We start from the raw sequence: 144,179 nt of genomic DNA on the forward strand, positions 1-144,179 counted from the left end.
CTCCATTGATTCCAACTCCAAAATCTCAAAGGTGTCCTAAAAGGTTGATTTCATCCAACAACGACGCTCCATCGAAAAAAAGGCCTTTCCATTTAGTTGATTGGTTCTGACGACTATTAGCTGTAGCTTCGCCATTTCTGCCATTGTGGTCCTCAACTGTCATCACTCTAACTCTAGAATCTTGCATAAGGTGCCCTAAATTTAGATTTCATCACTCCAGCTCTAACGACCGTTGAGTCTCCGATGTTCACCATTGTCGCAGCTTCGTTGCAACAACCAACAAGTATGAGATTGTTTTGGAGGAGCCATTTAGGACTTTTATTGAATGGTTGTGGTTATGCCTATTCTACATTTTTTGACCTAATTGGTATTGGTTTTAATTAAATTTTGTTGAATTTAAGTATTATTGTTCTTGCAAATGTAGATATGCGTATGATGCCCTCTTTGTCCAAATTGGTATTGTTTGAGTGAATTCAGGTATTTTATGTAAGTTGGGGCTACTTTGAGTGAATTTTATCAAATTTTTCATAAAAATGAGTAATTTTTCATTACTATGCAAATTGCTACTATCTAGTTTAATTTTATAAAATTTTACTTTTTTTTTGTGAGTATTAGGTTGCTATTCAATGACATCATTATGTAACAACAACATCGATCATATCAAATTTGAAATTATACGATACAGGGATTGCAGACTAAGAGCATTGATGCTAGTTTCTAGATTGACTAAGAACCCAGGAACACTATGTTATGGATGTAAGCAACATGGATGATTAAAGTGGGTGAGGTCTGATACTAGACTAAATGAAGACACCAGTGATATACATTTTAGGTAATTATCAAGAGTAGAGTCAAGGGTAGGAAGTGAACATATTGCTTTTCCTGGACATAATATAGAAAATTGGAATGTGATCCGGTGATAACCCAGGAGGACCCACCTCTAAGAAAGTTCAACGCTTGGGTGGTCGTCAAAGTCAAGAGGTGGTCAACTAAGAGACTAGCCGAGTCGAAGTCCCTATAATCCGATCGACCGGGAGAGTTCGGAGAAGGGGGGCCAAGCCTACAACCCGATCGGCCAGAAGAGTTCGGAGAAGGGGAGCCAAGCCTACAACCCAATCGGCTGGAAGAGTTCAAAGAGGGTTGGCTGAGCCTACAACGCACCGAGACCAGGGGCACTCATGCCGATCGGTCTAGATATACTCATATGAGGTCAAAGAGTTGACCGGTCGGATCGATCAAGGGAAGTCCAATCAGACTAATAGCCGACAAATAAGATGGGGGATACGTGCTAGCATCCTTTTGGGAGTCGATGCCGCCGGCTGACGGCGTGGATGGACAGAAAATCGTACGGAAGAAGATTCCGCCGCCTTGGCAGAGATGCGTTCGCCCCTTTATGGTAAGATGTCAGGGATCCTTTCTCGATGTTAGCTTTTGGGGAAAGTTTGGGGATGCGCATCCGCTTGGGAAGCGTGTAGTCAACCCGTCGAAGCTCTATATAAGGAGGGAAGCAGCCATCCGCGGAGGTACGCGCATACGCCCTCTGGAACCACCATTTACTTCTTCTTTGCTGCCTCTGTTTTCTTCACTTGTCGGTGTGTGACTTGAGCGTCGGAGGGTCGTCGCTGGGAACCCCCTCCCGGCTTGGCACTAACGACTTGTGGTTGCAGGAGCGAGGGAGCATCAGTGTAGACGAAGAGCCACCTCAGCGTTGTTCCCCGGTGGCCATCTACTCAGCTTCAGGGTAGGATCAAATTGGCACCGTCTGTGGGAAATTCAACCTGAACCCGGAAGTAGAAGATGAAAGAAGCCGGACGACCTACGATCGTAACGCTGACGACAGAAGAATTGGAAAAGCTTATCCAAGCTGGAGTGGCAAGGGCGATGGAGCAGCAGCAATGAGTGTTGGCTGAACGCCCAGCACAGGAGTCAGCCGTCTCAGGATCTGGCCAGCCTGGAGACCCGGGTCACGAAGCTGAACCCGTGGCCGACCAGGAAATTCGCAAAAAGTTGGACACATTCGGACCGGCGCCCAACGCGCCAATCCCCTTTCACCGAGCGTTGTTCCAGATGCCCTCGGAGGAAGGAGGCCGAGCTCGCCGAGACTGAGGCTCCTCGTCAGATGAGGCGCTCGAAAGGGATGCTAGGAAGGGAAAAGCGCGACGAGATGAGGACTTGCCTGAAAGGATCAACGATCAATTCTCAAGAAGAATTATGGAGGATCCCCTACCCCGACATTACACTCCATTGACGATCGGGGAATACAATGGGAGCACCGATCCTGACGATCACTTGGCCAAGTTCGACAATGCGGCTACACTGCACTAATACACCGATGGGGTTAAGTGCAGGGTCTTCTTGACAACCCTATCGGGGCCGGTGCAGCGGTGGTTCACACGGTTGCCGAACGGATCCATCCGCAGCTTTAAAGATTTCCGAGCGATCTTCCTGCATCATTTTGCAAGCAGCCGCCGACATTAGAAGACAAGAGTCAACTTGTTCTCGCTGAAGTAGGGCCCGCGAGAAACGCTCAGGGACTATATCTAGTGCTTTAACCAAGTCGCGATGGATATACTCGCAGTCTCTTCAGACGTACTGGTAAATGCTTTCACCCAGGGGCTCGTGGAAGGTGAGTTCTTTAGGTCACTCATCCGTAGGCCACCACGAGATTTCGCTCATCTACAAAAGAAGGCCACGAAGTATATCAATGTGGAGGAAGCAAAGGCGGCCCGCAGAAAAGAAGCGCCCGCCGAGCCCCATGCGCCATTCGAACGGAGAGTACCTAGCAGTCATCAGCCCCCAAGAGGACCCCGAGCCGCAGGAGCGACACAGTACCCCGAACCAAGGACACATGCGGTGCATTTAGAGACCAATCGACAGAAGAAGGGCAAAAAGTGGACGCCGATGTTTTGTAAGTTCCATCAGTCAGGAACACACAACACATGGGAATGCCGTGGCGACTCCATGGTTCACCAGCTCAAGCCCAGGGAATACCGACACCGGTCACTCAGTCCGGATCGGCATCCCGAACGCAAAACCGATCAGAGAGCTAGTGGTCAGAGGACGCGCGAGCGACAGGAGCATCACCCGCGAGACCGGAGCCCCGCTAGAGTTTCCCCCGAGCGGAACAGACATCCTACGCGAGAAGAAGAAAACAGAAGAAACGCTTCCCGCGGAGAGATTGGAATGATCTCATGTGGCCTGACTGGAGGAGACTCCAACCGAGCCAGAAAGAGCTATGCTCGACAGTTATCTATTCACGCAGTGGGATGCAGCAAGGAGAAGGCAGAAGGGCCAGAGATCAGTTTCGCCCCCAAGAACTTGGAAGGAGTGGAGGTCCCTCATGATGATGCGCTAATCATCAAGGCGGTAATCGCCAACTACACCGTCCGCTGGACTTTTGTCGACACAGGAAGCTCGGTAAATATTATTTTTAAACAAGCATTTGATTTATTGCAAATTGATCGGGCCGAGCTCTGACCCATGGCAACCCCTCTATATGGCTTCACCGACAATGAAGTCCTGTCGATCGGGCAAGCAAAGCTAGCCATCTCACTCGGAGAGGAGCCATTGATTAGGACGCGCACCACAAATTTCATTGTAGTGGATGCGCCATCGACGTACAATGTAATATTGGGCCGACCGTCCCTCAACGAATTTCGGCCTGTAGTATCCACTTATTACCAAAAGATCAAATTTCCTGTGGGGAATCTGGCGAGCGAGGTCCGGGGTGACCAGGTGGCGGCTCAGCATTGTTACGTTGAAATGGTCAAGTCAGAAGCCAAAGTAGCCAGGAAATGCCCCCGGTTGGAGGTGAACGCCATCATAGAGAAGCATCCCATGCTGATGTATGACAACAAGGAGGAGGTACACATTCACCCGAGTCGGCCGGAGGCTACTACTTTCGTAGCATCTGATCTGCCGGACCAGTAGAAGGAGGAATTGGTCGCCTGCCTTCGAAAGAACCATGACATATTTGCTTGGTCGACTCACGCGTTGCCCGGAGTCGATCCAAGCGTGGCACACCATGAGCTGCATGTCCGGCCAGATGCTCGACCAGTCAAGCAAAGAAAGCGTGACTTCAGCACCGAGCAAGATTTGATCATCCGGGGCGAGGTTGACAAGCTGCTGGAGGTCGGACACATCAGGGAGATTCAATTCCCTACTTGGCTAGCCAACGTGGTATTGGTCTCCAAGCCAGGTAATGGCGAGTGTGCATTGATTTCAAGGACTTGAACAAGGCATGCCCTAAGGACTCCTACCCTTTACCACGGATCGATCATATGGTGGACTCGACAGCGGGGTACGAGCTGATTTGCATGCTCGACGCCTATCAAGGCTATCATCAGGTGCCCCTCGCGCGTGAAGACCAGGAGAAAGTCAGCTTCGTCACGGCTGACGGGACATTCTGCTATAAGGTCATGTCGTTCGGGTTAAAGAACGTCGGTGCCACCATCAGCGGATGATGAACAAAGTGTTTTGGAAACAGATCGGGCGGAATTTAGAGGTATACGTCGACGACATCCTCATTAAGTCTCTCCGATCTATCGACCTATGTGCAGACATAGAAGCAATGAGTGCTGAGAAAGTACGGGATCAAGCTCAACCCAATCAAGTGTCTGTTCGGCGCTAAAGGCGGACGTTTTCTAGCCTACATCGTCACCGAACGGGGGATTGAAGCGAACCCCGGCAAAGTAAAGGCTCTCCAAGACATGGCCCCGTCCCGCAATCTAAAAGAGGTGCAGAGGCTGACCGGAAGAATCACAGCTTTGCCAAGATTCATCTCCAAATCATCCGGCCGGAGCTTGCCGTTCTTCAAAATTCTGCGGCGAGCGACTAGGTTCTAATGGGATAGCGGGTGTGACTAGGCCTTTGGAGAACTCAAGCAATATCTCAGTTCCCTGCCCATCTTGGCCAAGCTAATCGTAGGGGAGCCTCTTTGGATTTATCTATCATCTACAGAGTATGCGGTTGGATTGGCATTAGTCAGGCAAGAGGGGGAAATACAACAACCAGTGTATTTTTTGAGCCATATATTGAAGGATGTTGAGTTGCGCAACACCGGTCTCGAAAAGCTCGCTTATGCATTAGTTCTCGCCGCCCGGAGGCTCCGGCCCTATTTCTTGGCGCACTCCATAATCGTAATGACCAACAACGCCTTGGGTCGAGTATTGCTCAACCTCGAGGCATCCAGTCGGCTGATCAAGTGGACCACTGAGCTCAGTGAGTTTGACATCCAATACCAACCCCGGTCAGCCATAAAAGCACAAGCATTGGCGGACTTCATCACGGAAGTGCAGAATCCAGAGTCGGAATCCACATGGAAGGTATACGTGGATGGGTCGTCCGCTCGTCATGGGAGCGGAATTGACATCTTACTCAAATCTCCTAGAGAAGACCGGATGCAGTTATCCATCCGGCTGAATTACCGAGCCACCAACAACGAAGCTGAGTACGAGGCGCTCATAGCCGACCTACAAGCTGCTCGGCATGTTGGTGCCACCAAAGTACTCCTATACTCAGACTCACAGTTGGCAGCCCAGCAGTTGAACGAAGTGTTCGAGATCAATAGCGCGCGGCTCAGGCTGTATGCGGAGGCCTTCAACAAGCTCAAGGTGAACTTTCAAGAGGTTGTCATACACAAGATTCCCTTATCAGAGAACCAAACAGCAGATGAACTGGCAAAGTTGGCCAGTGCAATGACGTCGATCGTCGCCAGTTGTCCCATCGAGCAGGTCTCTCTAGTGGCGCACGTTGACCGATCGGGAGGGATACCATTTCCGAAGGATTGGAGAACACCCATCATTGAGTTCCTCCAATTAGAGGGTCAACAGGGAAACCATGGAGCTGATCGAACTCTGAGGAAGCGAGCCACTCGGTTCACATTAGTAGCCGAGCAATTATATAAAAAGACATTTTCACGCCCTCTGCTCAAGTGTGTGGGTACTGAGGATGCTGAATATATCCTTCAAGAGGTACATCAGGGTTCTTGCGGAGGACATCCAGGTGGCCGGTCACTGGCATGGAAAGTTATTCTGGTCGGATACTTCTGGCCAACACTTCAGGAAGACGCTAGTCGAGTGGTGGCCACTTGCTTATCCTGTCAAAGGCACCATAATTTGACACATCGACCGACCGCCGAAATGAAAACGTCCACTGTCGCATGCCCGTTCGACCAATGGAGAATGGACATAGTCGGCCCTTTTCCTATGGCGAACGGCCAAAGAAAGTTCCTACTCGTAGCTGTGGATTACTTCTCAAAATGGGTGGAAGCCGAGCCGCTAGCGAGGATAACGGAAAGTATGGTCAAGAAGTTCATATGACAGAATATCATTTGCCGATTCGATATTCCTCGTCGGCTTGTCTTGGATAATGGGAGGCAGTTCACAAGTCAAGAGCTAAAGGAATGGTGTGATGGTTATGGCATACAACAAGCTTTTACCTCCGTGGCCTATCCCTAGAGCAACGGACAAGCCGAGGTCACCAACCGGGAAATCCTTCGAATACTGCCTGTGCGGCTCAATCATCTGGGAGGCAGTTGGGTGGACGAATTTCCTAGCGTATTATGGGCACTACGAACGACCCCCAAAGAGGGAACTGACCTCACTCCTTTCCATCTGGTGTATGGCGGGGAAGCTGTTGTCCCCGTGGAAATTGGCGTTGAGTCCGATCGGGTGTTGCACTATGACGAGGGAAATGACGAAAGGAGACGGATGGAACTCGGCATGATCGATGAGGCTCGCGACAAGGCGGCTGCCCGGCTTGCAGCATACCGACAGAGAATGCGACAAAGTTATAATCGGCGGGTAATCCCTAGATCTTTTCAGGTGGGCGATCTAGTCTAGAAAAGGGTTAAGCCAGTCGGCGACGTCAAAAAGTTGGAAACTCCATGGGCAGGCCCATTCAAAGTGGTGGAGAAGTTGCAATCAGACGCCTGCTATTTGGAAGATGTGGAAGGAAGAAGGCTGGATCGACCGTGGAACGCAAACCACCTCCAACCCTACAGAGCCGGATGAGAGGTGCGCGAGTGAATTTATGTACCCTTGCATGTATGTATTCTTGTTAGATGCAGGAAGGAAAGAAAATATTCGATTTCACCAATCCATTACTCAACGAGCGCGTCATCGACGGTCGAGTGGCGACCTTAAAACCTCGCGTCATCGATGGTCTAGCGGCGACCTTAAAACCTCGCGTCATCAGCGGTCAAGCGGCGACTTTAAAATCTCGCGTCATCGACGGTCGAGTGGCGACCTTAAACCCTCGCGCCATCGACGGTCGAGCGACGACCTTAAAACCTCGCGTCATCGGCGGTCGAGCGACGACCTTAAACCCTCGCGTCACCGACGGTCGAGCAGCGACCTTAAACCCTCGCATCATACACGGTTGAGCGGCGACCTTAAACCCTTGCGTCACCGACGGTCGAGCGGCTATTGGTTGCTATTCGGAAAACCTATCGGTTCCACTGTACAAAAATTTTGTACAAAGGTCTGAATCTTTTCCTAGCTACCATGTGTTCTTTTAAATTAAACTTGGATCGCCTGCGGAACTTAACACGTTTGATCCTAAGTTTAATTTATTTGTTCTTTTAGGTTTAGACTTGGATCTCCTGCGGAACTTAACACGTTCGATCCAAATCACCTAGGTTATTAATTCCATTAAATATTAATGTCCAAAATTAGCTTCCAGGACTACATGGCGAGGCACATGACCTTCTAGGATATGGGAACAACCACCACCGCCTAGACAAAGCCTTTTAAGGAAAGCTAATATTTAATTTCCTTAAATAACTTTAGGTCAACCAAAAGGAACAATCAAATCACAAGGAAAAGAAAAACAAAAGAATACAACATCGAAAACTAATTCGAAATACTAGAATCACATGCCTCTTGTATTTGGTATTTTTACAAAGGAATAAAACTAGTATGATACGGAAATTAAATACTAGTATACATTTTCTTTTGCAAACAAAAACCTCTAGGTCTTCTACCGTATTCCTCTTCTAATCCCGGACGTTGTGTGGGCAACGATCTTCCGAGACGAGAACCACCAAGACACCTTCTTCTTCCTTCCTTCAAGTTTCGGCCAAGCATATCTTCTAAAGGATGAAGAATTTTTTTCACCAACCAAGCTCCAAGGGATGCAAGCTTTCTCTCCTTCTTCCTCAAGCTAGATCCGGCCACCTTCTCAAAGCTCCAAGAGCTAAAGGATTTCGGCCACATAAGAGGAAGAGATTAAAGGAGAAGGGTCGGCCACACCAAGGAAGAAAAGAGGGAGAAAATAAAATAGTCGTTCACTATGAAGCCTCCTCTACCCCCTCTTTTATAATCCTTGGTCTTGGCAAATAAGGAAAATTTAATAAAAATTTCCTTAATTCTTTTGCCATTGAAAAAGAAAATTTATTTAATTAAAAATAATTTTCTTCTCATCAATTCATATGGCCGGCCACCACAAGCTATAAACAAGGAGAGTTTTAATTAATTAAAACTTCCTAATTTGTCTCCAGAAATTTATAAAATTTCTCCAATAATTTAATACCTTCATGGTTAGTAAAAAGGAAATTTTATAAATTAAAATCTTTCTTTTAAACATGTGGATAAAAAGAAAGTTATCTCTAAAAATTAAAATATCTTTTAATCTACAAATAAGGAAAGATATCAAATCTTTTCTTAATCTCTTGTAGAAACTTATAAAAGAGAATATTTAATTTTTAAACTCTCTTTTAAATCATGAACATGGTTAAAAAGGAAAGTTTTCTTAAAATTTAAAATCCATATTTTAATCAACAAATAAGGAAAGATTTCAAACTTTAAACTCTCTTTTAAACATGTAGATGATTTACAAATAAGGAAAGTTTTTACCAAAAATTAAAACCATCCTTTTAATCTACAAATAAGGAAAGAGATTAATCTCTTCTCTTAATCTTTTGTAGAAAGCTATAAAAGGAAATTTTTAATTTTTAAACTCTCTTTTAAAACCATGATATCCACATAAGAAATAATTTTAATAAAAATCCTTTTTAATATTCTAGTGGCCGGCCACCTAAGCTTGGGACCCAAGCTTTGGCCGGCCACCAACTTGGCTCATCCACTTGGTCTTGGCCGGCCCTAGCCTGGGTTCCAAGCTAGCTTGGCCGACCCCATTGGATGGGTGAGAAGGTGGGTATGTGGTGGGTATAAATCTCTATATACAAGAGGCTACGACAGGGACCGAGAGGAGGAATTGGTTTTGGTCTCCCGATAAAATTAAGCATCCCGTGTTCGCCCCGAACACACAATTTAATTTTATCAATAATAATTCATTCCACTAGAGAACTATTATTAAACTACCGCACCAATCCCAAATTACATTTTGGGCTCCTTCTTATTATGAGTGTGTTAGTCTCCCTGTGTTTAAGATGTCGAATGTCCACTAATTAAGTGAGTTACTGACAACTCACTTAATTAATATCTTAGTCCAAGAGTAGTACCACTCAACCTTATCGTCATGTCGGACTAAGTCCACCTGCAGGGTTTAACATGACAATCCTTATGAGCTCCTCTTGGGGACATTCTCAACCTAGATTACTAGGACACAGTTTCCTTCTATAATCAACAACACACACTATAAGTGATATCATTTCCCAACTTATCGGACTTATTGATTTATCGAGCTAAATCTCACCCATTGATAAATTAAAGAAATAAATATTAAATATATGTGCTTGTTATTATATTAGGATTAAGAGCACACACTTCCATAATAATTGAGGTCTTTGTTCCTTTATAAAGTCAGTATAAAAGAAACGACCTCTAATGGTCCTACTCAATACACTCTAAGTGTACTAGTGTAATTATATAGTTAAGATAAACTAATACCTAATTACACTGTGACCTTTCAATGGTTTGTTCCTTTCCATTTTGGTCGTGAGCTACTGTTTATAATTTATAAGGTACTGATAACATGATCCTCTGTGTGTGACACCACACACCATGTTATCTACAATATAAATTAATTGAACAACTACATTTATCATAAATGTAGACATTTGACCAATGTGATTCTTATTTCTAGATAAATCTTTATACCAAAAGCTAGGCTTTTAGTATACATCCTAACAATCTCCCACTTATACTAAAAGACTAAGCTGCCATATCTGCTGCCATACATCTGAATCCCAACCCTTCAACATGGCCATCAAAAGCTCTTGCCTTAAGGGCCTTAGTGAAAAGATCTATAGGTCATTATCTGATGCAATCTAGGCAGCAACAACTTCTCCTCATTTATACGATTTCTCGTATTAGGTGGTACTTGCGCTCTATTGTATTTACTTGCCTTATAGACTCATGGTTTCTTCGAGTTTGCTACTGCACCACTATTATTATAATTGTAATAATCTTTGGACAAACCAGAAATCATATCTAAGTCTATCTTGAGGTTATCAAGTCATTCAGTTTTTATGACTACCTCAGAGGTTTGCCATATACTCAGCTTTTATGGTGGAGTCCAAAAAAAACACTTATGATTATCACTCTTCCATAGTTATGACTTTACCTCCTAAAGTAAACACAAAACCCCGAGGTTGACTTACTATTGTCCCTATCCGACTGGAAATCAAAATCCGTGCAACCCACAGGGACCAAATTAACTGCCTTGTAATCTAGCATATAATCTCTAGTGCCTCTAAGGTACTTCAATATATGCTTTACTGCAGTCCAATGTCCTTGTCCAGGGTTACTTTGATATCTGCTAACTATGCCCTTGGCAAAACAGATTTCTGATCTCGTGCATAGCATACATTAGGCTTCCGACAGCCGAAGCATAAAGAACTGCTTTCATTTCCTCTATCTCCTTTGATGTCTACGGAGACATTTCTTTAGATAAAGTTACTCCATGCTAAAAAGGTAAGAAACCTTTCTTGGAGTTTTGCATGCTTAAAACGTGCAAGGATTTTTTCGATATATGAAGCTTGGGATAAGTAAAATATTCTTTTCTTGCGATCCCTTATTACTTTGATCCCAAGAATATATACATTCTCCCAAGTCCTTCATATCGAATTGTTTGGACAACCATGCCCTTACTTCTGACAACATTTTGATATTGTTTCCAACTACCAAAAATGTTATCTACATATAGTACAAGAAATACCACCACGTTTTCATCACACTTTTTGTATACACAAGACTTATCCGGTTACTAAATAAATCCATAGGTCTGGATTACTTTGATAAATCGGATGTTCCAAGACCTTGAAGCTTTGCCTCAGTCCATAGACTGATTGAGCTTGCACACAAGATGCCCTTTACCCTTTGCAATGAACCCTTCCGGTTGCTTTTTTCAAGACTTCCATTAAGGAATGCTGTCTTGACATCTACTTTCCAAATAGATAAAAGAATCCGGATAGACTTAAGCATGACTACCAGTGAAAAAATTTCCTTTTTCATCAAGCCTTGCTTTGAAAGTTTCCACCTTCCTGTCTATCTATCTTTTCCTATTGTAGACCTATTTTCACCCAATGGCTTTTACACCATCTGGTGGATTTATAAGCTTCCAGATTTTATTAGAATACATATATTCTAATTGTTGATACAGTCTGACCTGGATGTTGTTTTGCTGTTAACACTGATTTAAGTTTGTATCAGATATTTAACTCAGATTGATTACTAATCTAGGTTGACTTGGTTGACCTGATTGAGAAAGTCCTAACTGGGGTGTTAGGCAGTTGGAAGTCCTGATGAGTAAAGCCAGGCAAGGGAAATCCAGATGGGTCAAGACATCTGGTGAAAAGTCCAAGCAGGGAGCTTGACACGGGAAAAGTCCAAGTATGGTGACTTGGCACGGAATGGTCAGAGAGGGCTCGGTAGCTCGTTCTCTGGACCGGACGAAGTCGGAGAGGGCTCGGTAGCTCGTTCTCTGGATCGAACGAAGTCGGAGAGGGCTCGGTAGCTCGTTCTCCGGATTAAGTCAGAGAGAGACTTAAGTGGACATTCCATGGCACATTGGATCGGTCGGTAGACCGATCCAGTGACACATGAATCAGTGGATCGGTCGGACCGATCCAAAGCTTCAGTTCCATGGATCGGTCGATGACCGATCGAATGACCGATCAGAGAGTAATCTGATCGGTCGTGAGACCGATCAGAGAGACCTGCGAAGAAAGAAGAGGTGGATCGGTCTATGGACCGATCCACTCAATCGATCGGTCCGATCGACGAGAACACCGAGCACATCGATCGATCGGCCGTGAGACCGATCGGAGAAGAGACCGCAGAAGAAAGAGGTGGATCGGTGCGTGGACCGATCCACACTCAATCGATCGGTCACTACGATCGATCGAATGGCCTCAGACCGATGATCGATCGGGAACATTTGGATCGATCGGTGACCGATCCACACATTATGTGCTTGTATCAGCGATTCCTTCACCGCTTTGATATATCTCATTCATTTATGTGATGTAATCCTCTGTCTTGTTAGCTTTTGAGTTTGCAGGTTAATGGATATCATTCCAAGCCTAATTTCAAATTAAGTTTATAAGAGGAATGCGACAAATGGTCTTTCTTTGGTTTCAAAGCATGGTGCATTTCGGGCATCAACGGATCGTGATCCGCTGCGATCCGCTTGACTCACGGGATTGGTTCGAGCTCGGAAGACGCCAGTGTTGATTGTGATATCATTGGTGTGAGTTCGGGGAACCGGTAAGGAGGAAGAGGATTGGGTGCTGATTTGTGAGCTTTTGACCGATCTGTGACAGAGCGGGTTTTGAGAAGCGAAAAAATGAGAGGAGAACAAGAACAAAAACAAGAAAGCTTGAAAGAAAAGTCTGTGCTGTTGTGCGAAGTTCTTGAGCTCTCGGGTGAACTGCGATCTCTGTTTTCTGCTACTGATCCTCGCGTGGTTGTAAGCATTTCTATTCTCCTTTGCCACCGAGCTTCTGTAAGTCTCGTGCTTTAACTTAGATCTTTCTTGAGACGTTGTGGGGAGGTTACTCCACCGAGAAGGAGGATTTGTAGCCGGAAGTTATCCGGGGTGCGATCTACCGAAGATCAAGGAGTCGTCCACCTTACGGACACGCCGAGGAGTAGGGGCAAGTTATCCCCGAACCTCGTAAATCCTAGTGTTAGTGTGCTTGTGTTTTTCCTTTCTTTAGTTGTCTAATTCCGCTGTGCTAACAATTATCTGTGTAGAAGTTTTGGTTTAAGTTTTTCAAGGGGCTATTCACCCCCCCTCTAGCCATCTAAGATCCCAACAAGTGGTATCAGAGCAAGGGGCTCTTTGATTCGGATTAACACCCAAAAGAGCAAACAAGGATGGCTATGAAGGAAGGCTTTAGCACAAATCGACCACCCTACTTTGAAGGAGCAGATTTTCAATATTGGAAGGGCCGCATGGAGTATTACCTCAAGACCGACATTGCCATGTGGTTCTCAGTCAAGGAAGGTTTCACACCACCAAAGGATGAAGAAGGTAAGGAACTCGATTCGTCAAGATGGTCTACCGAACAACTCCACAAAGCACAAGCCGATGCCAAGGCTATGGTCACCTTGCAATGTGGAATCGCCAAGGACCAACTCGTCAAGGTAGGTCCGTTCTCGAGCGCAAGAGACCTATGGAACAAACTCTTCGAGCTCCAAGAGGGAACTCGAGATTCTCGGATTGCCAAGAGGGACCTATTCTTGAATCAACTCCAAAATCTAACCATGAAGGACAATGAAACGGTAAGTGAGCTTCATGGGAGATTCAAGGAGATCATCAACGGTCTACACTCTGTGGACGAACGAGTGGAGAATCGCGATCTAGTAAGGTACGCTCTTAAATCTTTTCCTAGGAATGCCTTGTGGTCATCTATGGTAGATGCCTACAAGGTATCCAAGGATCTTTCCATTGTTAAACTAGATGAATTTTTCTGTGAGATGGAACTTCATGAGCTTGCTAACAAAGGTCAAAAAGAGAAGGGTATTGCTTTATTTGCAGGACCAAAGAGCAAGGAGGGAAGAAGGAAGAAGGAAAAGAAGAAGGAAAAGGAGATTTCCTCATCCACCTCTTCCTCCGAATCTGATGATGAAAGTGGATCATCATCAAGTGAGATGGCGAACTTCGTAAGAAGGATTATGAGAAGAAGCCGAAGATACAAAGGAAAAGGTAAAACTAATGATCAAAATTTTGATAAATCTAATGTTGTATGTTATGAGTGTAGCAAGAAAGGACACATTCGGAGCGAGTGTCCGAAATTAAAAAGGAAGGAGGAACGAGCCAAAAAGAAGGAGGAAAGAGGCAAGAAGAAGAAGGCTCTCAAGGCCACTTGGGATGAGTCCTCATCAAGCTCATCGGAGGAAGAAGAGAAGATGGAAAAGAGCACACGACAATTAGCACTCATGGCAAGGGAGGTTTCCGACTCCGAAAGTGAAGGAGATTCGAGCGACGCTTCAACCGCGGCCTCATCATCGTCGGATGATGAAGAGGTAACCTCTTCTCATATAGAAAAGCGTTATAAGACTATCACTCACCTATCTACATTGCTTAAAAAGTCAAAAACAGAAAATAAAGTGTTAAAAGAAGAAGTAAAAACCTTAAGGACCCTTAGGGAAGATGAGGTTGATGACCTACATCTAGAAGTCCTTGAGGATGAGAACAAGGCGTTAAAGGGTGAGGTTGAGAAACTCAAGAAAATACTTGAGAAATTCTCAACTAGCTCTAAGACTCTAGACATGATTCTAAATGCCCAAAGGGCAGTCTACAACAAGGCCGGGCTAGGGTACCAACCCAAGGAGTCGAGTTTCATTTCTCTAATGTCTAGAACTCAACATAGTAGATCACATGTTTCTAGGGCTCATGGAACTAGGAAAGGTATGACCAAGGCATGGGTTCCTAGGTCTTTCGTTGTAGAAGCATTAGGTCCCAAGATTTGGGTACCTAAAACCTCTATCTTCCGTGTCTTGTAGGCATTGGTCGAGGGGGAGCATCTATCAACTTGGTTTGTTGATAGTGGATGCTCCAAGCACATGACCGGGGACAGATCACTGTTTACAACCATTCAAAACAAAAGTAGAGGTAATGTGTCTTTTGGTAATAATGGTAGCCTTAAGGTTGTAGGAGTTGGAGACATTCATATATCCGAATGTCTCCATATCAAGAATGTCCTTCTAGTCAAGGGGATGACTTTTAATCTCCTAAGTGTCAGTCAATTGTGTGATACGGGTTACACAATTGAATTTCATTCAAGTCAATGTTTGGTTAAACACATTGACACACTTGACACAGTACTAGTAGGCACAAGGGTTGATAATATTTATCAAGTATCGTTTAAAAGTGCTACTAATGCTTTGATTAAGTGTTTCATGTCGAAAGAAGAAGAGTCTTGGCTATGGCATAGAAGGTTGGCACATGTAAACATGAAGAACATCCGGAAGTTGGCCAACCAAGGATTAGTGCGAGACTTACCCAGCATCAAGTACCACAAGACCAAACTATGTGATGCATGTCAAAAGGGTAAGCAAACAAAAGGTGTTCATAAAGGTAAAAGCACTGTAAGTACATCTACTGCTTTAGATTTATTGCACATGGACCTATTTGATTGCAGTAGTGTAATATCATTGAATGGAAGTCGATATTGCTTGGTAATCGTTGATGACTTTACTAGATACACATGGACTTTCTTCTTGAAACATAAGGACCAAACTATAGATATTTTTATTTCTTTTTGTAGAAGAACTGAGAATGAAAAATCGACAACAATTAAAGCCATTAGAAGTGATCATGGTGGGGAATTTCAAAATCATAGGTTTTTAGAGTTTTGTCAAGAAAAGGGATATAGGCATGAGTTCTCTACTCCAAGGACCCCACAGCAAAATGGGGTTGTGGAGAGAAAGAACCGAGTCCTACAAGAGGCTGCACGAAGCATGCTCAATGAGTACTCACTACCGAGCTACTTATGGGCTGAAGCTGTGAATACAGCTTGCTATGTGCAAAATCGAGTTTTAATACATAGGTTTTTAGGAAAGACTCCCCATGAACTTTGGTTTGGGAAACCACCTACAATTAAACATCTTAGGGTGTTTGGTTGTAAGGTGTTTATTTTGAACACCAAGGACCATCTTGGGAAGTTCTCGGCGAAGGCTGATCAAGGGATACTGGTCGGGTACTCTCTTACCAGCAAAGCCTATCGAGTCTACAACAATAGGACTAAATTGATTGAAGAGTCCTCTGATGTAGCCTTTGAAGAAATCCCTAACTTAAATGATCAACCAAGGGATGTAGGAGAAATTCAATTTGAACTTAGAAATCTAAGTTTGAATGATCAAAATGAAGAACGAGTCGAAGTTGACTCTGATGTTGATGAGCAAAGGCAACAAAGAACTCAATCTGATCCTTTGCCTGATATTGAGTCCTTGCCTGTGCCTAGTGAGACCATTCATGAGGCACCACCAACACCAAGGCGATCTAGGTTAGCCACTAGTCATCCCCAAGACCAAATTGTGGGAGACATCCAACAAGGGGTTAGGACTAGGTCATTCTTTAGAAATGAGTCTAATGAAGTCGCATTGATTTCAGAGATTGAACCAAAAATAGTTGATGAGGCATTGCACGATCCTGATTGGATCTTAGCTATGCAAGATGAGTTAGGTCAATTTGAAAGGAGCCAAGTGTGGGACTTAGTTCCTAGACCTAAGAAGACCACCATTATTGGAACTAAATGGGTCTTCAAAAATAAGTTAAATCAAAAGGGAGAAGTTGTAAGAAACAAGGCAAGACTTGTAGCCAAGGGCTATAGTCAAGTCGAAGGTCTCGATTATGATGAGACTTATGCTCCCGTGGCCCGATTAGAGTCCATTCGTTTGATGCTAGCTTTTGCTGTACATAGAGGTTTCAAGCTCTATCAAATGGATGTTAAATCAGCTTTCTTAAACGGTCTCATCAAAGAAGAGGTCTATGTTGAGCAACCACCGGGGTTTGTGAGTACCGAAGCTCCAAACCACGTTTACATGCTCAAGAAAGCTCTTTATGGGCTTAAACAAGCACCTCGAGCTTGGTACGAAAGGCTGTCAACCTATTTACTAGAGAAGGGTTTTGTAAGAGGCCAAATAGACCCAACACTATTTCTACGAAGAGATGGTGAAAACATTTTTGTAGCCCAAGTATATGTCGATGACATAATTTGTGGCTCAAATAACAAGGGCTATTTGAATGAATTCATTTCTCACATGGAAAGTGAGTTTGAGATGAGTCTAGTAGGAGAGTTGACATTTTTCCTCGGACTTGAAATCAAACAAACTCGAGATGGAATTTATGTCCATCAGACAAAATACACTCAAGAGATGCTTAGAAAATTCAATATGAGTGACTCTAAGGAAGTGTCCACTCCAATGGCGATAAACACTCGCCTTGACAATGATGAGAGTGGAAAACCAATTGATCTAACGCAATATAGAAGCATGATTGGTAGTCTTCTATATCTCACAGCTAGTCGACCGGACATACTCTTTGCTGTGGGCATGTGCGCTAGGTATCAAGTCTGTGCCAAGGAATCTCACTTAATTGCAGTTAAGAGAATTCTGAGATATCTCAAAGGCACAATGAGAGTAGGTCTTTGGTACCCACGTACTGAGTCTTTTGACTTGATAGGTTATACCGACTCCGATTATGCTGGGTGCAAATTGGATCGGAAAAGTACTAGTGGGGGCTGCCAATTTTTAGGTTCATCTTTAGTTAGTTGGTCAAGTCGGAAGCAACATTGTGTTGCTCTCTCCACGACCGAGGCCGAATATATTGCCATGGGAGAGAGTGTATCACAGTTGTTGTGGATGATACACACCCTAGAGGATTATGGACTTTCTTATAAGGGTGTACAAGTGCTATGTGACAACATTAGCACGATCAACCTAACTAAAAATCCAGTCCATCATTCGAGGACCAAACACATTAAAGTGCGTCATCACTTCATAAGAGATCACGTAGCTAGGGGAGACATTGCACTCACATATGTTGAGTCAAAGTCAAACCTAGCTGATATTTTCACCAAACCCCTTCCGGAGAATGAATTTAGTCATTTAAGGAGGGAGTTGGGAATGTGTTTGGCTCCTTAGGTTCTTAGGACTTCATCATGATCAATAAGGACAAATTAAAATGACAAGAGAAATTGGGAATGATTTTGGGCAACTTGGGAACATCTCACACAAACTATAAGGTTTAACAAAATATTTTTGTTTGCTAGAAATGGGGTGAGATGCTAGGTACAACCAAATTATTCAAAATGTATCATGCATCCCTTGAATAATTAGGTTGAAGAGACATTAATTGAGTATGGGGAACACCATTACATAATTCATGTGTAATTGGTTCCTTGATCTTACTCATATATTCCAATCAAGGAATCTTGATTGGGCCTTGTCTAAAAAGTGTCTAACTATGGGTGATTTGTTGATTGATATTTTTGATTGATACTTAACATGCCTTGATTGAAAATTAGGACAAGTTGTTTATATTTTGACAAACTTGAAACTGATCATAGCAATCCTAAGTCTTAATTAATACCTTGTTTCACTATATGGTTTTATAAGGTTTTCTGAGATTGGAATTCTAAGATTCCAAATGTCCGAGTTTTTGGATTTAAAGGCTGAAACTTTCGGGCTCTACACAAGCTAAGACCATAAGAGCTCATTTTTTTTTTATATACTTGTGGGTGTTGATTCTAGGTTATGAATTTGGGAGATTCTGAATTCTTAAATTCTGAACTTTTCAAAATTTCCGATAGATAACGGCTCATATTTTCAGTTACTGAATAATATATCAGACACTGATTGGTCCAGGGACCGATCAGGATGATGCCTGATCGGTCTTCACGACCGATCAGGACATTCCTGATTCACTGATCGATCCAGGGATCGATCAGGAGACACCGGCACAGATCGCACCCCACTGATGCACATCTGATCGGTCCAGGGACCGATCAGGAAGATCCCTGATCGGTCCCCACGACTGATCAGGATGATCGCTGACTCCCATTTGCCCCGACCGTGTCCAAATCTTTATCTATTTAGGAAGAAAGCAGCCGGTGAGGGTTCTTCTAAGTCCCCAGCTGAGAAATCCAAATCCAAAGCTCCTGCTCCCTCTCGACCCCAACCAGCTAGTTCCAGTAGATTCCCAAACCGCCAGTTTGAGCTAGCATTTCAACAGAGGACATTCAAGCTGCTTCCATGTCGATCTGTGGATCGAAAGTGGATGGATGAATTTTGTCCCTCTGTCTCCGAAACCCTAGCCTATTATAAACTTGATTCGGTAGTCTACCTAGAAAGGGACATCAATCTTGACCTCATATCTGAATTCTATAACAACCTTCATCAAAACCATGATGGTGTTTATAACACTCGAGTCGCTAAAAGAAGTATCGATTTCTCCATCAGAGAATTCTTTGGGTATCTAGGTTGCCGTATGTGTTCGGGAAATCCTTTTCCTTGTATCCCGATTTACCAGAGTCACTACCTCCTCCACTTGATGTATCACCTGATTCCATTTATGAGTACTTCTTTGGACAACCTAGACCGGATGGACTAGATGAGATAGATGTTGACTTCCCTACTTTTGCAGCCTTGAGATTATCTCCTCAAGACTACATTCTTTTTAAGATTGTCACGAACTGCCTTCTACCTATCACATCTAAACCATTATCTGAGATCCGATCATTTCATTGTCTTATGCTTTATGGTTTGCGTCGACATCTCGATTTTGAAATCATGTCGAGCATCTACTCCTCGATCATATCATATTCTAGGCCTAGCGGCTCCACTATTTATATGCCTTATGGGCATATAATTACTGATTGGCTCGAGACCCTTCAGGTTGATGTCTCTAAGGGTAGAATAGTCAAAATGGTCAGGCAGGATTGCCGACTTGGGAAACGGGCATTTTCCAAGTCTGGCATCATAGGGCAAAATGGGGATGTTCGGTGGAAGGATGGGCGAGCACTGGGTGAGTTACCACGGGGACCTCCACGACAGGCTGCTCCTGTTGCTGCTCCTCCTGCTGCTGACGATGGAGAGGTCGATCCTGATCTGCGCTGGCAGATCGCCGAGCTGGAGAGCCGCTTTGATCAGCACGATGAGATGATATCTGCTGAGCTGGATGGCCTGCGTATTCGGATAGACTAGCGCTACGATGACCTGCGCGGGCATATTGACCAGCGCTTCGATGATATGCGCAGTCATCAGGTGGTGACACAGCAGTTGCTACTCGGATGGATGGCACGCTATCCGCCTCCGCAGTCCTACCCAGGCTATCCTTCCTCCAGCGTGCCGCCTCAGGATTTCACCCCTCCTGCCGATGATGGTGATGTTCCTCAGTGTGAGGATGTTGATTGTTACAGTTTGTTTGTTGACTGTCTGTATTTTGGATGTTATTTGTTAGTCTTTATGACTGACCTGGATGTTTGCACTTCTGATGCTACTCCTGTATTTATGCTACTCAGTTTTATATTTGCTTGCTCTTTATTATGCTTCATTTTCTATCGGTTATTAATATGCTGTTCACTTGCATGTCTTGTTTGTCCTTTATTTCCTTATTACTGTCTTATAATACACTTAGAGGGAATTCTAAGTGCTTTAAGAAACAGACAGTAAGGGTTAAGGGGGAGTTCTTTAAGTTATCTTACCTTATTCGCACCTTTTCGGTGTTTGACAAAGGGGGAGAGGATACCTAAGTTTAGAAATGTATGAAAGCTTGATTTTAGGGGAGAGGATAACGGGAAGGATCTTGATTCCCGTCATTGACTTTGTGGTGTATCCGTCTTAGGGGGAGGATCCTGATTTCCCAAAAAATTATGGGTATATGAGCATTTCTGATCTAAACTTAAATCGTGTTGTCAAACAACAAAAAGGGGGAGATTGTTGATACAGTCTGACCTGGATGTTGTTTTGCTGTTAACACTGATTTAAGTTTGTATCAGATATTTAACTCAGATTGATTACTAATCTAGGTTGACTTGGTTGACCTGATTGAGAAAGTCCTAAGGGAGGAAAGTCTCAAGATGTGTAAAGCCGGGCAGGAAATCCAGATGGGTCAAGACATCTGGTGAAAAGTAGCGAGGAGCTTGGCAGGGAAAAGTCCAAGTATGGTGACTTGGCACGGAATGGTCGAGAGGGCTCTGTAGCTCGTTCTACGGACCGGACGAATCGGAGAGGGCCTCGGTAGCTCGTTCTGGACCGGACGAAGTCGGAGAGGGCCTCGGTAGCTCGTTCTCCGGATTAAGTCGGAGAGAGACTTAAGTGGACATTCCATGGCACATTGGATCGGTCGGTGGACCGATCCGATGTTTATGAATCGATGGATCGGTCGGCGACCGATCCGGAAATGTGAAGTTCCATGGATCGGTCGATGACCGATCGGATGACACTCGAGTAATCTGATCGGTCGTGAGACCGATCAGAGAGAGAGACTGCGAAGAAAGAAAGAGGTGGATCGGTTTGTGGACGATCCACTCAATCTGATCGATGCGGCCGATCGAGAACACTCGAGCAGGTGCAATCGATCGATCGTGAGACCGATCGGAGAAAAGCTGAGAAGAAAGAAGAGGTGGATCGGTGCGTGGACCGATCCACACTCAATCTGATCGGTCACTACGACCGATCAGAATGATCGATCAGATCTTCCCTGGATCGATCCGGTGACCGATCCACACACTCTGATTTGTTCGCTGTATCAGCGATTCCTTCACTGCTTTTGATATATCTCATTCATTTATGTGATGTAATCCTCTGTGCTGTTAGCTTTTGAGTTTGCAGGTTAACAGATATCATTCCAAGCCTAATTTCAAATTAAGTTTATAAGAGGAATGCGACAAATGGTCTTTCTGCTGGTTTCAGCGGCGCATGGTGCATTTCAGGCATCAACGGATACTGCTGTGATCTGGCTGCGATCTGCTTGACTCCTGGGGATTGGTTCGAGCTCAGAAGACGCCAGTGTTGACTGTGATATCATTGGTGTGAGTTCAGGGAACCAGGTAAGGAGGAAGAGGGATTGGCTGCAGCGCTGATTTGCGCAGTTTTGACCAGATCTGTGACAGCAGAGAGCAGGTTTTGAGAAGCAGTAAAAACAGCGAGAGGAGAACAAGAACAAAAACAAGAAAGCTTGAAAGAAAAGTCTGTGCTGTTGTGCGAAGTTCTTGAGCTCTCGGGTGAACTGCGATCTCTGTTTTCTACTACTGATCCTCGCGTGGTTGTAAGCATTTCTATTCTCCTTTGCCACCGAGCTTCTGTAAGTCTCGTGCTTTAACTTAGATCTTTCTTGAGACGTTGTGGGGAGGTTACTCCACCGAGAAGGAGGATTTGTAGCCGGAAGTTATCCGAGGTGCGATCTACCGAAGATCAAGGAGTCGTCCACCTTACGGACACGCCGAGGAGTAGGGGCAAGTTATCCCCGAACCTCGTAAATCCTAGTGTTAGTGTGCTTGTGTTTTTCCTTTCTTTAGTTGTCTAATTCCGCTGTGCTAACAATTATCTGTGTAGAAGTTTTGATTTAAGTTTTTCAAGGGGCTATTCACCCCCCTCTAGCCATCTAAGATCCCAACACTAATTCTGTATTCATTGCTCTTTGCCAAGATGCTGCATCTTTATCTTGGAATGCTTTATCATATGTCAAGGATCAGGCTCATGTTCATTTGGGATCAAGTCCAAAAACTCTCCCAAAACATGAATCTTTTAGGTTTGCTTGACAACCCTCCCACTACGATGAGCCACTGTCTGTAATCATGTATCATTTATGATACGTGTTGCAGTTTCTTGTGATATTTCATCTTGTACAGTTGGTACTAGATTAGACATGTTCTTTATAATTTCTTTAAGAACAAATTTACTTATGAGCTTGTGGTTTATTACATAGTCTTTTTCTAAAAATCGGTCATTGATGCTAACAATGACCTTCTGATTTTTAAGACTATAAACCTACTTTTGTTTCTCTAGGATAACCCACAAACAAGTGAATTCCTGTCCAACTTTATCAGTGTCTCTCATGTGCTAGACATCTCAAATCCGAATATACTTCAGACTAAACTTATGCTCAATCTGCAATTCTATGGGAGTAGAGAGTTCTAACTTAGAAGGTACTATGTTCACTTTTGTTTCCAGTGTATATCCTTAAAACAAATTTGGTAATTTTCTGAATAACTCATCATCGATCTAATTATTCCATAAGAGCCTTATACCTTCTTTCTATCACACCATTCTGTTGGGGTGTACCAAGTGCAGTTAGTTGAGATTAAATCCCGTCTTCTGATAAGTGACTCCTAAACTCTCCTAAGAGGTTCTCGCCACTATGCTCTAACCATAGTGTCTTGATACTTTTACCTTTACTCCACATCAGCCTAGTACTCTTTGAACTAATCAAAGCACTTAGACTTGTGGTGCGTCAAGTAAATGTATCCTTATCTCGAATAGTCGTCTATAAAATAGACGAAATATTCGAAACAACCTCTTGCCTGGGTAGTCAAAGGTTTACACAGAATCAGAATGACCCAATTCTAACATATCTTTGGCTCCTTACCCCTTAAACTTAAAAGCTTCTTGGTTATTTTTCCTTCCAAATAATACTCGCAGGTTGGAAAGATTTCCACTACCAATGAACCCAAGAGTTCATTGGTTATTATCCTTTGAATCCTACTCAAGATAATATAACCTAGCCTTAGATGTCAAAAATATGATTGGTTCATTTCCGAAGGTTGCTTTCTCTTATTAAAGTTAGAAGATGTGTTATAATTTCCATTTATTGCATCGTGGGAGTTATTGGATTATAAATTGTCAACCAACATACCAGAATAGATAACTTCTCTATTTTTCTTGATAACAGCTTTGTTATCAAAATAGACACAATATCTATTCTATAATAGTTTAGAAACTTAAATCAGGTTCTTTCTAAACTTAGTACGTAAAGATAATTTCTAATAATCCATATTTTATTCCTATTAAAGGATAAACATCTCCCACTGCAACAGCTGCCACTTTTACAGCAGTGCCCATGTGGACGGTGTTTTTATTTTCATTTAGTTGTCGGGTTTCCTGGAACCCTGCAATGAATTGCGGACATGATTAATGACATCTGTATCTACACTCCAGGTTATGGTAGATAACACCACTAAACATGTTTCAACTAATGAATTAAATACACCTATATTGTTCTTAATTCTAAGAAGACAGTCTTCCTTAATGTCCAAGTCCTATTTCCAATTATTATAATTGGGACTACTAAGTCTTTTCTATAGTATAACATCTAGGGAATTGACAAACATTTTAAATCCTAAGAATCACAAAAATATTTGATTAAGATCAATTCCTTAAAATCCCCATGAATTTTGTATGCCACGATAGTGTTGACGTATACAAAATCAAAGAAGAGATTTTATCCATTAATTTTATTATCTCGTCAACTTTACTTTATGACGAATAAAATTAATAGTTGATCTGTCTTTGATCAAATATTTGGTCAAACTTTTGAATTTAAAATAACATTGATTCCTCAAACAATATTATTTAAATTCACTAACACCTCAAACACCGTGAATTTTGCATGCCACGATAGTGTGGACGTATACAAAATTTAAACATTTGTAAGAGGAGGGTTTTACCCATTAATTATCTTGTCAATAAATCTTTATGACAAAATAAAATCACCTCAAACACCGTGAATTTTGTATGTCACGATAGTGTGGACGTATACAAAATCAAACATTTGTAAGAGGAGTTTTTAATTTTATTATCTTGTCAACCTATTTATTTGACAAATTAATAGTTGGTTTTCTTCGGTCACACAAATAATAGCAGTGACTCCGATGGGGAGGATACTATTAGACGTGCCTAAGTGTATATCATTACTTGACACTAAGTCCATTAATAAGATTGTGCCCCTTCCGATGGGGAAGATCACACGCTCTTAATTAACTTCCTATAGTCATCCAAAATGGAAGTTTAAGCTAGTGATCCGCAAACAAGCTCATCCGATATGGAGGAAGGCACTCAGAGCCAACGCGCAAGCTTGTTGCATCACTTATAAACCAGTAATGGAGACCGTGGAATTTATTTAAAAATAAATCCCTCTCTCACTTAGTTATTTAAAGTGAAGAATTTTGACTATGCTAGCCTACTTAGCATGCATACTAACAAGCACACACAACACAGCATAAAAAACAATAAATAGAAAAACTAAATTTCAATTATTATGACTTTTATCTATTGCTGTCCTCCATGTGTCGCCAACCCTAGCTGCTTCCATCTTTGGCCACCGCCACCGGGTCTAGTTGTCGCATCCATCTTGCTCCTTGTTCCGCTGCACCTCTGGTCCTCAAAAGGTTCCACGCCTTGCAAGATTCGATCCGCAACATAAATAGAATTTTACATTTTTCGATCCTATATTCCTCGAAGGAATGTACATGTATCTAGATCAAAAAATAAAATCCTAATAAAACTAAATACAGCTCCTGCTGTATTTTATAATATAATAATGCACACATAATAAAATGCCCTTGACATGTCCAAGGGTCCAATCACACACACAATATCAATAAGCCATAATAGTTGGATCCTGCATCCACAAAGTTAGCACAACCTACTATTATCCTGCCTAAATTATGTATGACATGTGCATAATTAAACTAATACCAAATACACAGAGGCAAAACCCTAGCTCTGATACCAATTGTTGGTTGCTACTCAGAAAACCTATCGGTTCTACTGTACAAAAATTTTGTACAAAGGTCTGAACCTTTTCCTAGCTACCATGTGTTCTTTTAAATTAAACTTGGATCGCCTGCGGAACTTAACACGTTTGATCCTAAGTTTAATTTATTTGTTCTTTTAGGTTTAGACTTGGATCTCCTGCGGAACTTAACACGTTCGATCCAAATCACCTAGGTTATTAATTCCATTAAATATTAATTTCCAAAATTGGCTTCCAGGACTGCATGGCGAGGCACATAGCCTTCTTGGATATGGGAACAACCACCACTGCCTAGACAAAGCCTTTTAAGGAAAGCTAATATTTAATTTCCTTAAATAACTTTAGGTCAACCAAAAGGAACAATCAAATCACAAGGGAAAGAAAAAAAAAGAACACAACATCGAAAACTAATTCGAAATACTAGAATCACATGCCTCTTGTATTTGGTATTTTTACAAAGAAATAAAACTAGTATGATGCGGAAATTAAATACTAGTATACATTTTCTTTTGCAAATAAAAACCTCTAGGTCTTCTACCGTATTCCTCTTCTAATCTCGGACGTCGTGTGGGCAACGATCTTCTGAGACGAGAACCACCAAGGCACCTTCTTCTTCCTTCCTTCAAGTTTCGGCCAAGCATATCTTCTAAAGGATGAAGAATTTTTTTCACCAACCAAGCTCCAAGGGATGCAAGCTTTCTCTCCTTCTTCCTCAAGCTAGATCCGGCCACCTTCTCAAAGCTCCAAGAGCTAAAGGATTTCGGCCACACAAGAGGAAGAGAGAAAAGGAGAAGGGCCGGCCACACCAAGGAAGAAAAGAGGGAGAAAATAAAATAGAGTCGTTCACTATGAAGCCTCCTCTACCCCCTCTTTTATAATCCTTGTTCTTGGCAAATAAGGAAAATTTAATAAAAATTTCCTTAATTCTTTTGCCATTGAAAAAGAAAATTTATTTAATTAAAAACAATTTTCTTCTCATCAATTCATATGGCCGACCACCACAAGCTATAAACAAGGAGAGTTTTAATTAATTAAAACTTCCTAATTTGTCTCCAGAAATTTATAAAATTTCTCCAATAATTTAATACCTTCATGGTTAGTAAAAAGGAAATTTTATAAACTAAAATCTTTCTTTTAAACATGTGGATAAAAAGAAAGTTATCTCTAAAAATTAAAATATCTTTTAATCTACAAATAAGGAAAGATATCAAATCTTTTCTTAATCTCTTGTAGAAACTTATAAAAGAGAATATTTAATTTTTAAACTCTCTTTTAAATCATGAACATGGTTAAAAAGGAAAGTTTTCTTAAAATTTAAAATCCATATTTTAATCAACAAATAAGGAAAGATTTCAAACTTTAAACTCTCTTTTAAACATGTAGATGATTTACAAATAAGGAAAGTTTTTACCAAAAATTAAAACCATTCTTTTAATCTACAAATAAGGAAAGAGATTAATCTCTTCTCTTAATCTTTTGTAGAAAGCTATAAAAGGAAATTTTTAATTTTTAAACTCTCTTTTAAAACCATGATATCCACATAAGAAATAATTTTAATAAAAATCCTTTTTAATATTCTAGTGGCCGGCCACCTAAGCTTGGGACCCAAGCTTTGGCCGGCCACCAACTTGGCTCATCCACTTGGTCTTGGCCGGCCCTAGCTTGGGTTCCAAGCTAGCTTGGCCGACCCCATTGGATGGGTGAGAAGGTGGGTATGTTATGGGTATAAATCTCTATATACAAGAGGCTACGATAGGGACCGAGAGGAGGAATTGGTTTTGGTCTCCTGATAAAATTAAGCATCCCGTGTTCGCCCCGAACACACAACTTAATTTTATTAATAATAATTCATTCTACTAGAGAACTATTATTGAACTACCGCACCAATCCCAAATTACATTTTGGGCTCCTTCTTATTATGATTGTGTTAGTCTCCCTGTGTTTAAGATGTCGAATGTCCACTAATTAAGTGAGTTACTGACAACTCACTTAATTAATATCTTAGTCCAAGAGTAGTACCACTCAACCTTATCGTCATGTCGGACTAAGTCCTCCTGCAGGGTTTAACATGGTAATCCTTTTGAGCTCCTCTTGGGGACATTCTCAACCTAGATTACTAGGACACAGTTTCCTTCTATAATCAACAACACACACTATAAGTGATATCATTTCCCAACTTATCGGGCTTATTGATTTATCGAACTAAATCTCACCCATTGATAAATTAAAGAAATAAATATCAAATATATGTGCTTATTATTATATTAGATTAAGAGCACACACTTCCATAATAACTAAGGTCTTTGTTCCTTTATAAAGTCAGTATAAAAGAAAACGACCTCTGATGGTCCAACCAATACACTCTAAGTGTACTAGTGTAATTATATAGTTAAGATAAACTAATACCTAATTACACTGCGACCTTTCAATGATTATTTGTTCCTTTCCATTTTGGTCGTGAGCTACTGTTTATAATTTATAAGGTACTGATAACATGATCCTCTGTGTGTGACACCACACACCATGTTATCTACAATATAAATTAATTGAACAACTACATTTATCATAAATGTAGACATTTGACCAATGTGATTCTTATTTCTAGATAAATGTTTATACCAAAAGCTAGGCTTTTAGTATACATCCTAACAGCGACGACCTTAAACCCTCGCGTCACCGACGGTCGAGCGGCGACCTTAAAACCTCGCGCCATCGTTGGGCGAGCGGCGACCTTAAAACCTCGCGTCATCGGCGGTCAAGCGACGACCTTAAAACCTCGCGTCATCAACGGTCGAGCGGCGACCTTAAACCCTCGCGTCACCGACGATCGAGCCACCTTAAACCCTCGCATTATGGACGGTCGAGCGGCGACCTTAAACCCTTGCGCCATCGACGGTCGAGCGGCATAAAGGTTGCACTCGTATGATCGGTCGATAAGTAGGGACAAGACGATCGCCTAATCATATTCGAAAACCATCGAAATATCAGAGAAAATTGTCGAAGATAGGGCAAGATCGAATTACACCTTAAAAGTTTATGCCAACCGGGTACACACGGTGGCAGACAAGTACAGTTCAAAAAATCACTTAGCAGATCGAGCAAAAAGAAACACTTTAAAAGTTTCACTCCAAGTAAGCCAGGGCATCGTTGAGGATAGAGTCATTGAGCTGGTCGCGGTCAATTGTAGTGCCGGGCAGATCGGCAGGCAGGTGCCCCTTTTTCTTGAGCTGATAAAAAATGTTGTCCATGGCGCAACCGAAGAGTTTGAGAACCCGGACAATGAACTTATCCACAAAGGTGTCGGACCGGATGTAAGCCACCTTCATTTCCTCGAATCGGCTAGGCTCGCTTTCTTTATGTGCTTCCAAGGCCGACCGAGCGCTCTCCAAGTCTGCCTTCACCACCGTAAGATCAGCATCCTTGTCGGACAGCTGGCTCCTTAAAGTGGCTTCTTCACACTCACGGGCTTGCTGCTCGGACGCTAGCAGGTCCTCTGCATTTTTCAACTTGTCTTCTGTCTGCTTTAACTTCTGCTCAAGAGCTCGGGCTTCCACATTCTTCTTTTCTAGGTCATCAATGACCCTTTGCTTGCGGTTAGTGGCGAGCGTGATCTTGCCCTCGAAGGTGGTAATCTCCTTTTTGAGCCGGTCAATGTACCCGGCCTGCTCAGTACTCTTGCCCCGTTCGGCAGCGAGCAGCTCTTCACTCTAGGCCAAGTTGGCCTACAGCTGAGCCACCTGAGTGTCGTTTAGACCATGAGTGGTACTCGACTGGCCGGGGGCTTCCTTCAACCGTTTCAACTCATCCTCCACAAAGGCGAGCCTCTGACACATAGCAAGGCTGTCCACCCAAAATTGCAGAAATCAAAATCGGAAGGAGATCAGAAACAAGGCCAAAATTAATTGGTATGGAAGCTGAAAGAAAAACTGACGCCGGTAAGTTGCCTAGTGTGGCTGTCCGCTAATACACCCGGGGGCGCAGCCGCCGCTCGGGCGCTCGCATCTTCCCACACCTCGGCCAAATGGCCTCGAATGATGATCCGGTGTTTAGTCTGATCGGCCAAGCCTCCTGGCACCGAAAGCTCTTCGGTAGGAAGGTGGAGGGTGGCTGTGACGCATCTCCGGCCGGTCAGGGTTGAATGGGAAGAAGCCGATCGGCCCGTGCGGGAGGAAGAGGGTGCAGGGTTGATGCTCGACCTTAGGATGCAGCCCTGAGCCGATAGTGGCGGCAGGCTGGCGATTGGAGAGGCGACAAGAGGGTCGGAGGGTGTCCGGTCAGAAGAGATATTGGCAGCCTCCGACAATATTGGGCCGGAAGCACCATGCCGATCGACGACCCTCGCTGCTGAAGACGCTGAGCGAGCAACTTTCTCCACTTGACGATTCTTGCGCGTATTCTCAATTGGCGCTTCCGATTGCGAGCCCTCTTCTGGAGCTAGCTGATCGACCGGAAGCTCTGCGATCGGCGCACCAGTCACTGCTCCTTCGACTGGCACCTGGCCCGACTCTCCACCGGTCTCCTGAATGGCCCCCCGCTCGAAAGGTATCGGTTCTGGGAGATCTTCCGGCTGAAACCCTCGCTCGGCCAAAACTTCGACCACTACCTTGTCAACATCGACATTGGTAAGCTTTGATTGCCCGACCAAGCGCGCCCTCATCATGATGTCGACTGCAAAATAAAGAAAGAAATCAGTTAGATAGAGAGAAAAGAGGTAAATGAATTGTGTACCTAAGTTGACCGGCTCGTCTGGGCTGATCAGACTAAGGCCAAAGAGTGTCAGGACTCCTTCCTCCAGCAACTTGTGAATGTTGAACTTCTGGCCAGCTAGCATGGAGGCAGCAAGCAAGTAGGCAGGAGTGTTCTTGTAGCGGGGCAGTGAAGGTTGAGGCCCCAGCGAAAGTTGCCAAGTGGTTTAGAAGGAGGGCCTGTCGGGGAAGTGAACAAAAAAGAAGTATTCTCTCCAATGTTTATTGGAAGAAGACATCTTGTTAAAAAAGACCAGGCCCGGTCAGGCTTGTGTTGGTTGCTACTCGGAAAACCTAATGGTTCCACTGTACAAAAATTTTGTACAAAGGTCTGAACCTTTTCCTAGCTACCATGTGTTCTTTTAAATTAAACTTGGATCGCCTGCGGAACTTAACACGTTTGATCCAAAGTTTAATCTATTTGTTCTTTTAGGTTTTGACTTGGATCTCCTGCGGAACTTTACACGTTTGATCCAAATCACCTAAGTTATTAATTCCATTAAATATTAATTTCCAAAATTGGTTCCCAGTACTGACGTGGCGAGGCACATGACCTTCTTGGATATGGGAGCAACCACCACCGACTAGACAAAACCTTTTAAGGAAAGCTAATATTTAATTTCCTAAAATAACTTTAGGTTAACCGAAAGGAACAATCAAATCACAAGGAAAAGGAAAAAAAAATAAAAGAACACAACATCAAAAAATATATTCGAAATACTAGAATCGCATGCCTCTTGTATTTGGTATTATTTCCAAAAATAACTAGTATGATGCGGAAAGGAAAATAATAGTTATACCTTTTAGAAAAACCTCTTAATCTTCTATCGTATTCCTCTTCTAACCTTGGACGTTGTGTGGGCAACGATCTTCCGAGATGAGAAACCACCAACACACCTTCTTCTCCTCCTTGCTAGGTACGGCCAAATCAAGAGCTTCACCAAGGATGAAGAGAAAACACCAACCAAAACTCCAAGGGATGCAAGATTTCTCTCCTTCTTCTTCTTCTTCTCCAAGTAGTATCCGGCCACCACAAAAGCTCCAAGCAATGGAAGAGTTTCGGCCACCACAAAGAGGAAGAGAGGAAGAGAGGTTGGCCGGCCACAACACCAAGGAAAAGAGGGAGAGAATAATAGAAGTTGTGTCTCATGAAGGCACCCCAACCCCTTCTTTTATATTCCTTGGCTTTGACAAATAAGGAAATTTAATTATAATAAAATTTCCTTAACTTTCCTTGACATGAATTAATTGAGAAAAATAAAATAAAATTTCCCAATTAACCTTGTAATGGTCGGCCACCTCATGGAGATCAAACAAGACAATTTTCAATCAACAATTAAAAATTCCTTATTTGTCTTCAGAAATTAAAAAAAATAAAATTTCCCTATAAAATCCCTTCATGGTTAATAAAAAGAAATTTCTATAATTTTAATTTTTCAACATGTGAATAATTTACAAAGAGAAAAAATAAAATATCTACAAATAAGGAAAGAGATCTAATTTCTTTTCTTAATCTTTTGTTGAAGAGATATTTTAATTTTAATTCTCTCCAATAAATTATATCTTCCACATAATAAAAATTTAATATTAAAATTCTTTTTAATTTCATTAGGGTCGGCCCCCTCTAGCTTGGGTTCAAGCTAGGGCCGGCCACCCATAAACCATGCTTAGGCCGGCCCTAACTTGATTCCCAAGCTAGCTTGGCCGGCCCCATTTAGATGGGTATAGGTGGGTATAGTACTCTATAAATAAGAGGCTACGATAGGGACCGAGAGGAGGAATTGGTTTTGGTCTCCCGATAAAATTAAGCATCCCGTGTTCGCCCCGAACACACAACTTAATTTTATCAATAATAATTCATTCCACTAGAGAACTATTATTGAACTACCGCACCAATCCCAAATTACATTTTTGGGCTCCTTCTTATTATGAGTGTGTTAGTCTCCCTGTATTTAAGATGTCAAATGTCCACTAATTAAGTGAGTTACTGACAACTCATTTAATTAATATCTTAATCCAAGAATAGTACCACTCAACCTTATCGTCATGTCGGACTAAGTCCACCTGCAGGGTTTAACATGACAATCTTTATGAGCTCATTTTGGGGACATTATCAACCTAGATTAATAGGACACAGTTGTTGGTTGCTACTCGGAAAACCTATAGGTTCCACTGTACAAAAATTTTGTACAAAGGTCTGAACCTTTTCCTAGCTACCATGTGTTCTTTTAAATTAAATTTTGGATCGCCTGCGGAACTTAACACGTTTGATCCAAAACTTAATCTATTTGTTCTTTTAGGTTTTGACTTGGATCTCCTGCGGAACTTAACACGTTCGACCCAAGTCTCCTTAAGTTATTAATTCCATTAAATATTAATTTCCATAATTGGTTCCCAGTACTGACATGGCGAGGCACATGGCCTTCTTGGATATGGGAGCAACCACCACCGACTAGACAAAACCTTTTATAGAAAGATAATATTTAATTTCCTAAAATAACTTTAGGTTAACCAAAGAGAGCAATCAAATCACAAGGAAAAGAAAAATAAAAGAATACAACTTCGAAAAACATATTCGAAATTCTAGAACGTAAGCCTCTTGTATTTGGTATTATTTCCATAAATAACTAGCATGATGCGGAAAAGGAAAAACTACTAGTTATACCTTCTAGAAAGACCTCTTGATCTTCTACCGTATTCCTCTTCTAACCTCGGACGTTGTGTGGGCAACGATCTACCAAGATGAGAAACCACCAACCACCTTCTTCTCCTCCAAGCAAGGTTCGGCCACAAAGGAAAAACTTCACCAAGGAGGAAAACCAAAATACTAACCAAGCTCCAAGAGATGCTAGCTTTCTCTCCTTCTTCTTCTTCTTCTCCGAGTAGTATCCGGCCACCACAAGAGCTCCAAGGGAGAGGGAGAGGTTCGGCCACCACAAGAGGAAGAGAAGGAGATGATGGCCAGCCACACCAAGGAACAAAAGAGGGAGAGAAATAATAGATGTTGTGTCTCATGAAGGCACCCTCACCCCTTCTTTTATATTCCTTGGCCTAGGCAAATTAGGAAATTTAATTACAATAAAATTTCCTTAATTTTCCTTGACATGAATTAATTGAGAAAAATAAAATAAAATTTCCCAATCAACTTGTAATGGCCGGCCACAATCAAAAGGAGCAAATTAGGAGAGTTTCAATCAACAAATTAAAACTTCCTAATTTGTTTCCGGAAATTTTTAAAAAATAAAATTTCTCTTTAAAAATCTCTTCATGGTTAATAAAAGGAAATTTCTATAATTTTAATTTTATTAACATGTGAATAATTTTAAAGAGAAAATAAAGCATCTCTCCAATCTACAAATAAGGAAAGAGATCTAATCTCTTTCTTTAATCTTTTGTAGATCTTTTACAAGAGAGATATTTTAATTTTAATTCTCTTTAAATTATATCTTCCACATAATAATAAAAATTAAAATTAAATTTCTTTTTTAATTTAATTTGGCCGGCCCTACTAGCTTGGGTTCAAGCTAGGGCCGACCACCCAATATTAGGTAGGCCTAGCTTGGTTCCCAAGCTAGCTTGGCCGACCCCTATTAGTGGGTATAGAAGGTGGGTATAGGTGGGTATAGAACTCTATAAATAAGAGGCTACGATAGGGACCGAGAGGAGGAATTGGTTTTGGTCTCCCGATAAAATTAAGCATCCCGTGTTCGCCCCGAACACACAACTTAATTTTATCAATGATAATTCATTCCACTAGAGAACTATCATTGAACTACCGCCCCAATCCCAAATTACATTTTTGGGTTCCTTCTTATTATGAGTGTGTTAGTCTCCCTATGTTTAAGATATCGAATGTCCACTAATTTAGTGAGTTACTGACAACTCATTTAATTAATATCTAAGTCCAAGAGTAGTACCACTCAACCTTATCGTCATGTCGGACTAAGTCCACCTGCAGGGTTTAACATGACAATCCTTATGAGCTCCTCTTGGGGACATTATCAACCTAGTATCTCTAGGACACAGTTTCCTTCTATAATCAACAATACACACTATAAGTGATATCATTTCCCAACTTATCGGGTTTATTGATTCATCGAACTAAATCTCACCCATTGATAAATTAAAGAAATAAATATCAAACATATGTGCTTGTTATTATATTAGGATTAAGAGCACACACTTCCATAATAACTGAGGTCTTTGTTCCTTTATAAAGTCAGTATAAAAGAAACGACCTCTAATAATCCTACTCAATACACTCTGAGTGTACTAGTGTAATTATATAGTCAAGATAAACTAATACCTAATTACACTACGACCTTCTAATGGTTTGTTCCTTTCCATTTTAGTCGTGAGCTAATGTTTATAATTTATAAGGTACTGATAACATCATCTTCTGTATGTGACACCACATACTATGTTATCTACAATATAAATTAAATGAACAACTACAAACAAATGTAGACAATTTGACCAAATGTGATTCTTTATTCATAATGAATATTTACAAAGCTTAGGCTTTCAGTATACACTCCAACAATCTCATGACTAAGTGACTCATATTATCTTACATACATCTGATTCCCATTCTCCATATATAAGCTTGATTATAAGGGCCTTAGTGAAAGGATCCGCCAGGTTATCCGTGATGCAATCTTGGCGATGACAACTTCTCCTCGCTTCACAATATCTCGTATCGGTGGTACTTGCGCTCTATATGTTTACTTGCCTTATGGGCTCGTGGTTCCTTCGAGATTGCACCGCTATTATCACAATAAATTGTGATGATTTTGGGCAAACTAGGAATCACATCTAAGTCCATTAGAAAGTTCCTGAGCCATCTTGCTTCTTTAGCCGCCTCAGAGGCTGCTACATACTCAACTTTCATGGTTGAGTTCAACTTAACACTCCTCCATGAAATGGCTCCACCTCCTAAAGTAAACACATAGCCGATGTAGACTTACTATTATCCCTATCGATTGGAAATCTCCGTGTAACCCACAGGGAGCAAATCGTCTGCTTGATAAACTAGCATATAATCTCTAGTCCTTCTGGTACTTTAATATATGCTTTACCGCAGTCCAATGTCCTTGTCCAGAGTTACTTTGATATCTGCTGACCATGCCCACGCAAAAGATATCAGGTCTCGTACATAACATTGCATACATTAGGCTTCCTACAGCCGAAGCATAAGGAACTGCTTTCATGTCCTCTATCTCTTTTGATGTCTTTGGAGACATCTCTTTAGATAGAGCTACTCCATGTCTAAAAGGTAAGAAACCTTTCTTGGAATCCTGCATGCTAAAACGAGCAAGGATTGTATCTATATATGAAGCTTGGGACAGACACAACATTCTTTTCTTACGATCCCTTATAACTTTGATCCCAAGAATGTGTGTACAATCTCCTAAGTCCTTCATATCAAATTGTTTGGACAACCATACCCTTACGTCTGATAATACATTGACATTGCTGCCAATTAATAAAATATCATCTACGTATAGTACAAGAAATACCACCACGTTTCCGTTACACTTCTTATATACACAAGATTCATCCGGACTTTGAATAAATCCATATGACTGGATTACTTCATTAAACCGGATGTTCCAAGATCTTGAAGCTTGCTTTAGTCCATAAATGGACCGATTGAGCTTGCACATTAGATGCTCTTTGCCTTTTTCAATGAACCCTTCTGGTTGCTTCATATGGATGTTCTCTTCAAGACTTCCATTAAGGAAAGCTGTCTTGACATCCATTTGCCAAATCTCATAATCCATATGAGCAGCAATGGATAAAAGTATCCGGATAGACTTAAGCATGACTACCGGTGAAAAGGTTTCCTCATAATCGATTCCCTCTTTCTGAGTGTACCCTTTCGCAACAAGCCTAGCTTTGAAGGTTTCTACCTTCCCGTCTGTCCCTCTTTTCCTTTTGTAGATCCACTTGCATCCAACGGCTTTTATACCATCAGGTGGTTCTACAAGCTCCCAGACCTTATTAGAGTACATAGACTCTATTTCAGAATTCATTGCCTTTTGCCAAGATGCTGCATCTATATCTTGGAGTGCTTTGTCATATGTTCGTGGATCAGGTTCATGTTTACCCGGGGTCAAGTCCGAAGACTCTCCCAAAAACATGAATCTATCAGGTTGCCTTACAACCCTCCCACTACGACGAGGCACTGTCTGTGGTTGTGTATCATGTGTGACACGTGTTGCAGTCTCTTGTGGTGCTTCATCTTGTACTGTTGGTACTGAAGTAGACATGTCCTCTCTAAGTTATTCCAAAACAACTTTGCTACTGGGCTTGTGATCCATTATATAGTCTTCTTCTAAAAACTGGGCATTGGTGCTAACAATGACCTTCTGGTCTTTAGGACTATAAAATAAACCTCCTTTCGTTCCTTTGGGATATCCTACAAACACGCGAACTTCTGTACGAGATTCTAACTTATCAGCATCTGGTTTTAGCACATGTGCTGGACTACCCCAAATCCGAATATGTCTTAGACTGGGTTTTCGCCCATTCCACAATTCTATGGGAGTAGTAGAAACTGATTTAGAAGGTACTAAGTTCAGAACGTATATTGCTGTTTCCAGAGCATATCCCCAAAATGAATTTGGTAATTCTGAATAACTCATCATCGATCTAACCATCTCCATAAGAGTCCTATTCCTTCGTTCTACTACACCATTCTGTTGGGATTGAATCCCGGCCTCTGATAAGTAATTCCTAAACTCTCCTAAGAGGTATTCGCCACCACGATCAGACCGTAGTGTCTTGATACTTTTACCTAGTCGTTTCTCCACATCAGCCTTGTATTCTTTGAACTTATCAAAGCACTCGGACTTGCGGCGCATTAGGTAAATGTATCCGTATCTTGAATAATCATCTATAAAAGAGACAAAGTATTCAAAACCTCCTCTTGCCTGGACAGACATAGGACCACACAAATCAGAGTGAACCAATTCTAACACTTCTTTGGCTCTATACCCCTTGGCCTTGAACGGCCTTTTGGTCATTTTACCTTCTAAGCAGGATTCACAAGTTGGAAAATTTTCCAACTCTAATGAACTCAAAAGTCCATCGGCTATAAGCCTCTGAATCCTACTTAAGTTAATATGACCAAGCCTTAGATGCCAAAGATATGCTTGGTTCATTTGCGAAGGTTCTTTTCTCTTATTAGAATTAGAAGATGAGTTATAAATTTCTATGTTTTGCTTTGTGGAAGAAATTGGATTTAAAGTATACAAATTGCCAACTAATGCACCAGAACAGATAATCACTTTATTTCTTTTAATAACTACATCGTTACTGAAAGAAACTGAATATCCATCTAAAAACAGTTTAGAAACTGAAATTAAATTCTTTCTAAAGCGGGTACATAAAGATAATTTCTTAAAACCAAATTTTATTTCTACTAAAAGATAAGTAGACGTCTCCCCAACCGCTGCCACCTTAGTAGCATTGCCCATGTGACAGTAATCTCCCCTTCAGATAGTCGGGTTTCCTGGAACCCCGCAAAGAATTGCAGACATGATCAGTGGCTCTGTATCTACACCAGGTCTTTGGTAGATAACACCGCTAAACATGTTTCAACAACTAGAGCATGAGATATACCTTTGTTTTGGTTCTTACGAGGACAGTCCGCCTTCCAATGTCCTGTCTGCTTGCAGAATCCCGTACTCTGAGATTTATTCACTTTCTTTGTTGAGCAGCTTGTTTCTTCTTCTTCTTTCCTCTCGGTTTAGAAGTAGAACCATTTTCAACAAAGTGAATTTGAGAATTATGAAAAAATAATCCTTCTGTCAGTAGTTCCCCTAATGAATAAATCCTCTTATTCATATTATAGTTCAGTGGAACTACTCAAAACTTCTAGGTAGCGTTTGAGGATCATATCGATCCGGGTTTCCCATCAATTTCTCCTCCAAGGATCAGATCTCGTTCGGATAAGCCATCATCTTTAGGATATGATCCCTTACAGAGTACCCTCTTGCATGGTGGTCATTATCTTTCTCATAGCTTCTTGTCTAGAAGCCCTATCCGATGACCAAAGAGTTCCTTGAGATTGTTCATAATATCATAAGTCGTTGGTAAATCTTGATGCGATGTTGCAATACATTTAACATTGAAGCCAAAATGTAACACGCGCCATCTCATCGCCTTTACCCATCTCTTATGATATTCAATCTCCTCTTGGGTAGATTCACCATGGGTGCTTGAGGACATCGTTCAGTCAGTACAAATTTATAGCTTTCAGCAGTCAGAACAATATCCAGGCTTCTTTTCCAATCTATGTAATTTGGTCCAGTAAGTCTATTTTGTTGAAGTATGATGGACAGTGGGTTGAAAGTCATCCTAAGAATCACAAATAACTTTTGGTCAGAACTCTAAATTTAGAATAATATTGATTCCTCAAACAATACTATTTTAAATTAACCAACACCTCATAACACCGTGAATTTTGTATGCCACGTTAGTGTGGACGTATATAATTTCAACATTTGTAAAAGGAGGGTTTTAACCCATTAATTTTATTATCTTGTCAACCTAACTTTTTGACAAATAAAATTAATAGTTGGTATTATTTGGTCACACAAATAATAGCAGTGACTCCGTTGGGGAGGATACTATTAGATGTGTCTAAGTGTACACCATTACATGACACTAAGTCCATTAATAAGATTATGCCCCTTCCGTTGGGGAAGATCACACGCTCTTAATTAATTTCCTATAGTCATCCAAAAATGGAAGTCTGTTCTAGTGATCCGCAAACAAGCTCATCCGTTATGGAGGAAGGCACTCAGAGCCAACGCGTAAGCTTGTTTGCATCACTTACAAACCAGTAATGGAGACCATGGGATTTACTTAAAAATCCCTCTCCCACTTAGTTATTTATAAATGAGGAATTTTAACTATGCTAGCCTACTAAACTTGTAAACTAACATGCACACACAGCACAATATAAAAGCAATAAATAGAAAATCTAATTTTCAACTATTATGGCTTTTATCTTTAATTGTCTTCCGTGCGTTGTCATCCAAAGCTGCTGTCATATTTGGCCACCGCCACCGGGTCTAACTGTCGCATCCATCTTGCTCCTAGTTCCGCTGCGCCTCTGGTCCTTAGAAGGTTCCACGCTTTGCAAGATTCGATCCGCGACATAAATAGAATTTTACATTTTTGATCCTATATTCCATAAAAGGAATGTACATGTATCTAGATCAAAAATAAAATCCTAATAAAACTAAATACAGCTCCTGCTGTATTTTAATACAATCATTCACACACATATAAATGCCCTTGACATGTCCAAGGGTCCAATCACACACATAATAACTAAAAGCCATAATAGTTGGATCATGCATCCATAGAGTTAGCACATCCTACTATTAACCTGCCTAAATTATGTATGACATGTGCATAATTAACCTAATACCAAATACACAGAGGCAAAACCCTAGCTCTGATACCAATTGTTGGTTGCTACTCGGAAAACCTATAGGTTCCACAAAAATTTTGTACAAAGGTCTGAACCTTTTCCTAGCTACCATGTGTTCTTTTAAATTAAATTTTGGATCGCCTGCGGAACTTAACACGTTTGATCCAAAACTTAATCTATTTGTTCTTTTAGGTTTTGACTTGGATCTCCTGCGGAACTTAACACGTTCGACCCAAGTCTCCTTAAGTTATTAATTCCATTAAATATTAATTTCCATAATTGGTTCCCAGTACTGACGTGGCGAGGCACATGACCTTCTTGGATATGGGAGCAACCACCACCGACTAGACAAAACCTTTTATAGAAAGATAATATTTAATTTCCTAAAATAACTTTAGGTTAACCAAAGAGAGCAATCAAATCACAAGGAAAAGAAAAATAAAAGAACACAACTTCAAAAAACATATTCGAAATTCTAGAACGTAAGCCTCTTGTATTTGGTATTATTTCCATAAATAACTAGCATGATGCGGAAAAGGAAAAACTACTAGTTATACCTTCTAGAAAGACCTCTTGATCTTCTACCGTATTCCTCTTCTAACCTCGGACGTTGTGTGGGCAACGATCTACCAAGATGAGAAACCACCAACCACCTTCTTCTCCTCCAAGCAAGGTTCGGCCACAAAGGAAAAACTTCACCAAGGAGGAAAACCAAAATACTAACCAAGCTCCAAGAGATGCTAGCTTTCTCTCCTTCTTCTTCTTCTTCTCCGAGTAGTATCCGGCCACCACAAGAGCTCCAAGGGAGAGGGAGAGGTTCGGCCACCACAAGAGGAAGAGAAGGAGATGATGGCCGGCCACACCAAGGAACAAAAGAGGGAGAGAAATAATAGATGTTGTGTCTCATGAAGGCACCCTCACCCCTTCTTTTATATTCCTTGGCCTAGGCAAATTAGGAAATTTAATTACAATAAAATTTCCTTAATTTTCCTTGACATGAATTAATTGAGAAAAATAAAATAAAATTTCCCAATCAACTTGTAATGGTCGGCCACAATCAAAAGGAGCAAATTAGGAGAGTTTCAATCAACAAATTAAAACTTCCTAATTTGTTTCCGGAAATTTTAAAAAATAAAATTTCTCTTTAAAAATCTCTTCATGGTTAATAAAAGGAAATTTCTATAATTTTAATTTTATTAGCATGTGAATAATTTTAAAGAGAAAATAAAACATCTCTCCAATCTACAAATAAGGAAAGAGATCTAATCTCTTTCTTTAATCTTTTGTAGATCTTTTACAAGAGAGATATTTTAATTTTAATTCTCTTTAAATTATATCTTCCACATAATAATAAAAATTAAAATTAAATTTCTTTTTTAATTTAATTTGGCCGGCCCCCACTAGCTTGGGTTCAAGCTAGGGCCGGCCACCCAAAATCATACCTAGGCCGGCCCTAGCTTGGTTCCCAAGCTAGCTTGGCCGGCCCCTTATTGGTGGGTATAGAAGGTGGGTATAGGTGGGTATAGAACTCTATAAATAAGAGGCTACGATAGGGACCGAGAGGAGGAATTGGTTTTGGTCTCCCGATAAAATTAAGCATCCCGTGTTCGCCCCGAACACACAACTTAATTTTATCAATGATAATTCATTCCACTAGAGAACTATCATTGAACTACCGCACCAATCCCAAATTACATTTTGGGCTCCTTCTTATTATGAGTGTGTTAGTCTCCGTGTTTAAGATATCGAATGTCCACTAATTAAGTGAGTTACTGACAACTCATTTAATTAATATCTAAGTCCAAGAGTAGTACCACTCAACCTTATCGTCATGTCGGACTAAGTCCACCTGCAGGGTTTAACATGACAATCCTTATGAGCTCCTCTTGGGGACATTATCAACCTAGTATCTCTAGGACACAGTTTCCTTCTATAATCAACAACACACACTATAAGTGATACCATTTCCCAACTTATCGGGTTTATTGATTCATCGAACTAAATCTCACCCATTGATAAATTAAAGAAATAAATATCAAACATATGTGCTTGTTATTATATTAGGATTAAGAGCACACACTTCCATAATAACTGAGGTCTTTGTTCCTTTATAAAGTCAGTATAAAAGAAACGACCTCTAATGGTCCTACTCAATACACTCTGAGTGTACTAGTGTAATTATATAGTCAAGATAAACTAATACCTAATTACACTACGACCTTCTAATGGTTTGTTCCTTTCCATTTTAGTCGTGAGCTACTGTTTATAATTTATAAGGTACTGATAACATCATCTTCTGTATGTGACACCACATACTATGTTATCTACAATATAAATTAAATGAACAACTACAAACAAATGTAGACAATTTGACCAAATGTGATTCTTTATTCATAATGAATGTTTACAAAGCTTAGGCTTTCAGTATACACTCCAACAATCTCCCACTTATACTAATGACTAAGCTGCCATATCTTCTACCATACATCTGATTCCCATTCCCTCCACATGCCGATCGAAAGCTTTCACCGGAAGGGCCTTAGTGAAAGGATCTGCCAGGTTATCCGCTGATGCAATCTTGGCGATGACAACTTCTCCTCGCTTCACAATATCTCGTATCAGGTGGTACTTGCGCTCTATATGTTTACTTGCCTTATGGGCTCGTGGTTCCTTCGAGTTTGCAACTGCACCGCTATTATCACAATAAATTGTGATGATTTTGGGCAAACTAGGAATCACATCTAAGTCCATTAGAAAGTTCCTGAGTCATACTGCTTCTTTAGCTGCCTCAGAGGCTGCTACATACTCAGCTTCCATGGTTGAGTCCGAAACGCATTTCTGCTTAACACTCCTCCATGAAATGGCTCCACCTCCTAAAGTAAACACATAGCCTGATGTAGACTTACTGTTATCCCTATCTGATTGGAAATCTGAATCCGTGTAACCCACAGGGAGCAAATCGTCTGCTTGATAAACTAGCATATAATCTCTAGTCCTTCTCAGGTACTTTAATATATGCTTTACCGCAGTCCAATGTCTTCCTACAGCCGAAGCATAAGGAACTGCTTTCATGTCCTCTATCTCTTTTGATGTCTTTGGAGACATCTCTTTAGATAGAGCTACTCCATGTCTAAAAGGTAAGAAACCTTTCTTGGAATCCTGCATGCTAAAACGAGCAAGGATTGTATCTATATATGAAGCTTGGGACAGACACAACATTCTTTTCTTACGATCCCTTATAACTTTGATCCCAAGAATGTGTGCACAATCTCCTAAGTCCTTCATATCAAATTGTTTGGACAACCATACCCTTACGTCTGATAATACCTTGACATTGTTGCCAATTAACAAAATATCATCTACGTATAGTACAAGAAATACCACCACGTTTCCGTTACACTTCTTATATACACAAGATTCATCCGGACTTTGAATAAATCCATATGACTGGATTACTTACAACTAAATCCACCTGCAACTCATTAAGTCAAATGTCCACTAATTAAGTGAGTTACTGACAACTCATTTAATTAATATCTTAATTCAAGAATAGTACCACTCAACCTTATCGTCATGTCGGACTAAGTCCACCTGCAGGGTTTAACATGACAATCTTTATGAGCTCATCTTGGGGACATTATCAACCTAAATTACTAGGACACAGTTTCCTTCTATAATCAACGACACACACTATAAGTGATATCATTTCCCAACTTATCGGGCTTATTGATTCATCGAACTAAATCTCACCCATTGATAAATTAAAGAAATAAATATCAAATATATGTGCTTGTTATTAGATTAGGATTAAGAGCACACACTTCCATAATAACTGAGGTCTTTGTTCCTTTATAAAGTCAGTATAAAAGAAAACGACCTCTGATGGTCCTACTCAATACACTCTAAGTGTACTAGTGTAATTATATAGTTAAGATAAACTAATACCTAATTACACTACGACCTTCCAATAACTTGTTCCTTTCCATTTTGGTCATGAGCTACTATTTATAATTTATAAGGTACTGATAACATCATCTTCTGTATGTGACACCACATACTATGTTATCTACAATATAAATTAATTGAACAACTACAACAAATGTAGATGATTTGACCAATTGTGATTCTTTATTCAAAATAAATGTTTACAAAAGCTTAGGCTTTCAGTATACACTCTAACAATCTCCCACTTATACTAATGACTAAGCTACCATATCTTCTGCCATACATCTGATTCCCATTCCCTTCACATGTCGATCGAAAGCTTTTGCCGGAAGGACCTTAGTGAAAGGATCTGCCAGGTTATCTGTTGATGCAATCTTGGCGATGACAACTTCTCCTCGCTTCATGATATCTCGTATCAGGTGGTACTTGCGCTCTATATGTTTACTTGCCTTATAGGCTCGTGGTTCCTTTGAGTTTGCAACCGCACCGCTATTATCACAATAAATTGTGATGATTTTGGGCAAACCAGGAATCACATCTAAGTCCATTAGAAAGTTCCTGAGCCATACTGCTTCTTTAGCTGCCTTAGAGGCTGCTACATACTCAGCTTCCATGGTTGAGTCTGAAACGCATTTCTGCTTAATACTCCTCCATGCAATGACTCCACCTCCTAAAGTAAACACATAGCCTGATGTAGACTTACTGTTGTCCCTATCTGATTGGAAATCTGAATCCGTGTAACCCACAGGGAGCAAATCGTCTGCTTGGTAAATTAGCATATAATCTCTAGTCCTTCTCAGATACTTTAATATATGCTTTACCGCAGTCCAATGTTCTTGTCCAGGGTTACTCTGATATCTGCTAACCATGCCCACGGCAAAACAGATATCAGGTCTCGTACATAGCATTACATACATTAGGCTTCCTACAGCCGAATCATAAGGAACTGCTTTCATGTCCTTTATCTCCTTTGATGTCTTCGGAGACATTTCTTTAGATAGAGCTACTCCATGCCTAAAAGATAAGAAACCTTTCTTGGAATCCTGCATGCTAAAACGAGCAAGGATTGTATATATATATGAAGCTTGGGACAGACACAACATTCTTTTCTTGCGATCCCTTATAACTTTGATCCCAAGAATGTGTGCACAATCTCCTAAGTCCTTCATATCAAATTGTTTGGATAACCATACCCTTACGTCCGATAATACCTTGACATTGTTGCCAATTAACAAAATATCATCTACGTATAGTACAAGAAATACCACCACGTTTCCGTTACACTTCTTGTATACACAAGACTCATCTGAACACTGAATAAATCCATATGACTGGATTATTTCATTAAACCGAATGTTCCAAGAGCTTGAAGCTTGCAGACATGGAGGAGACCTTCCGAACGCTGAGGAAGTATGGAGTCAAGCTCAACCCTCAGAAATGTCTGTTCGGAGCGAAAGGAGGGCCTTTTTTGGGTTATATAGTGACCGAGCGGGGCATAGAGGCAAATCCCAGCAAGGTCAAAGCGCTGCAAGATATGCCGCCCCCAAGAAATCTAAGGGAAGTACAGCGCCTGACCGGTCGGATAACTGCATTGTCCAGATTCATCTCCAAGACTATCGACCGGAGCCTCCCTTTTTTCAAAATCCTGTGCAAAACTACTAAGTTCCATTGGGATGAGGAATGCGATAGGGCATTTGAAGAATTGAAGGCATATCTGAACTCTTTGCCCGTGCTAGCCAAGCCAGCTATGGGTGAGCCGCTCTGTATCTATTTATCTTCAACCGAGCAAGCAGTGAGCTCGACATTAGTGAGGGTGAGCGGAGAAGAACCTGTGTATTTCTTAAGCCATATTTTAAAAGATGCTGAATCTCGCTACACCGGACTCGAGAAGCTGACTTTTACTTTGGTCCTCGCCGCTCGGGACTTCGTCCTTATTTCCTAGCACATACAATCATCGTCCGGACGAATAGCCCATTGGGGAGAGTGCTGCTGAACCCAGAAGCGTCCGGACGGCTCATCAAGTGGACAACGGAGTTGAGTGAGTTTGATATTCAGTATCAACCCCGGTCGGCGATAAAAGTGCAGTCCTTGCCAGATTTTGTTACCGAGGTGCAAAAGCACGAGCATGAAGCTATGTGGAAAATTTTTGTGGATGGGTCGTCCACTCGGCTCGGAAGTGGAATTGGGGTGTTATTGCTCTCTCCACAAGAAGAACGGATGCATCTAGCCGTCCGGCTGGAATACAGAGCCACAAACAACGAAGCGGAGTATGAAGCCCTCATAGCCGGCTTGCAGGCAGCCCGCCATGTAGGAGCCGGTCGGGTGACAATCCATTCGGACTCCCAGTTGGCCGCTCAACAACTCTCGGGCACTTTTGAGATTAACAACGCTCGGCTCAAGCTTTACGCTGAAGCCTTCGAAAAGCTCAAGGCCAACTTCAGAGAGGTCATTATCCAGAAGATACCCCGAGCGGAGAACCAGGCTGCAGATGAGTTAGCCAAACTTGCAAGTTCAATATCACCGGTCGTCATACAACAGCCAATTAAACAAGTATCCCTGGTGTCGCATATCGATCGGATGGAGGGCCTCAAGTTTTCGAGCGATTGGAGGACAGCCATCATGGAGTTTCTCCGCTCGGGTGCGACACCGTCCGATCAGGAGGCAGCCCAGCTATTGAGGAGGAGAGCCGACCGGTTCACACTTATTAGGGATCAACTCTACAAGAAGGCTTTCTCCCGCCCACTTTTGAAGTGTGTGAGCTCGGAAGACGCAGAGTACATCCTCCAGGAAGTGCACCAAGGATCGTGCGGAGGACATCCGGGCGGACGATCGCTGGCCAAGAAGATCTTGCTGGCCGGATATTTCTGGCCAACCCTGCAAGCAGACGCCGCTCGGACCGTCGCGACGTGCCTTTCCTGTCAGAAGTTCCACAACGTCTCCCACCGACCGGCGGAGGAAATGAAGGCATCTACAGTTTCCTGTCCATTCGATCAGTGGGGAATGGATATCGTGGGTTCGTTCCCTATAGCGACCGGTCAGCGGAAGTTTTTACTGGTGGCGGTTGACTACTTTTCCAAATGGGTGGAGGCCGAGCCGCTGGCGAAGATCACAGAGAAAATGGTCAAAAAGTTTATCTGGCAGTATATAATCTGTCGGTTCGGCAGTTCGTCGGGAAGCAGCTCGAAGAATGGTGCAAAAGTTATGGCATTGAGCAACACTTCACTTCCGTGGCGTATCCCCAGAGTAACGGCCAAGCGGAAGTAACCAACAGAGAAATACTCAGAATTCTTCGAGCCCGACTGGACCACATAGGAGGAAGTTGGGTGGACGAGCTGCCGGGCGTCTTATGGGCTATCCGCACGACCCCAAAGGAGGGAACGGGCGTCACGTCGTTCCATTTAGTGTATGGAGGCGAATCAGTGGTCCCGATTGAAGTCGGCGTCGAGTCCGTCCGGATCCAAAACTATGTTGATGACAACGCCGAGCGGAGGAACATGGAGTTGGACTTGATCGACGAAAATCGAGACAAGGCGCCCGCCCAGCTGATGGCGTACCGGCAGAGGACGAAGCAAAACTATAATCGGCGCGTAATCCCCAGAGCATTCCAAGTTGGCAACCTAGTGTGGAAGAAAGTAAAGCCGGTCAGGGACGTTGGCAAGCTGGAGGCTCCATGGGCAGGCCCCTTCAAAGTCATCGAAAAGCTCCGCTCAAGCGCCTATTATCTGGAGGATGAAGACGGACGACGACTGGATCGACCATGGAGCGCGAACCACCTCTAGCCTTACCGGGCGGGGTGAAAGGTGCGCCAATATAATATATGTAGTATATTTTCCGTTCGGTTGTATATTTGAAATGCAGGAGTTAAAGATCCGAAAAATTAGCACAAGTATAGGGCATCATCAGTTGAATCGAGAGTCGCGCCGGCGACTATAAACCCTCCGGCCGGAAGACCGTCGAGCTCCGACGTTAAAAATCGAGAGTCGCGCCGGCGACTATAAACCCTCCGGCCGGAAGACCGTCGAGCTCTGACGTTAAAAATCGAGAGTCGCGCCGGCGACTATAAACCCTCCAGCCGGAAGACCGTCGAGCTCCGACGTTAAAAATCGAGAGTCGCGCCGAAGACCGTCGAGCTCCGACGTTAAAAATCGAGAGTCGCGCCGGCGACTATAAATGCTCCGGCCGGAAGACCGTCGAGCTCCGACATTAAAATTCGAGAGTCGCGCCGGTGACTATAAACCCTCTGGCCGGAAGACCGTCGAGCTCCGACGTTAAAAATCGAGAGTCGCGCCGGCGACTATAAACCCTCCGGCCGGAAGACCGTCGAGCTCCGACGTTAAAAATCGAGAGTCGCGCCGGCGACTATAAACCCTCCGGCCGGAAGACCGTCGAGCTCCGACGTTAAAAATCGAGAGTCGCGCCGGCGACTATAAACCCTCCGGCCGGAAGACCGTCGAGCTCCGACGTTAAAAATCGAGAGTCGCGCCGGCGACTATAAACCCTCCGGCCGGAAGACCGTCGAGCTCCGACGTTAAAAATCGAGAGTCGCGCCGGCGACTATAAACCCTCCGGCCGGAAGACCGTCGAGCTCCGACGTTAAAAATCGAGTCGCGCCGGCGACTATAAACCCTCCGGCCGGAAGAAGACAATAAAGAGGTAACTTTTTAAGTCATTTGGCCGATCGGTCAAGTAACCAAAAGTACTTCGTGAATGTCCGGCGGAAATGCCGTTTGCAAAATAGGATATATTCATCCGATCGGACTAGCTATGCAAAATACTTCGTAAAAATCCCTTTCGAACACAAGAAAGATGGGAGGAGAGGCGAATAACGAGGAGAATTAAGGGAATACGAACAACGGTAGTTAGTAATCTGAGCGACCAGCACACATATTGATTAATTAATGAAAAAGCAAGCGAAAGGATAGCATTTAAGACATTAAGGTCGAGCGCCTGAATTACAAAAAAGGATAGTCTTTGGCCGAGTGGCCGAATTACATATATATTCCTATTCTAAATAATCGTAAAGATCCTGAGGGATGGTGCCGAGAAGCGCCGCTTGGTCTTGGGCCGGGATGACGACGGAGTCGGCCAGATGACCCTTGGATTTCAAATAAGTGGTGGTGGCAGTCATAGCCAGATCGAAGGCTGTGTACATCCGTTCGCAAACTTTCTCCGTGAACTCTTCCGAACGGATGTAATTCAGCCTCAGGGCTGCGACTCGGCCAGGCTCAGCCTCTTGATATTCTTTGAAGGCCGCTTGGGAGGCGGCGAGGGACTCCTGTAGAGTTTTCAGTTCGTCCTTATGCTTAATTGCCTTGGCCGAGCGGCTTGCCTTCTCGCCGTCTAGCTGCTCCATCAGCTCTTTAACTTTTTGCTCCAGGCCCTGAGCCTCTACGTTCTTCTTCTCCAGATCGGAGATAGCCGTTTTCTTCCGCTCGGTGGCCAGGCTTATCTTGCGATCTAGTGATTTATTCAGGCGATCAAGTTCGGCCAGATTGTGAGCCTGGTCGGCCGTCTTCTTCCGTTCGGCCTCCAATAGATTTTGGGTCTTTTTGAGCTCCTTCTGCAGCTCAGCATATGATGGGCCTTGGGAAGGCGCGCCGCCCGAGCTCCTTAGCCTTTTTAATTCTTCGTCCACCATCGCCAGACGATTGGAGACAGCGATCTCCTCCACCCATCTCTGGAATAAGCAAGATTGTTAATAGCCGATCGAAAAGAATGCAAAAAGGACTTTAGAGAACACGCTTACCCCAGTGGCCTGCTGCATGTGGCTGTTGGCTAGATTGCTTAGCGGAATCATCGCCACGCGCGCCCGAGCATCGGCCCACATTTCAGCTAGAGGCCCCTTCAAGGTGATCGTGTGCTCGGGCGCGGTAGGCCGATCGGCTTCGGGCATTAATTCCTCGGTGGGGAGATGCAGGGAGACCCGGACGGTGTGGCGTCGACCGGGGGTCGTCTAGGCAGAAGCCGGAGAAGGATCGGAAGCCGGCGCAGAGAACTGGGACAAAATTGTTGAACGATGGACTTGGCGGGGAGCGGGCGGAAGGACGCTGATTGGAACGGCCTCAAGAGGGTCCGCCGACGCGTCCAATTGCGATGGGGTCCGATCGGATGATATCGCCTCTACCGCTGGAGCTTTGCCTCGAGAATCAGCGGTGGTCCACTCGGAAGGATGGACCACAGATGTAGCCGAGTGGAGTGGTGTCTCCGTGCGGCGCCGCTTTTGTCGAGGGGGTCGCTCTTCCTCTTGAGCCGAGCCTTCCTCCCGGACGGAAGGCTCTCGACTAGCAGTTGTGCCAGCCGCTGGCTCCGGGAAAGAAGCCTGAGCGGCCGACTCCCCAGCATTTGTCTCGCTCTCTCCTTCATTAGAGCCGACCGGCTGGATGCCAAGCGTCTCCATCTCTTTGGCCGCCGCGGCCTTGAGCGTCGCCGCCTTCCTTTTCAAAATGCCAGCCATCACCGACTCCATGACAATGTTTGCTGCAAAGGAAAAAGAAGAAAATCAGTTAACAATCAAGGCAAATGTATAAGTAAGATTCTTACCGAAGCCGCTCGGGAGGGGGGTCCTGATCGGACTCAGGCCGAATATGTACATCACCCCTTCTGGTAAGAACTTGTTGATGTCGACCCTCAGACCGGCCAACATGTTGGCAGCATGAAGATAGTCCGGTCGGGTCTTGAACCTTTTGAGCTTAAGGGAGACTGGAGGTCCGATCTGCCATTGTGTTCGGAAGGGGGCCCGCTCGGGAAGGCGAATATAAAAGTAAAATTCTTTCCAATGCTTATTGGAAGAGGGTAGTTTATTGAAGAAAACTAAACCGGACCGAGCCTGGAACATGTAAGTGCCAAGCTCAGACTATTTAGGGTAGTAGAAATAATAGAAGACCTACGGTCATAGGGGAATGTTGTGGATTTTAAATAGGACGACAACGCCGCATAGAAGGCGGAAAGTGTTGGGGACTAGGCTTCCGAGCGGAATGCCGAAAAAATTGCAAACTTCAACGATGAAGGGATGAATGGGAAGTCGCAGACCGGCTGTGAACTGGTCGCGGAAAACACAGAAAGCTCCGCGAGACGGTTTGTGTGGCCGAGCGGAGGGTGTGGGCAAAATAATTTCAAGGTCGGAAGGGATGTCAAAATTATTTATCAGAATATCGGCGTCGCGCCGATCGAAGCGCGACTCCATGGTGGTATACCATGGGCCGAGGGCTTGGTCTTGTGGCTGGGAGGAGCTAGCCATTGTCTGAGCGGATGAAACCAAAAAAGATGAAAGGAAGAGGATAAAAGGAAGAGGATGATAGACGAAACAGTGCGCAAAAGACGAGAACTCGACAAGAAACGCAAGGCTAACAAAGAGAGAAAGTAGGAGAACCTTACAATGAAATGAAAGATCGAAGGAAGAATGCCGGAGATCGTCTGAAAGTAGCAACAAGATCACCGGAGCACTGAAACGCCGAAGGCAGCTACCGGGCAAGCGAAGACGCAAATGCGGCGAGAAGGCAGAGAAGGCGAAGGCTTTATAGGGTTGGGCCGGAGTGGCCTCAGCCGTCGATGGCAGGTCACGGGAACCGAAGCCCGCATCTAGCCGTCAATTTCAAACTAAGTCGGTCCCATCGAAGGTAACGCCGCCGCCGTACGCTGACGGCATCGGGGGTGCCACGTGGCGCCGTGACATAGGTCGCATTTAATGAGCGCCCTTATCGTGCGCAGCGCGCGTGCGCAGCTTTAATGGAGGGGATTTGGCGCAAATTCTGAGAAGATCCGAGAAATAATGTCGACTGATGCCATGGCTACCCCCACTGGGGCCGAGCGGAAGATGAGTTCATAGATGTGCCGCTCGGAATTACCTACAGTCCAATCAGTCGGACTAATCGCCTCCTTCGACTAGACTTGAAGGGGAGGCAAGTGATCCGGCAGTAAGGACGGGGGACCCCCTTGGAGGGAAGTCAACGCCACGTGGAGGTCAAGGATCAAAAGGCCGACCGGAAAAGGGGGACCGACAGGCCGAACGGGGTACAAGCAGAAGCAAAGACAACCCGACGGGGAGTCGGGTCTCTGACGCTCATGGTGAACAGGGTCGTCGGGCCGAGCGGGTAGCCCGCTCGGCCGAGGCATAAAGCAGTAATACCGTGAATAGTTTCTTCCGAGCACATGACCTGGAATCTCCCAAGCAGATCCGTACCTACGTCTGGTCGGATGCGAGGGGCTGCCGAGCGGCCGGCCGCTCGGCGCAGGAACAGAAGAGACAAAAGGACAAGGGAAACATCGGGAAACACCTTCTGACAACCAGCATGGTCGAAGACCAAGCCATGCACAAAATCTTACGACAGAAGGTTCTGCCGTCCCATCAGAGAGGTGCTCGGACTGTAGCGGTATGGTGTCAGGCAAGCTCCTCTGACAAGCCCATACTGAGGTATGGTAAGAGGACACGTATTCACCTCGGTATGTGTGCATCAGCCTCCTCATAGCTCTATATAAGGGTCCTCATACTTCGCGGGAGGTACGCAATCTTGGATCTTCGAAGCCACTTCCTTAGTTTCCTCTTGCCTGACTTGAGCGTTGGAGGGTCGTCGCCGGGAACCCCTTCCCGGCCCGACTTCTTTGCAGGTTCACCGGAGCTCCATACGGTCGGTCAGAAAGCCACGTCATCGATTCAGATAGCGCCACGTGCCCAGTGTCCATCGATTCAGTGTTCGGACAGGATCAATGTCGATATATTTTTTTTTATAGATGGATAAAAGTTCTATATCATTATTTTAGTTAATGCATTGAATTCTCGATATTATTTCAGTTTCTAATTTTTGTAATCTTCGTTATTATAATTCCAAGAAAGCCATGTTTTGAGCTTAGATTTACTCATGATCAGTGTATCTTATTTGTTAACAAATGGATAATGTTCATTGATTGAACTTAACTCATTTTCAAACTTTAAAATTTCCTTGTAAAATAATAGTTAATGGCAAGGAATCATGTTTAAGTCCCCTAATATTTCCATATAGTATGATTCTAGGACTTTTATGAAGGAATGAATTTCTGAATAGAATTTTATCATATTTGCAACATTGAACCTGTAACTTGGAACTGAAGTAAAATCAAGATGCTACTTTATTTATATTTTCTTTTCACATGACATTAGGACAGTATAAAATGCATTGTTAGGTTGAAGGCAAATGCAAAATGTAAAAACCTTAAGCAACAATTTTAAAATCCTTAGCTAGTTGATACCCAATTATTCAATTGTAAGCAGTATAGCCAGTAGGGCTTTAAACCTGATAGGTAAAATTATTTATAATTATTGTGGGTTAGTATAGTGACCATATCTTATGCTTCGGGCAGTTTCAAATTGAACTGTTGGAGAATTCAGGTTTACTTCAACTGATCTTCTGGAGTATTCAAGTTTCCTTCAAAATGATTTACTAGAGACTTCAAGTTAATCTTATTACTTTATGGTCCACCAATTATAGTTGTGATTCATCAGCCAAAATTTTAACTAGAAAAGGAAGTAATTTATACTCGTTTAAGTCAGGCACAATAGAAATTTAACCTAATATAAGCCATGAGGAAAATTACAATGGAAGAAGCTCCCTAAAATCTAATGCAAGTGATCATCATATTCATCTTATCTTGTTCTTTGCTTGGTCTGCTATTCGAAGCTGAGACAGTCGCCTGAAAGTCCGAAGCTGAGACAGTTGCCTGAAAATAACCAATATCAGAGTGAACTTGAGACAGTTGCTTCAATTTATTAATAAATATTTAGTTTTGAAACGTTAAAACATGAGTGTACCTGAGACAGTTGTGTTGACAAAAGTGGTGAAAATTGAGTTTCAGCAATACTCAAACCTTCAACACAGTTACCAAGTGTCTGCATATAATTTGTAGGCTAGAATAATAAAATATAGTCTTAGATAGTGATAACATAATTATTTTAGTTTAACATACTAAAACAATCTTTAACTTGATTGATCATCCGTTGGCATTCTATACTGGCAAGCTGGATATACTTTCATAATGTTCTTCTATACCCTGTTATACAAAAAAAAATGATTTAATTCTATATGTTTTTTCAAATCTAACGATAAAAAATAAATTCAAATATACAACACTTTAGTAAGGGCGGAACCTTAACAATTGTTGAAGTTTGGTTGGTTTTTCTCACTGCTTTCTTTTTCCTTGAAATCTTATCTAAGTCACCTTTCAACCTCCTACCTGAAACCGTTTTCTTCTTTTTAATTCCTTTGACTCCAAGAGAGTTTTCTTCGCCAATTTTGAACTCTCTTTCATTTAAAAGTCTTGTTGTGCCATTTGGATATTGAACCAACTGACTCACTTCTTGGCTCACCATTGAGTATTGAACAATTGGTTCATTAACTTGTAACCTCTCATCCACTTTCTTAAACATACTCAATAAATCATCTTTAACAAACTTGTAAGTGTTTCCTCTCCATTGCCTTGGTAACCAATTGAAACATAATTCTTTATATCACATATTGTAAAGTATTTTTTGGATTCAAACTACCTTTGTTCACAATAGAATCATTAACTCCAAAATATTCATCTTTTGCTTTTTGTGTCCCCCTTTTCAATATATACTCACTGGGGATCTTCATGATATTTTTTTATCATAAATATTTTCAAAATATGATAACACAAAATCCCAGCAAATTCATATTTTCTATAACTACAACTACACTTAATTTTTTCACACGATGTATCAAGTGTAACTATAGGATGATAACTCTTTTTATGAGAAGTACCTTTATATTTTGTATGTGATCGAACATCCTCACAAATTTCTACACTAGAATCATGAGATTTGCACTCTCTTGTTCAAAACACTTGTATGTCTCAAGAGTATAAATACAACTTGCATGCTTTAAAATTTCAATTGGATATAATAAACTTGGAACACTTGAATTTGATTTAAAATTAACTTTTAACTCTAGGGGTGCAAATGAGCACCAAGCCACTCATGAGCAGCTCGCGAGAGGCTTAGTTAAAACTCGACTCGAGCTCGAAGTTGACTGAGCCTGAGTCAGCTTGATTAGAAATTCAGCCGAGCTCGAGCCTAATTATTACTGGCTCGGTGGCTCGTCGAACCAGTAATGATATATATTTTTATAATATATAATATATTAATTTATTTATTGAAAATAATAAAATAATAAAAGAAATTCGAGCTCGAGCTCAAGCCCATAATTAAATATTGAGCTTGAGCTCAAGCCCATAATTAAGTATTGAGCTTGAGCTCAACTCTACATGCTCGAGCGAGCTCGAGCTCAAATCGAGCCAATACAAATCGAGTTGAGCCAAACTCGAGCCTAGGCTAGCTCGAGCTCAGTTCGGCTCATTTACAAACCTATTTAACTCCTCATATCGGCGATCATCAAATAATCTTTGGAAGTAATTGAAAAAGTCTAAAAACTTGTGTTGATAAGCGACGTACATTTTCACAATATTATTCATACTCTCACTTCTTTGGGTTGTACTCATATCTGCACAAAATATTTGTCGTATATATACTAAAGCCCATTTGTCATTTATGCGAAACAGACATCTCAACCAACCATTGTCTTCAAGTGTATACTTAGTCAATATCATGTTCCAAGTTAAAATAAATCTTCCTCTTCATCAAAGTTATATATACATGAGGCAAAATCTTTAGTAAACTCTTTGATTTGAAAAAAAAACTCCACTCAAATGTATTACGACATTTTGATAAATGTGTCAAATATACAAATGATGATGTGTTTCAGGCCATTTGGAAGCTAAAGTCTTTGCCATTGCTGCATCTAGATATGTAAGAATAGTTGTTGGTTTTTTCACACAGCTCTGGTAAATGTATCAAACAACCACTCAAACGTCAAAGATGTTTCATCATATAATAAAGCTGCAACAAAAATTATGTATTACTTATGATGATTAACACCTATAAATAACACAATTAGACGACCTTCATTGTTCTTCTTGTAGGTTGTGTCAAAGCAAATAATATCTCCAAAATTTTCATAACTAGCTCTCATCTTAGCATCAGATCAAAAAATATTAGTTATCAAAACATCTTCATCAACTTGAATAACATTAAAAAAATTAGGATCATCGAACTACATTTTTTGTAAATATTCCAATACACCTCCTGTATCCCCAACTCTCATATTTCTTATTCTTTAGGATCGCAAGTAGTTTTTGTAATCTTTAGGAATAAAACTTAAATTCTCCCTCCCACCTACTTGTCTCACCATAAGATCAAAAATGCTTTTGGAGGGATTCCCGCGTCACTTATCATCTTAATCTATATCGCTGCAGAAGAAGATATATTTCTATATCTCTAGAGCATGAGTTTTGTTTGGACTTGAAAGATAATGATTATGATTTTTTAAACAAATTGCACTACACTAAACTTACCATTTTTTTTTTTTTTGACAACTAACTTTGGTTTTAGCTTCACAACCAAACCTTTCTTTATAACAACTTGATTTCACATAAATATCTTATTTTTCCTTTTCCCTTTTACCTTGCACACTACAAAAAAAAAATCCTATCAACTAATTTATCTAATTTATCATTGTAACTTTTAGTCTTTTTTATATCAAATCTAACTTATTTAGCATATTTCAAATAAAATTCATAGGCATTCTCTTCTGTCTTAAATTCCATATCCATTTTTTACATCAATTCTTCTGTGATGTTCAAACCTTTAAAATCAATCAAACAATATAAAAAATTTATTCAACAATGTAGATATTCAATTAAACTATGCAAAATTTGAGTTATATAAAATTCAATATAATCCCAATATGATTCTTATTACTTTATCATCCCAACCGTCTTAGTTTGTTTCAAAATCCCAACGGTGTTTGTTTGCTTCAAAATTCAACCGACGACAACTCGTAGATTCACCCTCCATGATAATTACTTTCATCCTGAAAAAAAAATAACCAAGAAATGTGAATTCTTGATCGTAGAAATAACAAAAAACCTAACAAACTCATATGAAAAATATTACATTTTGAAAACCTCTAAAACTATTTTCCATCATAGTTTTGTCGTACAGTAGGCAAACCACACACACAAAAAAAAATAATGTAACATTCAACAACATTAACCTCATTGTCATTGGATGAAATTAGCCTTTTAGGACACCTTTGAGATTCTGAAGTTGGAGTCGATGAAGCAAGAGCTGTTAGAGTCGACGAAGGGAGGAGATGAGAAGTCGACGAAGGGAGGAGATCCGAACTTGGGGGAAAGCCGACGGAGCGTTGATGTTGGGAGGGAGGAAAGAATTAGAAAATTTCACCAGAACAAGGAAAGGTTTTATTTTTTTTCGATTATCATTTGACTAATGGGAAGAGGGACAGAGAGATATTGGAACAGAAGATCTAGACTCCTGGTGGGGCCGAGGCACTATGTGTTGGATCGTGAAAGTCGATAGAGGGGGGAGGTGAATATAAATCGAGAAATTTTAAGCGAGTACATAGCGGAAAAATGAAAATAAAACAATACTAACGCAAACCAATATACTTGGTTCGGAGCCTTGATCGACTCCTACTCCAAGCCCCGCACCGTCGAGTGCTTTCGTTGGGCAATCACTAATAGTTCGTAAAAAGGTTTACAAAGTTGAGTACAAGAACTATAAAAAATGAACAATATCGACAACAATAAACAAAATTTGAGTCGCAGGTTGCCGGAGAAGTAGTGTCGCAGAAGCAGAGCGCAGTAGAACAGATGTTGTTGTTGTGCTTTTTGCTTCAAGGCTCACCCTCCTTATATAGGATGCTCCAGTCGTCCGAATCTCTTTCGGGCGCCTGGACCATGACGTAGCACAGCCAACCAATGAGCTCCACGTGCGACGACTACGTCAGGATGAAATTTGTCTTCCGAGTGCCCGGACCATTTCCAAGCGCCCGGACCAACTCCGGGCACCCGGATCCCTTCCGAGCGCCCGGACCACCTTTCTCCAGAATGTTCTTCTCCTGTAAGAAAGAGTTAGTCCGAGACAAAAATAATAGTTTAAACTACCCTGCAAAACAAAAGTTAGCATAATAGAAGAAGAGTAGTAATTAGATTTAGTCTCACCGAGACCGGAATCTAGTCAAGATCTCAACTTAGAGTTGTGAAATAGTTCTAAATTGGATCGGCGCCTAAGTTCCCTAACCGGAAATGCGTCCTCACTAAGTCACTCCCCTCCAGTGATTTACCTTAACTTACTTGCCAGACGTCCGGTCAGCCCATCGACCAATCTGAACTTCTTGCCAGCTATCATGTCAGCCCGTCGACCTAGCTGGATTTCATGTCAAACATCCGGTCAGCCCGTCGACCAGTCTGAGCTTTGTGCCAGCTATCAGGTCGACCCATTGACCTAGCTGGACTTCGTGCTAGACATCCGGTCAGCCCGTCGACTAATCTGGGCTTCTCCTGCACACTTAGTTAAAGTGTTTGATCATAATGAAACTAACTTAACATACTTTGTCATTAATCAAAATCTGAGTTAGACCGTTAGTACTAACCGCACCAATACTATGTGGGGAGGGCAAATCCTCTGGGCCCAACAAAGTGGGTCAAGGGATGAACCACTTACAATTGCAGTCGGATCGTGACCGTAATCCGATCACAATTGATTGTGATCTCTCCCTAAGTTCACTACCCCCAGATTATAGTTTGAGTCGAAGAGGCCGTTCGGAGGCTGCCGGTGGTGAGCAAGTGACAAGACAGCCTGTCGTCGAGCAAGAGACAGCCTCTGGGTGGCCTCCGACCACTTCTCCCAACTCAAACTATAATATAAAGGGAAGGTAAATCTAAAAAGGGATCATAACTAATTATATCTGTCATATCTGATCATAATCATAATCATAATCATAAATGATTCATTCCTTGATTTTTTTTTTGGGAATTTTTTTTCTTGACTAGAAGATCTGGACTCCTATGTGGGGACAGCTATTCACTGTGAGTGAGATCGCCTGCCCACTCGCCCGAACAGATCTAGACCGTTCATTTACCAACCTGGCTCGTCGCGTCGCTTATATAATGAAGGGGGAGGCATTTCGACGCGGAAGATCGGAATTGGATTCAAGAGGAAGAAGAAGAAGGTGAAAGAGATGGCGAGGAAGAAGATCCGCGAGTACGATTCCAAGCGCCTAATCAAAGAGCACCTCAAGCGCCTCACCGGCATTGATCTACAGATCCGTTCGGCTCAGGTTTTTTTTTCCCGAACCTCCTATCTCAATCGATCGCTCTTCCGATCTATCCATCTGGACGCCATTCGAGTTTTACTATCTTGCATTACTAATTTTGAGGCTTTTCCATGTGTTTCTAATCTTCTTTATATGATTTGTGTCAGTTTATGAGGTCTGGTCGGTGCTTTACTCTGAGCGATTTGTTTAATTTTGAGGATAGAAATAACTTTTTCCTTGGAATTTCTCGTCAAAATAGATCGTTGGAGCTGGTGGGAAAATTATTGATGTTTTTTTTGTAATATAGGTAACAGAATTGACGGACTTAGATGAGTTGGCGAACAGGGAAGCATGGCTTTCGTCTCAGAAATTGGTGGTGAAGCCGGACATGCTGTTCGGGAAGCGTGGGAAGAGTGGTTTGGTGGCTCTTAATTTGGATCTATCTCAGGCAACTCAGTTTGTTAACGAACGCCTAGGAAAGGAGGTGATGATCTATATTGCTTTATTTTAGTTTTTCCGTGTAATTAAGCCAATAGTGTGATTGAGTCTGATTGTATTGCGATAAAAGATTTCCTTATTCTTCATAAATCACCATCCGATCATATGATATAATCTAATGCTCCCTCGTTGCTTAAAAAGGTTGAGATGGGAGGATGCAAGGCTCCCATCACCACATTTATTATTGAGCCATTTGTACCACATGATCAAGAGTACTACCTCTCCATTGTGTCTGAGAGATTGGATTGCACCATCAGCTTCTCAGAGTGTGGAGGCATTGAAATAGAGGAGAACTGGGGCAAGGTTAAGACGGTCTATCTTCCCACAGAGAAGGCCATGACAGATGAGGCATGCGCTCCGTTGGTCGCATCCCTTCCCTTGGAGGTGAACTTCACTTTGAAGTTGTATTTTCTCTAGTGCTCCAATTCTTCCCTCTTCACCTCTTACATATATTTGTATTTTTGTGGATGTTATAACCAGTTGTCCTGTTGTACTCAGATACGAGGAAAAATAGGGGATTTCATAACGGGAGTTTTTGCTGTGTTCCAAGGTATGCAATGGGTTTTACAACTCTACACCTTATGTATCCCTATTATAAATTCTTACATAAGGCTGTTCTTCTTGTGCTTGTCTGAAAATTGCTTAACACATTATTTTTGTGTAGAACGATGTTATAATGCTTGGTGAGGTTCATTCTATTTCATGGATACTATGTTGCCTTCTGTTGTCTGAGATATATTTGATTGTATTTACTTATCGATGTGTATTTTAATAACTCACCCTCAAAATTGTCTTGACTTATTTGTTCCATAGTCATCTAATATCTATTTAGAATTCTAATGTCCAGAGACATCTTTCTTAGTGTATTTGCTTATTGATTTTTTTAGAAACTCACAGTAAAATATCTTGTCGACCTATTTCTTCCCATAGTCATCAAATATCAAGTCACTATTCTATTATACCTAATTTTGTGTCATTCAAGATCATTAATGATTATTTACATTTTTTGGTTCACTATATTCTTTGCAGATTTGGACTTCAGTTTTATAGAGATGAACCCATTTACTTTAGTAAATGGCGAACCATACCCACTGGATATGCGCGGAGAATTGGATGATACGGCTGCTTTCAAGAATTTCAAAAAGTGTGTTATGATTTCTAGGCTAGAACTTGTGGAAGAGGCTGGGTTGCTTTAATTTGATTTTATATTCTGCTGCTAAATTGAAGGCATTGTGCAGGTGGGGAAACATAGATTTTCCACTTCCTTTTGGTAGAGTCCTAAGCTCCACTGAGACATTTGTTCACGAACTTGATGAGAAGGTAAAAAGGCTTAAGCTTGATAGTTTTCCATTTCTATTTATTAGAACACTATTGGGATTCACAGTAGTCAATTCACTTGGTTATGTTTAAGCTTATATATGATCTATACAAGACCCACGGTACCAAAAGTCTTGTTTCTTATTTTAAGATCGAAACTCCTTAGCCTGTAGATATGTTTTAAGAGTTATGAGCAGGTGACTGTTAGTTTCTACTGCTCTTTAGGCCTATAAAGCCATGTGCATTTGTTAATTGCATTCATACTTGAAAACCATAAAAAGGCTGCCATAAGGTGATATCTCAAAATCATAATGGCGATTGATGTAACTGCCCAAATTATCAATTGTGATCGTGCTGCATGACACTGATTCATCACTTCTGGACCTGTGCTCTTTTCGTCAACCAAATTCACTAGTAATGTAGGAATCTAATATAACCCCTGGAAGGGTCATAATTTTTGAATAGAAAGAATCAGATTCTATTAAGGCTCACACGTGTAGAATTTAAAATTCTATATTTGTTACGAAGAAGCCGTAACCACCCAGTTCCGAGCCCAAAAAGCTACTGTTTAGGTCATTTTCAAAACCTCCGAACATATTTTTTATTATTTTTAGTAATTTTTATTTTTATGATATTTTTGATATTTAAGGATTAGGGATTGCCTATATAAGATCATCCATATCAGATACCTTATTCAAAAATTTTATCCTAAATTTTGAATAGGGCAACTAAAAAAATCTTTACATTAGCTATCATATTCATTCCCTAAATTATGTATTTATGAACAGTACTCTAAATTTAGAGAATGGATTCTATTCCCTAAACATTAAGAGGAGAAAAAAGAAATAGAAAAGCTGATACATGGTATATTGAAAAGATTATGCATTTTGGATAGGAAAACATGTAGATACTCTAAGCGTTGTTATAAATTTTTTTGATAGGATTTCTTTTCTTTCTTTACCAGATAAGAATTGATGTCTATATATTAAAATTTCTTTCCTTTTGTGAATCTTAAAATCTAGAGTTTATATAAACATCTATTTAGTTATTTCATCATCTATTATTAACAAAAAAAATTTTTTTTTTTTTGGCAAATGAAAGATTTATCTTTATTTTATTTGAGTTTTCTTCTTGTCTACTCAATTCTTGTCTACTCAACTAGTGGGCACTTTATATTGTCATTCCAGCCTCTTTTTTCTTCTCATTAATTGCTTTGTATGATTCGCTTCCACATTTTTTTCCTCATCCTTGGATTGTTTTACACACACCATGGAATTCACATTGCTTCATGCTTGCTATATGACATGTATGATCGAACTCTTCTCTTGGGTTGATATTCCTGATGCTTCTAAGTTGCTTATCCCTCACAATGCATAGTGAAATGAAGAGGAGAGAACACTGAGGAAGGGAAGGTTCTCATCATCTGCAAGCATCTGATATTTAATTTTATGACACTGCACCACATTCAGCTAGTCGAGCACATCTCATCATTAGCCTTTACTACTACAAACTTTGGCTTAATAAGAATGTAATTGTGTTAGGTTATAGTTCACTATTAGTGCCACATAGAGGCTCCATAGGCGTTAGGATCACCAAGTTTGTCTAGTGTCTAGAAACCTAATCTGTTTGCCAACATGACAGGGTCGTTCCCATACATGCACTACTGCAAAATCCCAAATATAGTGCCTATATTTGGGCAACTTTTTCTTTTACTAAATTGCATGAGACTTTGTTGTTGTTTCATTTAACTTAAATATCCAAACAAAACTGGGTTTATGGTTCCAATTGGTATTGGTTGACATCACTGAATAGTATTGTTTTAGCCATCAACTGATACTAATATTATATAGACACCACTCTGATGATGCATTTCGTTGCTACTGATCAATACACGGCCTATCTTTACTAGTACCATCATCTGTTTCCAGTCACGAAGAAGAGAGTAACTAAGAGATGAGAAAAGTTTTTTATCTAAAAAAATAATAGTTAGTCAGATCAGATAATGTCAAACTGAAACAACCGGCCCGGTACAATCCCAATGAAAATTTCCACCGGCTGTCAGAATAAATCAAAAAAACGTACTGGGTAGTCCAAAAGTCGAGTATTTCTTGATTACACGTCTTATTTGAAAAAAAAAATCTCTATAAACATATCATGACAGGGAATCAAACTATAAATACTAAGGTGACATCTGAAAGTCTTTCCATTAATTTTTTTTTATTTAAGAACATTATTAATCTGGGCGATGAAAATTTATGAAGTTGAAATCACTGTGATGCTAGAAAAACTCACGCTCCTATCTTGTACTTGACCTTTGTGAGTTGAGATGGTTTTTATAGGTAAAACCTTATTTCGTTAATGTGCCTTCGTATAGCATGTACTTGAATTATCTTAGCTTAGAACTGATACCCTAATATGTATTAATATTTTTAAAACCTTAATATAACATCAAAATAGAACTAGTGTATGTATATCTTGCTTACCCTTTTTTGGATTTTACCTGCCTAACCCAGCTTGAACATTCTTTGGTGGATTTCATTTTAATCATCCCATTGCATTTTAATATTAAAACATGACTGTTTTTTCAATTTCCATCTTGCACATTCTTACCTTTTCACGCCATGTTGCTACAGACTAGTGCCTCCTTGAAGTTCACTGTCTTAAATCCCAAAGGACGAATTTGGACAATGGTGGCTGGTGGTGGTGCCAGTGTCATTTATGCCGATACGGTTAACTCTCTCTGCCCTAATCATTTTCTGCAAAACTCATGTGCCCCATTTGCATGATCATTCTGACTTAATTGTCTATTAGGTTGGAGATTTGGGTTATGCATCTGAACTTGGTAACTATGCCGAGTACAGTGGTGCTCCGAATGAAGATGATGTCCTTCAATATGCTAGAGTTGTTCTTGATGTATGAATTCACTACCCCACCCTCTCTCTCTCTCTCTCCTCAATGTCTGATCTATTTCTGAACGTCACATTCGTCTCCATCAGTGATATCGAAATTCCTCTTGTTTTGCCCCATCAGTGTGCAACTGCAAATCCTGACGGTCGGAAGAGAACTCTCCTCATTGGAGGTGGTATAGCAAACTTCACTGATGTTGCTGCTACATTCAATGGCATCATCAGGGCCTTGAAGGAGAAGGTTAGTTCACAAAATTATATCAACTATTTTATCAACCCTAACTTAATGACTTCTGGGCTTGTTTTATCCGCAGGAATCAAAGCTCAAGGCTGCAAGGATGAGCATTTTTGTCCGAAGAGGAGGCCCAAATTACCAGACCGGTCTGGCAAAGATGAGGAAACTGTGCGAGGAGCTTGGGATTCCTCTTGAGGTCAGTCACTAGGAACTCGATTCTGTGACACTTGTTGTGCCAATACAACAAAATCAAACAAATAGTGACATCTATTATTGTTTTAGCATATCAACTATAATTAAACTCTGTCATCTAAAATAACCAAACTATGATACTTCAAGCAAACCTTAATGCCTATATTATAACTAAATTGTAGCACCAACTATAACCAAAGTTTTATCGTTAAACTGTGACACTTATCTACCATGTTAATACACAACAAATCAAGATATAGTATTTAACCAAATTGTAACACCCATTATAACTAAACTCTAGCATCTACTAGAATCAAACAACCACATCCTACAATATCCAATTGTAGCATTATATAAACCCAAACTACTCTGAGATTGGCGCTGTGCTTGTCATATGAAAGTATCCTTCATCAGACCTTTGGTGAATGAACCTTCATATAGTCTTATCTATTTTCACAGGGGAATTCTAAGATCTGAAATCTATGAAATTCGCACTCCTCTTTCCATGCCTAGCTACACTATTTTCATTTTGAGGTTTGATGCCCAATCTGAATGAGAGTCTAAGTGGCTTGAATCTCTGTTACAGGTTTATGGACCCGAAGCAACAATGACTGGAATTTGCAAACAAGCAATAGACTGCATCATGTCTGATGCATAATTGGCCTCTGTGACTCTCTGTTGCTTCAGGAGTCTATGAAAGATGCGTGGATTAGAATATTTGCTCTTGAACTAATTCTACAAGTTTTGCCAAGTAAACTCTAGTGATGAAGATAAATTCTTCATAATTTTAGATGAAGTAAAAGGTTTTTGTGTTGCATGTTCCAGAGCAATTGATATTTGCTTATTCTTGATTTAGTTTCGTTCCACTTGGGCATACACAATGATTCTAGCAAACAGTCGAGAAAGAAATTATTCGACAAAACAAACACTGATTGAAAGAGAGAAATCAATACACAATTCATAGCTCTAAGTCTGCTTCCGTTTAATCATTGTATAGAAGAAAACAAAGGTCCAATGCATAAGAAGAAATACAAAATCGCATACGAACGAACAAGCGGCGAAAAAGTAGCTAAAGGAGACATTTTGGTACCGTCGTCGTCGTCTTTACTTCTCGGACGAGTTTGGACCTCTCTTCTTACCGAATCCAACCACTGCGAAGAACAATAACAAGAAAAAGAAAGTCAGAGGGCACCCTGATTACCAAGCAAAATAGCGGGAGGAAGGAAAAAAAAACTTCCATGGAAGAGGAAGGTTATAAGATTACCGGCAGTCACGAAGCGGCGGTTGTACTGCATGCGCTTGTGGGCCCTTCCACGGGGCTTCTTCTTCTTGTCCTGCTTCGCCACCTTCGGCGTCTGGCCTCGGACCTTTCCCGCACGAGCTAAAGAACCGTGCACCTTACCTGAATCCCATCAAAATAAACGCGATCAATTGAAAACAAGAGGAGAGAAAAGCAATTGTAACTGGCCGGAGAGAGATTTGATCACTAACCCATGGCTGCGTTCGGCGAACAGGAGGCGGCGGAGAGCTCGACGAAGTCTTCTAGCAGGTGATCCCGAACTAGGGTTTCAGAGAAGTAGTAGCGTCGAAATATTTATAGTGTAGATGATACGGCCCGGCCGGCCCGGCCCGGTCCGGTTTCCAGCGTGACATATTTTAATATATTAATAATGATATAATTTTGGATTTAAAATCTTAAAAAACAAGAACAACATCGAATTAAATAATAATAATACCTGAATATCTAAATTAAAAATGAGAGTTTTCATAGGCCGGTAGGTTGGAAGAATTGAATATCTGAATTAAAAAAAATAAAAAAAATAAAAATAAAATAAAAATATCTCAATTTATAGAACATAAATCTACTGATTTGTCACTCCATAAACTATGAATTGAGAGATCCACTGATTTAGATCGATTTCATGGCGGTTTCTTCGCTAAGATCTCTTTCTATAAATCAGGGATCAGAATAGCAGCGCAGTGATGCAGAATTCGCGCCTTTACTTGGATGGAGCGGCCGGAGACGGTGACGATCTCCGCGGCGGAGCGCTATGGTGAAGCTCGGAGCCTGATCATCCGGCGGTGGCCCGAGACTGAAGGAAAAGCTCGGAAGGTGGATGCTTGCTGGCGCTGACTACGACCTGGGAAGAGCCTCAATCTCGCCGTCCATTGAGCGGGCGGTCCGCTTTGAGATCCGCGGCGCGAGCGATGAACGGCCGATGGACGGTGCGGATGCGCGTCCAACCATCTCGGCGCGGAGATCCAAAGTAATCTTTTGCCGAAAGTAAGGGGTTTCATGATTGACCAATAAAAATCCGTCCTTTTTTTTCCCCTTCCTCTTTGTCCCCCTCGTCCCTCTTCTCGCAGTCGCCACTTGGACTGGGGAATCGAGATTGCGGCACGATCGACGAAGAAGGCACTCTCGTCGGCCTTCCGATCGGCTTCTTTTTCTGAAATTTGCATTGCTTGGATTAGGGTGGAAAGCGGCGGTCGCCTCTTCCTTCGATCTGTTCTTTTCCTAGGTTTGGCTTCGTCGACTCCGTTTAGTTGAGGCCAAGGTTGTCCCATGGGATCAGTGACTTCTTTAACAGCAATATTTGCCTGAGAGCTCAATTTGGTCATCGTGAAGGTTGTTGATACTGTAATCAGAGACAAATATCCTATTCTGTATTCTTGGATGCATATGCTTCAATCTGCGTTTTCTGATTTTTCAGGTTCTTGGAGTGTAGGGATTCACTTGTTGTTGATCTTCCTATGGCGCCTGCCCTATTTGTCATCGTTGCATTTCCATGTACAATTGGAGCCATAGCGCTTGCTGTGCTTAACATATACAAGCACCTCTTGAATTATACAGAGCCTATTTACCAACGGTACATAGTGCGCATCATCTTCATGGTGCCGGTATGTTGTTTGATAAATTGTTCCCTTTCACACTCACACTCTGCTGTATTGTATCTTTCACGAATGTTACCACATAGCACACAGATCTGCAACCATTATCAACAATTGTGAAATATGTTGGTTCTTATTTCTTTATGTGCTATTCATCTATTCATTCTAAAAATCGACAGGATGAGGCCTAAGCCAATCATCTCAGAATGTTAATTTAAATGGTATTAGTTAATATTATATTGATTCCCCTTTCTAATGTTTTCAATTTAGAATCATTGATCTCCTACCTTTCTACTTTCCTATAGAGAAGGAAGTTGCTATTATTCATGTTCTTGTTTGTCTTTTTGAACCATGAATTTGATTGTCACAATGGCCGTATGTATAAGCCTGGTATAGAAAGGCATATCAATATATGATTGTACCTTCTTCTTTGGAAAGAACCCATTGCGGAGTTCATGTTAGAGTGGTAGCTTGGTAGGGCATAACTAGAATTGAAGCTGGCGATGATAGTAATATTTATCCCTTTCAATTTTATTGATTTAGAAAGCTTTTTGTGGCTATATGGGGATATGCAGAACTTCATTGCATGACGTACGTAAACATTGTTGTTTAGTGGTTTGTTGCAAACAGTTGGAATAAGTTTTCATATTATCATTTGTATTATGGAAAAGAATGCCAGCTTCTATGGATGACAAGCTTATATACACATGCATGTGAATCTATGTCCCATTAAGTCACTTTGCCATGATTTAGATTATTCTTAGTAAAGATAATGGAACATATCGTTGGATGATAGGTTTGGGGATCACAATCCAATTTAGATCCTACTTGGGATTTGTATCTTGAGGTGAATTTGGGTTCTAGGAGTTCATGATCCAATTTTGGCAATCACAGATTTACAGAAGATAAAATAAGAGAACATATGTTGAAGGTGGGTAGCATAGATTTAAGAAAATGCTACTTTACATAATTACTGGTATATATTTGCAAATGGAGTTTAATGGAGCAACTAGATCTATGTAGTTGACTGCAAATAATTAGCACTAATATGTCTTGATATGTTCATCTATTTAAATGCACACACATCTTGTATTTGCCAAACCTCTACTAGAGACTTCTTTAATTGTAAGTTACATGAAGTTGTCTTCCAGAGGTCATTCCAATAGAAGAATATCATTCCATGACTGCATGAATATGACGAGATGTAAAGTTCATATACATGTGATACTGTAAAACAACCTAGATAACAATTAAAATATGGACCTTGACATCATATATATTCCATGTGAACACGGGAAAAGTGAATTTATCTTTTTTTTACTAATAAAAAGTTAGCATAAAAATATTTTCCATTATGATTTATTTTCAAAAACTCTAGGTTTATGAGGTCCATGTAAAAAATTATAATAGGAAAATTAAAGATAACATATTATTTTTATAAAAACAGTAATATGGTCCATAAAGAGTAACAATTTATTAATATTAAAATTAAAAGATGTTATGTTCTCCAATTAGATTCAATCCAAACATAACCAGACTAATCCAATAATTTTGAATAAGTTTCAATCTAGTTTGGATGTCAATTCAGTTTGTTTGAATGGACAACCCTACCGTTAATCTTTAATCAGTTCACCTATAATAAGTTTGTTTGTTTGGTTCAATACAAGTTTGCATTTTTATGCATTGGTGCAATGACAGTTAAGGAATGTTGAATATTTGGAGAAGAGAACAACAATTGTGTTCACAGAGTGCAATTATGAAGAATCACAAAATGAGAAATCTAGAGATCCCATGAGCACATAAAATGAGACATGAGTTTTTATATGGTAGTTCAAAACTGGAAGAGATCAGATCTTGGTCAGGCTTAATGCAAAATTTGGTTCCAAAAGCTTTTTAATCTAATTAATATAGAAAATGACTGAACCACCAATGGTTATAAGGAATCTAGATAATAAGTCAATAAATACAATGACATTGGTATATGCTGGAAACTTATTTGTTAATTTTGTTTTATTATTCAATAACTGTTTAACATAAACTATTTTTAAAAAGCTTTTATTTACAGTTTTAAATATATTTAATTTCAAATTTCTTATGAAATTGCATATGCACCCAGTACCTTATTGGTCCATATCTCATGCCACTTGTATCCACATTTCTAACTTTTTCTCCCCTTAGCATTAGTATAGTTTGGTGGCTTTTTGTAGATTGTGAAGTTCATAAACATGAAGTGTTTAAGTTCATAGTTGTGAAGACCAAGAAAAAGCAATGGACAACCAATGTGTTTAACTAAGTTGGTAAAAAAACTGTCTTGAGAAACAACACAAAGAAAAAATAAATTAATGGATTTAACATTTTGCCACGTTGACATATATTTCTCTATCATTTATTATACCAAATGTTTTGCTCCTTAGCTAACATGCTCAATCTTACTTTGGCAGATCTATGCTCTGATGTCATTCCTGTCTTTGGTCCTTCGTGATAATTCCATATACTTTAACTCTATTCTAGAAATGTAAGTAAACAGGTTTCTTATCACTGTCTCTAAAATAAATAGAAATTAAATGAATCGACATTACATTATAGTACAGTGATAGTATTTCTTTGAGATGGTATCTTCAGATATGGAACCTGTCTCCTAGAAATTGCATTACTAGTGATATTGAGTTTGTAAAGTTTTGTGTTAACTACTTAACTATAATCAAATGTTTCAGATATGAAGCTTGGGTCATATATAACTTCCTGTCACTTTGCTTGGCGTGGGTGGGAGGCCCAGGTGCAGTGGTTTCGAGTTTGAGCGGTCAATCTCTAAAGCCATCATGCTGCCTTATGACATGCTGTTTCCCTCCTATTCCTCTTGATGGGTCTGTACACTCTGTATGCCATATATACTAAAATTCTCTTTTTCAAACACATAAAAAATTACTCAAGCACTTGACCTTGAAAATTCAATTTGCTCATTTCCTTGGTTATTCATCCTCAAACAAACTTTGTTCTTCAATAGGCGTTTTATAAGAAGATGCAAACAAGGCTGTTTGCAGTTCGTCATCTTGAAGCCTATTTTAGTTGTAATTACATTCATCCTCTATGCAAAAGGAAAATATGAAGATGGAAACTTCAGTGTGGATCGGGCTTATCTTTACATCACTGTAATCTACACTGTGTCATATTCTATTGCGTTGTACGCTCTGGTCTTGTTCTATGTTTCATGTAGAGACCTGCTTCATCCTTTCAATCCGGTTCCAAAGTTTATCATAATCAAGTCTGTTGTTTTCCTCACTTACTGGCAGGTAAGCTGTATTGTTTTCTTATTCTGATCTACTACATATGAACTTATCAACATAACTTTTTATGCAGGGTGTCTTGGTGTTTCTGGCGGCCAAGTCCGAGTTCATAAAAAGTGCTGAAGAAGCTGCAGATCTTCAAAACTTTGTGTTATGTGTTGAGATGCTTGTAGCAGCTGTAGGCCACTTCTACGCATTTCCTTACAAAGAATATGCAGGTGCCAACATTGGTGGTTCTAGTGGTTTCAGGGGAAATCTCTTTCACGCCCTCAAGTTCAATGACTTCTATCACGACACAGTTCACCAGGTAACATCTCATGAAAACTTACAATTTGGTAGACTTGGTCACAGTTTCATTTATCACACGCGCTGCTGCTGTATGATATTTTGATCAATTTTCTTTGTATAGTTTGCTCCTACATATCATGAGTATGTCCTTTATAATAACGCGGAGAGTGATGAGGGAGCAAAGAAGTACCGGTTGCGAACTTTTGTGCCAACAGGGCAAGAGATGGATAATGTGAGAAAGAACAAGCACCCAGAGAAGTTAGAGGATATCGAGTTGTCTAGTATCTCCACATCCAATTTAGCTAGCCCTGTCATATCAAGCACATTGCAAGACCAAGTCAATTTGCAAGCAATCAAATCCTCACCGCTCGAAGAAAGTTCTTCTGCTTCTGCTTCCATGCAACCCTACGATCTTTCAGTACTAGTCGATACAGACTTGTCAGATTACCCTGCCAAGGTTCCTGCAGCTGATAACCCAAACCATCAGTGATCTTCTATGATATGTAGAATATCTAAAAGGCTGAAACTTATAGATCAAATTGAAGGTCTTGAAGTGCACTCATCGACAACTGAACCAAATGAGTTTGCAAAGCTGGCACATTCATACCTTGATTGCCAAGTGATTGCACACATGCAAAGATGCATAGGATCATTACTTGTAAATCAACCTTAGCTAGGGTTGTGAGTGCCAGACTGACATACATCTTTCATATGTTTGTGTGCGTTTAGAAAATCCTTTATTCTTTCTCCCCTGCAAGTTTCTTCCAGGTTCCAATAGAATTTTGTTTTGATGGAAATTAAATGATTAATGAAGTCATATTTGGTTGGTATATTCTATATGATTTGATGAAATAATAATATGATTTCTCTACGCTTTTTTTATTATTGTTAAAAAATTTAGCATAACATTTATACATCATTGCATCTCAATATTTCAAGTGCTTACAATTAATTTTGGCATCAAAATAATGATAAATTGTTTGTGTTCCTATTTTTGAGACATCAAGTTTATCAATTTAAAATGCATATCATGGCAGTAATATTTGAAAAAAAAAAATTAACAATGAGTCAAATTCTTTTTATAATCATCAAACTATAATGTTTCATAAGGGAAATCTTGGTACAATGATAAAATTATTGTGATGTGATTAAAAGATTCGGAATTCAAATTCTGAAAATAGTCTTTTTAAAAATTAAGATAAGATATCCTTAAACTATCATATTTCAGTCTTGATCATTTACACTAGTAGCCATAAGTTATTTAAATTTATGTGGAATCTTTTTAGGATTAATGAGCTGGATACCTAATTTTAAAAAAAAAGACAACAAACTTGATCAGTCAAATAATTTGTTTGGTCAACACGCAACCAACTAAATATTAAACAAACTTCACCGATTTTTTCTTTTTAAATCTTTTACTCGAATGAATAATTTCAAAAAAAAAATCCCACTTACTCCTTAATTAAATCGCACAAACTTTGTAGAACCTTGGAAAGCCACTCAAGGCATGGAAAAGAACAAACTCCACACATATTTTAATCCACTGAACATTTTCTCCACAATGCCTCAATCAATAATAAATACTCGCCAGCCAAATTCCCAACATGACAGCTTCATCCAACCAAAAAAAACACACCACCAAGAAAACTAATCACATTTTAAAATCTCCATTAAAAAGAACAAGAGAAACTATAATAACATGCTTAACATTGATCAGACTTGGTTTTATTATTTATTTATTCATTCATTTTGTTTCTTATTTGTTTATCGAGATTCCCTTCAAATTGAGAGAGAGAGAGAGAGAGAGAGAGAGAGAGAGAGGGTGTTTATGGATGGATTATAGCTATAGATGGTAGCATAGGCTGTAAAGGGTAGAGAGAACCAAAGAGGAAGGTGAATTCATTGCAGATTTCTATGAGAATTTATGGCTTTTCTTAAAGGCAGTAATTAAAAGTGTGTGTTTCGATTCTCTCCAGTTAGACTCTCTTCTTCTTCCTCAGCGCCATGGAGATTGGCAAGCTGCAAAGAAGATACCTTGACTTCACTTCAACTCTCTTCCATGAGGTATTTATCATCCTACACGCCATTTTTCTTGAAGTTTTTTTTTCCCCTTTTTCTCCCTTCTTCGTTTTGATGCTTTGATGTGAACAACAACAACAACAACAAAATCAATCAAAAAAAGGGATTTTTGGACAACCAGTTCACCCAGCTGCAGCAGCTGCAGGACGAGAGCAGCCCTGAGTTTGTTCTTGAGGTCGTCACGCTTTTCTTTGAGGATTCTGAGAAGCTCCTCGATGAGCTAAGCAGGACCCTGTGAGTACTCATCTGCCCTGAAAACCCTAGTCCTGTTCCATCACTCTCTCTGGATTGTTCATCCTTGTTCTCTTCCTCTCCAGCGACCAGCAGGCTGTGGATTTCAAGAAAGTGGACGCCCATGTTCATCAGTTGAAAGGCAGCAGTGCCAGGTTTTTTAACATTTCAAAAACAAAAAAAAATTCTCACAGCTGCTCTGAATCGATCCCCTTCACAAACACACCTCTGATTTCACCTTGTAGCATTGGAGCTCAAAGGGTTAAAAATGTCTGTGTGGCCTTTCGCAACTTCTGTGAGGAAATGAATCAGGAAGGGTCAGTCAGTAGTGCATCAGCCATGCATGGTGTTCTCAATTTTTGATTCATCTGCTTCTTGTTCAGGTGCCTCAGGTGCCTCAGGCAAGTCAGGAATGAATACTTCCTGGTGAAGAACAAGCTGGAAACTCTCTTCGCGGTATGATTGATCCATCGATCGATCGGAACTCTTCGTCTGCTGCATTTGACATGGAACTTAATCACATTTTTGTTGAATTGCAGCTGGAGCAGCAGATTGTGGCTGCTGGTGGATCAGTCCCCATGATGTGGTAGAAGAAGAAGAAAAATGGCAAGTGAGTGTTTGAGAGGTGTTCCTTAAACTTGTAAGACTGTTAACTTTGGAACTAGCTTTATGGTGCACTTATTCGATGTTGAGATTTTCATGTTCATTTTAATGGTGGTCTTGCACAAGAGCATCCAAGGAAAGGAGATTATAGTTGGAGAACCTGTTAATTGTGTATGATGTTGGATTTTTTGCTTGTTTAAGCTAGATTTTTTGTATCTGGAGATCGATTTTGTGATAGATTGGAAATAACTAAGGAAATTATGTTGTCTCTTGTTTAACTAGTTTCCAATATTGAAACATTTATTTTCAAATTCATGAAATTTTTTATGAAATTAAAACAAAATGATCAAGACCAGTGTCAACCCTCTTAATCATCTTGCACTTATTCTCTCGGGCCGGGCTCTCGCTTGGGCCCGTTGAGATATTCAGTGGGCTTCCAGCCTTGGGCTTAAATAGACTTGAAAACGGTCCCAAAAGTGTAAAAATGGGCTTGGCCGGCACGCGCGAGTTTTTTGTTTTTTTGGCAGTCGGTTCGATGAAAGCGGATGTATATATATATATATATATCCGAGAGGAGGAGAGAGTCCGATTATTCTAGCTCCGTTAGCCAAAGCCGTAACTTCCATCCAGAGAGATAACCGTGTTAGGGCCCAACCCAATGAAGAGCCCATTTTTTCTAATTATACTAAAAAAAAATGAGAGACATGGACCTTATGGGCGTTAAACCTATTCTCATGACTTCGAGGCACACACCGACGCATGACTCTTTTTTTCATGCAATTTCTTATTCGGTGTTACTCTTCTTTACACTTGATTTCTTCTCCGGCGTTCTTTCTACTAAGGCACGGTTCCACTGAATAAGAGGTAATCATAATCTTCTTCTTTGACCATCTTCTTCGTCTTGCAACACGTGGCACTAATTGTAACCTAATTGTGCAATAATGACGATTTGTGCGACTTAATCGTGTCGATTCTCGCAATGGCTATCTCATGCGACACGGGCTGGAGCCAGTTGGCTTTTGCTCGGGTGACCTAATTGCGTAGCACAGGGTTGTCACACGCTACCTCAGTCGCTTGTGCGAACTGCGACCTAATTACATGGTGGTTACTACTTGTCACCTTGTTACTCCTGCAACCATCGTATTGGTGTCCATGTTACAGGATGCACTAAATGAATTATCAATGTTATCGATTGAGAAAGAAATAATCCAATAATTGGATTATGCAAATTTGATAAATATTTTTTATCTCTAAAGACGAGTAGTATTTATATAATTATTTTAAATATTTGATGTAATATATTTATTTTTAGTTTATTTATGTATTTAGTATATATGTTATTTGTAAATTGAACTTTATTTATTTACCGTAGTATGCGTTTCAGGCCCCGTCGAACACAGATACGGCTCTGCCGTTAGCTGACGCTGCCGTCGACGCCAACAAAGTTCTTCATGGTGACCTCCTTGTCCATTAGCGTTGCTGTCTTTAATCACCCAGACTAGTTCAGGATCTGGAAGGATAAGATCGTACAGATGCTCTTCACCGTGATTCCCCACTTCGATCTAATCTGTTATGGCAATAAAGCGCAAGCTCAGTGAAGGCTACTACCACCAATTTGAGCCGAAACTAAAGAAGTTCTGCAGAAGGCCTCTCCAGTTCAAGATCTCCGGAGTTCCCCTGTCAATCTGTCCCAGGGTCAATAAAGAGGAGATAAATCATAGACGATTACTAGTCTTTGGAATAATGACTGGCGCATGAGGGAGACATTTACCTTGGCTATGTCGAGATTCGAACCCCAAATATCATGATGACAATACCTCATGCGCTAATCATTAGACCATTCTGAGGGGACAATTATATAAGCAATCAAGCTGCTATAGAAATAGGCGCCGACGCTAATTTTCTACTTCAGGAGCTCTAGCTGTTTGCCCACTCCAGCTATAGAAGGCATGCACGAGTCTTAATGAAGACACAAACCATTCACCAGTTACAGCAAATTAATTAGCATTTAGGACAAGGGCGGAGCCAGGTTGAAGGCTACCCGGGCTCAGGGATGGCACGTCGTCGACTCTTGTAGCCCACCGCCCATGATCAACCTCGATAGATCACCCGAATCAGCTCCGGTAGACCAGTCGGGCGGGCTCCGCCGTTAATTTAGAGTATAACCCTAAATCCTAAATCATATATTCTGCTTAAGGAGCTCTAGTTGCATGACATGTAATGATTGAAGCAATATCTGTAACCATATCATATGTGAACCTTGCTTTTAAGGTTTTTGTGCTTGAAATGTCTGGATCAATATGCGTATTTATTTGGAAGGGATTTTATTTAGGACTTAAATGTCGTCTACTTTGAGGCCTTGAATAGGTAAAACCATAAACCTATTGTGGACAAAAAAAAAAGGTTTTGAGAAATTGGGTGTACAGATGATTTTGTTAGCGATTTGGTTCCATATATGATCAATGGTTTGTCAGTTTTGCAATGCTTCTTTATGCAACTAAATATTCTACACAGAATCCATTTTAGTAATTTGAGCTAGATGTCAATATTAATCATATCTAGCTAAAAGTTACGCGTCATTCACTATCTCTAATCCATGATCCTCTAGAGTCCTATTATACAATTAAATGACTCAACTTTATATGTTATTCCAAGTGGAATGACTGAAGGAGATGAAAGTCCTATTATATCTACACTCTTACTGAACAATTTTTTTTTTTTTTTTTTTTTTTTTTTGTAGGATTTTCATGCTCACTTGAAAAAAAAAGTTGGGATGTGACGATATCGATTTTGTTGATTGACTATAGATCTCACTGTGTTCTATAAAAATAAGTAACGTCAGTGTCGAGTCGGAGAAGGGGTCTTCGACGTTGACCCTCCGACGCTCAAGTCAGTCATCGGAATGTGAAAAAAGGTGGAGCAACTATAGAACTATGCGCAAACAGTAGATAACACGTACCTCCGTCGGTGATGGACCCCCCTTTATATAGAGCTCTAGTGGGTGACGCGTGCGCTTCTCGAGGCATAGACATGCTCTCCAATGTGCCCCACGAAAGGGATTATCAGAAAAGTACCTCTGACATCATATCTTAACAAGGCATGCATATCCCTGACAAGACAGTAGAAGTTTTTGTCATACGATCCACCTGTCGACCATGCCTCGTGTCAACAGCATTACCTCCCAAAAGGATGTCGAGAGATACTACAGTGGTCTCATTGCTTGGCTGAGCGGGTAGCCGCTCGGCTGGGATTCCGCTCCGTCCATGGTCAAGTCCCGCTGCTTGGTCGAGCGGGGTAGTCGCTTGGCCGGGACCCCTCCACTCTGTCGATCTCAGAGGTTCTTCTATGCGATGGCTTTGTAGTACCTTCCTTCCCTCGTTCGGACAAGTTATTCGGGCTCCCTCGACGTCCTGTTGTCCCGTATTGAGCGTCGGTTGTCTTACGCATCATCCCGAATTAAATTGGAGGTCTACTCGGATTTGTCTACCGTCGATCGGGGCTTGACTGCCCGATTGGTCATTGTCATTGTCTTCTGTTCGGTCTTTTGGCACTCGGATGTTGACAATCTTGACTTTGACCTTCACCTTGACAATTGACCCGTGTCAAATATGTCTCCCTCCATCACCGCATATCACTTGTATTTTGCATCTCTCTTCATATCTTGTGTAGGATTTTTCATGTTCACTTGAAAAGAATTGTCATCTTGTGTTCCTTCTCTATTCTTACCTTCACTATGCTTATTCTTTGAGTTCATTTTTGAATCTTTAGTTTTATAGAAACATGAAAAGTTTGAGCATCCATTGTAGATACCGTGCGACCAAAAATGCCACGGAATCAGTGGAAGAAAATAGGATTAAATTGAGGGGAGCGAATTATATTTAAAAGATTGATAAATATTTTTTAAAAAAAATAATAATTCTGAAATAAAGTTTGATAAATTCTTATAGAGATTTAAAGGGGAGTAGGTTGGTATTTCTTTTGGTGTTTATCCAGATAACATGAATATAATCAAACACAGTTTTAGCAAAAACTGGAAATCACAGTTGTAATGCTTTTGTAAGATTTAACTTTGAACACAGTTTTTAAACGGATCGAGATTGAACTTGACTCGAACTCACTCAAAAGATAAATATGCATATATATACATGTCCTTTTGTTTATTAATTAAACCAAGGGCCAATGGACTCGATAGCGGGCCCACAAGTCTAAAAATGGGCTGGATACGCACGTGCGCGCGCTTTTTGTTTTTGTGTTTTTATTTTTTTGGCGGCGGATATATATCAAGGAGAGGACTGGAGAGTCCGATCATTCCGCCACCAAACGCCAAAGTATCACTATCCGTTATCCTTCCTTCGCCGACGCCGCCGAAGCCTCCATTCAAGTTTTCCATGGCGATCTCCTCGTCGAAGACCCTAGATCACTGGCGGGAGGTATTTCGGGCGGCCGGCGAATCGGACGTCTTCCACGTCATCCGACAAGCCATCCACTTCGCTGCCTCCAATCACCCGGACGAGTTCAGGATCCGGAAGGATAAAATTGTACAAATGCTCTTCACCGCAATTCCCCACGTCGAGAAGGCCGACGAGGACGATCGCAACGATGTCAAAGCAATGAAGGAGAAGGAAGATGATAGCCTTGACAACGCGGTTGAGGAGGACGAGGAGGTGGAGGAGGAGTCTGGCCGTGGCAACCCCGTCAAGAGTGTTGAAGGTTTATTGGCTGAACGGACGACGACTCCCTCAGAAACCTGGAAGATAGTGTCGGTCTCGGAAAACGGCAATATCCGCCTTAGAAGAGTAGTCCATGACCATGATCAAACTAAGCCATCGAATCCACAGACAACAGAGCATCAACCTACAGATAAACCTCTTAATCTGGAAGGGTTGCATCATCCTGAGCCTCGCAGTGACGATCAGGAAGGGTCGCTTCGATCTAATCTGTTAGCGGCAACAAAGCGCAAGCTCAGCGAAGGCTTCTACCACCCATTTGAGCCGAGACCGAAGAAGTTCTGCAGAAGGCCTCTCCAGTTCAGGATCTCCGGAGCTCGGTTGCTGCGATAAATTTATGAATTCAAACACAAACCATCCACCACTCGCAGCAAATTAATTAGGGTTTAGGGTAAACCCTAAACCCTAGATTCTGCTTCAGGAGCTATAGCTCTGCTTCCAACATTATTGATTTCTTTTCTTTTTCTTTTCGTTAGAATAGAACATCGCGCACTGTGTTTATCTTTGTAAACAACGTAGGATCATACGATCCTACGATCTAAAAGCGCCAAATCACTCTGGGATAATATAAAATCATTTTTATGATCCTACCTTAAAAACAATTCTATATATTTTTATTAAGGGCTCTGCATTGTTGACTTTTAAATAGTATTATCTTGTGAGCCAATATAAAATTTTTGTGTTGAATGTAACTATTATTATTATTGTGTCCAAAGAAATTTATAACTTTTTTATTTTATAATAAAACTATTGATTATTTATAAGTAAATGATATTTCTAGTCGTACTCGTATCTAATTACGGCAAAAATTCTATAATCATCCAGAGAAAAGAGAAATTACGATTAAAAAGAATTAAGATATATAATCCTATACCATTCCGCTGATTTGCCTTTTTTTTCTTTTAATATATTTATGTGGGAGGTCTTTTGGACTGCCGATGAATCCCTGTGTCGTGTCGAGAAGACTTTTAAATTATTTTATAATTTAATAATTTATCAATAACTTTAAAATTATGGTTAAGTTGGATAAAATTTGTTATATTTTTTTGTTTATCGATGGGCTATCAAATCCATAAACTATATGATTCATGTAATATGTTTTTAGTTTGTTATACGGTCGAAATTATCTCAATATCTTAGTTATTGGATTTGTATATTTCGGAGAAGGATTGATAACTCTACCAAAAAAATTAAATGGATATTATAATCTATTTTGATTCTCAATGTTATCTTAATTTTTTTTGTTGGTCTTACCCTAGTGCAATAGAAATATACTTCTAATAAAGAAATCATTGGCTCACGATATCATAATCCAAAGTTAAATCCTGCTAATATCTATAATTATTTTATCTAATATTATGATAGATTCCTTAAGTTAACGGTATTAGCTTATGTGTGCTTAGAGCTGGTTTGATACAATATATCGATATAAAAACTTAGATATATCAAAAACCTCAAAATGTATATTGTATCAAAAACTTAGATATATGTGAAACCTAATAACATATACCGTACAAAAAACTTAAATATATAGATTTTATATCGATACCGTATCAAAATTTTGGTATACCAAAATTTTAGTATATCAATTTTTTAGGTATAAATTCAATATGATTTATACTCAAATTCTGATATCAATACGATCTACTAAATATCAAATTATTAAATTACATATCGATACCATATCAAAACTTTTTGGTTATAGTATATACCATGCCAAAATTTTTAATATACTAGATCTTCGATAAATTTTTAGTATTTCTTTAGAATTTATTTGTAGATTGTTTGAGCTTTCATCATACATACGATAATTATAAATAAATATTAACTAACTATTGTCGCATTAAATGAAATTGTTTAGAACAAACAAATTAAAAACATATAAGTATATATACATCTTCTAAAAGAAACAAGTATATATAAATTAAGTTAGAAATAGGTTGAGCAACAACATTCACAGACTCAGGTTTATGTTTTGTGGATGTTCTCTGTGTTTTGATGATGCATAGGGGTGTAATCGAGCCGAGCCGAGCCAAACTCTTCAATGTTTGAGCTTGGCTCGTTTATAATCGAACCGAGCTCGAGCTTTATTTAACAAATATATTCATGGCTCACGAGTTTATTCGAGTTTTTATCGAGCCTAAACGAGCTTAATAAATATAAATCATAAATTTAAATATTCATTAAAAATTAAATTATATATTTAGAGAAAATTATAATATTATTATTAAAATTTATAATTTTATTCTAATAAATAAATTTAATATATTTGTTTATATTTTAAATAAGTAGAGTGTAAAATTTATAAATTTAATATCAAAATTATTATTATTATTATTTAAAAGTTGCTTAATGAGAGCTAACGAGCCGAATATTACGAAGCTTGAGCTTAGTTTGTTTATCTTAACGAACCTCATAAAACGAGCTCAAACGAGCTTTTATCGAATCGAGCTTCGAATAGCTCACGAGCGGCTTGATTCATTTACATCCCTATTTGATGCAACAATCAAAGGAGGTTTGCAGATGATGCTCAATGTCGGAAGGAACCCTTCCTATTCCTGATCGCTTGGTTGAGGTAAAATCACAGGAGGCTCTGTAGGGTGATGATGCTCTGTGAATGTTGAATGGACCTTCTTGTTCATGATTGCTAGGTTTAGGTGCAATCACTGGAGGCTCTACAGGTTGATACTATGTGGATGTTCTTTGTGGCTCCCATGGTTTCGTTTGGTCATAGAGTAGTTTTCTAAGAAGAATCTTGCTTTTTTTTAAAAACTGACACATTCTTGATTTCTTGCCTCATTCGTATGAACAGCCACAACAACAATAACAACACGCTCTGATTTTTGTTCTACAGAGGAGTCAGTGACTTTTAAAATAAATATTGTCTATTTCATATCTATTAGACATTAAAAACTAAAGATTATGATATATTTAAATAGCAGAAATGGACGCCCGCTTAGATTTGGAAAATTTTTAACTCCATTTCCTCCATCAATATATTTCAATATATCCGAGCCATATTTTTAGAAAATTTAATTCAAGAATAATTTTCCTCCCATCATATTTCTAAACCTCTTTTCTCAGCTGTGACATTGAACTCCGTACTTATTATGCCTCTTTCTATTATTATAAATGCAACGTCAGTACGAATAAGACTTGAAATAAGCATTGAAATAAGCAATTGATGGTATTGTTGGATTCCATGAAACATCTAAAACTTACAAGACCTAAAATGAGTCAAATCGGACTTGTTTAGATCCATCAACGAGTTTCGATTAAAATTTATTGATCGACCTAGATAAGTCCGATTGGACCTATTTTAGATCTTATGGATTTTTAAGGCGATAAGGAGTCCAACCGCCAACGATGCCCTCCATTATTTATTTCGATTTCTTCAGAGATGTTACAATATTATGCTAACTTTCAATTAGAATGTAATCTTAGACTTCAAGAAATCATGCCCACATTGGGCCTGATCCTCCAAGCATTCAGATCAAACACAACGTGGGTTTGATCCTTTGGACTTGGTCTAATTCAGATCAAACTCAATGTGAACCTAATTTTTCGAAGACAGGATCACATTCTACCATTGGACTCATAGTCTCATAAATTCATATGATCTAAAATGAGTCCAATCAAACCTATCTAAGTCCATTAGTAGGTTTTGACTTGTCTAGGTTCATTAGTGGATTTCGGTCAAAATCTACTGATCAATTAAGACATGTCTAATTGAATCCATTTCAGATCTCGTGAGTTTCTAAGAGTGCAAGGAATCCAACAATATCCTTCATTGTGTATTTCAGACCCCGTTCATGATGACATTGTGTAACAGTTGAAAGAGCTATGAGACCATCTCCAACTGGTACCTAGGGATGACAATTTTCCCCGCGGGTTTGGGACCCCACGGGGAAAACTCGAAATAGGGATGGGGATCCTCAATTTTTCGGGAATGGGGCGGGTTCGGGGCGTGTATGAGAATACTATCCCCATCCTCGAACCCGCCCGAATATTATTATTATTATTATTATTATTATTATTATTATTAATAAATAATAATAATGTGATTTTTTTTAAAAAATATTAATAATAATGTTAATATTAATATTAAAAATTTTGAAAATATTATTAATAATGATATTAATATTAATATTATTATTAATAATAATTATTAAATAATAATAATAATAATATAAATTAAATTTGGGAATGAGACGGGGATGGGGCGCGGATGGGGATTTGATCCCCGTGGGTTCGGGTTCGGGGAATCCCCAAACCCGAAAAAATGAGAACGGAACGAGGATGAGAATGACAAACCCGCCCCCGCCCCACCCCATTGTCATCCCTACCGGTGCCCTTTTACACCATTTTGATATAAAAGGGACACCAAATCTCCTCCAATGGAGACCCCAAAACTTGCACCAAAATGGTGCAAGTACGGATTTTTTAAATATAATATATTATAATATTAAATTTATATTTAAAATATTCTTAAATATTATAAATTAATATTATTTAATTTAATTGAATTTATTATGTAAATTTTATATATTATAAATTTATAGTAGTTATTAACTTAAATAATTAATATTTAAAATATTTGTTATATTACTAAGATTATAAATATATTAAAATTTATAATATTGGTAATTTCATAACAAACACACAATTAAACATTTAAATTTTCAAAATACATAACATATAGTCCATCATACCATTTAAAGATGTCACAAACATAAAATATTTAATATTAAAATAAATAAATTGTATGTAATATCCAACAATATATAAAGATTAATACTTAGTTATACGAATAAAATAAAATAAAGTATTTTAAAATGTATATTTTCATCGACTGCGTAACTTTGAATACAATGTATAATATTTATTTTCTTTATGTGAAAATAAGTGAAGGGATAATTTTCTTTTCTTACTCGAAGATAAATTGTATATTTTCATCGACTGCGTAACTTTGAATACAATGTATAATATTTATTTTCTTTATGTGAAAATAAGTGAAGGGATAATTTTCTTTTCTTACTCGAAGATAAATTTTCTTCATTTTTTTCTAGATCTTTTACTTTCTCATGCATGCACGCGAGCCTCACATCTCAATTAATCCTCTTTTGAATGGCGCATATCGTGGAAAAATAAATAAATTCTATTCACATGCCACCATGAATCATTTAATTACTTCGAAAGAAAATTCCACGAAAATAATTTGGATAAATAAGCTTCATGGGTTATTTTCGATTTCTAATAATTATCAAGAATTTGCTGACTTGATTGTTAAAGAGATAACATCGACAATGTCAACCCTTAACTCACAAGCTTTTCTTTCCTTACACAAAGGCAAATTATTCAATTAAATTAATTAATAATTAAAAAATTGACCCAAAACACACACACATATATATATATATATATATATATATATATATATATATATATATATATATATATATATAAGGGATTAAAGGTTTTTTCCCCCAATTTATATATATATATATATATATATATATATATATATATAAGGGATTAAAGGTTTTTTCCCCCAATTTTCAAATGTTACGATGGACTCAAAAATATTCATTTATCGACACCACCACCCCAACTTCACCAGTTGTACCCTAAATAAATTAAACCAAATTATTTGAAAAATACACCCTATATTTAACCACCATGGTATCTAATTCGCACATAGCAGCTACGTGGTTTGGCAGTAATGTTAAAATGATTATACTTCACAAAAAACCAACACTTTCTCATAGAAAATTCAAGCACCACTTTAACTTTGTATTAGGCATAACTCAAACTACTCTTATGGAAAACTATATCGATGTAGATTGTAGAATGTAGATAAAGAGTATTAGAGAGAGCCATTTAGTTCATTCCTTCCCTTTGAAAATTTTGATTCCCTTCATTAGGAAGTTTAGATTTTTTTCTTTTTTTACATGATAATTTTCCAACAAATAAGCAACATAGAATGAATAGGAATATAGGATGACTTTGAATATGTCCAATATGCAGGAGGATATTAAACAGTCTTCAGAAACGTGAGATTATACTGAACAAATCCATGCAAATGGAAAACAAAAGGTCATATTTGAGCTCAGGGATGCAGAGAATGTACATCGAATCAGGTTTTATTCACAGAAGATATTTGGGATTGTTAGTCGGAACCGAAAGTGTTCTCCCCGCTGTAGGTCATATACAGGAAGCCATCCTCGTCCTTGTGTTCCTCATAAATCGCAGACATCATGGCAGCTAAAATAGAAAAATATCACCACTTTGTGATGAGAAAATGTTTTCGAGCTTAAAAATGTGTAACTTCATTGATAGTATCTCACCGGTGGGTGGTAGTGCATTCTTAACGAAGATGAAGATGGCCTTCTCGGCGCTCAGCTTAATTCTCTTGCGAACCACATAAACAAATTGTCCCACGGTGAGATCAGCAGGAACCAAGTACCTGCATCAAATTATACACCAGATTGAAAATCTAGGAAAAACATTCATCGGTTGAAATGGAAAATGGACTGGATGAACAAATCTGGACAAATTGATGTTAAGTATCAAACTAACTCAATTTCAACATCAACAACTTGAAGGGGAAAAAAAACTTGCTAGGGATGTCTGCATTGTGAATAAAGGGTGAGAAGTTACTGCCCCTACTGCTTACTGGATACCATCAGAACTCATATGTATGATCTCAATCGATTTTCTCTCATTTGCTCATCGAATGCAACTATTGTAACTATTTACCAAATAATAACATTGGTTTGGTTTACTCTTTCCAATAATCTCAAATATTCAATTTAAACTTCTCAGATTTGCTATACTATTATTTGTACCATTGGTACCTGACTGCCAAACCCAGTATATATTATGCTCATAAAATTCCTGTCGCCTATTCTCCGGATCTAGCAAACCAGACTCCATTATTCCAACAGTCCAACCAAACATGTACCAAGCTTAATAACTAGGCATATATCTTAATTGGCATTGCTGAGCTCGAAACTAATATTCCTATATCATCTTGAATTTGTTTTGTTGAAGAATCATCCAACAGTTTATTCAGTTTTAGTATGGGTTGTTCTTTGTAACCCAATGATTAAAATAAGAAAAGAAATACAGCATAAAAGAATAGCCTGATTTTTGTTGGATTTTATCATTGAGGTACTAATGATGACCGAATTTGGGGTTGATATAATAATTTCTTTGATCAGATATACAAAGAAAAAATATACAAATTCCTATAAGTTGTTTAAAATTAGCAATCAACTTATTATGAACACCTACAAATCAACAGAGAACCAAATGCTTCAACAAATGATTTAAAAAAATGCATTTAGGTAAGAGACTAACTTCTTCTTGTCAATGTCCGGAATGTCACTTCTTTCAGCCTTCTCCACGATCACCTACATAAAAAACAAATGAAACAATGTATATAGAGTAATATTTTGTGAATAACCTCATGACATCACTTACTGGAATTCTATCAGGATATTTCTCACTGATACGAACAGCCTCAGCTTGCCTCCTTTCTGCAATGCAGATTTTTTAGTGGCATAAAGATTAAGCAAATTAGAAAGTGGTAGAATCAACTTTAAATCATTACATGAAAATCATACTAGATGTTTGATAAGGGATATACAACTAGAGAGGATTCATAGCTAGCTAAATCCCTAACTAAATATATTTGTCAAGTTTGCCTAGATTGGATGTGAATGGTAGCCGTATAAAAGTTATTTGTTCTTCTCTTCTATAGATTTCAGGATGAATATGTGGCACATAATTATGAACGATGATAATCACACAACATTATCAAGTGACGTTGGTCCTATCAATATAGGACGAGATGAATCTAATCCCTCCATTGAACTCGATGCAAGGTTATAGCATTAGTGATATCCAAATAAATAAAATAATTCTAAGTAAATGGACTAATCATCTGATCTCCCTATACCACTTCCATCTTTTATTTTAATAGATTAACTCTTTTAATTATAGAATCTATTCATCGCTTTTGACAATCTTTATATCGTCTCAATGTATTTTGCTTATTTTTATCATCTGTTGAAGCTACAACTTGATATTCTCAAACACTGGTAATTTTTATTTCTAAATATCTTCACATATTCAACATAGATTCCCATCTCCACTACTTTGTTTTATTTCCAAATAGCCCAACCCTTTGATCAATAAATAATTCTTTTTATTTTAGCCTAGGGGGCACATGATGATGTAATCATGTTATATACACCACTTAAAATGTGAAAATGAGATTGTTTACTGAGAATACTACTGAACACATTATAAGTAGTCATCTTAACGTAGGTCGTTCATAAAACATGTCTCTAGAGTTTAGAAAGAATAGTTTATACATTCTTATTAAGAGGAATATTACAAATCAGCAACGAAACCCTCAACTTCAACGAAATCATAAAAGTCTATTAAGAATCGGTAATGGTTATCGATTAACTAGTGATACAATTTGCTTTCCTGTGATTATTTTGAACAAACAAGGACAAATAATATAGACAAATGGATCCGATTTCCACAGCTCATCTGAGTTCGCATTCATGGAACTCCTCTTCCCCAACATATTTTTTTTTAAAAAAAACAATTTTAATATAACCAACTCGAGCCCTCAAAAACAATTATAACCAGTCAAAAATAATCAAATTCATTCCACAACCCTCATCAAATCAGCGTCTATGTTCCATAAAAAATCAGGGGGGAAACACAAACCGAAAGGATGTTCCAGCCTGAATGAACTCTTCTCCATCAACCCCTGTCTCCTGCAATCGCCTCAAAAAAAAAAAACAAGAGGCCATGTCAATCTCCAAAGGAGAAAAAAAAATCAAAAAAATACGATCGTCCTATCATCATTTGTTCGTCAATTGAAATAAAACCAGACGAGTTGAAAAAATAAAGATCTCACGTACAAAGCACAACGTGAAGGAGGCGGAGGTCTTCGAATCGCTCGACCAAAAGGCTAGGCGAGGGATTTGGGGGAATGGAAGACTCGAGGGTTTCGCGAACCGTTGGCCTTTATTGCTCACGGGCGGCGCAAGAAGCGGTAAAGGGTAGGATTGCGTGAAGCAATTTACCAGCGTAACTTACCTTACCCGTTGTTTATTTGCGGGCCCGCGGCAATGGATCCCTCACGAGTATGGTAAATCAGCGAGTAAAAATACGGAGAGAGAATTCAGTCTTCAACTCCCAAACATACCTGTCTTCCAACTGGGCGATCCGGCAGGACCCGCATTGGCTTGGGACGGTTAATTTATCCAGCAAAGACATGAAAGAGAAGGTAGGTAAATTCTGGGGAACAAGGTTTTGAGTAACCAGTCCTTGTTTCCTGATTCTGGCCAATTAATAATTTTTTCTTAAAATAATTATTAAAAAAAAGAGGAAATTAAAGTGTGGATTTGTGAGTCATTCTCCAGTACTAGAAGGGCTGTTGATGTCAAAGAAGATGAGATCAGAAAATTTGCGGGCATGGAGTGGAAGATGATGATGATAATGATGACGATGATGGCGATGATGCTTATTTTCAGAGAGCATAAAGCGGAAGAGAACAATGTGAGGAGTGATGGAATCCATTGATCGCCCGTCCCCCTCTTGCTGTTGGAGACCACCATTGCCATTTGGATTTCAGCTGCACGGTACAATTCCTGCTCCTCTCCTTTCTGCCCATTTCTTTTTCTTTTTTCATTTGAGAATTGTTTTTGGAAGATAAAAAATCTTCAATTTTGTGTTCGTCTGCATCTTCTCCCTCCTTTATACGAGAAAAACCCTAAACAGCGACGTTTTTTTCTCTGAACAAAACTGCGGAGGTGGGAAGAGGAGGTGGAATCCACGAATTCGCAAGCCGCTACGAAGGCTCGATGGGATTCCCTCTACTCCATCAAATGGCCGTTAATGGAAGCTGATTCCGCCTATAGTGCACTGCAGTAGGCCCAGCAGCCATGGCGGATTCCCCCACCCAGGCTCTGGATGCGGATGCCTCGCCCTTCCCCGACTCCTTTTATACCCCTTCCGCCTCCCTCCCGGAAGCTTGTGCATCATTTCCCTGCCACCAGCCGGATTGGTACTTGCCCTTGCTTCTATTCCCTTTTCTGTTTCAGATTGTGCCTCGCGCATAGTATTATATGATTTGTACCCTAAAACCAGATCTTTGGTCGTGTTTTATGTGCAAAACATGATATCGTACAATAATAAATGGTCATAGACTACTGGAGTAATTGTCATTTAGGTGAACTTTGATCATTGAATGCATGAAACCATGGTCATATAATGCCGTGGCTCCTGCTAACACCCAATGGTATTTTTTCCTAATCCTCATGTGAAGCATGAAACTTTTCATTGTGTTTCATCTGATAACACAATTCTGGTTAGTCTCCTCCAAGCTTTTGACATTTAGCTAGGCTTTTGTGTCAGGAACAGGTGTCATTTCTTTCTTTCTGTTATGCATTCCTGTCAAAAATCAACACATGTGTAACCACTGGCTTGTATTTTACTCTATCTGTGTTTCGTGCTTGGAGTGACTAAGCATCTTTCGTATTCCCTATTCAGACTTGGTTGCAGGCCAGTGTTTTGTTCCGGGAAGGTAGACACTGGGAGTGGAAATTTCCAGCAGGTGTGCTTTGTAAAGGTTCTGGTGAGGACCCAACCATTGACATTAGAGGAAGGAGATGGCTTTATAAATGTTGGGTTGTTGGTTTCATTCATTCATATTCTTTTTGTTATTGAAGTGACAGGTTTTGGGGGAAAATGAACGCATTAGTTGCAACAAGCAGAAATTTCAAACGGGCTGCTAAGCTGCTGGGGTTGGACTCTAAGCTCGAAAAGAGTTTACTAATTCCATTTAGAGAGATCAAGGTAAACTAGCTAAGCACACTTCAAAAGGAATATGTGAATTGGCTCTGCAAAATATGATGCCATGTGTTAAAAGAAAAAAAAAAAAATCTTAGTTGGCTTATCCATCTTAGTCAACCTGAAAAGAAATAAGTTTGCAATGTTAGTTGTTGATTGATAATCACGCACCTGACAATTTATTTGACAACTATTTATTTAACAGTGGGCTGCCATATTATTTTGACATTGTATGTTTTTTCTGCAGGTTGAATGTACAATTCCAAAAGATGATGGTACTCTAGCATCTTTTGTGGGTTTTAGGGTGCAACATGATAATGCCAGAGGTCCTATGAAGGGAGGAATCAGATTCCATCATGAGGTGGGTATGCATATTAATTAGGTTACCTTCTAGTTGGCAGGTCTTCTTGACAAATCATTTTACTTCGCATGGTGTCTGCCTTAGCTACATGTATCTGGAAACAAACATGATCATAGTTTGTTCATGTCTGCCAACAGTTATGCTACTACTATGCACAACATCTGGTATATGCAACAAAAATTTATGATAAGAAACTTCGATTTCCTCAACTTCTTTTTGGTTATAGAAAAGTCAGGCCACCTATTTCTTTTTATCTCATAAGAACTTTGATTGGCCAAAAACAGTGCAGATTTTTTTTCTAATAGAGTTCCTGTCAAATGAGTTAAATCCAAGGTGGTTGATAATTGTACATGAGTTTGAGATCTTTTAAAAGTCTCTAGATTGCATTTTCATTCTTACAGTGCTGATCAGATATCAAAGTAATGTGTTAAAAACCATAGTAAAAGACATTAAATGAGTGAATTCTAAATGTTGGATATGATATGTTTTAGGTTGACCCAGATGAAGTGAATGCCTTGGCACAATTAATGACTTGGAAAACAGCTGTAGCAAACATACCATATGGAGGTGCAAAAGGTGGAATTGGTTGCAGTCCTGGAGAACTTAGTGTCTCTGAGCTCGAGCGACTTACTAGAGTTTTCACACAGAAAATACATGATCTAATTGGCATTCACACTGATGTCCCAGCACCTGATATGGGAACTAACCCACAGGTTAATTGTTTCTACTTTTCCTTATAACTTTTCTGATGTTTGCTGAGCAAATATTGCTTTCGATGTGCTTCACGAGCGATTGATCCAACTACTTTCCTGCAAATACCACAGACAATGGCTTGGATACTGGATGAGTACTCAAAGTTTCATGGCTACTCACCGGCTGTTGTTACTGGAAAACCCATTGTAAGTGCACTCCATCAAAGATCGCTGAATTTTTTATTTTTATTGTTGAAAATGTCTGTCTAGGTTTTCTTTTGTCTGAACCAAACTGATATATGGATTCTGTTATATCAAATTTGAACCAACCTTGATCAAATTTAATAAATTATGTAATTGACTCAGATTAATGATCTGATCTGATTTTGATCACAAATTTCATTCTCTATGGATAGCAGCAATTTATTTCATACATTTCAGCTGCTAAATGATAAATTTTTTTTGAAGGATCTTGGTGGATCGCTTGGTAGAGATGCTGCTACTGGAAGGGGAGTCCTGTTTGCAACAGAAAGCCTCCTTGCTGACTATGGAAAATCCATCAAAGATCAGCGTTTTATAATACAGGTGAAGCTTGTTGCTCATGAGATATAAAATCTGAGCTATTGATCAACTGAAAAATCATTTACAAAACTAAAACAATGCTATTTTTACAGATTGAGAATCTCATAGGATTATAATATATATGGGAGTTAAAGACATTTGCTCCTATACTGCCATAGTAGCAGCTGAGATGGAAGAACATCCATTGAATGAAAAATGGTTACATACAATGAGTAGAGGAATATTTACCATTTTATACTATAAACATCCCTTGTGTTGATTTGAGTTCCCTTGAGATGCTCTATTTTTGCATGCTGTTAAGTATCCCCTAAAAGAACTACATTACGGATTCTATTTCAAATTTTGTATACCCAAACTGTGTGATAATCAAAACTCAGTCTTACCAATTTTCACAATGGGGGCTTTTCGACGGAAACTTACATTAATGATAATAACATGTTTCTTTTAATGTTCAGGGCTTTGGTAATGTTGTTCTTGGGCGGCTCAACTGATTAGTGAAGCTGGTGGTAAGGTGATTGCTGTTAGCGATGTCACAGGAGCCATAAAGAATCCTAAAGGTATTGACATCGAAAAACTACTCCAACACTCGGCAGAGAATCACGGAATCAAAGGTTTTAATGGTGGAGAATCGATTAATCCAAGTTCCTTCCTTACGGAAGACTGCGACGTTCTTATCCCAGCAGCACTTGGAGGTGTTATAAACAGGTTATTTCATTCATGATTCTTGTAGTTGTATCTTTTTGGGAAATAAAAAATAGAATTTCTATAACCTACTTGTAGTCATTTTTCCAAACATGACACATAACTAAATCAAAGAAACAAAGTATATTGTTGCTTGCTAGTTGAGCTTATTATTATACTGAATTATCGGAGACCATTTTTTTCTTCTTCCACTCTAAAGGGAAAATGCTAATGACATAAAGGCCAAATTCATTATTGAAGCAGCAAACCATCCAAGTGATCCTGAGGCTGATGAGGTGATACATAAGTTTTAGGCATGATTGATTCAAGTACTTGATTATCACTAAGCGGACTCTTATAGATTATAATTCCTCCCTACATTTTCAGATCTTATCTAAGAAAGGTGTTGTCATTCTTCCTGACATATATGCAAACTCTGGTGGTGTTACTGTGAGCTATTTTGAGTGGGTTCAGGTTAGTTGTTACTGCTTGCCCCTTATTAATTTCTAGTTTGTGGATAGACTAACTCTAGTTCACCAAGTGCGAGTTGTTTAATTTTTCTAGAGAATGTGAAGTAGATCTTTCTTGAACTCAGTATCAACTTTGTTAAAAGATTATATATGAATAGAGTTATAACTTGGCACATGCAACATATAACAAAATGAACAGCATTAAACTTTGAATCTTGACTTTTTCATTCAACAAATTGAAGATTAATATTTCCTTCACTGGACTCAGAACATCCAAGGATTCATGTGGGATGAAGACAAGGTCAATGCTGAGCTGAAAACATACATGACTAGAAGCTTCAAAGGTATGAAGGAGATGTGCAAGACACACAACTGTGACCTCCGCATGGGGGCTTTTACTCTTGGAGTCAACCGAGTCGCACGGGCAACTGTTCTCCGAGGATGGGAGGCTTAATACTAATACCTTTTCCTGATTACATTGTCACAGCGAGACAATAACTACAGGGAGTTTGAACCTTGTTATCATCAAATCTTCTCATGGTTTGATGCTTGTCTGTGTCTGGATTTGGATGGACATCAAGTGATTTTGATGCCCCTTATTACACTAAAGAATGTGTGTACTAAACTGGTTTTAACAGGTTTGTTTTAATGGAAGACTACTTATGAAGAAATAACTTGATCAAGTGAATCAGTGCACTTGCTACTAATCTTTGAAACATGGTAACACTGTGACTATATCTAAAGATTAGCAATTTGAGGTCAAGGAAGAATCAATTTGAGCAAGAAGAATTATTAGACAATTTGAGGTCAAGGAAGAATCAAACTCCTTTTAAACCAGAGATCTTTCAATTTGGCTGAAGAAGGTATACATTATATAGTATTAAAAAAAGGATCCAGTTATTACAAGGTATTCTTTCTATGCTCAGAATCATGAGAGCCAGAAATAGGCTTTTCCTCAAAAAAAATTTAAGAACAGAATTATACAATTGAAGGACCAGAGACTAAAGATTTCTATTTTTTGTTGAATCCAAAGATAGACTTGATAGCATTTATGGCACTCTCATTGATGAAGGACTCATCAAATTTCTTCAATAGAGGCTCAAATTCTTCTGAAGCTCGTGCCTGAGCAAGGTCAGGATCATTGCGAATAGTCTGTAGTATTTCCAAGATCATGTCAATATTCACACATTATTATGGAATCTATCATTTATCATGTAACTAGCATTTAATCCTTTTCATATTTCTGTTGGGCATACGAATGATCATCAAAATGAACAAGATATGCAAGTACATGAGTCTAATTACCTTGAAATCCTCATATCCTGCTTTCATTGCATCTTCTAAAGCAGAGAGCGCAGCTTGTACCTGCATCCAGACATTTAGTCAGCCATCTCTGATTTTTGTGTGAATTTTGAAGCAAATGAAATTAGTTTCACCTACCTGATTAAGCTTGGAATAACAACATGCTACATTGTAACTTGCCACTGAAATCTCATCTGGTTCAGGTCTTGAGCCTAGCATAGATTCAAACTTTTCCAAAGCATCTTCGTATTTCCCGCTCCTTGAATGAATCAAGAAATTTGCCATTATTTCAATGAGAAACAAAATGACAAATGTTTCTTTCTTGAGCATAGTTGGTCTAGCATTGGTATTCAGTAACTTTTGAACTGACATTTGAATAAAGCTTTAATCACGCATTCATCAACAAAACAATCATCCAATTTTACCTATAAAGCTTTAATCCTTCGCGAAGATCATTTTGCCTTTGTTCTTTCTGTTGTTGCTTGCGCAAGTAGTTTTGCATCTGGGTGAAAAAAAAATGAAAATTATATATGCAACAGAACCTAATTGCTTAGATGATGCAAACAGTACAAGATTGGCAGTATTTGAGGCACTTATGACCTACTTATACACCATTTTTGCCAGTGTTTTCATATTTAATAGCTACTTGTAATCTAGTACAAGCACCCTATAGTTCAAACTTTCAGTAATTTGGGGTGTCAATTGCCAAAATGTAGCAGTTCAACTAGTTTGAGTTTCTTCATCTAAATAGTCAAGATTCAGTTAATGGTGTAACAGTGTCAATGTGCGTATTTGAAAGATAAGTTACAGCAAAGGAAGAGTAGAACAATATGGAGTTACTTAAAGTTTAGGAGTTTAACCATGATACTCACTTGGATTTCCCTCACTCGGTCACTGACGACACCAGAGTTCCTCTCGGCTCGTATAATTTCTCTCTCAGTTAAGTCAGCAGCACCAGGTAACTTTCCTGAGGCATTAAGAGAACAATGCTTGATAGATTCAACAAATAAACACTAGCTACTTACCATGTGTAACATCTATCTTATCTAGTCCTCTTCTGAACATTTTTTTGAATGATATATGTTTATCCTAAAATTACTTCATTTTATGATTTACATATCACAAATAGCAATTGGCAAGTGACTCAAAGAATTAACAAAATCCAAGCTTTCCATGGATAAGAAATGGAAGGGGGACTCACCATATCTCTTTTCCATTTTCATGAGCAAAGGACCAATTCTTTGACGAATGGTATACATTGTTCTACCATACTCAGCAGCTGGCCAAATTTCTGTTCCAAAAACAGCACTGCACCAATTTTTAAGCATCTACTCATGAGTTTTCTCCAAATCGAATAGGTGCTTAGAAGATTAGCGAGGCAAAAATAATCCAAAACCTTGTAGCGATCACTTTATCTCCGACGGTGAACTTGCCCGATCTGTCGGCGTTGCTACCGGGCGCGATCGCGTCGATGTAGGTCCCCCTGTCGCTGCCTTTCATGAACTTGAGCCCGTACGGCTTATCCAGCTCCACCTCGTACTGGTCGCCCTCCTCCGCGGCCTTCGATTTCGGCGGCTGCGACTCCTCCGTTGCGGAAGAAGAGGAGGAAGGTGAAGCCCTAGGGGCACGGATTGAGCGCTTCGAGAGTAAGGGCTTGTGAGAGGTGCGACTGGGGAGACACTGGAGGGCGAATCGCCGGCTGGGATGCGGAGTGGAGAGGGAGGGGGAGGAGCAGAGAAAGGGATTTGCAGCAGGAGCAACGATGGCCATGGTGGGATTCTGCTACGCGCTCCGTGCTGCTCTGCTCTGCTCGATCGATAGAGGAAGAGAGGAAGAGATGAGGAAGGGTTCTGTGGCTCATGTTTGCTGTTCTAGCGTTCAGTTTCTTCTATCAATCCCACTCCTGAAAACGTCGATATGATTTTATTTTGTTATAAAACAGATAATTCATATTCATGCGGTGTTTAATTAATCTGCATATTTATTTTATTACTTATATATAGTTATAAAACAACTGATATTTTAATCGCTATAAAATTAAGATTTTCTGATTACCAATATTCCCATTTTTCTACATTTTTATTTTATATTTTAATAATTTTTTATTACGACATATGTATTTTATCAGTATTATAAGTAAATTCCTCATTATTTATCTTCTCTAGATTTTACAACTATTTATTATATTTTAATTTTGCATTTGGCCTTAGCACTAGAACTATAAAAAAAAAATTAAGTTGACATTTTGGATGTTCAAACGTATTTAATAAGATAATCAAATTAAGAAATTAGTGTTCAGCTTGACATATTGTTTGAATTTTGATTTGGGTTTGGTTTATTTAGATATTATCAATTCAATTTTGACTTGAGCTTATTCAAATTTAACTTGAACTTGATTTATTTATTTAAATGTTATCAAATTTTTAAGTTTATTTAATCGTTTAAAATTATTTGATTGATTATTTTATTTTATTATTTATTTAACATATTAAAAAAAAAATATTAATGAATATGATTTGTGAAGATGATGTTCACAAACATTAACAAACTAAATACATATGTGTTTAAATTTATTTATTTAACTTAACGAACGATTCAAACTTATTTATTTAATTAATCTTATACATATTAAACAAATATAAACCAACTTTTACCAAACTCAACATCAAATTCATTTACAGCTCTACTTAGCACTAATAAATTATCTTCACCAAAAATTACAAGTTAAAATTAATCTTGATTATGATTTTATTAAAAAAGGGACACATATATAATTGCATGAAAATTTTTATAAACTTTTAAATTTTTTAAATAACCTGCATATATATCTTATAATTAAACAATTATAAGATTCTCTCATAAGCATATATTTTGAACTGGAAAAGTTTTAAATGCTTACATATATTGATCGCACTAAGTTTACTTTTCATTATTACCAAATCCATCATTTTCTATATTTAAATATTCGACAAATTAATGAATAATAATTTTAATCGATTAGATTAAAAGAAATTTTAAACATAAAATAAAGCATATTTTATGATAAAAAGTTATTCCTTTTAATCCAGTTTTTCGGATATAAAACTAGAAATTAAATTTTCTTAATCATTTATGCCTTCAAACATATAAAAACAAAAACTTTTTAATTATTTTTTAAAAAATATTAACAATCAATTAAAATTATAAATTACTGAAATAAGAATAATATTTGAGAGTAGAAATATAATATAAATATATATATACAAAAAATTCAAAACGATATAAAAGAAGATCCTATATATTTATCTAATTTTACTTATATCCATACATCAAATATTATTAAGAACAGATTATTTTTATACACAGATATATGCAAAATATATATATATATATATAAATTAATAAAACATTTTCGCATAATTCTTTAAATTATAATTCTCAAATATCAATTTCCATACGCTGAATAAATTTTTAATACTTTATTATTTTTTTTTTATTTGAAAAATAAGCAATTATTACATAATATAAATCTTAAACCACGTGAAGTAATTTACATTTAAATATTTAATAAATAAATTAATTTCAAAACATTTATCTATAATTAAAAAATCTTTATTAATTTTGGCCATTTAAAAAATTAGATATTTGGCATTGCTCAACAAAACCAGAATTAGTTAGAGCCAGGGTGAGACATGTCACCGAGGGCGACGGTCAAGGGCCCTCGATTTTTGAGGCCCCAAATTCGATATATATATATATCTATATATATATATATATATATATATATATATATATATATATAGTTTAATAAAAATTAAAAATTATATTTTATTAACTTGTTTTTAATAAAGGTTAAAAAGATTAAATTATATATATAGTTAGAATCTTTTTAATCAACGTTAAATATATGTTATTAAAATTTTAAAAAATACTTAAAAAAAAAATGAAAGGATAAAAGGAATGGCCAAATGGCCAGCATGTTTATTTTCCAAGACGAATTTTCCTTTCCAAGACAGTACAGTAATGTTAACGTTTTTTTACTTTGAACCATTGAAGCAACATCTTTTCATCCATGCTTTGAATCTTTGAAGCAGCACACCTAACACCTTCGAGGTTTCGATCTTTGCTTTGAATGTTTGAAGCAGCAACTTTGATCCTTGTGTTGTTTCCCACTACTTATAATGAAAAAGTTCATTATGCTTCTGGTTTATTTCCCTATATAAAGGAGGTGCGTCCAAGGATCATTCAAAAGTTAGAGACGAGAGTAAGAGGCGAATATCCAAGGCGGTGGGATTTAGTTTGTGGAATTGCAGAAGGCTTTCTGATCTTGTCATCGCTCTTCCGACAGCGAGTTTTCACCATTGCCAATTGCGAATCTGCGGGAGATCGCTGTAAGTTTTTATCGCTTTAATTTTATATTATTCGTCTATCATGCATTTAGAATATAGATTGACAATGGTATCAGAGCCCGTATTTATTTCTAAATGATTATAGATGAATTATGAAATTGTTGTACGAATGTTTCCTCGTTTTGTCATTTCTCGTCGTTGTTTTGCACGACTAATGTGTCGTAGCATACACGTTGTGCCAAATTTGTAAAATCAAGACCGCTGGATTTGCCGGCGACGGCAGTCCGTGGTCGTCGTTGGCGTCCTGGCTGGCCGGCTATGTGTTGGTGGCTAGGACAGGCAGAACTACTGTCGGTGATCTCGTCGAGCCAAAAATTGACTGGTTTTTTATGCTGGAAAGAACCGACTACCACCGGCAAAGGCTGGCGATAACTTTCAGGTTGGCCGCCGAAGTGATCATGACTACCTCGCGTTGCAACCCGTGTTCGTCGCGGGAAAGAAAGCGTGCACAACGTGCGAACGTGGCCAGCGGGCGTGGGCAGTGGGCGGCGGAGAAAACACGATGCTAAGAAAAAGAAAGAACGTGCTTCGTGAGGAAACATTTGATGAGGAAAAATTTGGTTTAAATAAATCAAATTTATATATATATATATATATATATATATATATATATATATATATATATATATATATATATATATAAGGTGTTGCATGCAATTTTTTTTTAAAAAAAATGAAACCCTGCAAAAAAAATTTTTTAAGCTTCTATGTTTAAAAAAAAAAATAATGCATGGTGAAATTAATTAAAATTAGGATTATTGGTCCATTTTTTAATTAATTATATGGGTTTAACCTGATTGATCTAATTAGACCTAATTTAGATTAAATTATTAGTTGGTTTAATCAAATAAATTTGATCTAAATCCGAATCAATTTGGGTTGATTAATTGGACTTGAACCAAATATAATCAAATGACCAGATTTGTTCTATTGGGTCATATTTGATTAAAACAATTAGATTTGTTCTAATTGGTCGGACTTAAACCAATGGGCATTGGTTTGATCAAACGGACCTGAGTTTGATCAATAAGTTTGAAATTGGTAGAATGGACCTAGAGAAAAAGTAACAGAACATACACACAAAAATCCCTGTCCAATTAGATTAGTTCTAATTAAGGACAATGGATCAAGCTTAGGATCTAGATCCCTGATCAATCGATCCAATGGGTCTGACAAATTAGATTAGTTTTAATTGTCGACTTGAACTCCTGAAAATCGAGAAGATTTGTTTTTCTTGATTTATTATGTTGGTACTATGCCTGTATAAATTGAAATAAGTCGGTTTTGTACTGGTTAGTCGGTTTTGTACTGACTTATTTATTTTCAATTTTTCAGATGGCACGGACGATTACCACATTGACTCGTCGCGAAGTGCGACGAAATCAGCTCAGGGAGGAGATTCAGGAGATAGAGCACAACTCTACTTATGGAGTCGACGGACACATTGGACGGCTTGATGATCTGTTTTGGAAACTTGAGCGAGAAGAGTTTCCAGTCCTGGACAGTTATAGGATTTGGGCTTTGTTGCAATCATTGCCAGAAAAATCAAGGATGATAGCAGACTATATTTGGGGGCGTCATCAATGACGCGTCACATATTCTGTATATGTGAGGAGTTGCTTCATCATATGACTAAAGAGGATCCGGAAGAGATCGAAGAGGACTCGGAAATGATCGAGGTGGAATCAGAAGAGGATCCAATTGTGGATCCAATAGAGAACCTTGAAGCTGTCCTGCCTGCGATTACCCCAAATGAGTCCAGGCTGAGAGGGATTATTTTGTCCACTGCACTAGTGTCTGTCCTAGCGGGAGTGGTAGTTGCCTATCTAGTTTATTAGAGTTCTATTATTTTTATTGTCGTTTTGTATAAATAATAGCTAGTCCATTTCATTCATGTCAGTTAGTTATATGTTAATAATATGCAGCATAATTTTATATTAATGATATGTTCATTTATTTATGTTATTTGCTTGACATGATGCATGATTAGTTCATGATGTATTAAATGATTAGTTCATTTAATTAAAAAAAACATGATATATTAAATGATTAGTTCATTTAATTAAAGAATTCATGATATTATAAATGATTAGTTCATTTAATTAAAGAATTCATGATATTATAAATGATTAGTTCATTTGTTGGGATGTATGTAATAGAATTGACTAATATTAATCTGATTGGTCATACGGATGATGAGTGAAAACATAGTTGTCACTTGATTTTGTAAACCAACTCAAAGTAATATTAAGTCAATCATAAATTGCATACATATGATATACACTGAATATTAAATAATGTGTTTATTTATGATAGATTATGACAACAAAAAACATAATAGCTGAATTCAACAAAGGTGAAAAACTTAATGGGGATAACTACAAGATCTGGCACCTCAGGATACAATATGTACTTGAGGAACAAGAAGTTCTAGAGATTGTAAATCAGGTTATGGAAGTACATGTAGATGGTCCCACTGCACAACATAGACGAGATCTTGATGCCTATAAGGCATGGAAGAAAAAAGACTCCACTGCAAATGGTATATTGATTAATTCAATGGTAGACGACCTAGCTTTTGAGTATGAGTCATATCTTACGGCTCATGCAGTCTAGGTAGCCCTTAAAGAAAAATACAGTGAAGTAAGTCTAAGCAAACTTCGACAGCTAACAATCAAATTTGACAGCTACAAAGAGCGTCCGAATGTGTCAATGGTTCAACACCTCAGGGAGATGTCGAACATGATTCGGGAGCTTAAAACTGCTGGTCATGAGTTGACTGATGAACAACAGGTTCAAGCAGTTATTCGTTCACTTCCAGATTCTTGGGAGACCATGAAGCATACCCTAACTCACAGTGAGAGTATCAAGACTTTCACTGACATCTCACGCCATGTAGAATTGGAGACGGAGAGAGTTGAATCTACAAGGATTTCTGGACAAGCCTATGTGGTTGTAGGTTCTGCAGGATCATTTGGATCCAAGAAAAAGAAATTGTTCAAGAAAGGAAAGGGAAAAAATAAGGAAGCTGTTGTTGTGGGACAAGGCCCAATGAAGAAGATAGTAAAGAAGACTGGAAAGAAACCTAAAAACAAGTTGACTTGTTTTAACTGTGGCAAAAAGGGTCACTTTGCTCGGGAGTGCACTGAGCCGAAAAAGGTAAATCCAAGTGTGTCTTCTTTTCAAGAGCATTTTGTTGTCAGTTCAGTGTTGTTAGCTGATTCTTATCCTTTGTGGGTTATAGATTCGGGAGCAACCTCTTGGGACCGATTATGTAGCTAGGGGGGTGAATAGCTCGGCACGATCCCGTGTTCGTCGTTGTTTGTTTCTTCAAAGATATGCAGCGGAAAATACAAAGAAACAACCACACAACGCTAACTCGAGGATTTACTTGGTATCCACCTCACAAGAGGTGACTAGTTCAAGGATCCACACACTCACGCACCCTCCACTAATAAAAACACTCTTTTATGGTAACTACCAAAGGCGGAGAAGCCCTACAAGTTCACACTACAAGAAGAAAGGGAAAGGGAACAAAATACAAGCTAAAAGCTTACAAGTTAGCACAAGAAAACCCTAACCCTAGATTTATTCTTCTTGCTGTAAATCCGCCTCTTGACTTGGAAATGCCTCCAAGAACCCTCAAGATATGGCGGTGAGAACATTGTGGAGTTGCTGTGAAGATCGCTGAAGAGAAGAATCGAAGTCGTGGAAGTTCTACCGAGAGGAACGCTCGCCAACAGCTATATCCTGCGCCAACGATCAGATCCCGGTCGATTGGATTGCTCCCAATCGATCGGGGAGGGTTTGGATCGATCAGTCGATCGATCCAGAGCGCCTCTGTGCTCTCGGGAATTGCCTGGATCGATCGGCTGATCGATCAAGGGCTTATCGCGCAGAATCAAACCTCCCAATCGATCCACTGATCGATTGGGGGCTCTGGATCGATCAGCCGATCGATCCAGAGATGTTCTATTCGCGCGACACTTCTCTCCAATCGATCCACTAATCGATTGGGAGAAGGCTTGTCGTGGGGACTCGCCCAATCGATCAGCTGATCGATTGGGCATGAGCCAATCAATCGCCTGATCGATCCAGCTCATGGTTTTTTCCCAAAACGAAGTCCAAAGTCCCCTAAACCAACATCTGGTCAACCATGACATGTTGGTACATCATGCCTAACATCTGGTCACCCTTGACCTGCTAGGACTCCCTTACCAAGCGTTCGGTCAATCCCTTTGACCCACTTGAACTTCCACACCAGATGTCTGGTCAACCTTGACCCATCTGGATTTCCTCGTGCCAAGTATCCGGGTCAATCCCTTTGACCTACTTGGACTTCCCAACACCAGATGTCCGATCATCCTTGATCCATCTGGATTTTCCTTGTGCCAAGTATTCGGTCAAACCCTTTGACCTACTTGGACTTTCCAACACCAGATGTCCGATCATCCTTGATCCATCTGGATTTTCCTTGCCTGGCTTCATTCACCAGGACTTCCCTTCTGCATAGCTTCACTCACTAGGACTTCATGTCTGCCTGGCTTCACTCACCAGGACTTCCTATACTGCCTAGCTTCACTCACTAGGTCTTTCACCTGGCTTCACTCACCAGGATTTCTCTTCTGCCTAGCTTCACTCACTAAGTCTTTCACCTGGCTTCACTCACCAGGATTTTCCTGTCAACCTTGACCTACTTGACTCTCTTTCACACATGAACAATTGCACCTGCAATCTTCATGTATTGACTACATATATTGTCAAACATAGAAACCACATCATCAGGACTCGAGCTTGACTCAATTCAAGCTCAGTCAACACGGTCAACCTTGACCTAGGGAATATTGCACCAACACAACCAACCATGTAGCTCGGGAACAAGTTACATTTGTTGAGTACCGTCAGGTACCAGCTGGCAACAAGTGGATCTATGTGGGAAACAATGCAAGAGTTGAAGTCAAAGGAGTCGGCACTTGCAAACTCAACCTCCGTGGTGGTAGAGTTTTGTTTCTACATGATGTCCTGTATGCTCCTGAAATTCGACGGAATCTTGTTTCCGTTACATGTCTTCTTGATTTAGGGTATTGTGTTAATTTTTACAATCAGTCTGTTGAACTTAAGATTGACTCAGTGTCAATCGGATATGATTTTTTAACAAATGGTTTTATGGTTCTTGATGTAGAGCCAGATGTCAATTATGCTATTGATGGTTATTTTTCAAACATTGCTTTAACTAGTGATGCAGATATAACTGATGAGGTTTGGAATGCTAGATTAGGACACATAGGATAAGAACATATGAATCAGTTAGCTAGAGAGGGTCTATTGGGCACTCGGGCTAAGATTCAATTGTCTATATGTGAGCATTGTCTTGTTGGAAAAACAACTAGGAAACCATTTGGTAAGGCTATTAGATCTGAATCAACATTGCAGTTAATTCATTCAGATATTTATGGTCCAATGAATGTGAAGGCTAGACATGGAGCTTCCTATTTCATTACATTTATTGATGATTTCTCTAGGTTCGGTCATGTGTATTTGATCTCTCACAAATCTGAAGCATTAGATTGCTTCATTCGTTATATGAACGAAGTTGAGAATCAAACGGAACGTAAAGTTAAGGCTTTACGCACTAACCGTGGAGGGGAGTATTTGTCTGATATGTTCAAGATAATATGTAATGATAGAGGGATTATTAGACAGCTGACAATCCCTGGAACTCCACAGCAAAATAGGGTAGCTAAAAGAAGAAATAGGACTCTTCTTGAAATGGTTAGGTCTATGATGGCGCAAGCTAATTTGTCAATCTCCTATTAGGGAGATGCATTATTAACTGCAACCTATATACTTAACAAAGTGCCTTCAAAGTCAGTTACATCTACCTCATATGAACGTTGGATAGGCAGAAAACCAGATTTGAGTAATCTGAGACCCTGGGGGTCAGCTGCTTATGTTCATAATAGTTCTCACAAGTATGGAAAACTAGGGCCTAGGGGTAAGAAATGTATCTTTATAATATATCATGAGACCTCCAAAGGTTATGTTTTCATAGGTGAGCAACTAGATGGAACCATCTCCGAAATAGACTCGAGAGATGCGACTTTTCTCGAAATAGAGTTCCCAATCAGAGATGATGTTGATAAAAATGTTCCTTTATTTGAGGAGGATGAGATATTATCAACAAGAGAGGTGTCAAAAGGGATACCTGAGTCTAGTCAATCGAGTGGGAGTGATATGCCGAGTCATGAGTTGACTTCTCAACAGCCCAACTTACGGAGAAGTGTTTGTAAGATCAAACCTAAGAAGAGGTTTGATATTGAGAATGAGGCATTGGTAACACTTCCAATTGACGATGACGAACCTCAATCCATTGAGGAAGCATTGGGATGTAGAGTTAGAGAAAAATGGGAAGCTGCAATGGTTGAAGAAATGGAGTCCATGATTCAAAATCATGTTTGGGACTTAGTCGATCTTCCTCCGAACCGAAGGGCTATTGGGAATAAGTGGATTCTCAAAATAAAGAGGAAAGCAGATGGATCGATTAACAGATACAAAGCTCGTTTAGTTGCAAAAGGATATACCCAAATGGAGGTATTGACTTTGAAGAGACATTTTCTATTATAGTGAAATTTGTATCAATAAGAGTTATTTTGGCCTTTGTGGCACATTATGACTTGGAATTACATCAAATGGATATAAAAACTGCTTTCCTTAATAGTGATCTTGACGAAGAAATCTATATGGTTCAACCAGAATGTTTCATTGCTGAAGGCCAAGAGCAGAAAGTATGTAGACTTAGAAAGTGTATATATGGGCTAAAGCAAGCGTCAAGACAATGAAACATAAGATTTAACGAAGTCATTTTATCTTATGGTTTCGAGATGATCAATGAAGATCATTGTGTTTTCCTGAAAAGGGAAAAAAGGAAAGTATGTCATTTTATCATTATATGTTGATGATATGCTGATAGCTGGAAATGACATAGGATATGTGAATGAAGTCAAAAAGTGACTGTCATCACAATTTGATACAACAGATATGGGAGAAGCTGAATACATCTTAGGAGTGAAGATCATAAGAGATCGTCCTAAAAGACTTTTGGGTTTGTCACAAGAGTCTTATATAAATAAGATGTTACATCATTTCAGCATGTCTAATTGCAACATAGAACATACGCCTATTGTGAAAGGTACTGTGTTGAGCAAGAGTATGTGTCCTAAAACTCCAGAGGAAATAGCTGAGATGAATAAAAAAAATATATGTCAGTGCTATTGGTAGTTTGATGTACACTATGTTGTGTACACGTCCAGATATCAGCTATGTTGTGGGCTTGGTCAGTCGCTTCCAGTCAAACCCAGGACCGAGACACTGGAAGGTAGTAAAAAGGATATTCAGATATCTGAAGGCGACAACAGATTATTGTCTCTGTTTTCAAGGATCGGATATGAATCTGAAAGGTTATTCAGATGCAGATTGGGCTGGAGACCTAGATGATAGAAAATCCATATCAAGCTATGCATTCTTGCTGAATGGTAGCGTCATCTCCTAAAACAACAAGAAACAAGCTTGTGTAGCTTTATCGACTATGGAAGCTGAATATGTGGCATGTTCAGCAGCTGTGCAAGAAGCAGTCTGGTTGAGAAGGTTTCTGAAGCATCTGAAGATTGCTGAGGATAGTGGGAGTCCAGTAACTATCTACTGTGACAGTCAAGCTGTAATATCTTTTTCCAATGATCCCAAATATCATAGCAAAAACAAGTATATAGAAATTAAATATAATTTTGTGAGGGATATTGTTGTTAGAGTGTATACTAAAAGCCTAGCTTTTGGTATAAACATTTATCTAGTTATAAGAATCACATTGGTCAAGTGTCTACATTTATATATACCAAATGTAGATGTTCAATTAATTTATATTGTAGATAACATAGTGTGTGGTGTCACACACAGAAGATGGTGTTATCGGTTCTTTATAAATTATAAACAGTAGCTCACGACCAAGATGGAAAGGAACAAACCATTGGAAGGTCGTAGTGTAATTAGGTATTAGTTTATCTTAACTATATAATTACACTAGTACACTTAGAGTGTATTGAGTAGGACCATTAGAGGTCGTTTCTTTTTATACTGACTTTATAAAGGAACAAAGACCTCAGTTATTATGGAAGTGTGTGCTCTTAATCCTAATATAATAACAAGTACATATATTTGATATTTATTTCTTTAATTTATCAATGGGTGAGATTTAGTTTGATAAATCAATAAGCCCGATAAGTTGGGAAATGATATCACTTATAGTGTGTGTTGTTGATTATAGAAGGAAACTGTGTCCTAGTGATCTAGGTTGATAATGTCCCCAAGAGGAGCTCATAAGAATTGTCATGTTAAACCCTGCAGGTGGACTTAGTCCGACATGACAATAAGATTGAGTGGTACTACTCTTGGACTAAGATATTAATTAAATGAGTTGTCAGTAACTCACTTAATTAGTGGACATTCGACATCTTAAACACAAGGAGACTAACACACTCATAATAAGAAGGAGCCCAAAAATGTAATTTGGGATTGGTGCGGTAGTTCAATAATAATTCTTTAGTGGTATGAATTATTATTGATGAAGTTAAGTTATGTGTTCGGGGCGAACACGGGAAGCTTAATTTCATCGGGAGACCAAAACCAATTTCTCCTCTCGGTCCCTATCGTAGACTATTATATATAGAGATTTATACCCACCACATACCCACCTTCTTACCCAACCTATAGGGGCCGGCCAAGCCAAGCTTGAAGCTCAAGCTTAGGGTCGACCAAGCCTAAAGGTTGAGCCTTAAGGTGGCCGGCCAATAGCTTGGAGCCCAAGCTTAGGTGGCTGGCCACATCATATTAAAAAGGGATTTTTATTAAAATTATTTCTTATGTGGATATCATGGTTTTAAAAGAGAGTTTGAAATTTAAATCTTTCCTTTTATAGCTTTCTACAAAAGATTAAGAAAAGATTTAAAATTTTTCCTTATTTGTAGATTGAAAGAAGATTTTAATTTTGAGAAAACTTTCCTTTTTTAACCATGTTCATAATTTAAAAGAGAGTTTAAAAATTAAATATCTCTTTTATAAGTTTCTACAAAAGATTAAGAAAAGATTTGATATCTTTCCTTATTTGTAGATTGAAAGGAGATTTTAATTTTTAGAGATAACTTTCCTTTTGAAAATTATCCACATGTTTAAAAGAAAGATTTTAATTTATAAAATTTCCTTTTTATAATCCACCATGAAGGGAATAATTATTGAAGAAATTTTTATAAATTTCCAGAAGCAAATAAGGAAGTTTTAATTTGTGTTTAAAATTTTATTTGCTTGGAGATTTTAATGTGGCCGACCATTATTTTAATGAGAAGAAAATTATTTTTTAATTAAAATAAATTTTCCTTTTCATGGCAAAAGAATTAAGGAAGTTTTTATTAAAATTTCCTTATTTGCCAAGACCAAGGATTATAAAAGAGGGGGTAGAGGTGCCTTCATTAGGATGACTCTATTATTCTTTTCCTCCTTCTCTTCCTTGGTGTGGTGGCCGACCTCTTCCTCTTCTCTCTTCTCCTTCTTGTGGCCGAACCATCTTGTTCTCTTGGAGTCCTTGTGGTGGCCGGATCTAGCTTGGAGAAAAGGAGAGAAAGGAGGCTTCGTTCTTGCATCCCTTGGAGCTTGGTGATGGTGGCCGAACCTCATCTTCTCTTGGAGTCTTGTGGTGGCCGAACCTTGCAAAGAAGAAGAAGGTGCTTGGTGGTTCTCATCTCGGAAGATCGTTGCTCACACAACGTCCGAGGTTAGAAGAGGAATACGGTAGAAGATTAAGAGGTTATTTTGCTTACAAAGAAAGGTATAACTAGTAATTATTTTCCGCATCATACTAGTTTTCTTTGTATAGTTATTTATGGAAATACCAAACACAAGAGGCATATGATTCTAGAGTTTTCGAAATAGTTTTTTTTTTCGAGTTTGTGTTTTCTTCTTTTTCGAATTTGTGATTCGATTGTTTTTTTTTTGTTAACCTAGAGTTATTTAAGGAAATAAATATTAGCTTTCCTTAAAAGGTTTTGCCTAGGCGGTGGTGGTTGCTCCCATATCCAAGAAGGCCATGTGCCTCGCCATGCAGTCCTGGAAGCTAATTTTGGAAATTAATATTTATGGAATTAATAACTTAGGTAGTTTTGAATCAATAGTGTTAAGTTCCGCTTGCGATTCAAATCTAAACCATTAAGAACAGATAAGTTAAATTTGGAATCAATGATGTTAAGTTCTGTCTGCGATTCCTAATTTAATTTCTAAAGAACACAATAGGTTATTTAAGGAAAGGTTCGACACTTGTACAAAAAATTTTGTACAGTGGAGTCGGTACGATTTTCTTAGGACTAACCAACAATTGGTATCAGAGCTAGGGTTTGCCTCTGTGTGTTTGGTTTTCAAATAGGTTATGCACATGTCATACATAATTTAGGCAGTATAATAGTAGGATGTGTTAACTTTATGGTTGCAGGCTCCAACTATTATGGCATATTTTTATTGTGTGTGATTGGACCCTTGGACATGTCAAGGGCATTTAATTGTGTGTGCATGATTGTAAAATTAAATACAACAGGAGCTGTATTAGTTATTAGGATTTTACATTTTTTGTTCGATCTAGAATATATGTACATTCCTTTATGGAATATAGGATCGATGTATGTAAAATTCTATACTTGTCGCGGATCGTATCCTTGCGAGGCGTGGTGCTATCGGAGGACCAGAGGCGCAGCGGAATAAGACGCAAGATAGATGCGACAACTCAACCCGATGGCGGTGGCTAAAGATGGCAGCAGCTAGGGTTGGAGCACACGGAGGACAGTGATGAAAATGGCATAATAGTTGAAAAATTAATTTCCATGTTTATTGATTTTATTTACTGTGATGTGTGTGTATACATGTATTATATGCTAGCATAGGATAAAATTCCTCATTTTAAATAACTAAGTGGGAGAGGGATTAGTATATAAATCTCACGGTCTCCATTACTGGTTTGTAAGTGATGCAACAAGCTTGCGTGTTGGCTCTGAGTGTCTCCCTCCACAACGGATGAGTTTGTTTGCGGATCACTATATCAAACTTCCTTAATGGATGATTATAGGAAGTTATTTAGGATGTGTGTGATCTTCTCCAACTTAAGGGGCACAATTCTATTTAATGAACTTAGTATCAAAGTAATGGTATACACTTAGATGCATCTAATAGTATCCTCCCCAACGGAGTCACTGCTACTACTTGTGTGACCAAAAGGAAACCAACTATTAATTTGTCATAAAACTAGGTTGGCAAGATAATAAAACTAATGGGTTAAAACCCCTCTTACAAATGATTGATTTTGTATACGTCCACACTAACGTGGCATACAAAATTAACGGTGTTTGAGATAATTTTATTTGTCATAAAGTTAGGTTGACAAGATAGTTAATGGGTAAAACCCTCCTCTTACAAATGATGATTTTGTATACGTCCACACTAACGTGGCATGCAAAATTCACGGTGTTTTGAGGTGTTGGTAAATTTAAATAGTATTGTTAGATGAATCAATATTATTTTAAATTTAGAGTCTTGACCAAATATTTGATCAAAGACAAATCAACTATTAATTTTATTTGTCATAGGTTGACAAGATAATAAAATTAATGGATAAAATCTCTTTTTAGAATTTGTATACGTTCACACTAACGTAGCATACAAAATTCACGGGGATTTTGAAATGTTGGTCTTGACCAAATAATTTTATGATTCTTAGGTTTACAAATGTTAGTCAATCCCCTAGATACTATAGAATAGACTTAGTAGTCCCAATTGTAATAATTGGAAAACTTGGACATTAAGGTAGACTGTCCTCACAAAACTGAGAACAATAACGGTGTATTTTATTAGTTGTTGAAACATATTTAGTGGTGTTATCTACCAATACCTGGTGTGTAGATACAGGAACCACTGATTATGTCTGCAATTCATTGCAGAGGTTCCAGGAAATTCGACAACTATATAAATCACCATCCACATGGACACTGCTGTAAAAGTAGCAGCTATTGCAGTGGGAGATGGTTATCCTTTGATAGGAATAAAATATGGATTATTAGAAATTGTCTTTACGTACTAGGTTTAGAAAGAACCTGGTTTCAGTTCCTAAACTATTAAAGAATAGATATTCTGTCTATTTTGATAACAAACTTGTTATCAAGAAAAATAAGGAAGTCATCTGTTCTGGTACGTTGGTTGACAATTTATAATCCAATAACTCCCACGATGCAATAAATGGAAATTAATAACACATTTTCTAACTTTAAGAGAAAGTAACCTTCGAAAATGAACCAATCATATTTTTGGCATCCAAGGCTAGGTTATATTAACTTGAGTAGAATTCAAAGGATAATAACCAATAAACTCTTGAGTTCATTGGTAGTGGAAATCTTTTCAACCTGCGAGTCTTACTTGGAAGGAAAAATAACCAAGAAACTTTTAAAGGGGCATAGAGCCAAAGATATGTTGAAATTGGTTCATTCTGATTTGTGTAGACCTTTGACTATCCAGGCAAGAGGTTGTTTCGAATATTTCGTCTCTTTTATAGACGACTATTCGAGATAAGGATACATTTACTTGACTCGCCACAAGTCTAAGTACTTTGATTAGTTCAAAGAATACTAGGCTGATGTAGAGTAACGTCAAAGTAAAAGTATCAAGATACTACGGTGAAATAATAGTAACAAGTACCTCTTAGGAGAGTTTAGGAGTCACTTATCAGAAGTCGGGATTCAAATTCCAACTAACTGCACCTGGTACACCCCAACAGAATGGTGTAGTAGAAAGAAAGTATAAGACTCTTATGGAATAATTAGATCGATGATGAGTTATTCAGAAAATTACCAAATTCGTTTTAAGGATATACACTGGAAATGAAAGTGAACATAGTACCTTCCAAGTCAGAACTCTCTACTCATATAGAATTGCTGAATATGTGTAAGCATATTTTGAAGCATATTCGGATTCGGGTAGTCCAGCACATATGTTGAAGAGAGACAATGATAAGTTGGACAGTAGTTCACTTGTTTGTGGGTTATCCTAGATAAATGAAAGTAGGTTTATAGTCTTAAAAATAAGAAGGTCATTATTAGCATCAATGACCGATTTTTATAAGAGGACTATATAGTGAACCACAAGCCCATAAGTAAATTTGTTCTTAAGAAAAAAATAAAGGACACGTCTAATCTAGTACCAATTTTACAATATGAAATATCACAAGAAACTGCAACACGTATCACAGATGATACACAATTACAGAAAGTGCCTCGTCATAGTCGGAGGGTTGTTAGGCAATCTAATATATTCATGTTTTGGGAGGGTCTTTGGACTTAATCCCTGCTGAACATGAACCTAATTCCCGGACATATGACAAAGCGCTCCAAGATAAAGATGCAGCATCTTTTGTAAATAGCAATGAATACAGAATTCGAATATATGTATTCTAATAAAATCTGGGAGCTTGTAGAACCACCAAATGGTGTAAAAGTCATTGGGTGAAAATAATTCTACAATAGGAAAAGAGGGATAGACAGGAAGATAGAAACTTTCAAAGCAAGGTTTGTTGAAAAAGGAAACTTTTTCACCGGTAGCCATGCTTAAGTCTATCCGGATTCTTTTATCTATTACTTCTCATATGGACTATGAGATTTAGCAAGTGGATGTCAAGACAACTTTCCTTAATGTAAGTCTTGAAGAAAACATCTATATAAAGCAACCAGAAGGGTTCATTGCAAAGAGCAAAGAGCATCTTGTGTGTAAGCTCAATCAGTCTATGGACTGAAGTAAAGCTTCAAGGTCTTGGTACATCCGGTTTAATAAAGTAATCCAGACCTATGGATTTATTTTATAACCGAATGAGTTTTGTGTATACAAGAAGTGTGATGGAAACGTGGTGGTATTTCTTGTATTATACGTGGTGGTATTTCTTGTACTATACGTAGATAACATTTTTGGTATTTCTTATTAAGTCTTTGTGACTTACCTGAATGAACAAGTCTTAGTAGCTTACCTTGGACGAGTGGGAGATGTTGGAAATGGGGAGAGTGAGGATGTGGGAACATGGCCTATGTTCCCCACTACTCATAATGGAAAAGTCCATTATGCCCCTGGTTTATTTCCCTATATAAAGGGGGTGCGTCCAAGGATCATTCAAGAGTTGGAGACGAGAGTAAGAGGCGAATATCCAAGGCGATGAGATTTGGTTTGTGGAATTGCGGAGGGCTTTCCGATCTTGTGATCGCTCTTCCGACAGCGAATTTTTGTCATTGCCGATTGCGGATCTGCGGGAGATTGCTGTAAGTTTTTACCGCTTTAATTTTATATTATTCGTCTATCATGCATTTAGAATATAGATCGACACCTTGCTTGAACCTTTGAACAGGGTCGGCCCTGAGGCATGTCACTGAGGGCGACGACCCAGGGCCCCCGATTTTTGGGGGCCCCAAATTCGGTATATATATATATATTAGTTTAATAAAAATTTAAAAATTATATTTTATTAGCTTGTTTTTAATAAAGGTTAAAAAGATTAAATTATATATATAGTTAGAATCTTTTTAATAAACGTTGAATATATGTTATTAAAATTTAAGAAAATACTTTAAAAAAATGAAAGGAAAAAAAGGAATGGCCAAATGGGCAGCATGTTTCTTTTCGAAGATGAATTTTCCTTTCCAAGACAGTACAGTAATGTTGAATATTTTTTACTTTGAACCATTGAAGCAACATCTTTTCATCCATGCTTTGAACCTTTGAAGCAGCACACCTAACACATTAATTCGATCCTTGCTTTGAAAGTTTGAAGCAGCAACTTTGATCCTTGCTTGAACCTTTGAAGTAGCAATAAAGGTGTTGTCTCTCGTAGATATCAAAAATCGATCCTTGCTTTATTGCTTGAACCTTTGAAGCAGCACACCTAACACCTTCGTTTTTTTTTACTTTGAAAAAAAGCGAAGGAAGCTCCGGTTCCGGTATTGTCTCTTATTTTCTCTTTTTTTTTTTCTTTTATCCTTTTTCACTATTATTTTGCAAAATTTTTCTTTCTGTTTTCTTGATCGTTCATAGTCATGTGATTTTATCCTCGCAACTGCAGGTCCACACGCTGCAGTTTGTAGCTTATAGGAGTTAGAGATCTTCTTGATCAAGAAAGCTATCGATTTTGAAGGAGGAGAGTTATTGAGCACAATTTCATCTGGGAAAAATCAGTTTGGATTTGCGCTTGAAAAGTAAAAACCGTCAGCTTTTGAATTTGATCAGTGATCGTGTCAACAGGATTTGTAATCAAATTCCAGTCTCATCGACTCATCGTAGTAGGTAAAAATTGCTTTGCAATCTGGTGCAAGTAGTTTACGATTCCATATGGTTTTAGTTCTAGTATCTTGATTCTGAACGTCATATCTTATCCTCAGATTCATACAAGAAAAGGAACGCCTAGAGTGTGATTTTTCTTAGAATTTGCATACTTGTCACAGTCAGAACCTATCTCAAGAATACACTCTTTTTTCCTTTTGCAAGTTCTTGCATCATGATTTCTGATATCTAACTTTTTCCAACAAATATTAATCCGAGTAAAATTAGTTTGGGGCACAAAAATTCTTTGTTCAATTGTCAGTTGAAAAGTGGAAGTGATGGCTCATTAAATCCATCCTCCTTATTAGCTAATGGTCTTGTTTTGGGAGAAATGGGTATTTTAGGCATGAGTCTATTTCCGAGTTTGTCTTGGTTGAGAGTTGAGACCTTTTTAAAAATGACACTAATCCCTTGTAATCCCTTTGTCTTGGTGCTATATCATGCAGTGTACCTGATCTTATAATAAAATGACTGAGTGTTTTTTTTGTTGTTGCGACTTTTAACATCTGTTTCACTCTTGTAATTTCAATTATTTTAAGCACTATCATACTCAGTAAAAGGTGCTTGCAGTGAACCTGATCTAATCAGTGATCGTGTCAACAGGATTTAGAGGGCATTTTTGGGAATTTTCAGCCACAGTGAAGGTGATTTACTGATTTTCTTTCTCCCTTTCATAGCTTTTGACTTTGGTTTCTAGATGGTCGAGTTAGTGACTCATGTTTGAGTTCCTCTAGGGAAGAAGTGTTTGGATTTATGCTCGAAGAGTAAACTGTTGCCGTGTTACGAGTTCCATCTCTCAGTGATCTTTGCCTTAGATCTATTGTTCATATGGAAATTATTGCAAAAGTGACATCTATCGATTAATTCAAGCATAAACCAGGTTTTATTGCTCTTCTACTATTATTTTCACTAGTTGTCTTTATTTCGTTGCTACTTGCTAGCTTTGTTTCTAGTTTTGTATGTTTTATTTTTACACTTAAAATTTGTATTGCAAGCATGTTTTCAAAGAAATATCTATCTGGGAGTCAGAAAAGAAACAAAAGAAAAAGAGTAGAAGATATTATTAAAACTCAGAAAAGTGCTCTTCATAAATTTTTAAAAAATAGCTCTTCAATTGAAGATTCAGTTGATGAATTACAAGAAGAAAATCAAGAACTAAATGATTATGCAATAGATGAGCAACAACTAAGTAATTAAGAAAAACTAAATGATTATGCAACAAATGAGCAACAACTGAGTAATCAAGAAAAACTTAATAATCATACAATCAATGAGCAGAAAAGATTGATAGAAAATGATGACAATAATCATGCAATGAATGAACAAGAAAAATTGAAAGAAAATGATGATAATGATTTGAATGTAGAAGTTGGTAATATAATTGAAAATGAAAATGAGTTAGAGAAAACTGGTCATGTTTTAGATATATATGATCCAAGATCTTGGGATAGTAGAGAAAGGTCTTATAAGAGAAAGTAATCTTAAATTTACTATAGATGAGTTATCAAGACATTTTTCATATTCTTATTACACAAGAAAATTACCAAATGGAGAGAATCAAGATAGAAAATGGCTTGTATACTCGAAAGATGCAAACAAAGTATATTGTTTTTGTTGCAAATTGTTTAAATCAGTGAAAAATAAAAGTTTGTTGGCAAATGAAGGTTTGAATGATTGGAAACGTTTAAGTGATAGACTTAGACAACATGAGAATGGTATTGAGCATATTACTAACATGAGAACTTGGATTGATTTGGAAATTAGATTGAAAAAGAATGAAACAATTGATAAAGAGATCCAAGTGCAAATTAAGATAGAGAAAGAACATTGGAAATTTGTTTTAGCTAGGATTATTTCTGTTATGAAATGTCTTGCTAAACGTAATTTGACTCTTCGTGGGGATAATGAAAAAATTTACCAAAGTAGTAATGGTAACTTTTTGGGACTACTTGAATTAATTGCAGAATTTGATTTAGTAATGCAAGAGCATTTTAGACTCATTTAAAATAATGAGATTCATTATCATTACCTTAGTCATAAGATTCAAAATGAGTTGATTTTTATATTAGGTTCTAAAGTCAGAAATACTATAATTGAAAAAATAAAAGAGGCAAAATATTTTTCAGTGATACTTGATTGTAATTCAGATGCAAGTCACCATGAGCAAATGACTTTGATAATTTTGATGTGTGGATGTCTTAGCTTGTCGTATAAAGATAAATGAGTATTTTATAGAGTTTTTAAAAATGAAGGATACATCTGGATTAGCACTTTTTAATAAATTACAATTTGTTTTAGAAATCCTCGGACTTGATATTGATAATGTGAGAGGATAAGGTTATGAACTTATGATAATGATTCGAAAATCAAAGGTAAAAATCAAAGTGTACAAAAGAGATTTTTTGAAATAAATCAAAGAGCATTTTATATGTCATGTGCTTATCATTCTCTTAATTTAACAATTTGTGATATGACAAATTCTTATGTTAAGGCTGTGTTATTTTTTGGAGTTGTGGAGTGCATGTATACTTTATTTGCTAGTTCTACATAAAAGTGGAAGATTTTACAAGATCAGGTTCATCAATTAACTTTAAAGTCATTGTCAACAACAAAATGAAAAAGTCATCTTAATAGAATCACAACCATAATAACTCAGCTAAATGAGATAAAAAAAACTTTATATGATTTATCAAAAGTTAATGAAGATGCTAAGACTAGGAATGAGGCTGAATCTTTAATAACACATGAATTTGAAAGTTTTGAATTTTTGTTGAACATTATATGGCATAACATTTTTAAAAAAATTGAATTGATTAATAAAAAGTTATAATATAAAGATATGCAAATTGATATTACAATAAAGATTTTGAGAAGATTAATTTCTTATTTTGTAAGATATAGGAAGGAATGTTTCCAATCTACTATAACATTAACCAAAAAGATTACATCTAAAATAGAAATTGATCCTATTTTTTTTCAAAAATGTTATTTTAAAAAATATAAAAAGAAAAGTTTCCAATATGCTATGACATTAACGAAAAAGATTACATCTAAAATAGAAATTGATCTTATTTTGTACAATTCATAATAAGAAATAATTCGATAAAAATTATCATAAAAAGATTTCACAAATTTCACAATCTGTTGAAAAATCATTTAAGATTAATTATTTTATTGTTGTCGTTAATATTACTATTTCTTTTTTAAAAACTAGATTTGAATAATTAAAAATAAAACATATTTGATTTTCTATTCAATCCTTAAAAATTTCTTTCAATGAATGATAATAGATTGTACGAGTGTTATAAAAATTTTCAAGTTTCTCTAAAAAATAATGACAAGCTTGATATTGATGTTGATTATTTATTTTCTGAATTGCAAGTGCTACAAATGTATTTACCAATAAACAAAGTCAGCTTTTGAAATTCTTGGATTTGAAAAAGTCTTGTATTATTTTCCTAATATTTCCATTCTTATAGAGTTTTGTTAACTACACCCATTACTATAGCATCAAAAAAAAACTTTTCTAAACTAAAATTAATAAAATCTCACTTGCATTCAACTATGTCTCAAGACAAATTAAATAACTTGATAATTATATGCATTGAAAATAAGATGTTAAAAAAACTTGATTTGAAATACCTATTAATGATTTTACTTTTCAAAATACTAGAAGATTTAAATTTTTTTAAAAATTATTTAATATTTTTTTGCTTTTATATTTATAGGGACTACACTTTTGAAAAAATTTGAAAAACACATTTTGTATGATGTTATATTTTTTTAAAAAAAAATATTGAGAAATATATTTTGTATGAAGTAGGTTATATTTTAAATAAAATATATTACTTTTAAAATTTTATTATTAAACTCTATTCAAACTTGGCCCCTAAATGTCAGGGCTAGGCCAGCCCTGGTTAGAGCCGATTCATCATAATAATTACCCTAATAATTATCTAAAAGAGACCGTCAGAATTTAAAGGCAAAAGTCATTAGAAAACCTTTTATTTAAAATGAAATAAAATAGAGAAAAGTGCCTCAGAGATCTTGGTGGTTGAGATCATCAAATAGGTTTTAACCCATCAAGAGTAGCAAATATTGTAGTCACATCACAGGCTAAGAAAGATTCATTCTCATTCAAAAACTAAAGAATAAAACAAAAAAAAAAAATCTTTGGCAAGGCATGATGCGTCAGAAGTAGCTGGTTAAGATATCATCTTTACGAATCAATGGGAATCCGTCTGATTTTTTTCATCACCCAACACCATGCGAGAAACACATCAAAGTTGGATTTTTTTAAGTTTCATCAAATCACAAATTGCAGATCAAATCAGATCTTCAACGATCGATCAAATCATACGCAGATATAGAATCGATTTCTGATAAACAAACACAAAATCAAGTTTTTGAAACCAAGATCAAACGCAAAATGCTCCCATCGAAGCACGAAAAGGATGGGGGGAAAAAGGAATAGGAAATGTATCAACCTTGCCACCGAACCCTAACAACAGATTCCTTGCTGTAGCAGCAAATCATTGCAATATTAGGATTTCCAAGCAGCAATAGTGAAAGAAAAAAAACTAGAATCGTCAGAAGGACTTCGAGAAATCAAACGCATCAGATCAAAACATAGAACTAGACTTCGAAGGGAGAGGGACCGGCGGCGAGCGTCAGAAGAACTCCATGAACCCTAATTTCCATTGGGTTCCTGATTGTGTTTTTATAGAAGGGCTGGCGTTTCTGGTATCCCGCGGTATAAGATAAGGCTCCAAAAGCTAAATATTAGATAAATATTAATATTATTAAAAATACAATACAATTTTAAAATTATTAAAAAGTTGAAAAGTTTTATCATCCTACCGCTTGACTTACAAACATAGTTAAATGATTAATTGGTATATTAAGACAATGTTTGGAGATGTAAGACCCGATTCAGAGACAATGGAGTTGGGATCTTAAGATATTAACTAGTCATTTGTGATCCTCAAATGCTATGGGATTGGAGAGAAGAGATAAGTTCCGTCGGACTGGCTCAGTTGAAAAGTATATGGGGTTGGAGAGAGTTAATTTGACTGAAATAGAAAAATTAAACGTCTTCTTCATCTTTCAATTCATTGAAAGATTAACAGCAATAGTAAATAAAATTAAATAATAAAAAAATTACAAAAAGTGATATCAGAATTTACTTGATTAAAATTTAGATGATTATTAATCTAAGACAAATGAAAACTCTTAAAAAATCTCATTTGGTAAAGGTAAAGAAGCCTCTTACATACGTTAATAGCTCAAACTATTGTTAGAAAATAAATACAGAATTTGTTATATCTTTCCTAGGTCCAAGAGTCTATAGTCCTTGAAAAAACTTATCCGTAGTTTAAAGGCGCCTTTCATAGGACCGGAAGGGGCCTCTAGCGAGATAAAGAATAAAACTTTATCCTTTTCTGCAACGGCCAGAATTGTCTGGTCGAATGCGCCTTCCATGGCTGGTTGAAAGCGCCTTCAGTCATTGAAGGGACCTTCTACCTGAAGGTCGCGGAGGCGCCTTCAATAGGAGTTGAAGGCGCCTTTAGCAGCTCCATAGCTCCACTTTAGCTCTTTCACTGCTCTGATTGTCTGGGTGATTTTGGTCAATGGAAATATAATTCACCCGAACCCAATTTCTAGCCTTCTTCTCGAGTAGGCTTCCACTCGGCTTCTCATCCCTCAAACGTCGCGCACGTATCTTCTCATCCACCGGCGTACTCTTCCGTAACATCTCGTCCCTCGGACACACCGAGTCCGTTTTCGCTAGTCACGTCTTCCGCTCGACTTCTTGTGCTTTTAAATTCTTATACACTTAGACACAGGGATCAAACTAAAACAAAACATAATCTAACTTGATTGATCACACTAAAAATAATCTTAAAGTTTCAACAATAATAATTATAATAGTTGGAGTTAAAATTTGATAAAATTTTTTTATCATCTCTATGAATCGCATTCATACACTTGCCAATAAGGACAGAAGGCACGTTAATTACCCAGCTATTCTTCTCTGCACAGTTACAATTTATTACAGTTATCTTTCTTTAATTTTTTTTCCTTGGCTTAAATAGATGTGTTAGAGCAGGGACAGACCCTTACAGCATATACAAAGGCAGTTACGATCTTATAATAGTTACCATATTAAAAAAATTAAGTCTAATATTATTCAGAGTCTCTAACAAAATATTTAAATAATATTTTTTAAGTCTAAAACTTAGTTGTCATGAGTTCTATCTTATAATTAATTATACATCTCATTTTTATTTGATGCATTATACGTTCGTTGATTCAATCCGAATAGAAAATTACAATCTTTTAAAGTTAAAGATTTAACATTTACATTATAATAACTGATCCTGTCCGAATCGCCGAACCAAAGGACGCTGAGTACGTGGTGCTTTTTTAGTCGATGGCGCAGGCCTCCGAAGCTCTGGCGATCCTGCACAGAACTCGGGCCGGGAAGGGGTCCCGGCGGCGACCCTCCGACGTTCAAGTCAGGCAAAGCTCAATAGAGAGAAAAGAGCTCCAAAACTCGTAGCGTGCGTACCTCCGGCGAAGTGAGAGGTTCTTTATATAGAGCGGTGAAAGAACTAATGCACGCCCACCGAGGTGCATACGTGTCTGCAGCCCATACCCCGGTATGCACCTGTCAGAGAGCTTACCTGACGCCATACTGCAACAGTCTCATTGCGCCTTCGATGGGTCCCTTCTTTACTGCTCATAATCCGGGGCGTCCGACCGGCTGGACAGGGAGTCCGTCCGGCCGGCCCCTCCTCTTTTTATGCGCTGGCCGGACGACACTCACCTCGCGTCCGGCCTGCCGTTGACATTGGCGTGCCGGGGAAATTTCCAGTAGGCGCTAAGTAGAGACTGTTTGCAGTGTCATTTTCTCCTGGTTCTTCCGCTTGGCTCTTAACTACTGTTTGGACAGAGCGTCGGAACCCCGACCCGGTCAGGGCGCCTTTTACTACCGAATGTCCCTTGGTCGGCCGATCGGTCTTATCCATTTCTTCCAAGTCCGGTCGGCTCACCCTTCTCCGGCGGGCTACTTGGCCATTTGACCTCCACATGGCGTTGACCCCTCGTTAGGGGGTCCCGGGCTCTTACCACCGGATCACTTGCCTTCCCCTCGAGTCTAGTCGAAGGAGGCGAAGTCCGACTGACTGGACTGCCGATCTGATTGAGCAATGATCGCTGCATTGGGCCGCTCGGCCAGGCAGAAGGATGCTCGTCCGTTCGGCGGAATCTTGTCCGTGCCTTGTGTTTTCTTGGAATCCATGTCCGATGCTCTCCCCTACTATCCATCACGTGCGCTGCGCATAGTAAGGGGAGCTCATTAAATGCGGCCAGTATCCTGCTGACACGTGGCGATCGTGCGTTTGTCAGCGTATGGCGGTGGCGTCACTTCCGATGGGACAGCCGCCGTTTGAAATGGACGGCTAGATGACACCCTCGATATCGACGACCTGGATCGGACGGCGGGGGTTGCTCCCGGGCGGCATTATAAAGCCCGCGACTTCGTTTCCACCGCCTTGTTACTTCGTCCTCCTCCGGCACCCCTCTGCTCGTTTTCTTCTCCGACGATCTTGCGTTTCGGCTTTTCGGCAACCCTACAGCGTTTTCAGACCGTCTTCCTTGCTCGTAAGACCTTTTTTCTCGCTCCCAACGTTTTCTTCTTTCTGTTAATTGTCTCCTTCAGTCGGTTTCCATCCATTCCTCACTTGAACCTTCCCCTTTTGTCCCGCCTTCTTGTTTTTCGATCATGACCAGTACTTTGCAGTCGACCGGCGGTGCTCCGGGTCTTTGGTATTCGGCCATGGAAAGTCGGTTCGACGAGGAGGACGCCTTGCGCCTTACTCGAACCTATGACCTGCCGACCGACCACCAAATAGTGTTAGCCACACCGGCCGATCGGCCTCATGAACCGCCGTCCGGCACAGTTCTTTTCTTCCGAGACCAATTTCTGGCCGGACTGCGTTTTCCACCCCACCAATTTTTCTTACAAGTTTGCAATTATTTTCGTATTCCGCTCGGCCAGGTAGTTCCCAACTCTATTAGGCTCCTGAGCGGAGTGATAGTTTTGTTCAAACTGAACGGCATCCCCTTAGACCCAAAAATTTTCCACTACTTTTTTTATCCCAAGCAAGCCGAGTGGGGCACCTTTGTTTTCCAGTCTAGGATAGGCTTCGTCCTTTTTGATAATATGCCGAGCTCCAACAAACATTGGAAGGAGCATTTCTTCTATATACGTTTTCCCGAGCGGCCAACTTTTCGTACCAAGTGGCGGGCCAGCAACCGAGCTCGCAAATTTAGAGGCGAGCCTACCTTCATGGAGAGCGGCTGGTTGGTCGCGCTATCATATTGACAAGCGCTCCTTAGGAGTAATGCACATATTCGCTTGTCTTCACCCCACCGATCGCCTGCGGCATGAGTAAGTTCCTTATCCTCCGTTTATTTTGTTCTAACCGATTTATTTCTTGCTTCATGTAAGGCGACCGAGAAGCTCAAATTGAAAGCCGCTCAGATTGAGGCGGTGAAGAACAAAGAGGTCGCCGAGCGGGGCTTGGCGGCTCCAGCTGATCCGGCCGGCGAAGAAGGTGAGGGGACTCCAACTGTCCCCGAAGCCTTAGACGCCCCTGCCTCTCACGATGAGGCCGTGGGCGACATAGAACCTTCTACCGAAGCCGAGGTGGAGGGTCGTTCGGCCGAGGATGTGCTGCTACGCACTCGGAAACGCCGACGACCGGAATCCGCATCTGCCTCAACTCCATTTGATGAACCACAGCCCGAGCGGGGCGCGGATGCTCCGGTGTTGTCCGAGACGATTTCCCTAGAGAGTACCCCGACCCCACATGGCTCTCCGAGGGCAAGCTCCGAGTTGCCGCCGTCCAGTCCTACAAGAACTCTACGACGTATCAGGCGCTTGGGCGAGCTTTCCTCCTCGTCCACCGGTGGGCCGTCTGGTAAGGCCGACGCTTCTCAGAGTGAGCCGAGCGGCCAGAATTTAATTAAAACCGTTCTGCGCCTTCCTTCGGAGGCGTACATGGCTGCTGCTGATCGGTCAATGGTCCCTGAGCAGCAGATTACCTTGACGGGCCCTCTTGCCCAAGCTTGGGTGGACGCTCGGCGTCGAATAGCCAAGATGACTCCCGGGCAGCTCGGCGACAGCAACCTACAACAGGCCACCGGGGTATGCTCTGTTTCTTTGTTTGCGTATTTGAACTATGTTTTTAACCTGTCCACATTTGCTAGCAGAACTGGGTGGAGCAGATCGCCATTAGCGATCGACTGGCCGAACTGGAGGACGAGTTAAAAAAACAAAAAGCTGCGGGGGGTACCGGGCAGTCGACGACCGCTCTGGAGAAGGCCAAAAAACTACTGGATGCCGAACGGAAAAGGGCTTCCGATCTGGCGAGCAAGGTCGTTCGGCTTGAGGCGATGATCAAGCAACGGGATAAGGAGATCAAGACGGCGACCACCCGGAAGCTCCAGGCCATCGATGATATGGACCGAATGAAGGTGGAGATCCGAGGGCTGGAGCAACGCATCAAGGATCTGGATGCTCTGCTGGCTACCGAGAAGGAGAGCCGCTCGGCCGATCTCCAAAGATTTGATGGAAACTTGAAGGATCTCCAAGCCGCCAGCGACGCTGCCCACGCCGCGCTCAAAGAATATCAAGAGGGGGAGTCGGCCCGTTCGGACGAAGTGAGGAAGGCGTATCTCCGCTCGGAAGATTTCGGAGAGAAGTTTATGTTGGTGCAACCTTAGGTCAAGGTTGACCTGGTTGACCCGACTCGAGGTGACTTGACTCGAGTTGTATTTTGATGTTTGACTTGGGAAGATTGTCGGTGCAACCTTAGGTCGAGGTTGACCTAGTTGAGTTGCATGTTGATGTTTGACACTCGTGAGAGAGTTCTATTCTTGATGTTTGACAAGAATAGGTGTTTGGGAGATTGTAGGTGCAACCTTAGGTCAAGGTTGACCTGGTTGACCTGATTCGGGAAAAGTCCAAGCAGGGAGCTTGGCACGCGAAAAGTCCAAGCATGGAGACTTGGCACTGGAAAAGTCCAAGCAGGGAGCTTGGCACGCGAAAAGTCCAAGTATGGAGACTTGGCATTGGAAAAGTCCAAGCAGGGAGCTTGGCACGCGAAAAGTCCAAGTATGGAGACTTGGCACTGGAAAAGTCCAAGTATGGAGACTTGGCACGGAGAAGTCCAAGCAGGGAGCTTGGCACGAGGAAAAGTCCTAACTGGGATGTTAGGCAATGGGAAAGCCCTAACTGGGATGTTAGGCGGTTGGAAAGTCTGGTGAGTGAAGCGAGGCGGTGAGAAAGTCCTAAGCGGGATGTTAGGTAGTGTGGAAATCCCGGTGAGTGAAGCCGGTGGAAAGTCCTGGTGAGTGAAGCCGGGCAAGGGAAAATCCAGATGGATCAGGGATGATCGGACTTCTGGTGTTGGAAAGTCCAAGTAGGTCAAGAGAGTGATCGGATACTTGGCACGAAGAGGAAAATCCAGATGGATCAGGGATGATCGGACATCCGGTGTGGAAAAGTCTAAGTGGGTCAAAGGATTGACCGGACACTTAGCGGGAGTGCTAGCAGGTCAAGGGAGTGACCGGATGCTAGGCATGATGTACCAACAGGTCAAGGTTGACCGGATGTTGGTGTGGAAGCCTTAGGTTTAGGGCTGAAAAGTTTGGATCGGGCTGCAGACCGATCCAATGATACATGGCTCATCTGATCGGTCTGGTGACCGATCAGTGACCGATCAGTATGCTACTGATGGTTATCTGATCGGTCTGGAGACCGATCAGAAGGAGATCAGTGGCAGCGGAGAAAGAAGCCTGATCGGTCCGTAGACCGATCAGGAGGTTCCCTGATCGGTCCGTAGACCGATCAGGAGGTTCCCTGATCGGTCTGTGGACCGATCAGGAGGTTTCCTGATCGGTCCATGGACCGATCAGGGACGGAACAGAAGCATAGGCTTCTTCCCTGATTGGTCTGCAGACCGATCAGGATGTTGCCTGATCGGTCCACAGACCGATCAGGGTTCTAGCCGTTGCGACGCAACGGCTAGTTTCTTCGCTGTTTCTTCTTCGCAGGTATAAAGGGGCTGAGAGCTTCTACAGGGAAACTACTTCTACTTCTTCCTGCTTCTAGCTTGCTGCTGCTTGCGATCTGAGCTTTGTTGAGCTCTCCCCAGTAAGCTTCGTGTGAGCTTCCAGTCGACGGTCAGCTGCTGCTGTTGTCCGAGAAGTTGTTGCTTCACAGGCAGTCGACGAGAAGGCGAGTTAGTGTTTATACATTGTTCTTGTCTTTCTATTTGTATTCCTTGTATTCTAGTCTGCTGTTGCAAACGTTTGTGGCGAGGTTTCTCCACCCACAAGGAGTATATTGTATTAGCCGGTTTTCCGGGGGCTCATCCACCGACGGATTGATAGGGCTCGTCCACCTCACGGACACGCCGAGGAGTAGGAGTTCATCTCCGAACCTCGTTACATCCTTGCGTTTGAGGTTTGCTTTCTTCTTCTTAGTTTCTTCCTTGTATTTCCGCTGCAACTAACCTAATCGTAGGAAGAAACGCGAAAGATTGGGGTCGGCTATTCACACCCCCCTCTCTAGCCGTAAGAAGGATCCTAACAAGTGGTATCAGAGCGAGGTCGCTCTTCGACGGATCAACACCCGGGGGAGCACGGGCTAGAGATGGATCTCTATGGAGAAGATGTCACCATTCCACCCTTCTACGAATGCGGCGACTTCGCGTATTGGAAGGTAAGGATGAAGTATTTTCTTATGACTAACATAATGAATTGGTTTTGTGTACAAGAAGGATTTACTCCTCCGGTGGATAAGGAAGGAAAACCACTTGAGAAGAAGGAGTGGACAAGAGAACAAATTCACAAATCCGAAATCAACAAAGAGGTAACGAAAATAATTGAATTTTCATTGCCTACTAACATCTTGTGTAAGATAGGTTACAACAATGCCAAGGAATTATGGGATAACTTGGCCAAGTACCATGAAGAGAGCTCCACTTCAAGCCATGAAGAGGAGCCTAGTGAGCCAAGTAGCTCACATCATGAAGAGAGCAAATTGGAAGTTGAGGGTTACTCAACATCTAAAGAAGAAGAGGAAGTGAGTTCTTCTTCTTCAAGATCGGAGCACGAAGAAGAAGCTTCTACCTCCGGGAGGGATGAAGAAGAGAGCATCCATTTATCCTCAACCCTAGGTAACTCAAACACTTTAAGTTCAAGTAAATTGCATATAATGTGTTTTGAGTGTAGGGAATTTGGGCACTACAAGAGTAAGTGTCCAAAGAGGGTAAGGAAGACTCCACCGGCGCCAAAGGTCAAGGTAGCCGAAGTCCCGACACGCAAGGGCAAGGAGCACGTGGTGTGCTTCCAATGCAAGCGAAGGGGACATTATCGGAGTCATTGTCCGAGGGGGAGGCAACCTCACAAGGGCAAGAGACCGAGCACTTCTATAGGGGGAGCTAAGGCAAACCCTAAGGTATCATTTAAGTCTCATTCGTGCAATACTAGTAAGATGCATGCTAGAAATTTTATTGCACTAGTCAATAATGATAAGCATGATAACATTAGAAATCGATACACATGCTTAGGTGCCAAACATGTCAACCTAGATAGGGATACTACTAGGAATGCCAACCCTAGAATTACCTCATCTAAGGTTAAGGAGAACCTAGGTAGGAATACCAAATCAACTAGACACATGCCTAGGAATGCCTCAAAGAAAAATGACAAATCAAAAATTGAGGTATTAGAGAAGGAGAATCAAGTCTTGAGGTCAAGACTTGATACTTTGGAAAAGGCTCTTAAGAACTTGGAGAAGTCATCTCTAGGGTTTAAGGGTCAAATTTCAAAGCCCAAGGACAAGAAAGGTTTGGGTCACAAACCTAAGTCCCAATTGGTCAAGCCCACTTACCATAATGTTCCATTCGATTATGGAACAAAATCTAGGACTAGGAAGACCACCACCAAGGTCACAAGGGAAGTCACCCCTATAGTTGACCTTGATGAGACCCAAATGACCAAGGCTTTAAAGCCTAAGAGGGTCATTAGGAGGGTTGCTAGGGAAGTTATCCCTAGTGAATATTTAGTGAACCCAATGAGCTCTAATAGGTATTGGGTTCCTAGGAGCATCTTCTCTACCCCATAGATGGGTTAGAGAGTGTCAACTCCAATTAGAAGGGTAGTTAACCCAACTTTGAGGAAATTGACACTCAAGGAGCATTTTCAAGGTTTTGATAACCTTTGAAAATGAAAAAGAATTATTATTTACTCCTTAAAGAGTAAATTGTGCCATATTTGAAAAATATCGATTTCAATCTTATTTGGCACAATTTAAGAAAACCTAGAGAAATACCATAATTGGGATTTTGGTTTTCTCTAAGGGATATATGGGCAATCTAGGGTTAGATTCTAAGTTAGCTAAGGCTAAGGATACTTAGATAGGGAATTTAGGTATTTTATTTGTGCTAACTTACCATGGTTGTTTGCCATATGCCATGTCATGACATCATATTTAATTTATGATCATTTGAAATGTCATGATAATGCTTAGGTTATTATATGCCATGCTCTAGTTAAGTTTCATACTTTATGCCATGACATCATGACATTGGCACATGTTTTCCATTTATGATATCATTTATGCCATGTCATCATCTCTTGCATTAATAATCAATTGAATTGATTTAAGGATGAAAAACACATTTTGATATTGAGATCAAATTTGTGTTTAGAAAATGCATGAGACCTTAGTCTAAGATACCTAAACCCATATCTCACATCAAATTGACTTGAATGTGGTTTGATGCACCTTAGATGTGTGTGAGATATTAGGATCATGAGTTAGGATCAAGGTGCATAATCATTGTACCTAGATGACCCTAATTCAAGAAATTAAGGATCATAGGGAAAGCTTGTGTACAAGTCATGTACATCTAGCCCTAAGATTATGGTCCTAAATTCAAATGGTTTTAAAAACATTTTAAAATTGATTTGAAAAACCTTGATGAAGCTTTCCTAGTGATAGCATTCTTCATTGAGCAAGATGATACAAAGATGACTTAAACTTGAACTATTTCAAAGTTTTTGAACTTTGTATCAAGATTGAAAAATGGAAACTATTTTCATAGAAAACTATTTTTCCTTGATAGTGTATGACATGAGGAATGTATCCTCAAAGTTTCGTAATTTTTGGAATTTTCTGTAATTTTCTATGAGTTTCTGAACTTCTTCCGGGAGAAAATCAGAAATCTCTGATTTCAGAGGCTGGATCGGTCCGGACCGATCCAGGGAGCTCCTGATCGGTCTGGTGACCGATCGGGCGTGCCAAGATGCTGATTTTCGACTGTGTTGTCTGAAATTTCAGTGAAAGTTAGTTTGGGTTTTGGATTTCTAAAGGTTTGAAACTCTCAAGACATTGTTGGTGCAATGGAGGGGGAGTTGGGGGGAGTTTTACTCCTTAAGACTTTTGAGGATTAGTGATATGGGATTATCACTAAGTTGATTGTTGAGTTTAGTATCAAGGGGGAAATTAAGAGTTTCAATGAAAGGTATGAGACTTTCATTAGGAAGAAACTCTTGACCTTGATACCCTCCTTTTTCTTTTTGATGTGTGTCAAAAAGGGGAGAGTGTTCATTTGAGAATTATTGGAGAACCCAAGTTAGGTTATCGGGTTAACCTAAGCTAGGGAAAGAATGTCAAGGAATGTTCAAGGAAGAACATTGGAATTCTTTTTGATGTATGTCAAAAAGGGGGAGAATTATTGGAGAACCCAAATTAGGTTATCGGGTTAACCTAAGGGGAGAATGTCCAGAGAAAGTTCAAGGAAAGAACATTGGACATTGGAAGATGGTTGGAAAACCTAAGTTAGGTTATCGGGTTAACCTAACTTGATTATGGGTTTTGTCAAACATCAAAAAGGGGGAGATTGTTGGTGCAACCTTAGGTCAAGGTTGACCTGGTTGACCCGACTCGAGGTGACTTGACTCGAGTTGTATTTTGATGTTTGACTTGGGAAGATTGTCGGTGCAACCTTAGGTCGAGGTTGACCTAGTTGAGTTGCATGTTGATGTTTGACACTCGTGAGAGAGTTCTATTCTTGATGTTTGACAAGAATAGGTGTTTGGGAGATTGTAGGTGCAACCTTAGGTCAAGGTTGACCTGGTTGACCTGATTCGGGAAAAGTCCAAGCAGGGAGCTTGGCACGCGAAAAGTCCAAGCATGGAGACTTGGCACTGGAAAAGTCCAAGCAGGGAGCTTGGCACACGAAAAGTCCAAGTATGGAGACTTGGCATTGGAAAAGTCCAAGCAGGGAGCTTGGCACGCGAAAAGTCCAAGTATGGAGACTTGGCACTGGAAAAGTCCAAGTATGGAGACTTGGCACGGAGAAGTCCAAGCAGGGAGCTTGGGACGAGGAAAAGTCCTAACTGGGATGTTAGGCAATGGGAAAGCCCTAACTGGGATGTTAGGCAGTTGGAAAGTCCTGGTGAGTGAAGCCAGGCAGTGAGAAAATCCTAACTGGGATGTTAGGTAGTGTGGAAATCCTGGTGAGTGAAGCCAGGTGGAAAGTCCTGGTGAGTGAAGCCGGGCAAGGGAAAATCCAGATGGATCAGGGATGATCGGACTTCTGGTGTTGGAAAGTCCAAGTAGGTCAAGAGAGTGATCGGATACTTGGCACGAAGAGGAAAATCCAGATGGATCAGGGATGATCGGACATCTGGTGTGGAAAAGTCTAAGTGGGTCAAAGGGATTGACCGGACATTTGGCAGGTGCTAGCAGGTCAAGGTGGACCGGATGCTAGGCATGATGTACCAACAGTCAAGGTTGACCGGATGTTGGTGTGGAAGCCTTAGGTTTAGGGTGAAAAGTTTGGATCGGGCCGATCGATCCAATGATCATAGCTCATCGATCGGTGCGGTGACCGATCGGTGACCGATCGATATCTGCGATGGTTATCGATCGATGCGGAGACCGATCGAGAAGATCGATGGCGGCGGAGAAAAAGCTGATCGGTCCGTGACCGATCGGAGGTTCTGATCGATGCGTGGACCGATCGGAGGTTTCTGATCGGTCCATGGACCGATCAGGGCAAACGAAACATAGGCTTCTTCACGATTGATGCGGACCGATCGGGATGTTACTGATCGGTCCGCAGGCATCGATCGGGTTCTAACGCATGACGCAAGCGGCTAGTTTCTTGTTTCTTCTTCGCGGTATAAAGGGGTGAGAGCTTCTACGGAAACTACTTCTACTTCTTCCCGCTTCTAGCTTCTCTGCTGCGATCGAGCTTTGTTGAGCTCTCCCAAAGCTTCGTGTGAGCTTCCATCATTGTCATTTCTTCATTGTCCAGAAGGTTGCTTCACAGGCAGTCGACGAGAAGGCGAGTTAGTGTTTATACATTGTTCTTGTCTTTCTATTTGTATTCCTTGTATTCTAGTCTGCTGTTGCAAACGTTTGTGGCGAGGTTTCTCCACCCACAAGGAGTATATTGTATTAGCCGGTTTTCCGGGGGCTCATCCACCGACGGATTGATAGGGCTCGTCCACCTCACGGACACGCCGAGGAGTAGGAGTTCATCTCCGAACCTCGTTACATCCTTGCGTTTGAGGTTTGCTTTCTTCTTCTTAGTTTCTTCCTTGTATTTCCGCTGCAACTAACCTAATCGTAGGAAGAAACGCGAAAGATTGGGGTCGGCTATTCACACCCCCCTCTCTAGCCGTAAGAAGGATCCTAACAGTTTACTGACAAGATATCCTTCACTTTCGAAGAAGCGATCAAGGCGGCGGTAGATTACCTGAAGACCAAGGGCCACCTGCCCGCCGAGCTGGCCATCCCCCCCCAGGACCTCGCGACCGTGATGGGCGCTATCCCAGACACTCTTTTTGACTTTAACGCGTGATAAGCGTTTTTTGAACTTTTTTGTATTCCAGCCGTTCGGCCCAACTTATTTTTGTAGTAGCTTCTTTGGTTCACCCAGTGCATAATAGATAATCTTTTATGTTCCTCCAACTTCGGTTTTGACAAGAAATTTTTCTTTCGTCACATTTTAAGTGTTCTTTATAACTCCTCCGCTCGGCCTTACGCTATAACGTGGACTCAAGCGGCTTGCCTTCAATAACATCTTTCGCCATGTAACTAGGTAGCCGCTCGGCGCTCGAACGTCATTCGTTCACTTGCTCACATTTTTAATTCTAATTAACCATCTCTAGCTTTGCGCCTTATCTCAAAGGGGTTTGCACTAGATTCTTGCAATGCGAGCCCTCGGACGTTTATAGACGCCGGCTCGTCTCTCGATATTTAACGTCGGAGCTCGACGGTCTTCCACTCGGATGTTTATAGACGCCGGCTCGTCTCTCGATATTTAACGTCGGAGCTCGACGGTCTTCCGCTCGGAGGGTTTATAGACGCCGGCTCGTCTCTCGATATTTAACGTCGGAGCTCGACGGTCTTCTGCTCGGAGGGTTTATAGACGCCGGCTCGTCTCTCGATATTTAACGTCGGAGCTCGACGGTCTTCCGCTCGGACGTTTATAGACGCTGGCTCGTCTCTCGATATTTAACGTCGGAGCTCGTCGGTCTTCCGCTTGGGCGTTTAGACGCCGGCTCGTCTCGATATTTAACGTCGAGCTCGACGGTCTTCCGCTCGGACGTTTATAGGCGTCGGCTCGTCTCTCGATATTTAACGTCGGATATCGACGGTCTTCCTTCGGACGTTTATAGGCGCCGGCTCGTCTCGATATTTAACGTCGGGCTCGGCGGTTTTCCGCTTCGGAGGTTTAGACGCCGGCTCGTCTCGATATTTAACGTCGGAGCTCGGCGGTCTTCCGCTCGGACGTTTATAGACGCCGGCTCGTCTCGATATTTAACGTGAGCTTGGCGGTCTTCCGCTCGGGCGTTTATAGGCGCCGTCTCGATATTTAACGGCGGAGCTCGAGGGTCTTCCGCTCGGGGGGTTTATAGACGTCGGCTCGTCTCTCGATATTTAACGTCGGAGCTCGAGGTCTTCCGCTCGGAGGGTTTATAGACGCCGCTCGTCTCTCGATATTTAACGTCGGAGCTCGACGGTCTTCCGCTCGGACGTTTATAGACGCCGGCTCGTCTCTCGATATTTAACGTCGGAGCTCGACGGTCTTCCGCTCGGACGTTTATAGACGCCGGCTCGTCTCTCGATATTTAACGTCGGAGCTCGACGGCCTTCCGCTCGGACGTTTATAGACGCCGGCTCGTGTCTCGTTATCGAGCGTGCGGCTCGTTTAATGTACCTCCGGCTGAACGGTCCGGGGCCTTCGATGCTAAGCCTTTGGCCCGGATACAATTCACACTGCCGAACGGCGCGGGGTCTTCACGCAGTAGGCCGTTCGGCGGATAATGCTTAATGCGTTTTCATCTTTTTGCTTCCTTCATTACAAGGACATAGGCGACTAGCATATACACAAAAATGAATTACATTCGTGCACCTTTCATCCAGCTCGATAAGGCTGGAGATGATTTGCACTCCACGGTCGATCCAGCTGCCGCCCGGCTTCATCCTCCAAATAATATGCGTCCGAGCGGAGCTTTTCAATAACTTTGAACGGGCCCGCCCACGGTGCCTCCAATTTGCCGACGTCGTCGACCGGCTTGACTTTCTTCCAGACAAGATCGTCAACCTGGAATGATCTGGGGATTACGCGGCGATTGTAATTTTGCTTCATCCGTTGCCGGTACGCCATCAGCCGGACGGACGCCTTGGCTCTTTCCTCTTCGACCAGATCCAGCTCTGTGTTCCTCCGCTCGGCGTTGCCCTCATCATAGCTTTGGATCCTAGCGGATTCGACTCCGACTTCAACAGGAATGACTGCTTCGCCGCCATACACCAAGTGGAAAGGCGTGACGCCCGTCCCTTCCTTTGGAGCCGTTCGGATGACCCATAAGATGCCCGGCACTTCATCTGGCCAACTTCCTCCCAAATGGTCGAGCCGAGCGTGCAAAATACGAAGAATTTCCCGATTGGCCACTTCGGCTTGACCGTTGCTTTGGGGATAAGCCACGGACGTGAAGTGTTGCTCGATGCCGTAGCTTTTGCACCAATCCTCTAGCATCTTCCCTGTGAATTGCCGCCCATTGTCTGAGACCAATCGGCGAGGGATGCCGAACCGACAGATAATGTGTTGCCAAATAAATTTTTTGACCATCTGTTCGGTGATCTTGACTAGCGGCTTGGCCTCCACCCACTTGGAGAAATAATCAACCGCCACTAGCAAAAATTTCCGCTGCCCGGTCGCCATCGGGAATGGACCAACAATATCCATTCCCCATTGATCGAACGGACATGAAACTGTTGATGCCTTCATTTCTTCTGCCGGTCGGTGGTTGAAGTTATGGTATTTTTGGCATGAAAGGCACGTCGACACTGTCCGAGCGGCATCTGCTTGTAAAGTCGGCCAAAAGTATCCAGCTAGCAGGATCTTCTTAGCTAGTGCTCGTCCGCCCGGATGTCCTCCGCACGATCCTTGATGTACTTCTTGGAGGATGTAAGCCGAGTCCTCCGAGCTCACGCATTTCAACAACGGGCGTGAGAAAGCCTTTTTATAAAGCTGATCGTCGATGAGTGTGAACCGACCGGCTCTCCTCCTTAGCAGCTGGGCTTCATACTCATTGGATGGTGTGGCGCCCGAGCGGAGGAACTCTATGATGGGCGTCCTCCAGTCGCTTGGAAATGTGAGGCCTTCCATCCGGTCGACGTGCGCTACCAACAGTACTTTTTCAATTGGCTGCTGAATGGCGACCGACTTTATTGAGCTCGTGAGTTTGGCTAACTCATCAGCTGCTTGATTTTCTGCTCTGGGTATCTTCTGGACAATAACTTCTCTAAAATCGGTTTTCGAAGGCTCGGTGGAGAGCTTGAGCCGAGCTATTGATTTCGAAGGTACCGAGAGGCTGGCGGCCAACCTACGAATCCAGTGGAGCGTTACCGGGCTCTCACATCTTGGGCACTGAAGCCGACATGAGGGCCTCATACTGCTCATTGTTGGTAGCCTTATAATCCAGTAGGACGGATAAGTGCATCTTTTCTTCTTGAGGGAAGAGCAACATCCCGCTTCCGAGCCGAGTGGGCGACCCATCCACATATATTCTCCACATAGCTTCCGGCTCCGGCCTTTGCACCTCAGTCACAAAATCGGCTAAGGATTGCGCTTTGATCGCCGAGCGGGGCTGGTATTGGATGTCAAATTCACTTAACTCCGTCGTCCATTTGATGAGCCACCCGGATGCTTCTGGATTCAGTAACACACGTCCGAGCGGGCTATTGGTCTTGACGATGATAGTATCTGCCAGGAAGTATCGACGGAGGCGCCGAGCGACGAAGATCAGAGCAAAAGCCAGCTTCTCGAGCCCAGTGTAGCGAGATTCAGCATCTTTTAAAATATGACTAAGGAAATACACGGGCTCTTCGCTCGTCCTCACTAAAGCCGAGCCGATTGCATGCTCGGTGGAAGATAAGTACATATAAAGTGGCTCACCAGCAGTCGGCTTGGCTAATATTGGGAGAGAGTTCAGATAGGCCTTCAAGTCTTCGAACGCCCGATCGCATTCTTCATCCCAGTGAAACTTAGTGACCTTGCACAATATTTTGAAGAAAGGGAGGCTCCGGTCGGCAGTTTTGGAGATGAACCTGGAGAGAGCCGTTATCCGACCGGTCAAACGCCACACTTCCCTCGTGCTTCTCGGTGGCGGCATGTCTTGCAGAGCTTTCACCTTGCTGGGATTTGCTTCAATACCCCGCTCGGTCACGATGTAACCCAAGAAACGTCCTCCTTTCGCTCCGAACAGACACTTCTGGGGATTTAGTTTGACGTCATACCTCCTCAGTGTTCGGAAAGTCTCCTCCATGTCCTCCAGGAGATCGGCCGCTCGGACGGATTTGATGAGAATGTCGTCCACATATACCTCTAGATTCCGCCCGATCTGCTCTCTGAACACTTTGTTCATCAAGCGCTGATAAGTGGCTCCCGCATTTTTCAATCCGAACGACATCACCTTATAGCAATAGGTGTCGTCGGCCGTCACAAAGCTGACTTTTTCTTTATCTTCACGGGCGAGCGGCACTTGATGATAGCCTTGGTAAGCGTCAAGCATACATATTAATTCGCAGCCGGCCGTAGAGTCCACCAGCTGATCTATCCGGGGCAGGGGATAAAAGTCTTTCGTGCAAGCTTTGTTGAGATCCCTGAAATCTATGCATACTCTCCATTTGTTGCCCGACTTGGAGACTAATACTACGTTCGCCAGCCAGCTCGGGAACTGCACCTCGCGTATATGGTCGGCTTCCAGAAGCTTCTCCACCTCCGCCCGGATGATGGCATTCTGCTCGGCGCTGAAATCTCTTTTTCTCCGCTTTACCGGCCGGGCGTCCGGTCGGACATGTAACTCGTGCTGCACTATGCTCGGCGAAATTCCGGGCAGCTCATGTGTCGACCAGACGAAGAAATCATGATTTCTTCGGAGGCATTGGATCAGCTCCTCTTTCTGCTTCTCCTCCAGATCGGACGCAATAAAAGTCGTGGCCTCCGATCGGGTTGGGTGAATCTGTACCTCCTCTTTTTCTTCATAAATTAAATAAGGTGGCTTCTCAGTGATGGCGTTTACCTCGATCCGGGGCTTCTTCCGAGCGGAATTGGCTTCTGCTCGGACCATCTCGATGTAGCATCGCCGAGCTGCTAGCTGATCTCCCCGTACTTCTCCCACTTTATCCTCCACGGGGAACTTGATCTTCTGATGGAAGGTTGAGACGACCGCTCGAAATTAGCTGAGCGCCGGTCGTCCCAAAATGACGTTGTAGGACGAGGGAGAGTCGACCACCACAAAGTTTGTTGTCCTTGTCCTCCTGAGCGGCTCTTCTCCCAGCGAGGTAGCCAGCCGGATCTGTCCGACCGGCTGAACTTCGTTACCCGTAAACCCGTAGAGCGGAGTTGTCATGGGTAACAACTCGGCTCGATCAATTTGCAACTGATCGAACGCCTTCTTGAATAAGATGTTGACTGAGCTCCCTGTGTCAACAAATACGCGGTGAATTATGTAATTGGCCATTACCGCTTTGATGAGCAGAGCATCGTCGTGGGGTACTTCAACTCCTTCCAAGTCCCCTGGCCCGAAACTGATTTCCGGTCCGTTCGCCCGCTCTTGGCTGCAGCCGACTGCATGAATTTGGAGCTGCCGGACGCTTGCCTTTCTAGCTCGATTGGAGTCTCCTCCGGTCGGCCCGCCAGCAATAACGTTGATCTCGCCTCGGGAAGTATTGCTTCTATTTTCCTCTTCCCGAGCGGATGGTCGGGACCGTTCTCTGGACGCTCGGCGATTCTCCTGCCTTGGAGAACGATGCCGATCGGGAGCCTGTTGCTGTGGCCTATCGGTTCGTGTCCGTTCGGCGTCATGAGTTCTCTGCCGCCTGTCGACTGAGGGAGACTGTCGTCCGGCATTCCGGGGCACGGGATGAGCCACGAAGGGAAAACTTCGACAATCCCTTGTATTGTGCGTATCCGTCCGGTGGAAGGAGCAGAACATCGGGGTCCATTTCTTCTTTGGCTTTGGCCGAGCGACAGCTACCTCTTGCACGTGGGATCGGACATGGGGGGCTCTGATTGCTTCGGCCCTCGGTCCTCTGGGCGGCTGATGAGCGGCATGTTGTTTCCGCTCGGACGGAGGGGGCCGCTCGGCTGGAGTTTCTTTTTTCCTAGCTGCTTGCGCTTCTTCCACGTTGATGTACTCGTTAGCCCGGTGTAGCATGTGATCATAATCCCGGGGCGGCTTTCGGATGAGCGATCGGAAGAAATCTCCATCCACTAGGCCTTGTGTGAAGGCATTCATCATAGTTTCTGAGGTGGCAGTTGGAATGTCCATCGCCACTTGGTTGAACCGCTGGATGTAACCTCGAAGCGATTCACGGGCCTCTTGCTTGATGGTGAACAGGATCACGCTCGTTTTCTGGTAGCGTCGGCTACTCGCAAAATGGTGGAGGAAGGCCGTTCGGAAATCCTTGAAGCTCGTGATGGATCCGTTCGGCAACCTCCGAAACCACCGTTGAGCCGACCCGGAGAGGGTGGTGAGGAAAACCCGACACTTCACCCCATCTGTGTATTGATGTAGGGTTGTCGTGTTGTCAAACTTACCCAAATGATCATCTGGGTCGGTTGTCCCATTATACTCGCCGATCGTCGGAGGCACGTAATGCTTGGGCAGGGGGTCTCGCAGAATAGCCTCTGAAAATTGGCGATTGATCCGCTCGGGCGATGCGTTCGCTCGGGGGGCTTTCCCCTTTCTGGCATCTCGTCTAGGCATTTCATCCGAAGAAGATCCCCTATCTCTGTGAGTTGGTACGGCTTCAGGGGTGCGGAACAGGGCTCGATGAAATGCAACGGTGGCTGGTGGCGCTTCCGCTCGACCACCAGACGCTGATGTTGCTTGCTACTCCGGCCGCTCGGCTATGGCTTTCTGTTTTTACTCCACGAGCTTGGCGACCCTTATCTCGATCAGAGCGTCGAGTTCCTCGTTCGAAAGCGTCACCGTGTGTTGTCGTCCAACCTCGTCCATTGTTTCCGATCGGATGCAGGAGCGTTCCCACAGACGGCGCCAAATTGATCCTGTCCGAATCGCCGAACCAAAGGACGCTGGGCACGTGGTGCTTTCCTAGTCGATGGCGCAGGCCTCCAAAGCTCCGGCGATCCTGCACAGAAGTCGGGCCGGGAAGGGGTCCCGGTTGCGACCCTCCGACGTTCAAGTCAGGCAAAGCTCAATAGAGAGAAAAGGGCTCCAAAACTCGTAGCGTGCGTACCTCCGGCGAAGTGAGAGGTTCTTTATATAGAGCGGTGAAAGAACTAATGCACGTCCACCGAGGTGCATACGTGTCTGCAGCCCATACCCCGGTATGCACCTGTCAGAGAGCTTACCTGACGCCATACTGCAACAGTCTCATTGCGCCTTCGATGGGACAACAGGACACCCCGTTGTCATACTAGGAGTATGGCCTAGCCATATGACTTGACGGCTGTCAGAAAATGTTTCCCCTTCTTTACTGCTCATAATCCGGGGCGTCCGACCGGCTGGACAGGGAGTCCGTCCGACCGGCCCCTCCTCCTTTTATGCGCTGGCCGGACGGCACTCACCTCGCGTCCGGCCTGCCGTTGACATTGGCGTGCTGGGGAAATTTCCAGTAGGCGCTAAGTAGAGACTGTTAGCAGTGTCATTTTCTCCTGGTTCTTCCGCTCGGCTCTTAACTACTGTTTGGACAGAGTGTCGGAACCCTGACCCGGTCCGGGCGCCTTTTACTACCGAATGTCCCTTGGTCGGCCGATCGGTCTTATCCATTTCTTCCAAGTCCGGTTGGCTCACCCTTCTCCGGCGGGCTACTTGGCCATTTGACCTCCACGTGGCGTTGACCCCTCGTTAGGGGGTCCCGGGCTCTTACCACCGGATCAGTAACTATAAAATTATAATTGCTATAATTGCGTAACAACTTAATTGTAATAGTTATGAAAATGTAATTCTTACAATGTGAATGTTAAATTTTGATAAATCATAACTTTTGACTCGAATTGAACCACGAGGTATACAATATATTAAATCGTAACTCATTTAAATATCTATAATTGGTTATGAGATGAAACTCATAACATCTCGATTTCAAGCTAAAAACAATCGTTTAAATTATTTTTAGATGCTCTGAATAATTTTAGTCATTTAAAAAAATCCATGTTATAGCAGTTATATATAGTTTCGTAGCTGTTATAATGATCCCAATTTAGACGGAAGATAGGTTAATAATGAGAATAATACCGACAGACATTTTGTCGTTCTTTTAATAAAAAAAATCAACTCTTTGACTATTCGAATAAAAAGGATGTCCTTTTCATTATCACTTAAGATTTGAGGTTAAATTTTAATAGATCATAACTTTTGACTCAGATTAAATCATGAAATGCACAATATATCACATCAAAAACTCGTTCAGATATCTATAACTAGTTATGAGATGAAACTCATAACATCCTGATTTCAAGCTAAAATATATTGTTTAAATTATTTTAAGAGGCTCTAAATAATTTATCTTTTTAAAAAATTTATATTATAATAATTATGATTTTATAACTATTACAATGCTCTCAATTCAGACGGAGATAAGATAATAATGAGAACAGATATTTGTATCATGTTACATGACGGTAAGATGTCCTAATGAAAAATCAACTCTGACGATTCAATTAAAAAGGACACCTTTTTCATTGTTTTTTTCCCCAAAAGATAATGACTCTCCGTGATTATCGACATTAAGATTTGAGGCTACATTCACTTGCGATGAGAATGGAGGCTGATCCGGTGGTAAGGGCGGAGAATTTTTGTTGGTAGAAGGACAACGACACGTAGAGGTTAAAGGTCAAGAGATTCGACCCTAAGACCCGGCCGATTGGGCGGAGCAGGCCGACCGACAGGATGAATTGAGCCGACCGGCTGTGAATCCCCCCGAGCTGAATGAAAGATAACCCGACTAGGGGTCGGGTTTCCGATGCTCAAGGTAAAAAGGTTTCAAGGGCCGAGCGGGCTGTCCGTTCGGCTGGTGCACAAGGCAACACAGGCGGGAGCAGTCTCATCACAGCATACGACCGATGTAGAAGTTATATGCCTGTCGAGCGGCCGACCCACTCGGCCCTGGAACAGACAGGGAACGCAAGAGGACAAAGGAGACAGGGGATAACATCATCCTCGAGACGTCTGCTGCCGACAAGCAGCAGAGTTGGCGGCCGAGTCGTACACAGGATCATATGGCGGAAGCTTCCACCGTCACATCCGGGATATGCTCGGACGATTGCGGAATGACACCAAAGGTACTTTTCTGACAGAAGCTTGTTAAGGTATGTTTGGGGAAGCGTGCACGCATAGAGAAGCGTGCCCACGCCTCCCCGAAGTCCTATATAAGGACCCCCTAGACGTCGACGAAGGTATGCGAAAATCTCTACTGTAGCCACAGTTACGCTGCTTCTCTCGTTGCCTGACTTGAGCGTCGGAGGGCCGTCGCCGGGAAACCCCTCCCGGCTCGGCTTCTTTGCAGGTTCGCCGGAGATCTACACCACCAGTCGGAGACAGCAGAGCGTGCCACGTCCCCAGCGTCCGTCGACTCAGCGCTCGGACAGGATCAAATTGGCATCGTCTGTGGGAACGCACCTGAATCCGAGCCAAGAAGATGGAAGAAGCTGGACGTCAACTTCTGGTAACGCTCTCTCCCGAAGAGCTCGAAGCACTCGTCCAAGCGCGAGCAGCGAAAATCGTGGAGCAGCAGCAGAAAGCTCAGGCCGAGCGGGCAGCGCAGCAGGCGACATCAGCCTCGGGGGCCGAACGCCACCCGAAGACAGGCAGGAGCAGCTCTCAGTATGGGGCAAAACAAGGGGTCGGCCGGCACTCAGATGGGGGCGCCGCCCGCCCCGATACCTTTTCATCGGGCTCTGTTCCAGACGCCCTCGGAGGTAGCCCAAGCTAATCAAGACAAGGGATCTTCATCGGACGAAGCCCCCATCCGGGACGTCAGAAAAGGAAAGGCGCCCCGAACAGACTCGTCGCCCGAGTGGATGAACCGTCAGTTCTCAGAGGCCATTCTTCGCGATCCACTGCCGAGGCATTATGTGGCCCCGGCGATCGGGGAGTACAACAGGACAATCGACCCAGACGACCACCTGGGTAAGTTCGACAGCACTGCCACTCTGCATCAATACACAGATGGTGTAAATGCCGAGTGTTCCTCACCACGCTTTTGGGATCAGCGCATCGGTGGTTTCGGAGACTGCCGGACGGATCTATCACAAGTTTCAGGGAATTCCGAACGGCGTTCCTCCATCATTTTGCAAGCAGCAGACGCCACCAGAAGACAAGCGTCAACCTGTTTGCCATCAAGCAAGGCGCGAGGGAGCCACTCCGAGCGTACATTCAGCGTTTCAACCAGGTGGCCATGGACATTCCAACGGTCACCTCGGAAACAATGATGAACGCGTTCATGCAAGGGCTCGTGGACGGTGACTTCTTCCGCTCGCTCATCCGGAAGCCGCCTCGGGATTACGACCACATGCTGCACAAGGCCAATGAATACATCAATGTGGAGGAAGCCCAGGCGGCGAGAAGGAAAGAAGCCCTGAGTGACCAACCAGCTTCCGCCGAGCGGAAGCAGCCCATCAGTCACCAGCCACCTAGAGGACCGCGAGCCGAAGCCGCCCGTCCTCATCAGCACACTCGGCCGCACGCCATCCAGCAAGTCGCGGCTGATCGGCCCAAGCCTAGGGGGAAGGTATTGACCCCGATGTTTTGTTCACTCCATCAGTCAGCTACTCACAACACCCGCGACTGTCGGAGCCTCCCCCCCATCACTCATCCCGCGCCAAGGAGCTACCGCCGCCAATCGCCCTCACCAGACCGTCAACACCGACAACGGAGCCCCGTTCAAAGGACAGAAAGGAGATCCCCAGAGCGACAACATCGTCAGCAGCCCGGAGCTCACCATCGGGCGTCGCACGAACGATCTCGACCTTCCGCGCGGGAGGAGGTAAATAGGGGCAACGTATCTCGTGGCGAGATCAACATCATCGCCGGAGGCCCAACCAGAGGAGACTCCAATAGAGCCAGGAAGGCACACGCAAGGCAGCTGAGGATACATGCAGCCGACTGCAGCCATGAGAAGGCGAGCGGACCCGAGATCAGCTTCGGGCCCAAGGACCTCGAAGGAGTCGAAGTTCAACACGATGACGCCCTGATCATCCGAGCGGTAATAGCTAATTATACAATTCACCGCATTTTCATTGACACAGGCAGCTCGGTCAACATAATATTCAAGAAGGCCTTCGACCAACTGCAAATAGATCGAGCTGAACTCCTGCCAATGACGACACCCATCTACGGGTTCACTGGGAACGAAGTCTTGCCGGTCGGCCAGGTCCGGCTAGCTATCTCGTTGGGCGAGGAGCCGCTCAGAAGGACAAGGACCACCACCTTCATCGTGGTTGATGCTCCTTCAGCGTACAACGTTATCTTGGGACGACCGGCTCTCAATGAGTTCTGGGCGGTCGTCTCTAACTTCTGCCAGAAGATCAAGTTCCCGGTGGAAGAGCAAGTGGGGGAAGTGCGGGGAGATCAACTGGTGGCTCGGAGATGCTATGTGGAGATGGTCCGAGCCGAATCCAAGTCCGCTCGGAAAGTGCCGCGAGTCGAGGTAAATGCTATTACTGAAAAACCACCTTCTTTGGTTTATGAAGAAAAGGAGGAGGTGCAGATTGATCCTTCCCGACCGGAGGCCACCACCTTCATAGCATCCGATCTGGAGGAGAAGCAGAAGGAGAAGTTGATCAAATGCCTATAGCGAAACTGCGACGTCTTCGCTTGGTCGACCCATGAGCTACCAGAGGTCTCGCCAAGCGTAGCGCAGCATGAACTTCACGTCCGGCCGGACGCTCGGCCGATGAAGCAAAGGAAGAGAGACTTCAGCGCGGAGCAGAATGTAATAATCCGGGCGGAGGTTGAAAAACTTCTAGAGGCCGGCCACATAAAGGAAGTGCAATTCCCGAGTTGGTTTGCGAATGTGGTTCTGGTCTCCAAGCCGGGCAACAAGTGGAGAGTCTGCATCGATTTCCGGGACTTGAATAAGGCATGCCCGAAAGACTTCTACCCCCTCCCCCGGATCGATCAACTGGTGGACTCCACGGCTGGGTGCGAGCTGATATGCATGCTGGATGCATACCAAGGCTACCATCAAGTGTCGCTCGCCCGAGAAGACCAAGAGAAGGTTAGCTTCGTTACGGCGGACGACACCTACTGCTACAATGTAATGTCGTTCGGGCTGAAGAACGCAGGAGCCACCTACCAGCGTCTGATGAACAAGGTCTTTAGCGAGCAGATCGGACACAACTTGGAAGTGTACGTGGACGACATACTTATCAAGTCCTTCCGGGCGGCTGATCTCTACGCGGACATGGAGGAGACCTTCCAAACGCTGAGAAGATATGGCGTCAAACTTAACCCTCAGAAGTGTCTGTTCGGAGCAAAAGGTTGGCGCTTCCTAGGTTACATTGTGACCGAGTGGGGCATAGAGGCGAACCCCAGCAAGATAAAGGCATTGCAGGACATGCCACCTCCCAGAAATCTCCGAGAGGTACAGCGTCTCACCGGTCGGATAACGGCGCTATCAAGGTTTATCTCTAAGACCGCCGATCGGAGTTTGCCATTTTTCAAGATTCTCCGTAAAGCCACCAAGTTTCAATGGGACGAGGAGTGCGATCGAGCATTCGAGGAATTGAAGACTTACCTGAATTCCTTACCCGTGTTGGCGAAACCAGCCGCAGGTGAGCCGCTTCGCATTTATTTATCTTCAACTGAGCATGCTGTTGGCTCAGCATTAGTAAGGCCAAGCGGCGAGGAACAGCCAGTGTACTTTTTAAGCCATATCTTAAAGGATGTTGAGTCTCGCTACACCGGTCTCGAGAAGTTGGCTTTCGCATTGGTCCTTGCCGCTCGGAGGTTGCGCCCTTACTTTTTGGCGCACACCATTATTGTGATGACGAATAGCCCGCTAGCAAGGGTACTCCTGAACCTTGAAGCATCCGGACGACTCATCAAGTGGACGACGGAGTTAAGCGAATTTGACATCTAGTACCAACCCCGCTCGGCGATCAAAGCACAGTCCTTGGCTGATTTCGTGACCGAGGTACAAAAGCCCAAGCCCGAAGCTACATGGAAAATATATGTGGACGGATTGTCCACTCGGCTCGGAAGCGGAATTGAGATCATGCTACTTTCGCCTCAGGGAGAGCGGATGCATTTATCCGTCCGGCTGGACTATCGGGCAACAAATAATGAGATAGAGTACAAAGCCCTCATAGTCGGATTGCAGGCCGCACGACATGTTGGAGCCAGTCGGGTGGTGATCCACTCGGATTCCCAACTTGCTGCTCAGCAACTCATGGGCGCTTTTGAGATAAACAATGCAAGACTCAGATTATACGCGGAGGCCTTTGAAAAACTCAAGACCAGCTTCACCGAGGTAGTGGTCATGAAGATACCCCGAGCGGAGAACCAGGCGGCAGATGAGTTAGCCAAACTCGCAAGCTCAATATCGTCGGTCGTCATCCAGCAACCAATCGAGCAAGTATCTTTGGTAGCGCACGTGGACCGGATGGATGACCTCATATTCCCGAGCGATTGGAGAACAACTATCACAGAGTTTCTGCGCTCGAGTGCCACGCCGTCCGATCGGGATGAAGCTCAGTTACTGAGGAGGAGAGCTGGCCGGTTCACGCTCATCGGAGATCAGCTTTATAAAATGGCATTCTCTCGACCTCTGTTGAAGTGTGTCAGCTCGGAAGACGCCGAGTACATTCTCTAAGAGGTACACCAAGGATCTTGCGGAGGTCATCCAGGCGGCCGGTCTTTGGCTAGGAAGATCCTGTTGGGCGGATACTTCTGGCCAACGCTACACGAAGACGGCGCTCGAACCATCGCAACGTGTCTTTCCTGTCAGAAGTACCACAGTTGTTCTCATAGGCCGACGGAAGAAATGAAAGCGTCTACAGTGTCTTGCCCGTTCGACCAGTGGGGCATGGACATTGTAGGACCCTTCCCTATGGCGATCGGACAACGGAAGTTTCTATTGGTAGCAGTAGATTACTTCTCCAAGTGGGTGGAGGCCGAGCCATTGGCCAAGATAACCGAGCATATGGTCAAGAAATTCATCTGGCAGCACATCATCTGTCGGTTCGGCATCCCGCGTCGGCTCGTGTCGGACAACGGGCGGCAGTTCGTCGGAAAGCAGCTCGAGGAATGGTGCAATGGATATGGCATTCAGCAGCACTTCACGTCTGTGGCGTATCCCCAAAGCAATGGTCAAGCCGAAGTAGCCAACCGGGAGATACTCCGAATTCTTCGGGCTCGGCTCGACTACATGGGAGGAAGCTGGGTGGACGAGCTGCCGAGGGTCTTATGGGCAATCCGCACGACCCCAAGGAGGGAACGGAAGTAACACCGTTCCACCTAGTGTATGGAGGTGAGGCGGTCGTCCCAGTCGAAGTCGGCGTGGAGTCCGTCCGGATCCAGAACTACGACGAAGATAATTCCG

General features: G+C 40.8%; 7 protein-coding genes, 2 non-coding genes and 1 pseudogene across 11 annotated transcripts; 5 read left to right on the forward strand and 5 right to left on the reverse strand.

The window, feature by feature from the left end:
• Nucleotides 1-2,562: 2,562 nt before the first annotated feature.
• Nucleotides 2,563-3,477, forward strand: LOC121990758. Its single transcript, XM_042544833.1, has one exon. It carries the CDS (start codon nt 2,563-2,565, stop codon nt 3,475-3,477), a length of 915 nt encoding a protein of 304 aa, XP_042400767.1.
• A 55,377-nt stretch (nt 3,478-58,854) lies between these two features.
• On the forward strand, nt 58,855-64,936 carry LOC121991981 (ATP-citrate synthase alpha chain protein 3-like). Its single transcript, XM_042546073.1, has 11 exons — nt 58,855-58,994; nt 59,278-59,454; nt 59,610-59,852; nt 59,967-60,018; nt 60,498-60,612; nt 60,707-60,788; nt 63,419-63,514; nt 63,597-63,698; nt 63,816-63,932; nt 64,006-64,122; nt 64,705-64,936. The coding sequence occupies exons 1-11, from the start codon at nt 58,896-58,898 to the stop codon at nt 64,774-64,776; spliced, it is 1,272 nt and encodes a 423-aa protein (XP_042402007.1). The 5' UTR covers nt 58,855-58,895; the 3' UTR covers nt 64,777-64,936.
• A 114-nt stretch (nt 64,937-65,050) lies between these two features.
• LOC121991985 (40S ribosomal protein S30) lies at nt 65,051-65,766 on the reverse strand. The gene is made up of 3 exons (XM_042546077.1): nt 65,610-65,766; nt 65,383-65,520; nt 65,051-65,269 (listed from the first exon to the last, which is right to left on the reverse strand). The coding sequence occupies exons 1-3, from the start codon at nt 65,611-65,613 to the stop codon at nt 65,223-65,225; spliced, it is 189 nt and encodes a 62-aa protein (XP_042402011.1). The 5' UTR covers nt 65,614-65,766; the 3' UTR covers nt 65,051-65,222.
• Nucleotides 65,767-65,986: 220 nt separating this feature from the next.
• Nucleotides 65,987-71,414, forward strand: LOC121991982 (transmembrane protein 184A-like). Of its 2 annotated transcripts, none has more exons than XM_042546075.1 (8): nt 65,987-66,402; nt 66,486-66,747; nt 66,833-67,019; nt 69,452-69,525; nt 69,725-69,874; nt 70,015-70,300; nt 70,368-70,601; nt 70,704-71,414. In XM_042546075.1, exons 3-8 carry the CDS (start codon nt 66,873-66,875, stop codon nt 71,070-71,072), a joined length of 1,260 nt encoding a protein of 419 aa, XP_042402009.1. In that variant the 5' UTR covers nt 65,987-66,402; nt 66,486-66,747; nt 66,833-66,872; the 3' UTR covers nt 71,073-71,414. The 2 variants fall into 2 exon arrangements, with proteins under 2 accessions (XP_042402009.1, XP_042402008.1); XM_042546074.1 differs by having other exon boundaries at nt 66,594-66,747.
• An 860-nt stretch (nt 71,415-72,274) lies between these two features.
• LOC121991984 (histidine-containing phosphotransfer protein 1-like) lies at nt 72,275-73,773 on the forward strand. The gene is made up of 7 exons (XM_042546076.1): nt 72,275-72,475; nt 72,559-72,646; nt 72,765-72,895; nt 72,979-73,047; nt 73,138-73,209; nt 73,276-73,348; nt 73,432-73,773. Exons 2-7 carry the CDS (start codon nt 72,587-72,589, stop codon nt 73,480-73,482), a joined length of 456 nt encoding a protein of 151 aa, XP_042402010.1. The 5' UTR covers nt 72,275-72,475; nt 72,559-72,586; the 3' UTR covers nt 73,483-73,773.
• Nucleotides 73,774-84,206: 10,433 nt separating this feature from the next.
• On the reverse strand, nt 84,207-87,316 carry LOC121991986 (autophagy-related protein 8C-like). Of its 2 annotated transcripts, none has more exons than XM_042546079.1 (6): nt 87,168-87,316; nt 86,971-87,020; nt 85,708-85,763; nt 85,585-85,637; nt 84,570-84,688; nt 84,207-84,486 (listed from the first exon to the last, which is right to left on the reverse strand). In XM_042546079.1, the coding sequence occupies exons 2-6, from the start codon at nt 87,005-87,007 to the stop codon at nt 84,392-84,394; spliced, it is 360 nt and encodes a 119-aa protein (XP_042402013.1). In that variant the 5' UTR covers nt 87,008-87,020; nt 87,168-87,316; the 3' UTR covers nt 84,207-84,391. The 2 variants fall into 2 exon arrangements, with proteins under 2 accessions (XP_042402013.1, XP_042402014.1); XM_042546080.1 differs by having other exon boundaries at nt 86,971-87,030; nt 87,168-87,310.
• Nucleotides 87,317-87,677: 361 nt separating this feature from the next.
• Nucleotides 87,678-92,557, forward strand: LOC121991987 (annotated as a pseudogene).
• Nucleotides 92,558-92,702: 145 nt separating this feature from the next.
• LOC121991988 (protein MET1, chloroplastic-like) lies at nt 92,703-95,075 on the reverse strand. The gene is made up of 7 exons (XM_042546081.1): nt 94,585-95,075; nt 94,390-94,496; nt 94,061-94,155; nt 93,614-93,690; nt 93,327-93,447; nt 93,192-93,251; nt 92,703-93,038 (listed from the first exon to the last, which is right to left on the reverse strand). The coding sequence occupies exons 1-7, from the start codon at nt 94,956-94,958 to the stop codon at nt 92,898-92,900; spliced, it is 975 nt and encodes a 324-aa protein (XP_042402015.1). The 5' UTR covers nt 94,959-95,075; the 3' UTR covers nt 92,703-92,897.
• A 21,967-nt stretch (nt 95,076-117,042) lies between these two features.
• Nucleotides 117,043-117,126, reverse strand: LOC121993297. Its single transcript, XR_006115159.1, has one exon. It is a non-coding gene; the product is annotated as a small nucleolar RNA SNORD24 (small nucleolar RNA).
• Nucleotides 117,127-117,194: 68 nt separating this feature from the next.
• On the reverse strand, nt 117,195-117,273 carry LOC121993450. Its single transcript, XR_006115293.1, has one exon. It is a non-coding gene; the product is annotated as a small nucleolar RNA R12 (small nucleolar RNA).
• Between the last annotated feature and the right edge of the window lie 26,906 nt (nt 117,274-144,179).

Source organism: Zingiber officinale, chromosome 6B (genome assembly GCF_018446385.1).
Source record: "Zingiber officinale cultivar Zhangliang chromosome 6B, Zo_v1.1, whole genome shotgun sequence".
NCBI lineage: Eukaryota > Viridiplantae > Streptophyta > Magnoliopsida > Zingiberales > Zingiberaceae > Zingiber > Zingiber officinale.

Bases quoted from the DNA above. Each gene is read 5' to 3' on its own strand.
- LOC121990758 (XM_042544833.1), top strand. From the start codon at position 2,563: ATGGATATACTCGCAGTCTCTTCAGACGTACTGGTAAATGCTTTCACC.
- LOC121991981 (XM_042546073.1), top strand. From the start codon at position 58,896: ATGGCGAGGAAGAAGATCCGCGAGTACGATTCCAAGCGCCTAATCAAA. The intron at 60,019-60,497 runs GTATGCAATGGG...TATTCTTTGCAG, and splicing joins AGTTTTTGCTGTGTTCCAAG to ATTTGGACTTCAGTTTTATA. The intron at 63,699-63,815 runs GTATGAATTCAC...TTGCCCCATCAG, and splicing joins ATGCTAGAGTTGTTCTTGAT to TGTGCAACTGCAAATCCTGA.
- LOC121991985 (XM_042546077.1), bottom strand. The intron at 65,270-65,382 runs GTAATCTTATAA...TGTTCTTCGCAG, and splicing joins CCGCCGCTTCGTGACTGCCG to TGGTTGGATTCGGTAAGAAG.
- LOC121991982 (XM_042546075.1), top strand. From the start codon at position 66,873: ATGGCGCCTGCCCTATTTGTCATCGTTGCATTTCCATGTACAATTGGA. The intron at 67,020-69,451 runs GTATGTTGTTTG...TTACTTTGGCAG, and splicing joins GCATCATCTTCATGGTGCCG to ATCTATGCTCTGATGTCATT. The intron at 69,526-69,724 runs GTAAGTAAACAG...CAAATGTTTCAG, and splicing joins TTTAACTCTATTCTAGAAAT to ATATGAAGCTTGGGTCATAT.
- LOC121991984 (XM_042546076.1), top strand. From the start codon at position 72,587: ATGGAGATTGGCAAGCTGCAAAGAAGATACCTTGACTTCACTTCAACT. The intron at 73,048-73,137 runs GTTTTTTAACAT...TTCACCTTGTAG, and splicing joins TTGAAAGGCAGCAGTGCCAG to CATTGGAGCTCAAAGGGTTA. The intron at 73,210-73,275 runs GTCAGTCAGTAG...CTTCTTGTTCAG, and splicing joins GAGGAAATGAATCAGGAAGG to GTGCCTCAGGTGCCTCAGGC.
- LOC121991986 (XM_042546079.1), bottom strand. From the start codon at position 87,007: ATGGAGAAGAGTTCATTCAGGCTGGAACATCCTTTCG. The intron at 84,689-85,584 runs GTTAGTCTCTTA...AATTTGATGCAG, and splicing joins CCGGACATTGACAAGAAGAA to GTACTTGGTTCCTGCTGATC. The intron at 84,487-84,569 runs GTGAGATACTAT...TTTCTATTTTAG, and splicing joins GAATGCACTACCACCCACCG to CTGCCATGATGTCTGCGATT.
- LOC121991988 (XM_042546081.1), bottom strand. From the start codon at position 94,958: ATGGCCATCGTTGCTCCTGCTGCAAATCCCTTTCTCTGCTCCTCCCCC. The intron at 93,448-93,613 runs GTAAAATTGGAT...GATTCATTCAAG, and splicing joins GAAGGATTAAAGCTTTATAG to GAGCGGGAAATACGAAGATG. The intron at 93,252-93,326 runs GTAGGTGAAACT...GTCTGGATGCAG, and splicing joins GTTATTCCAAGCTTAATCAG to GTACAAGCTGCGCTCTCTGC.